The sequence below is a fragment of the Paramormyrops kingsleyae genome, chromosome 7 (assembly GCF_048594095.1).
Source record: "Paramormyrops kingsleyae isolate MSU_618 chromosome 7, PKINGS_0.4, whole genome shotgun sequence".
Taxonomy (NCBI): Eukaryota; Metazoa; Chordata; class Actinopteri; order Osteoglossiformes; family Mormyridae; genus Paramormyrops; species Paramormyrops kingsleyae.
The window spans coordinates 25,726,934-25,871,112 of record NC_132803.1 but is presented as its reverse complement, the minus strand read 5'-3'; the positions used below and the strand labels follow the sequence as shown (position 1 = coordinate 25,871,112).

Genomic DNA, 144,179 nt, shown 5'->3' with positions numbered 1-144,179 from the left:
TTAAGTAAATCAAACCAAACCACCCATCTTCCAGCCACTTAATGTGGTCACGGTTGTGGGGAAACCCTGGAGCCTGACAGAGGGTATACCCTCGCTGGGATGCCGGTCCATAAGAAAACGCACACGCGTGTATACATTCACATTCGTTCACTATGAACACTTCAGACATGACAGTAAGCCTAACCGCATGGGAAATGGAGAGGACCTGCGAACTCTCCAGTCGGAGCAGAGGCCGGATTCAAACCCCCGACTATGGAAGGGTGCGAGAACAGTGCTACTCACTGAGCCCCCAAGCCACCCTAACTCAAGTACGACATTAATACTGACTAACGAGCACATCAGAGCAATGTTCTGCGACGAGAATACCTGTTTGATCATCTATTAATGCTATTAATATTGCTTCTTTAAATACTTTTCCTTAAACTTTTAACTGCTCTGTGATAATATATAATTACTGTGTGACTTTGTGTAAATCGAATTTTCCTTAGGTAGTCCCTAAAAGGACATACTCAAAGATTGTTCAGTATTCACAAGGGTATGTATGTGTATTTGCTGTAGTTCATTATTTCAGGTTTGTTAACATGATTCATTTAGTTATTTCTCTGGCATGTCATGTTTAACCAATATGATATTGCAAGAATTTCTGAAGTTCACTGTGAATCTTGATTGACTTTTGAGGAAAATAAAAGCAAAACAGTCACTGTAGATAAGTATATAAATCTTTCAAAGCAAATGTCATGTTTGCCTGGCCCTGGTGATTGTGATAAGGTTAGAGATTAAAGTGCTTGAAAAATGTTTCACTAATCTGTAAATCTGAGGGGAATAAGAGTTTTTCCGATAAATAGGTAAATTTATGTGGGTAAACGTCTGAAAAAAGGATTTGAGTCATTTAATTTAGCAGTCATGACTATTTTGGTAACTTTTTTTTCTTCTCTATTATAAATATGAGTTATATTTTTTTTCTGGGACCATTGGAAAGGAGATCAAAAGATTAAATTGAAACAAATCACTTTAATGCAAAGATTCAAAACTGATTGGGTAAGTTGAAATATCCCAGTCATTTTCCCCACTGGCTTCTACTGCCTTTTTTGCTGTGATTATCCACCAGAAGATCTGCACTAGTGAACAGTCTGGCTTACAGCAGTTCCCTTGGGAACTCTATGCCAGCTTGGGGTTTGAGAAGCAATCTATTAAGATTTTACAGCTTTGCTTTGTTTACATTGCCAAACAATTCAGTTCTTTGTTCAGAAATATGATAAAGTATAGTATTAGCTAACATTATCAAGAGCTGAACAAAGGACTGATGCAATTAATCACAGCCAGAAAGCTCTTTAATCTTGTATTTTAAAGGGTTAAGTTTTCATTTGTGCATAGGTTAAAAACACTGTTTCACTCTCTTGTCCGTGAATTATGGCAGTTAATATAATACTCATTATTTTGACTTATTGTTATTGATTATCTTGGTAATTGATTTGATCAAGTGATCAGCCAGTCAACTTGTCATTTAGTTGGGCCAAAACAGGGTTTAAAAAAAAACATTTATTAAAAAAAATCTTTGAGGTTTTTAAATCACAGTTGTAATAAAAAAATGTACACAGTGTACAGTGTGAAATGGCACAGAAACAAAGAGCCATATTTCACTTTCACACACAGCTGTATTTTATACTGTATACAGTATTTTGATGGTGTTTTCAAAAGCAACACTGTTTTGACATTTTTAAATCTTGGTGATAAAATTCTGGTTCTGGTTGCCAAGATTTCAAAATGACAAATTGTACCGTATTGCTATAAATACTGTCCAAGGCTTATATTTGGGTTTTCCTTATGCTTGTCTGGTGGAATATCACTACAGTATGTATGCAGAATATGTCAGTGTCCGTGCAGCACACGGAGAAGTAAAGTATGAACTAGGCTAAGCATACAAACATTGCTAGATGGTGAGGTCATTATACACAATTTATGTAGCTAACCACAATACACCCAATTAATAACAGAATATGTTTTCAACTTTTATTGCCGATTATTATTAATGTCATCGATTAGTTGTTCCAGCCCTACTACTGAAACCTGTATTGTTGGCAGTACTGTATCACTAAATTACCAGTGAGCTTTCACTTTATATATTTCTGAGTATTATAATACTACTTTTTTTTTTTTTAAGTTTGTTGATTATATATGATTATATCAATAACTATTACTTGTGTAGAAGTACAGGGATCACTTAGATTCTTTAGATAACATTGTGCTGTTCTAACAAAGTATTTCATTTCAGGAGCTCATTTTATGAGTCTGTGAGACAAATTGGCTCCGCCCAGCACCAGGGGAATGCAGCTGGAACCTACGAGGCTGTCCAGCACTTTAATGACATCAAGGAGCACCTGCACGTGGTCAAAAGAAACATCGACCACCTGATCCAGCGCAATGTGGTTAGACCCCACACACTTTTGTTGTGACAATGTAGTCTGCCCATCCTGTAGATGTTTGGTTTAGTTTCTTTTTACTTTGTAAGCTGTTGCATGGTAGATTAATGTTTGTTTTATTGATTTGTTACTGGTAGCTGAAGAACATCTGTTAAGGTAATGTCGATCATTATATTTATTTCCTTTCAGAACCCAAGTGAAAAGGTGAACTGCCCTGAACTACCACCTTTGCCCTCTTGTCTGTCAACGATTCATTTCCTGGTCTTTGTGACCTTTCAGTCAGTCCTCTTCATCGGATACATCGTCTACAGGTGAGGGTAGCATAGACCCAATGTTACAGAAATCTCACATGTTTAAACTTCTATTGTCCCCCTCAGTTATATGACAAGTAGGGTTATTTTTACTTTAAGTAAAATGAGTCTGTCTATCGCCAGGTTTTCAGATTCTGAACTTTTCAAATCACAGGATCATGGTTTCATTTTATAAAGTTATCAGAGTTGTGTGTTTACTCAAATAAAATTACTAGCAAAATGAACGCATGATTTTAAAGTATTTCCCTCCTTTTTTGTTTTAGAAGTCAACAAGAAGCAGCTGCCAAAAAATTCTTTTGATGAAACTTTTCACAATGGAAAGAATAATGATCTGTAAATGAGGGAATTTATAGCATCTTAATTTGTCCGGTTACTTTCAAATTATAAATTATTGTACAGGTCATGAATGAATGCTTGCTTTAATTGTGTGTGTGGAAATTATGATCAAAAATTTGTAAACATAAATGTACTGTATTACACGTATACAATTTGCATCTTGGTAGGGGTTATTGAAAAGTATTAAAATTACTGTTGACCACTGTCTTTTTATGTTTTGTAAAGCTCTGAAAGTAATATATCAAATTCTGAATTTGCAATGGAAAACGAAAATAGAGGCCCTGAATGTATGTTCAAGTGTTAAAATTAAATTCCAGAATAAAATATTTTTTTCTCAAAGAAAAAAACAAAACTGCACAACTGCAAATTTGTTTCTACTTTGTTTTTTTATTTTATTTTGCCCATAATTCTGTCCAGTTTTATGTTTGTAACCTTTTGTCTGAGTGCAAAAATTAAAAAGTGCAGTACTTTTTAATTATTGTAATTTTGTTTTTCCACTTACCATTAAATTAGTTTTGCAAGAGTTTTGCTTCTACATTTGGCAAGTTAGAGATGTTTTTTTTTTTCCCTATGTAACATAATCACTGCCCCTCCGCCCATTTTCACTGTAGCGTCCAGCTGCATTTTCATACTGTAACTTAAGAATGTTTCCTGTTGTCTGATTTATTGAGGTTTTTCGACTTACCATTGGTATTACTTAATGGAATTATTTTAGTGAAACATGAAGAAAACTCCTGAAGTGTCTTCTGTGTTTTCATGTCTCACGTCAGTTAAATGAAACTGTTGTATGCAAAGGTACATCTCTGGAATTAGTATTTGTTGATTTGTGTACTACCCTACTCAAATTTCTTATTTTGGTTCAGTTCATACAAAAGTCATAAGGATCATTTTTTGCCTCTACAGTATTTTGTCCTGTGTGAAGAGTCCATTTTCCTTAGTTATTTTTGTCCGGCATCTTTAGGAAAGACCTTCATGAGCATCCATCTTTCACGAGGCTCTCATCTCCTCATATTCCTCACCTAAGAGAGGTTGCCTTTTTTTTTTTTTTTTTAAGGGTTCCAGTGCATGTGGAAGGACTGTCACAAAACATAGCTGGGTTTACAGGGGGAAAAAAAATGTTGCTTTGCAATCTCCCGTCAAACACATGCTTTGATATCCCGTTTGCTGAAACAACTACAGATTGTAGGGATATTTGGACGTTGGAGAAACAGAAGACTTAGGAGATTTAGTGTTCAGTCAAAATAAACCATTATAGCATGCGCTTGAAGACACGCTGAATGGGAGCCAGCACGTATTGTCTGAATTGTTGCAGGAAGGGGGGTCTTTCTTCATCACTGTAGGAGAAATTGTGACTGACGTTGGTGTCGCCAGGGAAGGTCCTGCTGCAGATTATTAGGAGAAACTGCCTGAGTCTGCTTTCACCTCATCAGTGCTCACTGGTTGACCAAATAATTTTACATTTTTACCTGGTTCCCCAGCCCTGATTCTGAACCTCAGTCATATTTTAGGGTTAAAAATGAAACACTAATTATTTCTGCTGTCTTAAACTACCGTGGATTATTTTTTGGTACATTTCTGGCTCTGGTAGAACATCTCACTGTAATATTAAACGAAAGGTTAATGTGAAAGTTTGTCTTAAGTAAATCAGGAAACCTGTCCTTCCTCCCTCTGGCTCGTCTATTAAAATCACACATATTTAGGAAACATAGTCGTAGTTTTTTTTATTTATATATATATTTATATATATATATATTTATATTTGTATATGTATATATATATTTATATTTGTATATGTATATATATATGTATATATATGTGTGTATATATATATGTATATATGTATGTATGTATATATATATGTATATATATATGTATGTATGTATATATATGTATGTATGTATATATATATATATATATATATGTATGTATATATATATATATATATATATATATAAAGCCCATAGCTTCTAGGATTGGCTGCAGACCCCTGCAACTCTGCGTAGCACAAGTGGCTATAGAAAATGAATGGATAGATTAATAAGTAGGCCTTAGTTGACTTATCATAACACCACAGCACTTATATTAAAGATAAAAATACGACATTTATAATTCCTGCTTTAGAGCTGCCATTTTCCTTTTGAAATACCATGTAACCTCAAAGCTCCCAATGAATGTGTTGAGGAACATGCCAATTGAGTATACAAAAGGTGCTGTACCACAGAGCTGACCTTGGCAAAGCAAGAGCTGTCTTGCTGCAACTTCTACAAAAGATGCAATTCACTATTAACATTGTCACACTCATCAATACGATTCTGAGGCAGAAGAATGACTCTGTGATAATTAAGTTTTGTCTGTTTTGAGGGGAATATTACAGACAAAGCTCATTGTTTGTTTTTAAAGGAAGGATGGTAAACGTAACACTGCACTGTATGTTAGCAGCCCAAGAGAAATAGACTTTTGAGTCCCATTGTTTTATACAAAACACTGTCCTTACGCCAGGAGTACTTACTCTGTATAATATAAGCAGAGGATAACATCACTCTCAGTAATTAGGAAAGGCTAAATAGTTTTAAATGGTACTAACTGTTTTAAGAAAAGACTCTAATCCCCTTAGCAGCGTGTGGGCAAAGGATTATCAAACAGCTGTCGATCTTTATTTAGTGCAAAATGCACATATCCATTAAGTATTCAGTAAGGCAGGAAATACTTCCACTTAATTGCAAATAAATTTCAGGGTTAAATTTGTGGTGTCCTACTTGAGTTCGCAATGAAATCACGCTAAATCGATGACACGGTGTCCGAACGATTTCCATAAACTGTACATAATGCATAAGTATGAAACATTTCATCAACGCTAATTATTAATAAAATGGAAAATGTTCATTTTCAGACAACTGATTGAACCTGTATATCAACACATGTTCTTTAATCAATGGGAGATTGCGGATTGATTGTGACCAGCGTGTGGTAGCCTATTTAAAAGTAATAATAATAATAATAATGATTAATAATTTAATTAAATTTAATAATTATTTTCGTATAAGGAAACTTCCGCAAAGCCTGTTACCCTTACAGAATGATTCAGGAATGGAAACATAATTGTTCCATAGAGGCCTATGCGTGATATTTAGTTTAATCAAATCTCAAATTGAGTGTTAATTGAATGTGGCTTTTTAAAAAATTCCCTTTCTGTATTTGGAGACTTTAAAGTGTTATTCTTATGTTTACTGAGTAGGGCTATATTTTATATTTATGTAGCCCATGCAAACCAACTGAACACGGTAGGTATATTAAATGAAAATAGTTAAAATGCATACCATAACACTGTGTTTAATATTGTTTTGCTAATGTGACATATGACAGTTGCTTTGTTAGTAAAATTATTTTAGTGGCAAATATTATGTCGGTATGTCATTTTACACTTTGTTGCCGTACTACAAATCTTGCAGCTGTGAATTTGTACTGAAATTATAATCCCGAGCCGCCCCCAACCCCCCGCGCTTTTTTAATGTCCAAGAGCATGACATCTGGATGAGGAACAGATTATTTAAGACTGATATAAGGATGTTCATTTAACTCTGCTCATAGTTATAAGAAATTATAGGGTGGAGTTTAAAAAGAGCTCAGTGGGAGAGCTCGCTGCTCTGAGGGCTGAGAGCGTCTGACGTGCCAGTAGGGGGCGTCACATGGACAAGAGGTCTCCTCCGAAGGGTCCCTTTATAAAGCCCACAAGATAACGTCTCTGCTACGGTTCAGGTCAAAGACGCGTATAATCAGAAGTCGAAATAAATACCAGTCAACAGACGTCAATGCGGTTTCTCGATTCGTCATCAGAAGGAATGGAAGACCGTCCTTCGCCTTCCGGAGGTTTCCTTCGCAGCCCCGGACACGCATCTAGAATCCATAGTATTGAAGCCATTCTGGGGTTTAAGGATGAGAACATTTTTCATCAGCCGATCTCATCAAATGTCCCGGCAAGATTCACGAAAGACACTGAGCGCAGGAGGAAATGTAAGGTGGCCCCCCCTCTTAAGGGTCATGAGTCCGAAGGCTTTCAAAGTAAGTTTAGAGATTAATAAATAAAAGGGAATAGCATTGCTCTGGGTCATTCATTTTACACTTAAAGACGGGGAATAACGTGGAATCTTATTTGATTTCGAATTTTAACGTATTTCAGAAGACTAACATTTCTTTCAATGGCGGAAAACGTGCTTGGTATAATCCAGTTTCAGCAACTAGTTGAAATATGACCATACCGTTTATTGCATAGCATATACAGTCTTTAATATATTTCCTGTCCGTGTTTTCTAAAGTTGTTTAATTGTGTATATTCCAGGTGCGTGTTGTGCAAGCAGTTCTGGAGCAAGTCCCGATTTACCTGAAAGGGAATGCAAATTTTCCGGAGATGATAACCCAAAGAAGAAACACAGACGCAACAGAACCACATTTACTACTTTTCAACTTCACGAACTCGAGAGAGCCTTTGAGAAGTCGCACTACCCCGACATATACAGCCGGGAGGAGCTTGCGCTCAAGGTCAACCTGCCGGAGGTCCGTGTTCAGGTGCGTTTCTTAAAAGCTTCGCTTCCCACTATGCTGTAGATTTGAATCGTATTTTTTTATTTTGGTATCTTAGTCTGTATTTCTAAGGAAAGTATAGAGAAAGTAAAAAAGTAAATGAACGAATTTAATATCATGATATAATGTTATATCAGATGGGGATGATTCTCTTTGATACCTGGGATAGTTTTCATGCCCCCGCAACTCTGTCAAGGATAAGGAAAAAAATGCATTTTTTAGATAGTGTGGGCTACTTCTGAACTCATTATCACATGTAGCACCTACGGAATACACGTAAGAGCAAACACCAGACCTGTTTTCGTGAATTTTCAGTGTTAATACTCTTGTCTGATTTATGTGGATCATGGATCCCTGTAACAAAATAGCATCAGTACAGAACATGGGCGTCGTATTTTAAGCCAAGATCCGAATATTTTAACTCAATGCTAATCTTCCTTCAAAACAAACTAGTGAAGCCCCAGGTAAACTTTACTAAATTAGTCAAGCCCTGATCTTTTCAATAGCTAGAAACTCCCCTGATAACAGAATATTATCTATCAAACAACAGCAACTAAGTATCGGATGGCGCATTAAAAAAATCGTTTTTAACGTCTGTTCATGAGTACGGAGTTGAGTAATGATAACATGAATTGTTTTTTTTTCTAATATCATTTTAATAGATAATAAAAACTCATTTTATGACACAAAGTAGACTTCGGAAAATTTCGTTTTTTTCTGTAATGGGAATCTGAAGCTTGAATTTGATCTCAGTGTAGCCGTGTATTGATTATTTGAAAGGCGCCCGCAGCTCAGGGTTATCTGCTGTTCAAAAATAACCCTCTGCACAGTTTTGTTAGCCCATATGTTATTCAGAATAAATAAGGAAACTACACAAAAGTACTAGGTGTCTTTCATATGCTAGGACTAAAATTAATCTACTGTTTTTTTCCATTTTGATGAAACTATTTCAAACTTTTGTAACTGGTTGAGTTCCATTAAATATCCACTTTGGTTTATTTCCATGTGGTCTCAAAGATAGTTACCACGAAAATCCATCCTTGCACATCTGCTTATCCAGATCATTGCGACTGGAAATTGATACAGATGACAGCAGTAAATGCTGAAAATCTGTAAGATAATAATAATTTTAAAAACTCTTACTTTATATGAGGACATACTTACTGTATTGAATAAAATACTTATTCTGATATTTATATTATATATCAGTATTATAATAGCATACAGTGTCCAAGTTAAAATTATACAGCAGTTGTAATATGAATTTGCTGAAACAAGTGCAGTAAATGTAATTATCACTTGAATTATTGTGCACAATAATAACATATATATATATATATATATATGTATACATATGTATATATATATATATATATATATATATGTATACATATGTATATATATATATATATATATATGTATACATATGTATATATATATATATATATATATATATATATATATATGTATACATATGTATATACATATATACTACATGGTAACTTAGTAACTGAGTTAGTACCTTGTAAGCAATTATAACTACAGATAAGTTTAAATGACAATATAGTTGTGAGGTTTACCCACTGACCTTGCACTGAATCAATGGATGATTGAGTGAATTGATTGATGGATGCTATGATTAATTAATGGATGCCATTATTTACATTTTTGTATAAAAATGACAAACTATGGTAGTTCATTACAAGTCATGAACTTTTTTTCCTTTCGCATTTTGAAAATATCAACAACATTCTGAAAATTATGTGTAAAAGCATATGCAAGTATATCGGTTTACCAAAAAATTGTCTTTGTATATTGAAATACACTGATACGGGATATCTTCATGCTCTAACTGCTTACATATGCCTTGTTTAACATTATTTATTAGTGGCATCCACTGTATTTCAGGGGTTTTGCTGACAGATGTTTATATATTGCGCTACAACATGTGTGAAGAGCGTTGTGACAGACTTAATAGGAAACCGTGATTGCAGGTGTGGTTTCAGAACCGAAGAGCCAAGTGGAGAAGGCAGGAGAAACTGGACGTTAGCTCCATGCGCTTTCCAGACTCTCCCATGCTGACCTTCAGCAGATCTCCGCAGCCGCCTCTTAGCTCTCCGGCCCTGCAGCTGGAACCTTGGCTCAGCCCTGGCGTCTCCACCTCCACCACCCTGCAGTCCCTTTCAAACTTCATCACGCCACCCCACGGGCTGCCCAACAATTACCCCCCACCTCCTTTCTTAAATTCTTCTTCTGTCGGACACAGTTTATCACATATAGGTACCGTGTGCCTGCCTCCCTCCTACCAATGTGCAGGATTTATGGACAAGTTTTCCATGGAGGAGCCAGATCCCCGCAATTCCAGCATTGCCTCACTGAGGATGAAGGCAAAGGAGCACATTCAGTCAATAGGAAAGACGTGGTAGCATCATGCAGGCATCCTGCTGTGACTGGCCACTACTGATAGCTGACTGTAAACAGAACCTCTACATCAATGTTTCCCAACCCTGTCTTTGGGGTCCCCAGACAGTCTGGAGTTCCCTGAGGACCGAGGACAGTCTGTTGGTCCCCAAGGACCGAGGACAGCCCGGAGGTCCACGAGGACCGAGGATAGCCTGGAATTCCCCGAGGACCGAGGACAGCCTGGAATTCCCCGAGGATCGAGAACAGCCCGGAGGTCCACGAGGAGCGAGGATAGTCTGGAGGTCCCTGAGGACCGAGTTCGGAAACACTGTTCAACATTGTTAAATTTGATCTTAATGGATTATTTTTGTGGGCTGAAATATTTTGTATGGAAAAAATGTTCTTTTGTAGAAAGAAAATGTTCTGAGAAATAATATTTATATACTGTATATGATGTATATTAAATTGGAGCTTTGTCACACACAAGTTTTGTTGTTTGGTGTACATAATAGCATTCATTTTAAACAAGGTGGAATGATGGAAAAATAAGAATTCCATAAAGGTCTGAGTGGAATGGCGTGTATCAGTATTACTGTACACAATATAGCCATTGTGTTATCAGACACTGTGTTATTTTCATATTACATCCCATAGGTGGAATAAGGTGAACAACCTTAAATTAATTACGCTGTGGGTCCTTTGAATAACTAATGCGCCTGTATGCAAAAATAGAATTTCACACAAGTTTTTAGACTAACATCACCTGTTTTGGTAACATTGTGTATAATTATTTTGTAAACACACAATAATAGGTTGCCATTAAAAACATTATTGAAATGACTGTCCTCACTTTCTAACAAACAACATTTTCTTGGCATTTACCCGTTTTCTCAATCTACGCATGGCTGTATCTGATTTACTGACAATCTTTGTCAGATATAAGACTCCAAATCTTAGGTTTTTACTTAACTTCTGTACTTCAGACTCAGAATCAACTAATTTTACCAATGACACGCCATAAAACATCCTACTTACACAGATACACAGATAACAAGCTTCTGCTTTATTGATAAAGTAAACCTTATGTAATAATAATCCATTAGTCTTCCAATTGCTTATCTAGAATAGGATATAACCAAAAGTATAGCACAAGTATAGCACATAATCGTGCAAACAAAGAAATAGTGCAGATTTGTAGTGGATTAGATGTTAAGAACCTGCATTAGTGTTACAGGACATGAACACAAAGGACACATGTATTAGATACGTTAGAGCTAGAGGTTATTAAGCTGGATGGTTGCCCAGGTGAACGGAGCTTGTCTTGATTGCTGTTATGTGATTAATTAATCATTAACAATTAGTAAGTTAGCAATACTGAAATGAAATCTGGTACATCATCTCTTAATACAACAGTGTATTGGTATTAGTTTGTGATGAATCATTACATTCTCAAATAACATATTGTGTTAACCATAGTACAAAACTGCACATGTACTTCAGCTTTCAATTAGGAAACTCAATAGGATGTAAGCTTTGCATAGACTGAGCTTGGCAACCAGTGCATTATCAATCAAGAGGATTAGACTGTACCATTCAACTGTAGTGTGTATCTCAGGGAACGCAGGAAATCTCTATTCTAGGACATGACATCACCAGTGTATTCCAAACTCCCTTATTCATAATGAGTGTCTCTCTCTCTGTCATTGCCATTCCTTTTGGTTGGTAAGTTTCCATTAAAATGACAAGGTAAAGTATACAGACTGCATAAATATCCATAAGATATCCTATACATATTTAAATAAATTGTAAATCAGAGTAAGAATCATGATCAATTTTATTTGATTAGCATATGGAATCTTGGTACATTTTGTGTGGCACAGAAGTAACGAAAACACAACATAAAATATATCCAAACAGATAAGTAGATCAGTGCAGCATGTAAACATATTTAACAGATTTGCAGAGCAAAGAGAGGAGGTGAGGATCGTGCACTGATTACAGTGCTTTGCCACACCTACCACATGACAAACCACCTCAGGGATGAGAACCTGAGTGCAGCCATGGGGCAGGCGATACCTCAGCACCACGCTAGTCCAAATGAACCAGTGTGAGTTTTTTTCCAGTGGCTGGAGTGCCAATCCTGCTACCAACCCCCAAGTTATTCCCTTTAAGTTGGTGGACCTCCTTAAAGGGCTGGATGTAGATTAACGTCATACCCAGGATGAAGCAGTTGCAGGTTAAGGGCCTTGCTCAAGGGCCCAAAAGAGTAGAATCACTCTAGGCATTCATAAGATTTGAACCTGCACCCTTCCAGTTGCTGGTACAGATCCCTAGCCTCAGAGCCGCCACTCTGTCCCTAAAAAGAGTATGCAAAGAGCGCATAAAAATATACCTGAATATAAATGACAATAAGGATGAACAGCCAGAGATGGAATATTTGAATTAATAGGAGGCCTGGAGGTGTGAATGGGGGGGGGGTGATCTATGGAGTTCAAACATTGCTTGTTTCTAGTTTTTATGAATCTGTGACAGAACAGGTGATTACCTGGCCAGGAGGGATCGATGGTCTTGTCAACACATTTCTATATCCTGGAGTTTTACAGGTTCTCAGTGAAAGAGAACATGCAGCTAATCATTTTTCCTGTAGATTTGATGGCATGGTGTAGTTTGCTGTTGTGTAAGTAAGGAGTTGATGATGCATTCAATTAAGACTCTATAGCAGTGTTTCCCAATCCAGTCCTTGGGCCCTGCAGACAGTGCATGTTTCACAAAAATGTGAACTGTCTGGCAGATAGCGAGGAGGGAGCAAAAACGTGGACTGTCTGGCAGATAGCGGGGAGGTAGCAAAAACGTGGACTGTATAGCAAATAGCGGGGAGGGAGCAAAAATGTGGACTGTCTGGCAGATAGCGGGGAGGTAGCAAAAACGTGGACTGTCTGGCAGATAGCGGGGAGGAAGCAAAAACGTGGACTGTCTGGCAGATAGCGGGGAGGGAGCAAAAACGTGGACTGTCTGGCAGATAGCGGGGAGGGAGCAAAAACGTGGACTGTCTGGCAGGGAACGTAGGAGCAAAAACAGGGACCATCTCTGAGTCCTCGAGGACCAGGTTTGGAAACACTGCTCTATAGAATTGTAAATTAATGGGTTAGTCAATGCTAAGGTTTTTTGCCAAAAATACTTCTCCTGTTGCATTTTCCTCCTTGTGGTTGCAGTCTTCTCATCACGTTTGAGAGTCTGGACGATGGTGGTCCCCAGTACAAGTTTCCAGAGCGTTTCTAGAAGTGAATTATCATTTCTGTTGTTTTTTTCTTCATTTGATGAAGATACAAGACGATACACCCTTTCACATTTTGAGAGACAGCCGTGGAGAAGTTGGAGTATTGACAGTGAAGTGACGTGTAAGGTAGAGGAAACACCATCCTTAGGTGTGACAAGAAGAAAATTTAAGTGTGGCAGGTAAGGAGGCAGCAGTCACTTCAGGACAGTTGTCTACCATCCTGTCTATTTACAGGTGGAGGGAAGCATCCACAGTCGGCTTGCCGTTTTCAGCCGCAACCCTTTGGAACTCCTGGTGGCCTCCGTGTGGCCGACGATGAAAAAAACATTTTACATTTCGGCCTGCTTGGTGCTGATCGTCACCTGCTGGTGACTATTTCGATTATAAATCACTAGCGTGGTTAGTGTTGTTTTTACATGGTCTGGTGTAGAAATCATTAAATGACATTTAGTTAAAATGAACACTTCAAGTGCCCCCGTGACAACATGCATGCCTCCCTACCGTGGACCCCCTAAATACTTGTGCTACTTCAGTTCTTTAATAAATGCATTACTATTAGTAATGCTACTATTTGCATTCACAAATGCCGCGCGCTGCGAACAAGCTGAGCACATTTTCATGACGGACCCTTATCGCGCGAAGGTAACGACAGAAAAGAATAATCGAGCCTGGGGAAGCAAGACAGTTTGAACAAGAAATCAGAGTGAGTTACCTGTTTGTAAAAACTGTAAAATGTAACTACAAAGCATTGCGCAAATTACTTATGTTTTCAGAATTGTTTTTTGCTTCAATCAACTGGTGTAAGGTCAGATACATCTGCTCCTCCCCGCAATAGAACAACTGGCCCCAGTCTGCCCCCCCATTTGAGATGGTCTAGAACCCACATTGCCTGTCATGACCCGATCGTCCGCTCCTCCCGTGTGCCACGCCCCCTCGTTAACCCTGTGTCAGATTCCCCGAGTTTACCAGCTGTTCCTGATTGTTGTCATTAGTTCATTCTATTTAGTCCGCGTTTCCGTTTGTTTCCCCAGTCCGGTCATTAACGTTACGTGTGTCTTGGAGTGTGTCATCCCAGCAATAAAGCCCTTTTGTTTATATTCACGACTTCTGTCGCCTGCTTCCATGTTGGGTCGTGACATTGCCACGCACACCACTATTTACAATACTTAACACCTAACACTACACGTGACATTGCATACAACACAATGACACCTCAAATACAGAAGAATTACTGGGAACTAATTACAGTTTTGGCACCGGTTCAACCTGCCGCGCGGTACGAACGGCGCTAAACGAGTTAATGTGCTTGGTAACAAGAAGCACTGAAACATTAATATAAATTATAATAAACACTAAAGCAACTTATTGTTAAAGCACAGTGGATTTTATTTTTCTGTATTAAGAGGACCAAAATAGAATTTAAAAAAATCAAACCACCCGAATATATGGACTATATTCATTACTGATGGTTTTTTTTACTCTCTTACAAGTGGAGGTTCATTTGTGTCATTCTGCCATCTGCTGGTAGCTCTTTTTATTACTTTCATAATTTTTGTGCAAATTTGCCTACGCGAAGGACGCTGTTTTTATGTCAGCGGCCGTACCACCTGCAGTTCGGACTAGATTATCCACCTGAAGCTAAGCAGGTTTGGACCTGGCCAATAGGAAAGCTGGGTTGCTGCTGGGAGAGGTGTCGGTGCGGCCAACAGGTTTGCCCATCCTGTGGTCTGTGTGGATCCCAGTGCCAGAGTGCAGTGACGGGGATACTGTGCTGCAAAAATGGTGCTGTACTTCAGATGAGACATAAAACCAAGGTCCTGTCTCTCTGAGGTCACAAAAGATCCCTGGGTGTCTTTTGAAAGAGTAGGGGTGGTACCCCGATGTCCTGGCTAAATTCCCCATTGTGGACCTTTCAAATCTGGCTTCCCAATCATCCCCTATATCTAACTGCTGAATTCTCTCCTGCCCCTTCACCACCTTAGCTACTGTGTGGTGAGCGTACTGGACTACTGGTGTAGATTGGCTGCTGTCACATAGTCCAGGTGGGGGCTGCACAGTGGTGGGGGTTGAAGTGGCTCCCCACTGCTTTGGGTGTCTTGAAAAGTGCTATATTAATGTAACATTCATTTATTTTAAACCCAGTTTGTGTTACTGACAGGTTGTGTTGTTTCACATAAGCATGAGTAACACAAGCCAATATTTCGTGTGAGTGATGGGTAAACGTGTTAGGCTACAAACAGCTGTGGTTAAGACTCATTCACCTCACACCATCTTCAGCAATTAGAACGACCAAATAAAATTCCTAACCAATGAGAATTTGCTCAGTAAATTCTGTGTAGCCTTACCATTTATACAGCTAGTAAATGTAGCGTTAGTGTCAGGTTTTACCTCTGGTCTTATTCTCTAACCACGACGCACCTTGCTACCCTGGGCAGCACTTTACATTCCTGTTACATCTGCCTTGTTCCCTATGTTCATATGTCATAATGAAACACAGACAGAGTAACTGGAGATCAGAACACTATTTATAAATTATTATTTATTAACATACAATATTATTAGCAAGATTTTAAATTAAGGTATAAATACTCATAAAAAAATTATACTAAAGCCAAAGTGTATTTGCCATACAATCATTTCAAAAGTTTTAGATTTATTGTATGTTCAACATAATCGTAGTATGAAACATTTAAATAACAGTGGAACACAAGTTACAAATCACAGAAAACAATTTTCAGGAGATAATGGTTTGCATTATGTAAATCTGTTAAAGCTTTTAAAATAATTGTTACTCAAACATCATATATAACATGGTATTATTTCGAGAGAAATGCTTCAAAAACGTTTGAAACATGTTAATCAGATAGATGTCCTCAAGGGGCGCTGTTGTCCTTCATGGTCAAAGTCTGCAACAAGATTTGCGCCACCTAGAGGAAAAAAATAATAGCAATAGTAAAGTATGTAAATTACCCAAATAATGAATAAGTATGCCAAATTTGTCCATGTCCATGTGATTAAAAATGTCCTGATTTTTTCTTGGATGCATTTCCTGAGTCCACTCTGGATCTTTTTGCAAACATGGATGCCCTTGTAAACTGATGTCCACTCTATTTGCGCAAACTCCCATTAAATAAGTATTTGTGAGTATACTGGCAAAAGCATGACTTAAAATACTTCATTTTGCTCCAAATCCCAGGACTGACCCCATATCACTACACTCTGCTCTTATTCCTTTGGCTGTATAAACACTTGAGCTATATAAATATAGTAAATTTGACTTACTGTCTGTTTTTTTCCTCTGGGCATATAATAAAGTATGTTTGCATATTAAGTGGCATACTAAATTCAATCCATATATTCAAGCAAAACCTAGTGCATGGAATGCTAGTTGAACAGTTACAAATGGTTAAATGTCTTTGGAATTCTGAAATCTTACCAACCTGAACTTGATTAATAAGCACTAACCTCTTTCAGGTTCCTATCCTGCTCATTCTCCCATTGAGTCTTTTTTTCCAGAATCATCGCCCAATGTGGTGGAATCTCATTTGGTCTCTCCAGTGCCAGCAGAGCCCGGAAGACAGCTGTAAGAGGCTGCGGTGGTTGCAGGTTTCCTTTCAGCCTCTTATCATTTTCTGCAGACTGCAGGTATTGATTATTAGGCACTCCACTGTCCTCTGAGCCAAATCTGTCATCTGTGCTTTTTTTCCCCATCAGATGTCCTGTGAACAGTCACAATGGCACAAAAGTAAAGTAATATGCAAAGCATCCTATGAACCACTATTGTGAAAGTTAATGTTTTAAAAAAAAAAAAGAAAATTAATTTGAATTATAGCAATGTATCTAAAATGTTACATAATCTTATATAGCTTCTCTTCAAAACCAGCAATTCAATTTATTTAATGAACACAGAATGTTACAGTTAATTTCCCAACAAACAAACAATACAAGATAATAGCAATTTAGGCATCTATGGTATATTGGAATTCTATGACAATCCGTGACATCCTTGGCATCTGAATCGAAACCTTGCAACTACTGTTGGACAATAAAATCCTTTAATACATTCTGTAACTAAGAATCAGGCACTTGGGATTCTAGATGCAGAGGTGCACATTGTGTATCAGAAAGGTTTCAGCACTTCTGGAAATCTGTTGTGATGGGGCATCCATCTTGGGACTGCAAACTCTCCGGCAAACTAAAGCCTACTAACGGGTATTGTCATTCTTGCTGTACTCTTACCTTGACTAGACATTTATTTGTATTTTTGGGGAACAGGGAACTTATTGTAGATTCAGGGAGGACTGCTATAATCTAGAGCAGTGTTACTCAAACTTTTTCAGACCAAGGACCACTTTCTCAAAAAAAAATAAATCAGGGACCACATCCAACCACCCCCGTCCCACGCCAAAAAAAAAAAAAAAAGGAAAAAAAAAAGCATAAATGTTTTGAACCTTTTATTGTACAAAACATCTAACAATGGTTAACCAATGGTTTGGAATGTTTTTTTTTTCTTTTTAAATTTTATTTAAAGTTGCGAGCAGTGTTGTGAGTGGGACTCCTCGCTAGCTCCCGACTCCTTTCTATGCACGTCGGTATCTTTATCATTTGCCTTTCTTTTAACTGATCCCGTCTTCAGCCATCTATCCATCCTTGTTTCATACTATCTGTGTATTTTTTTTAGTTAAAGTTCAATGCTTTTACTGCTTTTTGCTTCTTTTCACTTAGCCTACTGACCTGACAGCGGATGTTGTTTAGGAGACGAAATTGGCGGGGTTGATAGGCAACAATTTAGGCACTGCCAATTCAGATTTATTTTTAGCCTACATTTATTTTTATACATTTTTTTAAATAAAATGTATACATTTTTGTTCCGAGAATAAATTCGCTTTACCCTTCAGACAATGTTAGGTTAGGTATTTTTTTTTAGAGATGATATCACTTCACGGACCACTTGAGGTCGCTCACGGACCACTAGTGGTCCGCGGACCACACTTTGAGTAATACTGATCTAGAGAAAGATAATTTGCCAGTATCAGGTGTGGAAAAATGTATAAAGTGTCCTTCACCTCCATCCATGCTGTCTGCAAAGGCATGTTACCTGCACGGTGACATTACCACGTGTCTAGGCTAGTATTTATGAAACAAAGTTTCATATTTTAGCCTCTACGTTTGTTCACAGTCCTGGGTAACTTTATTAATCACTGTCTTTTCATAGGCTTAAAAATCATGCTTTCAAATGTTTGAGGACAAATTTAATTGAATGAGACATATTGCAAATGATTAGTCCTAAATTTGACAGAAATTTGCAATTAATTAATAGTGAATCATGTAAGTGTTTGGATCACAATTTTCCCTACTAGTGTGATGTTGAAAACGTTGATTAAAAAGAGGGAAGTTCAGCAATCACGGTAAAAAGGGTTTTAAGTGCCCCTGCCTTTCAATTATCGCAATTACATCTTAGTCAGAGTTACTTGGCTATTAGAATGATACCCTTTAGTGAATATAATAATGCAATTAAAGAGCCTGAGCAAATGTCTTATGAACAGCTTAAATCATTTTTCATTTTCAATACTTTTATGAAACCAGTATAAAAATTGTCATACATACTGCTCGCTAATTGTCCTGTACGAATATAAATCTTTATAACAACGATTTCTCTTAAACACACACTAAAAAGAAGATACGAAAAAAGCAATACGCAAAGCAGTGCTATTTCACGACGATTTTTGCTATAATCATTCATTTAAAAAGATACCCACAAGATATCAATGAATTGTTACACACAGTCATTGATTCATGATAAATCTGCAATGATAAACACTGATTTGCATAATAGAATGAGCCTAAAATATGGTGGTATATTGTCTCATGTTTTCAAATTTCACGTTAAATTGAACTTAATATAATTTGATTTAACTTGATCTATTAATTTAAAGAAACGATTTTATAATTACTAGTTTGCATGCTTAGTATTGTAGACGTAGTAAAGTAGGTAAAACAGGTCTTGTTAATTATCTGCAATGACAGCTTTTAGTAGTTTTATTTAAATTAACTGACGAAAAAACTTACTGACATAAAGAAAAGCAATGATTAAAACGTCCATTTCGAATAGATGGATCTGAATAGCCTATATCACAGTTCCATTACAAAGCTCACATTTAGACTACTCCGATTAACAATGTTGTCTTGAAGATTAACTACTGATGTTCCAAAATTAACAACTCAGTAGAAACTGTGATTTTTAAGTGCGTTGTAGAATGATTTCTTTCAGGTTCCTGTCAGCTTTGGATGTATAATTGGTAATAACACCAGCTCCTGATACAGTATACAAATTATCTTTAATTATTCTGGAATGATTGCTATTTATTGAAATGTACTATTTCAATACTAATTTATTAATTCATAAAACACACAACGCGAAAGTGGAGTCTTACCTACTGCCCAGTGATTTCCTCTGGGGTTAATTTTGCCAAGGGATCCAACATTTCCGGACAAAACTTGCATCGTACATCCGACGAAAACTAAAAGAAAAAGAGAAAAACACGCAGTGTGTCTCCACACTAGAAACTCCGTATTCATGGTACGAGTCCTTGAACGTCGGAAATTTTATTCGGAAGTCTGATTTCCTGTTTTTATCGACCCTGCCTACCATATACCTGTTGTTCTTACTAATGCCCTTTAATGTACTGTCAATTTATAAGAAATCGCGATGAAGCTTAAAAAAGCAATTCGAGTGCCATGGCGTGCGTCCAAAACTTTTAGTGTCAGATATAGAATGATATCATGGTATATATTTCCACTTCAAAGTCTTTTACGTCACGGACCTTTTAAAATACAGCTTGTTTGGTAAATGAAAAAAAATCTAAGTGACAGATCTGGAAAGGCCTGATATTATCTCGATGGGTGGATATTGTTTGTGGAGTACATCAGCAAGAGGTGTCAGCGTTTTTTAATTAATACCAATGGCCTACTTCCCGACAAGCATTCTGTATTTAGGGGTGTTAACAGATAGTCGATTCCCCTATAAACATTTCCTGGTGATCTATGTGATCTATATTCCTAGAATTCAATAAAATACTTTATTACTAATTGACATATAATACTAAACTTTGTGACAGACTTGTCTGTCTTCTAGAAATGGTCCAATTAAGTGTAGGAGGCAATTTTTACGGTCTGGCTTATTTTCATATTTATTTGGACAATAAAATAGTAAATGTGATGTTTGCATGTTCTCCCTGCTGTCATCATTGTGTGCATTGCTTCCGGGACATTCTCGCCACCACCATGACCCTGCAAAGGATGAGCAGGTATAGAAAACGGATGGAAATTTACGTACTTTTCACTTTCAGGAAGGTCTATTACTGCAGCCCAGTCTCTCTCCACTCATTTCTGTCTAAAACCATTGAGTGTGCCATGCTCAATCATGACTGCAATCTGCAAAAGCTGCATTTTGGTCATGTGTGGTCATTCCGCTACACTTAAATGTGTCCTGTGACATAGTGAAGCAACAGATCCTCCTTTCTCACCTAGGCATTTGGGGGACTTCTCTGAAATGATCTGATATTAGATAATTCCGTCTTGGGATCCATAAGGTGCCCAAGTCACATCTGGAAACATCTGGTGTGTCCCACGGTTCTGTCCTTGGACCCCTGCTCTTCTTGCTGTATTAATTCTCTATGTATGATCATCCAGTTTCGGTTCAGATTTCTGCATGCTTCACTGGTATTGCAATCTGGATCACCACCACCAGCTGAACCTTCTACAGCTCAAGCCAACTTTATCACTTATCACAACATTGCCTTTGAGAAAAGCCACATACCACATCTTTTCTGGGACCACCTCAAATAGTTCTTCTGGTCACCAACCTGTGCCATTGTCAGCCGTCCCATGGTTATGGTCTCTTGACGATACCTGATGATCTTGTATTTTGCACTCGTTCACTAGAAACCTAATCTGATCCGAAACCTAGTCTGATCCAAAAAGGTCTGCTGTTGAGTTGGAAGCTCTTGCTCCACTGCTAACTTGGACTGACCCCTCATTGAAAGTACAGCTTAGCTGCACTAGATAGTTGGCTGCTTATGGTGTATTTTCCTTGCTGAGTGTCACTTTCGATAAATTATCTGCAGGTTAGGACACTGGACTTGCGACCAGATAGTTGCTGGCTGACATCTTGTGGTTGCCATGGTGATTTCATCATTGGGCCCTTGAGAAAGGCCCCAAAGACAATGGCTCCAAGGACTGGCTGACCCTGCTTTCTCAAGTATTTGTCGCTTTGAATAAAAGTGTCTGCTAAACAAATAAAATGAGAATAAAGCAACTGTAAACCATAATGTGATATATGTCTAATGGATATTATTAAACCACATCACCGACTTTCACCTTCAGTTGCATAACAGATTCACAGGGTTGTAAAATGAAACTTTTATAAAGACAAGACTCTCTGTGGGAGCTTCTTTGTCTTTGATTGAATCCTATACTGGTCCTTCAGCTCTGAATTTGTTTCAGCTATGGTTCTCCAGATATCTATTTGCGCCTTTTTTTCCAACTCCTGCTTCATGTGTTATTGGTTCCTATTCTAATCTCAGAGATCAAGTCCATTGTCCTATTGACACCTATGTAGCCAAAAGAGAACTGAAAATTGCTTTAAGCTTGCGCTCAAACACTTAGAGGAGGGAACATGAAACTGTTACCCAGCTCATGTCAGTATACGTAACAGTGTACAGTAAAACTACAGCTTCTAGTACAGACAATATAAAGAGATCATTACTGTGTATCTGAATCCCTTCAAAAGGAAACCAAATATTCTGATAATTGAGCGGATCTTGATATCATTCAAATTTGCCCTGCAGATTCTGCTCCACCCACTCTGGCTCCCAAGCACATGGGAAGCACTCAACCATCAAATCAAAGTATTAAAAAATATTTACCTACTAATCTATTATATTTAGAAGAAATACAGTCCAACAATTATTGAAAAACACTCCCGTATTATTTATTATGTGTCATTTTTAAACCGGCATATAATTGTGTCAAACATCAAGCAAGCCAGCAAACAGACTGAATGAATGAATGAATGAATGAATGTGCCAAAGAATAGGTAGCATGAAAGGTTGGCCGCTGTGTAGGGTGTGTTGCCTTTTATTAAAGGGTGCTGAGTCATATGATGGATGAAGTAGATCATTACCAACATGTGTGTTATAGAGAGCAAACTTGCCCAAACGTAACAGTGAAATGGTATTTATGTTAACTTTGAAAGCAGAGGGATATAGTATTGGACCATTGTCAGAGATGAATAGTTAGCAGCTTCCTGTAGGCTTTGGTGGATGTTTTTAAAAGAGTACAATATTTTAATGCTCAAGATAATTACTGCAGCAAATATTTCTTAATAAACTAAACTAGTAACTGAAAACACTGATTACACCAAATCATGCGTCCAAAACACAATAGTGAGGAAGAAAGAGTAGATAGACATGAAGACCAAAAGTTGGTAATAAATTATGGTATATCACCAGAACTGATAAATCTGCAGGAGATGGCATGTGTAAAACATGTTGAATCCATGTTTATTAATTTTGGTCTTGACCTCTAGATTATGCTGCTGAACAACCTTGAATGAACTGGTAGCACAATTTAAATTGTCAGCAACTGAATATGAATTTGAAGATTCTGTATGTGTGTGTGTATGTGTGTGCATGTATAAATATTTGCAATTTGCTTTAAAATTGAAATTTGATTTGAAGAATTTCTTTTCTCTCAGATATGTGGGAAGTACTGAATAGAGGAAACTTCCAGTCTATACAATCCAGGCCCAGCCGTATTATGTTTGATCTTGTTTTTAGGGTGTAGATTTAATTTATTTCGTAATTACTGTTGCATTCCTAAATATAGTCATCTGTTTCATGACTTGGACTTTTTTGTACAAAAGAAAAAAACTGCAACTGACAGTTTAAGTACAAAGACTGTCTGCTATTCAACATATAGTGTAACTTAATCCTAAGGGTGTCTATATTAAATTTATTAAGTTCAATTGGATTAAAATTTAGACATGTCTGGAAGACTTGCAGCTTCAAAATCCCAATATTTTAATTTATTTTCAACTGCTATTTTATATTACTGAAAAGAATTATAGTTCTGTATGTTTTTGCATTAATTTTATTTGGGTTTTGTATAACTTTAATCTCAATGTAATTAAAGTGAATGTATTTTTCCTCTAGAAACATTAATCTAGGAAATTAATTGAATGAATATTCTGTAAAAGAAAATGAAAATTTGGTTGTACCCCATTGGTACAAAATGTTCCTCGGAGTCAATATCTATACCTTAAATTGGACTAAAAGATACATTCACCTACAGCTAAGGAACAACTGGCGGAATCTTAATAATACAAATTGGTATTTTTTTCTGATAGTGTATAGGATTGACTGGTCCTGTGTGGCGGCATGGTCTGTGTGATATTTAAGATGTCCGTGCTTAGAATATTCACCTTAAAAACCTTGTTCCAGACCTCCAGAAAGCTGCCAATTACCATTATCCTGTATTTCTCTTTTAGGCAGTAGGTAACATTCAGGAGGTATTTAGACATCGTTGTTTTCGATCAAAAATAACTGTGATGTAAGCATGATCAGATGAGAAACATTTTAATTATTATAAAAATAAGATTTGAATCCCAAACTCCTCCAACCCAAATAGCTTCCCTGAACAATTCCTAGGCAGTGCATGGGTAATGCTGCAGTGAAATCTGCTGGGTCTCTTTTTAAACGATGCCCTCCTTACAGCTTTTGTTGACTTGGTTAGTAGGACTACTGAGAAACAATCTATTCTTTTCCTAGTAACATAGGATTCAATTTAGAAACGAATTCTGTCGCTTTCTATTCCATCTGGACTCTCTTCAGGATATATAGATTTTGCTGGCATCTGGAGTGAGAATTTTGGTCTCTGAACCACGTAAGAGAGTCACTGGGGCTCATGTTGGCCCATGGCTGTATGGACAGTGAGACCTCTTCCTGTTTTTACTCCAAAGCTAGAATTTGAAAGGTGAACCCACGTTGCTGCAGGATATTTCTTGTACTTGCATCAAGGACATTGGACCTGAAAGGAGCTGTAATTATGTGCCATTTAAAAAAAAATGAAAAAAAAAAAATCCAAGCTGAATTGGAAATGTAATAATTAATTATTTCTTATGTAAACACAACGTTTATACAGTTATACGTTTTATTAGTTGGTACTAAATTTCATGCAACGTGAAGCAGCATTGATTTGATAAATTTGATTAGAGATTGCTAATTTGATGTGTATGAACGATAACCACTGATTATTCCATGTATCAGTTATCTTCGTTTGATTCGGGAAATTACAACGAAAAGGGCTGCTATCAACTGAACACCGATAGGTGGCGATAAACAGCCTTTCTTTAAATCTGTACCGTCGTAATCCTTCAAATACTGTATAAGTAACAAACGAAAAGGCTTCTTGATCTGCGTTCTAATCAGGATGGTTTCTGCCACAATATACAGAAACTCTGCCCATATTGAATTTACCTTGACATTTTGAAGTTACTGGAAACTCTTGTGATGGGCAAATATAATAAGTGTAATTGTTTGGTTAGTAATATTGTCTGGAAATTACAAAAACCAGTAAAATGCTGCAACAAAAATCTTTGGAAACTTCCTGTCATACTAACAATTCATCTTTATGGACTATTACTGTCATGCAAATACATTTATGTGTTTGTGGCTTTTTTCAAAATGTAAGAAAAATAAAAATGAATACTGCAATGGTACAAGGAGGCCTAAATACTTTTAAAACTTAAAATTTTATTATTTTGCTTTTTGATAGATGGGCAGATGTATCATGTCAGGCTCTTTTTCATCTTAATTAAGAAAAGAAAAAAACTTATTCAATAATTTAAAAACAAAGTTTCTATGCTATTCTATTCCAAACCCATCATCTTTGTGCTGTGTGAAGCCATATTTGCCCTCTGAAATATCACACTACCTTAAGCTGAAAGGCAAGGCAGGGAACTAAAGACATTCTCTGATGGCTGCCTCCCCCTGCCTTATGGTAAGTCCACCCTGAGCATGGTAGAGCTCTTGCTCCATAGTACCAGTGAGTCTGTATACTTGATTGTCTGGGCATTTTTAATGTGCCCCACACAAATATTTTAGCATTTCTTGAGCAGTATGTGAAGTAGAAGTTATCTGAGCATTTTATATTTCAATTCTCAAATGGCCACCATCTGTCAATTGTTAGAAAACAAAAAACATCTAAGTTTTAGTGTAAAGTGTCATTTCAAACTCAACAAGGTGAAGAAAAGTTCATTATATTGTTTGGATTAGTTCTGTGAAAGACTAATTCCTTGGAAACAGAATAGTGTAGCCTCTTACAAGCAAGATTATCATTCAATGGAAGAATACAAGGGATATTGATCCACTGCTACAATAAAATACAGAGCATTGCAACTCTTACACCATTTTCTTTGCAAATGGATTTAGTATTTTTCAGTTTTGTTCAAAGCACAATTGTGCCTAGAGACACACTGTTTGTGTTTATGTGGATAATAACAGTTTGCTACACTATCCAACACGAGTCCAACATCCACTAAATGCTGATGAAAATAAACATTGCTATCAAATTTCATAGGCAGAAAGTGATTACCTGAAATGGGTAAGGCAGTATTTTAAACATTCATGTTTGAAAGAGGTCCCACGGACATTTTAGGTGAATAAAGACATATGTTGTCTTACACCTTTAATTTTCAATCTGTTGTATTGAGCCAAATAGAAAATACATTAGAATACACGTATTTTTTCATTCCAAGCCTGCTCAGCTGGAAAAACCCTTGGACTGCCTAAACACTCTCTGTTGCTTTTAGGCAAGAAAATCAGTGTATATATGTAATATTGGAAATGCCAAACGGATAGATAGATAGATAGATAGATAGATAGATAGATAGATAGATAGATAGATATAACGACACGATTAACTATTTGTATATATTAAGTGTATAGTTAAAAAAATCGAATGCACACATTTACTACTTTAAAACCGATATGAAGAGTGGATCACACTAAATATTGATATATCTTACATTTATATTTACATATTAAATTAAAATTGTTATTAATTAGACGGCACTGCATACAGAAAAAAGCTTTACTGGCACCGCGACATCTTTTGTATATGTTCAAGCTACATCATCACGTTCACAATTGGAGTGGAGAGCAAAGGCTTATGGGAAATAGGCAGCCAAGGTTGGGTTGATGCTGAAGTCTCAATACAGCTGCAACGCATAGGAAAAGAGGATACAATCAGTGCTGTAAATGGATACTGTAAGGACGTCATTGCCCAGTTTGTTTCGTATTTGTCTGTGAATAAACAAACTCCACTTATGAGCAAAGCGTTTTGAAATGAAGGATAAAGAAAAAGGGGGAAGTAGCGCACCATATGAAATAGTAAAGGATATGCGTAACCCTTAGCTTCGTCAGGACCGCGGAGGCTGATGGGTAAGTGTGCCAAGCAACAGAATTCCTTAAAAAAAAGCACCATTCAGTTCAAGAACCCCAACATTAAAATTATCGTCAATATATACATTTTTATGTATTTTGACATATTTGGTGTATTTAAACGTTCCCGCTTACGCCGTATCAACATGCAAACGGAGATCACGTTTAGACACAAACAGCACAGCTCGCCTGTATCATACCGCGATGGCTGACGGGAATGACAACCTATAATTCTCCATAAAATTCTTAACAAAAGCTTTGGCGATAACAGCAGTTTGTGATCCGAAAACGCAAGATGCTATCGTGATGGATTAGTTTTACGAATATCCAAGAGTGAAGTCATATTTTTACACTAGGCAGGGATAAGAACGCTACGAAGTGTATTCTGGGTATGGAAGAAATTCTTGGGAATAGAAAGAAATGTGCAGTTAACCTATATGGGTATTATAAAGGCGTAAATGTTAAGTAAACATCATATCGATGTCTGTGCGAGTGAAGTTTATTGTTAAGGAATATACCTTCAATGCAAATTATGGTTTTGACTGCATCAAGACGGAATATCACGTCACGTGACTAGCCCAGCATTATGGGGTGGGCATCAGTTTCTGGTCTCTTACCGTGTGGATATGCAATACACCACGGCTTTCATAGTTATTTGTATTCTTCCTTGGCTTTTTAAGAGTTGGGAAAAGTTATTAAACCTTAAATGAATTTGAAACCTCTCTTTCTCCAACCAAATCATTACAATAGGTACTGATAAGATATGCTGATGGATGCAGGGCTGAACCTGGTGTTGAGGTCATGGCTGTCAGTGGCTATTTTATTCTGCTGAATTGGCCTACCAGAGAATTTTTCCTAATCAGAAGATGTCACATAACTCTGATTGATGTTTCTGTCAGTCGCAGTGTACCGTAAACAGGTAGGTAGGAAATATTTCCCCACATTACCTTCAGAAATGTGTGTTTACTTGTAATGTGATTAACAATGATACTTACGTCCATGTATGTAAAGGTGTGGCTGTGTTTTTAAGTAGGAAAAATTAATTTGAGTTCATATTGCCACTTTGTACTTATTAACTGGTAACACTGTTGAAGATTTTCTTATAGTCCAAAGTTCATATTAGGTGTGCTGATTAAAAAAATATTAAACAGGCTGCCATCTGGGCAAGTATGATTCAGTGCAGCCTAGCGACCATTGCATCTTAAGAGTTTTGTGAAATGTATAGAAACAGCCTTTTTTTATTAAAACGTTTTCTTATTATTATTATTATTATTATTATTTTTATTATTATTTATTGTCCCATTTCAAGTCGGGGCCCAAATCTTTTTTTTCCCCCCAAAACACACTTCCTGTAATAGATGGTGCAATATAAATGAATTGTGTGATTGCATAATAAAGTCAGATTAGAATGCTGCAGCTTCTTCATTTCCATGGAAAACCTCTAAATGTTTGTTCTAAATTGCAGGTTGAGGAGGACCAGCCACTACAGAGAGCTGGTGATTCTGCAGGTGGTTTGGGTAGAACTTCAGCAAACTAAGTGTCAGGTGAGTGTAACACAGAGACATACATTCATCATAAATATAAAACTGTGTTTTGGTTTCATGGACTTTTATTTATTTATTTTTGCTGTCTGATACGAAAGTGTTAAGAATAACACTACCAGTGCTGTGCAATACTATAAGGAAATAAATAGGGCTGGGAAGCTATGCAATAGGAGGCCTGTTGTAGGAGGTTATGGAACAAGCTCCACAACTTATTCCATGACATTCTGTTGAGCAGTACCATTAATATGATTCACTGATTTACATGAGGCCAACCAGCAAATGGGATTGATCTTTTTAGCCACATTCAAGATGGAAGCCGCCATAGTAGCTCTGTGTTTTGTAGTGGGCTATATCTTTAGCATGGTTTAGTGAAAACTGTTTGTCAGTACGCCAACACACCTTTGTTCAAAATGTAAATAGTTGCTTTAGTTGCCATCCTCAGTATTGCCGTAATGTTATGGAGGCCCCTTGATATGGTTTAGTGAACGTCTTACATTTTTGGAAGGATACCAGAAGGTTTCATGTTTCAACTTGAACAGTTGCCTTACTGCTTTACAATTACATTTTTGTCACAAAACTAAAAAAGTAATTTGTTCAAATACAACTAGAGGAACAAAAACATGCTGAGGGTGCCATGCTTCTTGGTCTTAGTAATCCAAGATGGTGTGCAGCAATAGTTTATGAATTTCACTGGCACAATGTACCTTTTGTAAAGTAATAATTATTTTGCCTTTTGGCAGCATCAGTTCTAAATGGATAAGCAATTTAACTGTGTTAAATATGTGCTGCTTATTCACTTGAAATGAAAAAAATTTAGCATCTTTTTAGCATTTTATCTAGCAAGATTTTTGTATTTGTGTAGATTTATATTGACATACATTATACCTGATTTTTAAACCTTTAATAAAAACTACCAGTATTTCATATATAGTGTTTTACAAATATCCTGTCAGATCTTTTCTGTTTTGAAGGCTGCTTTAATGAGCCTGCTAATACTAAAGTGTTTTTTAATTTTGATTTTAATTAATTGTGGCTGTAATTGTAATAAGAGATGTTTTACTGAGTCATCCCCATTCAAAGGAAATTATATTAAATGTATGTTAAAGCATTGAACATTTTTAGGCTAGGTTACTTAATATTTATTCCTTACTTTTCTGAATTGCACTGGCAATATTGCATGTTTGTGCAATATGTAAAGGAATGGTTCCGGAAGAATATATTCTTAAGTTTTAGGTAGCACAATGCAGTTTTATATGGTGGTGTAACCTTGTAATTTGGTTACTTTTATTCTTTGTCAGTTGTCATTGTTTGTCCTGCTGTCTGTTTTGTTTTGAATTCTTTTGTTTGCACTAGATGGTTGTACTATATAGGAGCTAGGAAAGATGGCTCAATGCACGATTCTCACAAAAGGCCTAATTCCACATGTTAGGGTGCCCACTTTTTCTTTCGGCTGTTTCAAAGTGCAGACCTGAAAAGAAATTAATTTTACTGTCTGGGTCGAGTTTTTTTTTTTATTGGAAAAAATAGGTATGTAGCTGGGGTGTGTTTTTGTATGATTTTGAGAGACTGGGTCAGTAACAGGTTTGTTTTCTTCCCCAACAAAGTGAAATGCTTTGTTACCATGGAATTACAGTGTGCTGGTTCATTTTAATTATCAAAGGTCGGGGGGGGAGGGGTGTTGGGTGGGGGTGGGGGTCCAGTGCATTTTAAATGAGAAAGCTCTTTGGAAGATGGTTAACGGTATTATTTCTATGGAAGTATGGTGTAAACTACAGCAACATAGCAAACAAGGAGAGGTATCTCACTGTAAAATTTCCCTTCCTGTTGCAGTGTTTGTTGTGCTTAAAAATGTGTGTTTTGTTTTTTCTCAATATTTTCTTCATGTTACAGTCTGACAACAAAGCTGTATTAATTGTGTTTGACCGTTCTGTAGAAGAACAGTTCTTTGGTGGTATATCTGTGGTATTATATGGGGGCTTACGTTATTAAGGCCTATTTAATTTTGCATTTAGATGTCCATTGTTTTCTCTTCAATTTTCTCTAGTAATATTCTCCATAGACAGAATATCTAACTTAATGTTGACAGTGAGTTTAAGCAGTAATGTGAAGATATTAAATAAATGTGTATTGTGTGAAAGCACTCTGATCTCTGCGAGCAAGCAGGGAGAGTGGGCACTGTGTCTCAGTGGCTGTGCTGCAGCAGAGGCTTTATGTGGGGTGACCGGAACCGGCTGAAACTGGTTTGAGGCAGACTGAAGCTCATGAACAATGCAGTCACTGTGCTACAGTAAAATAGCTTTCTGCTTCATGGCAGCCAAAATAGCTGAGGAGCTTGCAGAACAGTACCATCCCAAACAGTATGGTTGCACACTCTGATTCAGTGTTTGGGGTATGTAGACTGCAGCAATCAGAATACATTCTGTTTGACTGATGGATGAGAGAACTGCCCGGGAGTCAGCCTGTGATGGTGGTTATCTGTCGTCTGTTGGTGCTATGGATGGCAGAGGATTACGCCATCTCCCTGGATGTAACGTGACCCATTTTTGGGCCCGGTCTGGTTGGGAAGCGGAATGCTTTTTTCGAGGGTGGGGGTGCTAATTACAGGAAGAAAGATGGTTTTGCTAGAGTCCCAGGAACGCTGAGGGTGAGAAGTGGCCGATTTGCATGTTTCCACCGCAGTGATTGTATGTTCACTTGTGTTCAATCTGAAGCAATGAAGAAGCACGCTGGTTAAAGGGGAAAATGGGGAGGGGGGGGGCACAAAAAAGTGTGTCAGTGTGTACCAGTGCATTGCACATTCATCTCTTACCATCAGCAACCATCTTTGTGTTGTGTTGGCCATGTCTTGTACTAGGGCCTTTCTCACTACAGCAGTGTTTAACCATGTGATATCCATCTGTGTCTTGCTTTTCACAAAACATTACGGTATAACTATAACGTAAACAGCTTCATGGATGTTTATTGAATATATGAGAACATAGTTCTGACAAAGCTGCACACCCTTTACCCATGATCAGACTGGGGCATCAGCTGTATGCTAGTTGTTAAACCCCAGCGTCTTGGCTGCCTTTGTTGGATGGCTTTTGTCCTTTTGTGTGTGTGTGTGTGTGTGCGTGTGCGTGCGTCGTAGTGGCAACAAGCACGAATCCATTTGAATTTAATAACATCCTGTATCTTTTGTTCTTTCGTTTTCAAAATAAAAACTTTGACACATTTGTTAAACATGCATCTATTTAATTTTGAGTGTGTTTTTGTCATATAGCATATTTCTGTTTATTTTTCATAATTTATTTTAATTTTTTTTAATCTACTGACCTTATTGACCATATTTCATTATTGGTATGTAGTCTTCTTAGCCTAAGCTTTTTTTCTTCATTTTACAGATTTTACGGATTTTGCTGCCTTTGCGGTTTCATTTTACCTGTTATATATTTTGCTGATCTTGTCCACTTAAAACATGACAAGTCTGACCTTTTCATTTTCTAAAGCTGAACAGGCCATTTCACGGCTTTTTCCTCACATTTGGCTGCTATGTCATTCAGCCTTTAAGATTATGAAGATTGTGCTGGATACATATAGAAAAGCATGAAGGATATATCATCATATATAAGATGCACATTTTTGCATTACGATGAATGGTTGTGTAGCACAAATGGTATGTTTTTCCCAACGTCATCTGTTTTTTGTTTCTTGTAAGAGTAAACTAATAAATTAGTTTAAAAAATCTTTATCTTTTTTTTTATCTTCTAGTTTTTTTAGGCTTTACCACTGGCTTTTCACATGTCCCATATATATTGTAGTATGGGAGAATCTTGTACAATCTTTTTATGACTGTAATTCAGTTAAAAATTACAGGGTGAATTGTCATAAAGCAATGATACTGGGAGCCATATTCCCAGTAAGGGTGACTTGGATACCTGAATGGGATGCTGTAGGCCGTTGGTTAAGTGTCGTTCCCATGTCAGCTTAGTATAAAACTTCTTATACAGTATATGTTATATGTAGTATGCTGCTCATGCACAATCAGAGCTAAGGGTTTGTCTTTTTTTTATTACTGAAGAAACTATTTGTGACCTATATACGGTTAATTTTGTCTCACTGTAACAAGTACATAAAATTGGGCGAAAAATATGTTATGTGCACAAAGCTAAGTTCCTTCATTAACTAGCAACAGCGTTGCACTGTTGGACCCCTTTAGCAGTGCTTGATCTAATGTGTTTCACCTGATGGGGGTTGATTAACTGTGGCACTCAGCAACGCAGGAGTATGTGTTTGTAAAAGGTTATTTTCCCTGTAGCTTTAAAAAAAAAAAAAAAAAAAAAAAAACTGGCAGTGGGTAATAAACCTCATATAATTATTTTGCATTTAAAAGAAATTATCGAGATTCTTATACATTCTTATGCTATATATCACCTTTATAGTACAGCTCCCTTTAATATTGTTCTTTCTTGTTTGTTTTTAACAAGTTTATGCAAATATAACTGGAATAAATGTGTACATACGAGTATGCAGTAAACTGAAATTTTGCAGTGGCTAATGGACTGACTAATCAGTGACATTTTAGATTGAAGTTAAGTATTTATGCGATTTGAATAGAGTAGATTTGGCATATTTGAAAAATTAGAGCTTTAATATTCACTACAGTTCACTAAATACAAAAGTTTGAGTAACAAAAGAGATTTAGCGGCTATCTCGTAATACTATAAAGATTTAATATTTTTTCGTAAATTTAAATAAATTATTTGAATGGAATTGCACATCAGCAATATTTTTGGTCCCTCTCAGCTCCCTACCGGAGCAAAAATCTGGACTTTCTGGGAGGGAGCAAAAACATGGACCTTTGTGGGTCCCAGAGGATTGGGTTAGGAACCACTCCCTACCCTATAATTACTGAATTATGTTAAAAACGTGGTGTCCTTCGGCGCTTACTTAAACTTTCATTTGTATGATTGTCATAATTATCATCTGCGTTTTGGGTATGATAAGAGGCACAAATTAAAATAAAAATGTATATTCATGTCTCACATAGGTTTGTTCAATAGAATTTTAAGATCATGGGTGATATGAAGACCCCTGACTTTGATGACCTGCTTGCTGCCTTCGACATCCCTGACATGGTCGATCCCAAGGCGGCCATAGAGTCAGGCCATGATGACCACGATGGGCAGCTCAAGCAAAATGTTCACTCTGAAGAGGAATCCCAAGTTCCTTCAGCACCTGATGTGGGTGTCAGTGTCATTGTGAAGAACATCCGTAACATTGAAGCCAGTGAGCAGGCAAATACAGAAAAGGAGATTCACCCCTCTCTGGGAAATGGACTTCAAAATGGATTCTTGGCCATGCCCTCTAACGATCGATACGGAAAAGACATCGGAAAGTCTCTGAGTGATGAAGGACATGGGCTGGCAATGAATAGCTCATCTTTCAACCAGTTCAGTCCAATCTCCAGTGCAGAAGAATTTGATGATGATGATAAAATTGAAGTCGACGATCCATTGGACAAGAAAGATAATCTGCCCGGTTTTCGACCGAATCCCCTAACTGGATCAGCTGAGAAGAAAGAAGATGAATCCCCAGATGTCATTTCGGGGGACCTATTAAGCAGGTCTGGGACAAATGGAGATTTTGATAAAACCAACATAGAAACAAACAATAGCTTAAACTTGTATGATATTCAGAAACCAAGGAAAATAGAAGATTCCAAAGAGAGAGCATCAAATTCTCTAGATCAAAAAGAAAGTGGGGATGTTGCAAGTCTTAGTATGTCCAGTGTGTCTCAGGCGAAATCAAAATCATCATCTAAGCTCTCCTCCTGTATTGCTGCTATTGCTGCTCTGAGCGCAAAGAAAGCTACAACCGATCCTGTAATTCCTGACCTGCACACATTCCCTCGTGATTCGCCCATGGAGCCAAAAGAAAGCCCCAGAGTCAGTGAAAAGCCTGCAGATCCCGAGCCGGCACTGGAGCTGGTGAAGAAGATGTTCTCCAAACAGCCAGAGAGTCCCTGCAGTGTCACTAGTGAAAGCAGCAGCAAAGGTTCTCCCTCTTCCCCTGCAGGCTCAATACCAGTTATCCCCAAAGTCAGAATTAAAACTATAAAGACTTCTTCAGGTCAGATCAAGCGTACGGTCACCAGAGTCCTCCCCGAGTTTGATCCCGAAGGTCTTAAAAAAGGGACAGACCACGCCTCAATTGTGGTTTCCTCCCTGTTATCTTCCCCAACATCCACATCAGTGTTTTCATCCCCTTCCCGGACATCGCTGTCCACCCCAGTGGTCGCCACTTCTGCTAGTGCGCCAATAGAAGTCACTAAGCAGATGACCATTAAGCCAGTAGCTACTGCTTTTTTGCCTGTTTCTGCAGTTAAGACTGCAGGCTCCCAGGTGATCAACCTCAAGCTGGCTAACAACACCACAGTAAAAGCCACTGTCATCCCCGCTGCTTCAGTGCAGAGTGCTAGCAGTGCTATTCTCAAGGCTGCAAACGCCATCCAGCAGCAGACCGTAATGGTGCCTGCCTCTAGCCTTGCCAATGCCAAACTTGTACCAAAGACTGTCCACCTCACAAACCTCAACCTTCTTCCTCAGTCATCAACAAACACTTCGGAGCTCCACCAGGTGCTATCCAAGCCGCAGCAGCCCATTAAGCAGGCTTTGATTGCTGCTCAGCCGCCTAAAAAAGTGTCTCGAGTCCAGGTGCTTGCCAGCTCACAGAGCTCTGTTGTCGAAGCCTTCAATAAGGTCCTAAGCAGTATCAATCCAGTTCCAGTCTATGTGCCGAACCTAAGCCCCCCATCTGCTGCCTGCATCTCCATCCCATCCCGTGGATACAAATGCCTGGAGTGTGGCGACTCCTTTGCTCTCGAGAAGAGCCTCACTCAACACTATGATCGCAGGAGTGTCCGCATAGAAGTGACTTGCAATCATTGTACCAAGAACCTAGTCTTCTACAACAAGTGCAGCCTCCTATCTCATGCCCGGGGACACAAAGACAAAGGGGTTGTCATGCAGTGCTCGCACCTAATCCTGAAGCCCATCCCTGCAGACCAGATGATTGCCTCACCCTTACATTCCTCTGTCTTGGCTACCACCACTGTCCACAATTCCATGGTGAATTCAGTGGGAAAGACAACACCTAGCCTCCTCAGTACGGTGGTCTCTGCCCCCTCCACGGCCCCGGTTGTGGCTGCTATGCCCCTTGAAGAAGACTCGTCGAGGCTGTGTAGGCACAGCTTGAAATGCTTTGAATGCAGTGAAATGTTTCAGGATGAAGCTTCCCTTGCAATGCATTACCAGCAGGCCGTGGAGTCAAGTGGACAGGTGCGTGCATGTGTGCTGAAGGTGTAGGTGTGCTTTCCCCCTCGGATCAGTTATCACGTAGTTAAATTAAAGACGAATGTTCCTATTTCAGTTGTTAGACAATAGTTGTTTGTTTTTCCATACGTGCTTGTTTCTGTAGGGTGATTGGTAATTATATTACCTCATCTGTTTCCGTCAACACATTTGAAGTTTTGTATAACCAATGTTTTTATTTTCAGGAATACATTTCAATACCATGTTATACACCTACCATTCAGTCAGTTTCTACAGCAGGACATATTGCTGTTTTTTAAAAACCCTGATGATATCTTCTAGATATAAAAACAGCAATTTAACTATTTTTGAATTCTGTGATGTCATTGAAAATATAGCATTCCAAGTTTGTTGGGCTAATGTGCCAAGTCTTGCTCTTAAATGTTTTCTTCCTTAACAATTTACAGAAAACGTGCAACATTTGCCAAATGCTGCTCCCGAACCAGTGCAGCTTTGTATCACACCAGCGGATCCACCAGCACAAGTCCCCGTACATCTGTCCTGAGTGCGGCGCAGTCTGCCGTTCCGTCCACTTCCAAACACACGTCACCAAGAACTGCCTGCATTACACCCGGAGGGTGGGCTACCGGTGAGTGCCCCTCTGATTGCCCTTCTGATTGCCCCTCTGATTGCCCCTCTGTCTCAGTCCCTGACTGAATGAGCAGCTGATGTGCCCTTTGTGTCGCTAAGAGATCCTAGTAAAGTGCAATGACTGAATCCATATGTGAATTCATGCTGAAAACTCAGCTTTGCAGCTACTTGCCTTTGGAAATGTCTTATCTTTTGAATGGCATGTAGCACTGGGAAGTTAGGACTCGCGTGGTCTTTCCTGTGATTGCAAGGATGCTGGTTTAAATCCAATAGCAAGACTCTCAACTCCTATTGCCAGGGACTGGGTGACCCCGCCTTCTCAAGTATCTGCTAAATAAGTAAAAATGTAATTTAAATATCTTGTGCTTTATGAACACTGCCGCCTGCCATAGAAACACATTAAGTGACCATACAGAAATGACTCATCTGTCACTATACCAGTACCTTTGTTGAATGTAGCTTGTCACTTGATTCATGCTAATAAATGAATGGGTATTGGGAAAAATATGGTGCATGAGTAATAAGGTCTTATTATTTTTGCTCCGCAGCTGTGTACATTGTAGCGTCATCTATGCTGACGTAGCTGCCCTCAAGTCTCACATCCAGGGCACTCACTGTGAGATCTTCTATAAATGCCCCATCTGCCCCATGGCTTTTAAATCTGCCCCAGGGACACACTCCCACGCTTACACTCAGCACCCTGGTGTCAAGATAGGAGAACCCAAGTAAGTCCAATCATTATGTGACCACTTATTAGTCTATCATCGGTATTTTTAATGAAGTGACGCACCTTATTCTAATCTTTTTACACTGTTTCCTGTTATGGTGGAATACCATGCTTTATGTTCCAGGAGGTTACAGCACAGTTTGAAAGTTCACAGTTACCCGATAATAAAAGAAAGCTTGCATGACATTTTACAGGCTTACATACCATTATGCACGGTAGCTGTAAGAGAAAGTAGCTTTCCTGTCCTTGACCTTTTTCCTCGTCTTGGATATCAACACGTTTTAATGAGTTCCTGACCCTGCAGCAGTTGTTGTGTTCACTGTGTGTTCTACTTCCATCACGTGAAGGAAAAACTGTGATCACCACTGTTTGTGCACAGTATGGCACATGGTGCGGTCATGGTGTAGATTTCTGGTTTTTGTGGCCAAGGTCATGGAAATATTGTTTTTAAAAATGTTTATGTGTATTGTATTGTAACATCTATTCCCTTATTTAGATTTCTGTAACTTTATTATTGTAACTTCCAGGGGAAATTAAAATGTTTGTGTTGAAACCTCACTGGTGCTAGTGACAAACTAGTGTTATTTTTTGTCCATGGTGAAATAGTGAAAACACAGTAGATCAAGAGAAGATTTTTCTTATTTTTAAGCTGAAGATTTTAAGCCAAAATGTTACTCAATCAGGTTGACTTTATGTGTTGTTCTTGTCATCATACAGGCTGATTTACAAGTGCTCTATGTGTGACACTGTGTTTACCCAACAAACTCTGCTCTACTCCCACTTTGACCAACACATTGCCAATCAGAAAGTGTCTGTCTTCAAGTGTCCAGACTGTTCCATGCACTATGCTCAAAAGCAGCTCATGTTGGATCACATCAAGGTACTGGTTTAAACCTTTTCCAGGGCTGCAATGCCTGTAAAATGCTTTTGTTTTATATGACCATATAATGTATCTTTGTCAGTGTATCTATAGGGGCTCTGGTGGAATAAGCGTTGCAACGGACTTGGCAATAGTTCTGTGTGGCAGCAGACCACCTCAAATATATTGTATTCCTTTGCTTCTTTCCAAAGATCTTGTGTGATACAAACTTTAATAGTTTAGGAAAAACATCAGTAGGTGATGCGCTACCATGATTACATTTGTCCGCATCTTTAGATCAGCTGGTGGCCAGAGAATGACGGTTCCTTTTAGGCCACTGTGACCCTGCTATGTGCTTGGTTTTCCTTCATCTAATCGCTTAGTAACTTTGATTTAACTGCTGATTTAAGTTAAGTGATATGAATTCTGAATATCTTGTTGAAAAGGCTATAACAGAATTGAATGAAATGAAAGGTTTTTCCCCAAACGTAGTAAGGGCCATTTGTTAGTTTCACAAATTTGATTTTTGATGATTATTGAAGTTACTGGGAAAAGTGTTATTATTGGGTTAATTTGGACCTCGGTTATGTCAAACTGCATATATATATATATCCTGTGGCTCACATAACTGTTTGCTTATACTGACATATGTTTTCATAATAGGCATAAGCACCTAAGGCATCTTTAGTGGCATGTTTAGTGACATAATGACTTTTTTAAAATTTACTAATGCCTCTCTAATCCTAAAATCTGTTGTTAATTTCCACCATATTTCAAGGTTTATTTGTATGTTTTTTTTTTCCTTTCTCGCCCCCAGTCTATGCACGGTACTCTTAAGACCATTGAAGGTCCCCCTAACTTGGGAATAAACTTGCCTCTCACAACGAAGCCCACTAATCCTATGGCCCAAAGCCCCAACAAGGAGGTCAACACAGTAAATGGGATGGAGAAGAGCGAAAAGAAGCCCCAGTCCCCTCTGAAACGAAGCAGCACATCAGCCCTCCCCAAGAAACCCACTAACCCTGGCTGGACGTGCCGCGAGTGCGACAGACTGTTTACCCAGAAGGAGGTCTACATCTCCCATATGAAGAGGGAGCACGGCAAGGTCAGTGCGCTTTACTCACCGTCACTAACTCTGATTCCAGCTGATTCCAGGGCATGAAAAACTGGACTTTAATTCACAAAACTGTTTAAGAAGTTTAGAGAGTTTAGGATGATCATCTAGATCAGTTCCTCAGCCACGAGACGATTTTCACTGGGTCACCGATTGTGCGGTTAAAAAAAAAAGAAATCGCCACCCCGGCTGCCGGCTTTTACCGTGAATTTGGGTTGTGACTTACTGACCAAGGAATAATGTGTATCCTGAGGCTATACTAGCTGTGAACCCCGGATCTGCGTGTCATGTGGAATAAATATCATGCTATTTTTGTTGTTTTTTTTGTTTTATTGAGCAGTTGCTATGCAGAATGAAAGTAGCGGGAGGTCAGAGTGTTAAATATTTTGTTCTTGAAAGCAGCAAATGAAGAAACACCCATGTCGGCAGTGTGAGAAGTCCTTCAGCTCCTCCCACAGCCTCTGCAGACATAACAGAATTAAGCACAAGGGCCTCCGTAAGGTCTATTCCTGCCCGTAAGTACTGCACACAGGCCCTGTACAAGCACTAAGCATCACTTTTGGATATCTGATGTTCAAACAGTACAGCATTTGGCAGTATGTCTTTCTAGTCAAGCTCTGTAAGGGAGTTCCATATAAAGACATGTTTTCATTCTGGTGATTGTTTGTGTAGACACTGTCCGGAGCCCAATCGCAGTTTCAGTAAACGACTGATGTTGGACAAGCACATTCAGCTCATGCACGGCATCAAAGAGGGGAAACCGGCGACTGACTCTACAAACACTGAGGACCCTTCAGAGAAGGAATTTGCCCAGGTATAAAATAATAATTGGGCAGCATGCCTGTATTTGCACAAAGGAGAGAGAGATAGAGAAGCGGAATGTGAATCTGAAAACGAAATCTCTGGCATCACCAAAGACAGATGTAGGTCAGTGATACTCTTGAAGTACTCATAGCTCATAGCTTTGTTTCTTTCCAGGCCTCCAGCCCCAAGCGCAAACAGGAGGAGAATTCCATGGGCTTCCGTTCCCGAGGAGCGTCTGCGCAGCCGCTGAAGAAACTCAAGATTAACGTGTTCAAGGTGCACAAATGTGCAGTGTGTAGCTTCACCACTGAGGACATTGTGCAGTTCCACGAACACATTCCTCAGCATAAGTCGGACGGCTCTTCTTACCAGTGCCGGGAGTGTGGCTTGTGCTACACGTCCCACAATTCCCTGTCCCGGCACCTGTTCATTGTGCACAAGCTGAAGGAGCTGCAGGGGCTGTCCCGGCAGAACGGCGCTGGAGACGAGGGTCAGCAGGAGAACCAGCTGAGTCCCGAGGACGCCGCTAATGACGGAGCGTCGGAAACAAAGTGCAAAGTGTGTGGCAAGACTTTTGAGACAGAAGGAGCCTTGAATACCCACATGAGGACACATGGCATGGCGTTCATAAAGTCTAAAAGATTGAATACAGCAGACAAGTGAAAAGGAATTCCAAGAAAACTCTGGAAATATCGCCCTGCCTCTGGATTCGAGTTTTCTTACGTTTTTGCCACTTGCAGTGAAACAGTATAATTAGACTGTTCCGAGACATTAGTCCCTTTCTCCACTCACCTCTATATTTATACATACATACATGTGTGTTTGTGTGTGTATTTAAAAGTGTATATCATATATGCATACGGACGCACACACATACATACACACACATATATACAGACGTACTCCTTAAGTGTTTAAAAATGTAATATATTTAAAAATTATGTATATTTAAATTTAAGAGGATACATTTTGTACAAGAAACATATTTATATGTGTGTTTTTTTAATCACCATTTATTTTAAAAGTACTTTCAGTCTCATTCATACCTTCATATTATAGGTAACATTTAAAAAATGGTAAAGATGGTTATCTGGACTGACATATCCCAAGAATTTGTTTTATTTAGTGTCCTTATGGCTGAATATTTAGTTCTATTAATCTTTTTCTTTTCTTAGAATCTTTTTTTTTCCTTTTTCTTTGTTGGCCGGCCATGAAAAGGGGCACGCTTGGTCCAGTATCAGTTATTTGATTCTGGATGCTGTATGGTGCTCTTTAGGATATGAGATTACCCCTAAAATGTTTCCGTGGTTACTGACCAACATAGAACCCTTTTAAGGTACTCGTGGGATGTCGAGCTCACTGAGAATTTATACAACAGTGAATTTTAGTCATATGTTAGAGTGGGATTTAAACGACCAGTTGCAATTTATCAAAAAAATATATTGGTGCAAAGGCCAATGTTTTAGATGAGTGCAGTGGGTTTCGTTTGTAATAAGTGAAATTTGCTGTAACTTGTATATACAATTGGGGGTGGAGGTTTGTTAAAAAATTTAATTCGGGACAAAGAAGATTTTGTTGAGATAAACAAATGAATTTACATGAACAATAGGGCTAACATTTTGACAACGCTAATCTTCTACAACCCTAATGCCGCTGCTGCTCCTAAAATAAGGCTATTGGGGCTGAAAAATGTTAAAACACAGAAAAAATGCACTTAATGCCACGTAATGGAATATTTAAGGATGGTGAATGTCTGACTTTTGAGAGAGAGAAAAAAAGTAAATCTTTCAACACTTGATATTGGGTTAACGTGAATACATCTGTGGAAGGCAAAGGTATGAGTTTTACAAACTTATGTTTGATGTGACTTTCAGCCGTAATATTCATGTTACCCCACCCCTTTGTATGACTTCATACTTTGGATTTAGAAACTTGAAGTTTTTTAAAGTATTCTCTACTTTTGTATAACAGCAGTTTCAGTATGGTTACTTCAGTTCTGGGTTGGAATGATAGGTTGTTTTTCTGCACCTTTGATCATAATATGGTACTTTGTTTATATTGCAAAATATGGTTAAATATCGCTGTTACAAAATACACAGAATGACATAACCCATTGAACTCATTGTTCCCTGCTTGACAGCGCTTTGTAAGCTCTTCTGTGTTTCTGTTAAACTGCTTTGTCAGCGAGATCCGGCCTTGCTGTCTCTTCACGGTAGGTGCTGTTTCGCAGCTGTAAGTGTTGTCGTTGCTGCTAAGTCTCTAAGGAATGTTCAGACATTCATACTTTTAGAGTAGAAAAAGGCATTTTACTTTGCATTTCTGCAGAGGATAATCAGCCATCCATTGGAGGTATTTCCTTCCATGCTTCAAAATTCTGTTTCATTGTGAATTACAACATCTGGTTACTAAGAACATAAGTTTGAATGAAAGCACTCCACAAGTTGATTTTTAAGGAGTTATGTCTGTTGCAGTGTACTTATAATACGCCATATGTGCTTTTTGTGTGAGGGACTTTATGTTTGAGAATCATACCATGTCTTTTGTCTTCATTTTTCTTCTCAGGCAGCTCTTTACCATCATAACTAGATTAGTTATGATGGAAATGTATTTTTTTCCTTTGCACATATCTCAAGTTATATAGGCTTTCACCTTTTTTGTTAATACGAATAATTGGTTTTATAAAATGTAGTAAATGTAAATACACCACAACTCCCTGCATTTTTCATAGTGTAATAAAATTAAAAAGTTTAAAAATGGGCACGGGCATAGTATGGTTTGCCAAACTCTGTGTTCTCATTTTATTTAGCGAATGTTCAAATGCAGTGCTGGGGCAGTGAGTTTACACCCAATCAGATTTAAGACCTTTAATGGAGACAAGCTAAGAGAGACAGCATGACTGAGAATGGGAGAACATGCTGACCTGTAGGGGTATGTTACTCACCTTATTCAACTACAAAGTAACTCTCAGAAATCTAAAACATGTCCCAGTGAAGACTGTCGTGTCCTAGTCCTGTTGGGCAGGATTAACATTTAAAAAAAAAAAAAGCAATGATATCAATCACTTCAAAAGTTTTCCGGTGCCAAGATAGGACACTAATGGTCTGTAACCCTCCTCTCTTTTACTCTTGCTTCCTGCCAATCAATGTTCTCAGAGGAATTTCGCAAACCATATCTTTCCTTTTACTCTTTGTGGACTGTGAATTGTTAATAATGGCAAGGGAGATTGACCCAGCTGTCAGTTATATTTGGGGGGAAAACGGACTTGCCTTTTCAAGAATGTTTATATAAATGTGAAACTGGAGACAGTTACATGTTAGCTGGCAGTTAGCTGTAGCCAATCAGTGTCTTTAAATTTTGAAGTGTTTTACAATTAAAACGTGTTAAAGTAGAAAAAAAACTTTATATTTGTGCTTTTTGTTTTTTATGTCATGTATTTCTTTGGAGATGCAATGATTTTGTTAGTCTGGTTTCTTTTTTTTTCTTTTTTTTTTTTACTTTCCAAGAACACATTTTGCATAGAAATGTAACTGCATGAAAGAAACCATTAAAGGTTGCTACCTGTTTCTTAGTATGTGTCTTACTGCTGTTAGTTGTAGATGTCAAATGTTCCTGTACAGATGGTTATTGATGTCAAATAAATGAATAAACCTGCCCAGTTCGCTCTCGCTCATGTCGTACTCTGTGCAAAACCGTGCAGAAGATTCGGAATAGGCTTGTAAAGACTTTTCTTTTTTTTAAAAAAAGAAGTGACCAGCAACTGTTTGCTATGCTCAGAATGATCTTTCTCCCCATCTGTTCTGATGAATTCTTGTTGTGATGCTTCAATTTGCATGCATATTTGTAAATCTAGATGCGGCCATACAGTAAGTCGGAAATTTGAGGTCATGTGTCTCCCTAGTCGAGTATTTATACCGTAGAAGGTCATAAAGAAGCTCAAGGCTCAAGATGATGCTTCAGTTGAGTGTTTTCATTTTACAAGTAACAGTTTTTTCTTGTGTCCATATTCATAATGTGACACAAAAATGCTTGGAGGACACAGAAGGTTTTCTCAGTGAATTGCACAATGACAGGCCAAGCAAGTATGCAATGCTAAGTAAGTACAATGTATTTCTGAATGTTTGTAATAATTTGTGAAAGGTTTGAATGTGACACCCTGTCATACTAAACATTATAAATGCTTCAGTATTGTTTTGCATGCTGGAATTTTCTGAAGTATGAGAGTGGATATGCTTTGTAATTAGTTTTATTTACAAATAGTCACAACATTAGTGTTTATGAACTGAAAATGATGCCTACATATATATTTTAGTTTATGTTTTTATGAATGATGATATGTCTGTACCATTTTCTAAAATTAATTTAGTAGGCATTGGATTTTGGTTTGGTTAATTTATTTTATGACCTTCAAATTGCCAGGATGGGGTGAAGTGGATATATTTTGATTCAGATCTTCTCCTGAACCTGACCTCTGACCAAATGTTATTGTAATGTAACATAAAACATGCAGGATGAGAAATATCCCCGTATTTGTTAATGTGTGGTAGTACAAATATAACATACATTTTTCTGATGGCAGGTTCCCTGCCTGAAATATCACAAAATAATATGCAATCTACCAGAATGGTTTGCAGAATGTTAACACCTAACTCTTCATCTGCATATTTAATGATTTTTTTAAAAACCTGGAGATGTACATTGACTTTGCAGTTGGCTGTACACTAAATCAGCACTTCCTACAAACCTGTCAGGCACTTCAAAATCGCTGGTAGCCCTCAGTGAGAGCTCCGTCTCCCAGGGTAGCGGCTATTCTTCCTGGCACCATGTGGTCTGTAGTGTGTAAAGAAAGTAATTGCCTTGATGGAATGTTAAATGCCGGAAATCAGAGCACAACTGCAAACTGTTCAATTAGGTTTAAAGAGTGTTTTGCAAGGATGGAGTAGGCATGGGGCAGGAAAATGACTTTAAAACTACAATAAGCCCATTGTTTTTGTATCTTCCTACAGTGTATGACGCCTTTGGTAAAATGGGCAGTGACGTTGTGGGTGGAAATGTGAATCGCCCAGGGTCCCTTCAAGAGTGCTTGTTAGTTCACGGTCCTGCTTTTAATGGGCAGTTCTGTCAAGTATTTCTAAAACAGGTAAAGCTTGTACCTTAATTAGAAATGATACAATAGGACGTTGTTTCAACTAATCATTCTCTTACAGATCTAGCCATGTTTATGTTTATGTGATTGTGAAACAGGAATCAATCCAGTACTTTGTTGACATATGTGTTCCTGGCTCTTGTAATGAAGACGAAGTACAAGCATTAGTTGTTTACAGTGAGTACCCAAGATCTAAATGCGAAATCAAAATACCATTTAATGGAATATTAACTTATTTAATATTTATATACACACAATTGTTTTGTTTTGTAAATATAATGCTATACTTGCATGAAATATTTTGTGTTTTTTGAGTTTCCCAGATGTCTTTTTTGACTTCTAGATGTCTTCCAGAAAGATGGGACATCACTGATTCCCCCAATACCTTCAATGCTTTTAATCCAGTCCGCACAAGCCATCTACAAAACGCAGTGTTTTGCTGGAACTGTTTCCAAAGATTTTTCAGCTGTTATTTGTTTGTGAGTAAAGTATCTGTACCCATGAAAATGTATCAGTAATATAAAAGGCAGTGTGAAAACCTTCAATTATGGGAGCTATGTTTGATGATATGGCATCTGATGTGCTTTCCAAAACACATACAGGTTTTTGTGCTGTCTGCTGATGATACTTCCGCTCTTGGCGAGTATTTACATAACCGGCATTAAATGGAAACGTCAGAGAGGGATCAGTCCAGGGGTAAACTTAGCCCTGAACTCAAACTTAACACATTATGGGACCCTAAGCTCCAGTCAGTGCGCTCAGACGGACTGCAGGGCTCCAGAGACGACACAGACAGCATGCGGAAAGGCCAAAGGAGAAGGTGATGAAAGGAGCAAGTATAAACACCCTGAATGCTGGACATGCTGCAGGGCTCAAAGAAACTATCAACTTCTTATGAAACTTAAAGAAAAGTGTGTAATATTTCTAAATGTTTCGTAATATAAGCCATGCTCATGATAAATACAGCTATTTAAGTTTGTTTCTGAGGTTTAGTTTTGTGCAGAAGGTTAGGAAGGACCCTTTCATTTACTGTTTATTTTACAATATTCGAATATCATTTTAAAAATGCTCAACAACCTAATTTAAAGGAACCAGTGAGAAGCAGGTGACATGGTTGATGCTGATAGTGACTTCAGGAAATGCATTCTAAAGCACAGAAAGCACATTATTCTCTTTAGATTTATTAAATCTGCTATGTATCTGAATTTCATAAGAAGTTGATTTTTTTTTTTTAAACGGGGTGCATGTACTATAGTTTTAACTGTTAATATGTTAAAAAGTTAGAGGTAGCTACTGTTGTTAATGAATCCCATTCGTAGCTAATTTCACAGCCTTTAGAATAGCATTTAGATAGAGTTTCAGTATATCTCCATCTAACAATCCAATGCTCTTTCCTGGTAGATTGCTTGTACGACTGCCTGCAAAGTTTTTCTCTGCAGAGAACCACTGCTGGAGTGTTGAATACTGCAAGTAACGGACAAAGTTATTTGTGTCTGAATGGGATACGCATTCTTAGCCTCCTCTGGATCATTTCAGGTCACAGCGTACAGCTCAGTGTCTGGAATAACATAGGTGAAAAGATTATATTTCATATACTGTATTTTATATGATTTTACTGACAGGAAAGGCCTGTTCAAGATTTTATTATTGTCTCTTTCCAGATAACGATAAAAGATGGAAAGAAGCTGTGGAAAAAAATCCTCTGTACATATTTTCCTTCAGCGGGCCTGTATATCTAGCTGTAGATACATTTCTGCTCCTTGGGTAAGATATGAATTGAGTAAGAGTGAGTTTGAAGGAGTTTATGAGTAGCTTTTTGGCGCTTATAAGACAAAGCAATCTCCGGCATGTGTGCATGTGCTTCTCTTGTCATTCTTTTTCTCTGATGAGTTATTTCTAAGCCTTCTGTCCTGTTCTGTCGCAGTGGACTTCTGAGTGCAAAATCACTTCTCGCATCTATCGAGGCAACAGACGATAAACTCAGCCCAGCACTGGTAGCCAAGTTTCTTTTCAAGAGGTTTAAAAGGTGTGTTGTCCAACTTGCCCAAAAGGAGATTTGTTCACGTCAAATATAGCAACAACTTTTACTCTGGGAAGCTATCTTTGTCTTCAGAAAGGGTTCCATGAACCACATTCAAAATTACCATCGATTTGTTGTTTTTTCTTTCTTCTTAACTCTGTAATGCAAGATCTCACTGTCTCTTCATTTATTTTAAAATATAGACTTTACTTATCTTGATATTTACTAATGTAATTCAATACTTTGCTCAAGGGTTAAACTGTGATTGTCCTCACTGTATTTTGCAGTGGTCCCGTAATCATTAGCTCACATGCTCCCACTGTATCTTTTGAGCTTGAGCTCAGATTTTGCCGATTCCATACTGCTACACGGAATAACAGCCTGTCTAACCCATCTTTACCAGGGTCCAGCCCCTTCAGCTCTTCATTGTGTGCCTGGTCATCGGTCTGTTTTCTGTAATTCCCAAGGGTCCTTTCTGGGTTATTGTAGAAGATCAGATCTTGAGCTGCAAGACGTACTGGTGGTCCAACTTGTTGCTCATTAATAACCTGCTTGACATCTCAGATGTTGTAAGTACAAACTGTTTCTGAAATGGCTGTAAGCCAGCAGAATGTGATATCCAGTGTACTGCATTGACTTGTATTTACTCTTTCTTAATGCTTTTATTTTGAAGTGTGCCCCCTGGACGTGGTATTTGTCCATTGATTTCCAGTTTTTCATCTCAACTCCACTGCTGATCTTCATCTATAGATTGTAAGCACATGCACTGATGTCCAAATCATTCCGGAGAGGGCAGGTCTTCTGTTATCCAGCATCAAAAGCTGATAATCACACTTAACTTTTTACAGAAACAAATATGCCCTTCTGGCAGTTGCATCTTTCTTCCTGGTCACCTCATGCCTATCCAGTGCCCTGCTCACCACTTTACTGCATCTACCAGTTCACCAACCAACAACACAGTAAGAAGATCCACTGTTAACATTTAAAAGTCTTATGTGGATACCAAAAAAATAATCAAAAGCTAATTCTTGTTTTTCAGAGATTATGAAACATACTTTCAATATTACTACAACAAGCCTTACACAAGATATGGTCCATACTTGGTTGGGATCTTGGTAGGAATATTCATGAAGACTAAACAGTGCAACCTTTTAAATCATAAGGTAAAATGGCCTTTTATTCTCGTCCTATACGTATCCATCCATGTGTCATAAAACTATACAAAAGATACAACTGTTACTCTGTTGTAAAAATGATTTATAACTCTTGCACATTGGTTTGATGGATACATACAAATATTAACTGATTGACAGATATTACCATTGTCAACCACAGTGTGGCACTGTAAGCATAATAAATGCATTTTGCAGTAAGTTTTCCAGCTACAGACAAAACTATGTCCGCTGGTTTTTGATATAATAAAATGCATATGATACATTTGAATATGAAAAGGGGACAGTTCATATAATTCAGAGCAAGTAAAGCTCCAAGATAGGATGCATAGACTTGTTTTCTGAAGTGTCAGCTTGGCTATATATGACCAATTGTGTCTCAGTTTTAATGTTTTTGTTTTTATAAAGGAAAAGTACAGTCAATACTGCAGACATTTGGACAGATAAAAAAAAACTGCTACAATGCTGGTTTAAGGGGAAAACAAAAAAATGCTTTAACTCCTACTAACTACTAGCTACTAACTGAACCAGGCAGGTCAGCTGGTATAAATACCAGTAGCTACAGTAGCTCACTGCGAAATCAAAAAACAGCAGACAAAAACAAACAAACAAATAGAGTAATACAAAACAATGTTGCAGAAAAAGGAACTGCGGAAAACAGTTGTGTTGTGAGGCTCTAATTCTTTGGTTGCAGTGGAAGGTCGCAGTGGGTTGGGCCTCCTGCCTCTCCATCATGGCACTGTTGGTGGGTCTGGCATATGCCCTGCGGGGGGTCCCAAGTCACCCCTCAGTACCACATTCTCTGTATCAAGGACTCCACCGCACCCTGTGGGCAATGTCTGTGGCTTGGATCATCTTGGCTTGTGAAGAGGGGTATGGAGGTGAGCTAAAATAGTGGCAGATATATTTAAGAAAATGGATTGCCAGGTAATGATTAATTAAGCATTGCAAGCTGGTATATGGTTACAACTTAATATGCAGGAATAGATTGTCTATCAAATTTCTTTTAATGCTTTGTGTTCAGTAATATTGCATAACTGATATTTTATTATACAGTATGCCGAACATATCCTTTTGAGCCATTGTTTTTGTTTGTTTATGCAGGGTTAGTCAACAGAATCTTGTCACTAAACATGTGGATTCCTCTTTCAAACATCAGCTTTGCCTGTTATTTAATTCACCCTGTTCTGATTATCTTATACAATGGGAAACAAGAGACAGCCATCCATTACACTGACCTCAACTTTGTAAGTATCTTGACATGACAAAATATTGTGACATATGTTCCATATTATTATTATTGTTACTATCATTGGTGACTCCCAAATGACATGTCTCTCTTCACTGCAGTTCTACCTATTCATGGGACACACTGCATTGACTGTGACTTCGGGATACATCTTGACTGTGCTTATTGAAAGACCATTTTCATTTCTGAAGAGCTGTAGTAAATAAACACAAACTAAACTGACACTGAGAAAGGAAGCACCAATATAACTGACTCAAAGCATAATGTCATTGAATACTGTTATATGAAATACAATATGTAATACATTATTATAATAAATAGAAAATTATTAAACATTATCAGTTGATATTGAGTGTTTATCGGTCATACAGTAGTGATCAAAATTAGAGAACACTGCAGACCTTTTTGGAGTTTCTTGTTTAAACCATTTATTTTGTGATGTGGGATAGTTTTACACAGATGAAATGTGATTAAAATACATCTCTTCAGTTCATGTTAGAATAACTTTGAATTTGGATAGGCAGCAATATTGTAAATTACAATTGTCACTCGTTCACTAATTTTGATCTTTGTGCTGGGAAATAGTAATATGTAATTTGTGTTTGTTATTGTTGTTAAACCAAAGTATCCTAAAAGTTTGAAAAAGCACAATAAAAGTAAATGTTACCAATTCCCCCCCTTTGCAGAGTGATTTCTGTTGTACCTCTATGTCTTCTATGAAGGGATATATTCTGGTCTTTTTATAAACTGGTCTTACTTAAGCATATCACCAACAGGCCAAAGGTCCTTATGTTCCCTCCATTAGTTTATTCAGCAGACACCTTTGTCCAAAGCAATGTAGAATTGAGGCAAAAGGCACATTAGCCATTCAAAGAAGCTTACATTAGCCTAATAACCTGCCCCTCCTCCCGGCCGACCCATCCACAGTACAGCTGCTAGTTTCCACATTTCAAACATTTCAATAAAAAAATGAGCCAAAAATGACTTAATTATAATAATATATGAGTTTCCAGCCAATAAAAAACATCATCCAGACATAAAACCATCCATCCATTATCCAACCCGCTTATCCTACTGGGTCACGGGGGGTCCGGAGCCTATCCCGGAAGCAATGGGCATAAGGCAGGGAACAACCCTAGATGGGGGGCCAGCCCATTGCAGGGCACACTCACACACCATTCACTCCCACATGCACACCTAAGTGCAATTTAGTAACTCCAATTAGCCTCAGCATGTTTTTGGGCTGTGGGGGGAAACTGGAGTACCCAGAGGAAACCCCACGACAACACGGGAAGAACATGCAAACTTCACATACATGTGACCCAGGTGGAGACTTGAACCCAGGTCCCAGAGGTGTGAGGCAACAGTGCTAACCACTGCACCACCATGTGGATCTTGTTTCAATTAGCGACGGGGCTGATACCCGGCAGATGAAATTTAACATAGATAAATGTAAGGTAATCCATGCAGGGAGCAGAAATATAAAGTACAGATATTTTATGGGTTCCACTGAAATAAAGGTAGCTGATAATGAGAAAGACCTTGGTGTGTATGTTGATGCTTCCATGTCCCACTCTTGCTAGTGTGGGGAAGCAATTAAAAAGGCCAATAGGATGTTGGGTTACATCTCTAGGTGTGTGGAGTTTAAGACAAGGGAGGAGATGTTACATTTATATAATTCCTAGGTATGACCCCACCTAGAATATTGTGTGCAGGTTTGGTCACCATACCTTAAGAAGGACTTTGCTGCCTTAGAAAAGGTGCAACGGAGGGCTACGAGAATGATTTCTGGTCTTAGAGGAATGTCTTATGAGGAGAGATTAGCTGAGCTGAATCTGTTTAGCCTTGAGCAAAGGAGACTAAGGGGGGACATGATCCAGGTCTATAAGATTCTAACAGGTCTTGATGCTGTTCAGCCAAATGGCTATTTCAATATTAGTTTAAATACTAGAACTCGTGGCCATAGGTGGAAATTAGCGGGAGAACATTTTAAACTGAATTTGAGAAATCAATTCTTTACACAGTGTGTAGTTAGAGTATGGAATAGTCTTCCTGCTAGTGTAGTGCAAGCTAAAGCCCTGGGTTCCTTTAAATCAGAGCTAGATAAGATTTTAACAACTCTGAGCTATTAGTTAAGTTCTCCCCAAACGAGCTTGATGGGCCGAATGGCCTCCTCTCATTTGTAAATTTCTTATGTTCTTATTTCTTGATAGCAAGATACAATCACAAAAAGCAGAAGTAATATAATCATATAGTGTAACATGAATTACAAATAGGAATACAGAAATAAAAATACATAGATATAGGAATATATGTCCTTGCTATTTACAGTTGATGCTTTTAGATTTCTCAGTCGATCAAAGGTGTTAAAAAGATCAGTTCCAGCTTAAACTGGTATGTATTATGTTGGGATCCATTTACATTTGTGGATATTAAATTTGCTGTCTTTGCAAGACCAAACTTGGGGTGCAGTGAATCATAGGATTGGTCTCTTTTGGCAAAGATGCAACTGATGTATCCTTGGTGTTTCTCAATATGCATACTTGACCATACTTGCGTTCTCGCATACCCATTTTACGTCATCTATTGCCAAAGACCAGGTCCAACAATAAGATCAGAAGTACAAAAGACTGTAGAAATACCCGGATGTCATTCTTGCCCCGCCCCAAATATGAAGGATACCTTAGTTGCATCCTCACCAAATGAGACCAATCCCATGATTCATTGAGACCCAAGTTGTGAAACACCCCTTGATATTTGTGGCATAATAATTGCATGCTATTGTTATCTGCAAACTTGCTTTTGATTAAAAGAGTGACTTTCAGAATTTGATTTCCATGGATCTGTTCAGGTGAGTAGGGTGCTTTGAACAAGAAAATAATAATTACCACTGCACTTCTACAAACACTAAAAGAAAGGTTATCAATTAATCAACCAAGCATGGTCCTATATTTAAAAAGCAGGAATTTTTAAACAGTAACCAAGCAAGCAGTAGCAAGACTAAGATTAGGAGAAACCAACCAAGATGTGCTATAATTCAGTTCTTACCACTATCAGCTTTGTTGTAGTTCCAAGTTGCTTTCTTCCATTATCCAACCTATTCTTGTTTGGTTGGAATTCCTAGCAAGGCTCATCAAAGAACCGATTGACATTGCATGTTGTTACTGAAGACAATGTGCCCCCAAGTGCCAGATCAGACCAGCTCTTCATTTTATTTTTGCCTATAATACTGAACACTCTTTTAGCATCTGCATTGCTATGGTCAGCAGGACTTGGAGGGGCATGGATACCATAACAGATTCAGGGGGGCCCAGCACATTGTAGGGGCCCTAAATCCCCCCTGCTTGGCAAAGTCAACTGAGAAATTGAAAGTGCCTACCTGAGCATGGGGCCCTGGATATCCAGATACCTTCATAATGCATTATAATGGTCTGTATAAGCCATTATAATGCATTATGAAGGTATTTATAGTGCATTATACATAAGAACTTCATAGAGCATTCATAATGTATATATAATGTGTTATGCATTTTTATAAATAGTTATAACCATGTTTATGATACTTTATGAATGCATTGTAATGCATTATAAAGGTATCTATAATGTATTATACACGAGTGCTTTAAGTAAAATGTTACCAAAGTTTCTATTCGCTTTCATTCACTGTCACCTGTTTTAACGTCAGTTTTCCCAGCAGTAACATCACGTGTGTTTTGCAGACATAAACAAACACCAAGCATATTCAACAAGCTTTGTGCATTTGTGTTATGCTGAATGTGCCATATATTATATTGCTATATATGTTTGTTCCTTAACTGGATTCCATCCCTACATCTGGGTCACAATGATATTGCTGACAGACAGATACACACACACAGGTCGAGCTTCAACAGAAGCAAAAAACTGAAAAGAAGGCACTGCAAGGATGACAGAAACCAAAAGCGCTAGACAAGGGGACACATAAGGATTCAGAAGCAGAGGAGATGGATCAACAGGAGGTGGCACCGCAACCAGAAAGTGTTTCTGAGTGTGATTTATGTCAGATTAGGAGAGATAAAATTAATCTTTCATTGGAAGAGAACTGGCAACTACAGAAAGAACAAGAAAAATTTTCAAATTAAGCTGACAGATAAGTTTTTCTAAGATGATAATGCCAAAGTTATGATCATTTCCAAGATACGCAACTTTTCTAGTACTGCTGAAGCATGTAGTGGCAGTGTCAGCCGGAGCACTGAAAATGCATTGTGGGTTGGTGTTCCAGCAAGACATCAACCCTAAGCATACGGCCAAGGCAGCAAAGGAGTAGAAGATGCACTTTATGGTCATGGAGTGCCCTAGTCAGTCTCCGGACCTTAATTCAATTCAATTCAATTCAATTTTATTTATATAGCGCATTATCACAACATTACATTGTCTCAATGCGCTTTACATTTCTGCCTCGTAAGGACCCCCCATTGAGTAAGCCAAAGGCAACGGTGGCAAGGAAAAACTCCCTAAGAGGAAGAAACCTTGGGAGGAACCAGACCCAAAGGGGGAGCCCATCCTCCAGGGGCCGGCAGATGAGTCAAACAAACAAGATGAAATGACTAAGCTAATACAGACAAGATGAAATGACTAAGCTAATACAGGGGTTGAAATATATGTCTCAATGCAGCGGCCGACCGGTGCAGGCATGTGGTGCTTGATGCACGATGGCAGGATTAATAGACACACAGCCGCCGGATGGATGGCGAGGCATCGTGTTGAGCCAAGGGCAGGCAGGTTAGAGGGTAGTTGCCGGAGGTGGAGGTAGTTGGCTTGCAGGCCGCAGAGGCATAAACTCTTAATCCCATAGAAAACCTATGGAGGGAACTCAAGCTTCATGTATCCAAGTGACAGCCTAAAAACCTTAAAGATTAGGAGAAGGTCTGCAAAGAAGAGTGGATGAAAATTCCTGGTGAGCTGTGTGCAAACCTGGTGACCAACTACAAGAAACATCTGACAGCTGTGCTTGCCAACAATGGCTACTCCACCAAGTACTATAGCATGTGATCCAAGGGATCAAATACTTATTTCCTTAGATGAATGACAAATTGGTTTGTAATTTTTCCTTGGTGACATGGTGGTGCAGTGGTTAGCACTGTTTTCTCACACCTCTGGGACCCGGGTTCAAGTCTCCGCTTGGGTTTTATGTGTGTGGAGTTTGCATGTTCTCCCCGTGTCGTCGTGGGGTTTCCTAAATTGTCCATAGGTGTGAATGGTGTGTGAGTGTGCCCTGCGATGGGCTGGCCCCCCATCCTGGGTTGTACCTGTAGTTTCCAGGATAGGCTCTGGACCCCCTGTGACCCAGAAGGATAAGTGGGTTGGAGGATGGATGGATGATTTTTCTTGCTTGTTTTGTTGATAATCTATCTTTTGCTGTTAAAAATAAACCTACCAGTGAAATTATAGACTTCTCATTACTTTATTAATGGGTCTACTTAAGAATTCAGCAGGGGGTCAAATAATTATTTCCCTCACTGTACCATATTACTGTAATAAAGCTCAAGCCTAGTAACAACTTTAAAACTATTCATAAAAGTTTACCCATTTCACTTGCTTGTATTCGTATTTGTCGCACCATGCACAGGAGAAACAGGAATGGAAATGAAATACATCTGCCCTCTGCTGGTCTGGTGAAATATTATTGTTGTATGCATGTGGCCACCATGACCGTCTGTCTACAGACAAATGTAGCATGCATTAGGGATGGGCAATACCACTGATTTTCTTTTTAATCTGATTTTGATTTGATCTAAGGGTAGTATCACTGATACCAATTCCAACACGAATATAAATACATTTTGCCCTTTGAATGTCATTATTTCCCTTTATTGAAGGAAGTGCCAAATGAATGACATCATACATACCAAGGTTAGTTGAAACAGATCCACATATTTCTGGTTAGATAATGCAATAATAATGTGTGTGTTTGTAATTGAGAAATACTCTTAATTCTTGGAATTAAGAGGACTACAGCTGAAAATTGCTTTTAATTTGTAATTATATGCTACTCCTAGTAATCAACTATAGAAAGGCAAGTGAAAAACATGCCTACCACTTTAATTTTAAAATACATGCAACGTCAGGTATCAGGTTAATTTAACCCATGATTGTGAGTGCGGGACTGCAAATGCTGCCTGAAATGCCATCCACCAGCACTTCTGCTTGGCACCTTAGTTACACATAAAGAACAGAATATCCCTGAGTAAACAGACTACAGGTGGTAAACTATATTCTCAAGCAAATAAGTCATTTCCCTTAGACATAAATACTTACATTAATAGTGCCCAGACTCCAAATGTGGAAGCTATAATATAGCTGCATAAAAAAGTGACAGAATTAATTCAGTTTAAAGTTTTCTAGCATATTATTTCAATTAAGTTAACAGTTATGCTTAAAGGGCAGGAGAGGAGGCCTCTCCTAGTTTGTTAAAGATGACTTTTCTGGGCTACAGTTTCAACAAAATTAAACAGCCGTTTTCGCTGACATGTCCCTATCTCAGTGTTTCCCATCCTGGTCCTCAGGGACTCACAGACATTCCACGCTTTTGCTCCCTCCCAACACCCTGCCAGACAGTCCACATTTTTGCTCCCTCCCAGCTACTGGTAGGGAGGGAGCAAAAACATGGATTGCTGCGGGTCCCCACGGACCGGATTGGGAAACACTGTGAGTCAGCCCTTTATACAGGAGCCACAAAAATTAAAAGAGAAGGGAGGAATACAAAAACTCATAAAAAAAAACTCAGCCACCATTTCCAACTCGGCCTTTTTACATGAGTGCACAGCCTCCAGAGATGGCTGGAGTTCAAATGTCTCCAAAGAGAATGCCATCGTCAGACCAGGTCGTACACGATACTACAAGGCTGCCAACCAGATGCAAAATCCCACTTAGTCAAAAATCCACAGATGCCAACTGGCACTGCCGACCACAAAAGGATCCCGGACGAGCCCCCACTTATTGACAGTATGTTGTGCCTATTTTGCCTTTTGGTTATAAATATTCAGAACCATTCGTTTCAATGAAAATGGTACTAACCATCTTCAATTTATATTCAGCTTATTTTAATATTCCAAGCTCATAATGTAAGTAAAATTATTAAAATTAGCTCAGAACTGAGACTAAGATTTTAAGAACTAGTTTAAGTAGAAGGTACCATATGTACATACAGTGTACTACATATTTTAAGACATATGATTACAAATATCTCATAAGTATGTTAATTATTTGCACACCACAATGCTGTGTGTTTACAGCCTGCAGTAGAGCATTCGCTGTAGAGTATTACCCATAATACCAAATGGCCTATGAGTGACAGCTACCTCTGCAAAGGAAGTGTAAGGTTTTTAAAAACCATAGATGAAGAGAAATGCCAACTAATTATAGAGCTGAAGCATCCCAAGGAAGGAGGTCTACCACTGCTGAAGACTGTAACCCGATACCTTAAAGCCAAGCTGTAGTTTGGCCTATAGCCAGTCTCACAAAACCCATTGGACATAGGGCTGGTAAGTCAGACGTCATTGGTTTAACTCAGTTGCCAATCAGATTGTGTGTCAGCGCCAGAGTTAGCACTTGCTTATAATAGTAGCCAACTCTGCCCAGAGGTTAGTGGATTCCTTCGCCTGATCATGGTGGAATTCAGTACATGAAGTATCATAAAAAGGTATGTATGTGCTAAATATGTCTAAGAATAAGATAATAGGATTATTTTGTCACTTTACAAATATTCCAGCATAGTATTCATTTTGCATGATGTCCGTTATTCACATTCACTGATAAGAATGAATGTGATGTTTTAGAAATAAAAACCAACATAAAAACAAAAACTGAACTACTTCCAACAATTTTTCTTCTCAGTCCTAAGAACTCTTAAAGGTAGCAGAAGACACGGCCTGTGAGCTTTGTGTGCAAATAGGGTTGTGTGTCGCTGGAGGTCTCAAATTCCTGTGCAGAACCTTGTGCCGTGGGTCTTATGTGAAGGACCGGAATAAGCTACTTAACACTGCCGACCAGCTGTTCCTCAGTTAACAACACAGAGTGGCCAAGTAACATTTACTGCCCCATGGAAGCTGTTATTTGTGTCTGAAGAATAAAATTGACAAGAGGGGATCAGAAATATGGAACAAGGCTGATGACTACAATGTGATGGAACAGGAGGCAAAGTTAAAGAACATAAATGTCGATACCTCTTCATTTTCATTCTGTTAGCGAATTAATTTTCTTTGTAGCGGAATGATCAGAAGTCAATTGACTGAGTATTGCGAACACTGAAATGAAATTTTAATGGAAGTGTGAGACATAAGAAATTTTTTTAAATGAGCAGAATAATTACCCAATCTGACATGTAAATAATAAATAAATAATATAATGTCCAGCAAAAAATACTGAATACAGAATCAATCAACTGTGCATTACTCTTAAAGATGATTTATGACTTAGGTGGTCACATATGGATAATCTTTTAAGGCATCTAGAATAGCATTTGGCAATTTTCCCTGAATTGCGTAAAAATAGAAAACAATATTTTTAAAATGGACCTAAAGATAATGTCTAAACAGCCTCACAAAATATCAAAGGAATGTGCGGAGTGTAAACCATCAACACACCAAACCAAGAAAGACGAGTCATCTGCCATGAAAACGGTCACAGTAAACAGAGGAAAACAAGTTTCTAGCCAAAAGGAAAGACTGGCTCATGACTCTTCTGTTACATGTACAATCAATGATGACTGTAGCAAAGACGACTGTGCAACTGATATTGGGACAATAATAATGACAGAAAAAAACAGCTCCAAACCGCGGAGCAGAAAGAAGAAAAGGAAATCCCAAAATTCACAAGGAAAAGTTGAGACTGACCCTTTTTTAGACAAAAGGACCACCTCGGGACTGAAAACCGAGTCTAAGGCAATACTTTCATCTCCGAGACATAAAACCAGTGAAAAAACATCTGATCATATGTCGAAAAAGTATTTTTCATGTTTGAATAACAAAGTGAAAGAGCCTACAGTCAAGAATGTGGCAGTCACCACTGGAGGTACACACGACGTAGCAGACAACTCACTGAGTGCCTTAGTCACAAGTGAAATGTTACAATCTAGAGCCATTGGTCCTACAATCCATACAGATGACAATCCTTCTAAAGAGAGGCATTTATGTAAAGATGAAGAGGAAAAACAGGCCCTAGAACTTCAGCCGAAAAGACAAGAAGGCTCCACCCTTAAAGACAGTAATAATCTGAATGTTTCTGGAGAAACATTCCAAAAGAAGTCATACAGTGCAATAGTCAAAGAGAGGATACAGAAACATAACAGAGGTAAATGGAAAAATGAAGCATGTATGCTTTGTGTATATATGCTGTTTCTATACTTTAGGTTTCATATTTATCTTGTATCTGACATGAAATCTCGCTGGAAGAAATGCATAAGAAAGTAACTGTTTCTGCCTTTGTTTTGAAATAGCACCAAAGATCCTGCAGAATATCCACATAATGAGGACATTTGATGACTCAGAAAACATTAGTCTCTGTTGTCAGTTTAGTGGTGTGTCAACTGACTGCTTCATTGTATGGATGAAAGAAGGGACACTTCTGGTAGAAGAGAAAATAAGGTAAATTACATATCATGAATGAGTATTATATTAACTTTTAGCGTCATATCCCAGAAGTCAACAAGGCTTCTTAATAATGACAGACCCCCAACAATGCACAACAGCTATGCTAAGTGATTCAGCCAAGAACTGGATAGAACTGATTTTTACATAATATGGTGATTCATATATTCAGATGTCTTTATAATCGCTGCCACGGTAAAATACCATAGAACAAGAGCAAAATGTTCACTAAAGATGTTGCGTAACAGTTCTATATTTACATTTGCAAATCTTAAATTTGTACGTATGTATGTCTGTTTTTTTCTGAAATAATTTCTTTTTACTGTTAATGTAAATATTTCCAGTGCAACCCTTAACTCACATTGAAGGTTTAATTTTAATATATCATCTTTTTCACAGCAAAGCTGATGAAAGTGAGTTTTCCTATATGATTACTAAGGCCTCCAGTAAAGACCTAGGATGGTACAAATGTTGCCTGAGGAGCCCTTATGGAAATGCATTCTCAGAATTCCACCTGACCTCTGATGGTAAGGCGCCATTATCCCAGTTATCTCAGCATGGCTTTCATGTGTAGTATGCTGGCTTTCATGTGTAGTATGCTGGCTTTCATGTGTAGTATGCTTTAAACTGATACCAGCTTTTGATTTGCAGAGCTGAATGAACTTGTCCCCTGTCATAATCAAACTGGTAAGTCATGAATAATTTTAGCTCATACAATTTTTCTCATATTCATATCCTATCTGGTGCAACCATAAACAGCATGACAATGAAATCTTAGACAGTAGACACATTGTTTGTTAGCTAGAGATATACTAAAATTCATAGTGAAATGTGAAACGTTTATTCCTGGCTATTTTCACAAATATATAAATAACAACACAAGCCAGAGGACTAATGACATCTGCAATCTTTACGCATATACTGTAGGGGTCTATTCTCCCATGAGATTTACTCAAAAAAGCACATAGCTGAGCTCTTTCTTAAGTTGATGGGGTTTAAGTCCACTTTGGCTAGATATGCGCTTTGAACAGAGAAACACCAAAATATTAAGTACACTTAAGCACACTTAATTTCATTTTTGGAGGGCTGTATTAAGTCACATCACCTGGTAGTCAAAGGCAGGAGCCTCTGTGAACCAAATTTTGTGACAAAATTAGCTCTAGCTACAAGGAATATAACCTCTCTGGTGGGAAAGGAGCCCACGCTGGTGCGGAAGGTAGAGAGATACCAACTAGACATAGTCAGGCTCACCTCGAAGCATGACTCGGACTCTGGAATCAAACTTCTAGTGAGGGTCTAGACTCTATTCCTCTCCTGAGCTGCCCGTGGTGAAAGGCGCTGCGCAGGGGTGGGGCTACTTGTACTCCCCCACCCCCCGGTTCGGTGTCAGTACGTTGGAGTTTACCCCGGTGGATGAGATGGTCACCTCCCTTCGACGTTGTACCGGGGGACTCTAATGGTGGTCTGTGCATACATGCCGAACACCAGTTCAGAGTATCTGGCCTTCTTGGAGGCCTTGGGGGGGTGGGGGGGGGGGGGCTGCTGGAAGGCATCCTGTCTGGGGTCTCCATTATTCTGCTAGGGAACTTTAATGCTCGTGGATAATGACAGTGAAACTTGCAAAGGTGTGACTGGGAGGAATGACCTTCCTGATCGTAATCCAAGCGGTAATCTGTTACTGGACTTCTCTGCTAATCACAGCTTGTCCATAACAAACACCATGTTCAAGCATTAGGGTGTTCATAAGTACACCTGGCACTAGAGCACCCAAGGCTGCAGTTCGATGACTGATTTTGTAATTGCATCTTTGGGTCTGTGTCCATATGTTTTGGACACTTGGGTGAAGAGAGGAGCTGAGCTGTCAACTGATCACCACCTGGTGGTGAGTTGGATCCAATGGAAGATTCCAGATAAACCTGGTAGACCCAAACGCATACTGAGGGTGTCCTGGGAGTATCTGGCATCGGCCCCTGTCAGGGAGATCTTCAGTTCACACCTCCGGCAGAACTTCTCTTCTCTCCCGAGGGAGTCAGGGGACATCAACCCTGAATGGGCCATGTTCTGGGACTCCATTGCTGAGGCCATGGTGCGGAGCTGTGGCTATAAGGTGGTTGGGGCCTGTCGTGCCGGCAATCCCCAAACCCAGTGGTGGACACCAGCGGTAAAGGGAGAAGTCAGGCTGAAGAAGGAGACCTTCTGAGCTTGGTTGGCTTGTGGGACTCCTGAAGTAGCTGACAGGTACCAGTAGGCCAAGCGGGAAGCAGCTCTAGAAGTTGCTGAAGCAAAAACTCAGGCATGGAGGAGTTTGGTGAGGCTATGGAGAAGGACTTTCGGTCGGCCTCGAAAAGGTTCTGGCAAACCATCAGGAGACTCAGGAGGAGGAAGCATGGCTTCACCAATGCTATTTATAGCAGAGATGGAGAACTGTTGACCTTGACTGGGGATATAGTCAGGTGGTAGAAGGAATATTTCAAGGATCGCCTGAATCCCACTGGTGCGCCTTCCTCAGAGGAAGTAGAGCTGGAATACTCAGGGGGGGACTTCCCCATCTCTGGGGTCACAGAAGTACTTGGTGGTAGGGCTCCAGGGGTGGATGAGATTCGCCCTGAGTTCATGAAAGCTCTTGATGTTGTGGGGCTTTCTTGACTAAAATGTTGATTTTGCCTAGTTAGGGTAGTTAATCAGTTGCTGTGTAAAACAATTCACAATAGAAAACAACTGAAGAAATTAACGTACAACTTAATTGTCAAATCTGTCCCTGATTTACTAATCAGGTAACTGAATCTGCTCTGGGCTGATGGCAATTAGAACCCAAACTTATTTAAACAGAGCAGTTAATAATTCATGAGCAGTGAGTTCATGGATCTTATTCACCGGCATCTTGTTTTGGGTTTCTGGTTAGCTGGTTTCTGGTTTCAGGGTTCATGATACCAAGTAGCATTCCACAGCTGGTGTGCTGTGCCACTGGTGTCTAATCTTTGGGGTTTTCCATGTGTGTCCTGATTTTTGTGTACGTGCCCCCTTTTGGTTCCCTGCTTCTTGGATTGGGATCTTCAGTTCTCTTTGCTTGAGTCTAAAGCTGGGCAATATGGCTGAATAACAATATTCTGATATTATGGTTACTGTATCGATATTCATTAGATTGATATTAAAATCTCTCTAAAATACTGGAGCCGTCCATCTAATCAACAGCCCAAGTCACCCTGCTTCCCTGTTTCAGCTGTGCTTGGACTGTTGGTTTCAGGAGCCAGTGGGTAGAAGATCTGGTGAGCTGGATGGATGGCCCAGGGTGAGGTGTTTTGTTACAGACCTTGTCTATGAAGGCCAGTAAAAGGTTTGATCTAGTAAGCACTGAGTCTGAGTCATGGCTGATCACTAGCCATGACTCTGCATAGACTGTTTTTGTTTAGAAGATGTATAATTGGCTTTTGTTTTGTTTTGGTTTTTTTGAGTGTTACCTGATCAGGTTAGCCCCCTCGACCATTTGACAGTCCCAGTCTGGGTAGAGTACTGGAACCAAGGGGGGGGGGGTTTAGATCTGGGGTGTTTCTCAATATGCACACTTGACTGTACTTGTGTTGTTGTGTACCTATTTGATGTCATCTTCCATTGTCAAAGACCAGTTCCAATACTAAGATCAGAAATATGGAGGATGGTAAAATTCCCTGGATATTGTTCTTGCCCTGCCCCAAATATCAAGGATACATCAGTTGCATCCTCGCTGAACAAGACCAGTCCCACGATTCATTGCACCCCAGGTTTGTTCTTGAGAGGCAAGTTAGCAAGTCCGGTCTTGCCGAGACCACAAGTATGATCTTTGTGCTCTTGGTATTGAGAAACAGCCCTGGTTTCAGTGCTCTGGTGTCTGGTGAAGAGCTTCCCAGGTCAGTCTGTCAGCCATAAGTGCATCTGATTGACGTATGTAAGCACTTCTCGTTAAGTCGGCCTCCTCATCACCTCTTTTGGATCCATGGTCAAGGCGAAGCATTCTGCAGTGCACATACTGAAGGTATCCAAATGCAGAGTGAATTGATGTTTAATCAAGAGGCTCAGATCATAGTCACAAACAGGCAGGGTCAAAACTAATGAAGCAGATACAAACCAAGTTAAAGGGAAGATCCATAATCACAAATGCTAGGTAGTGCCTTTTTAAAGAAAATGGTTGACCAAATACAAGCTTGCAAATGGAGGCGAAAGAGGAAAGTACAGGAAAGAGGTGGATAACAGAAGGGCAATCAGTGAGGCAACAAAATACAGGAAAACACAAAGACGGGAATCCAGGAAATCAAAAATATAGGTCGTATACAGAGATTGAAAAATCATAGGAAACACTCACACTTTGCACAGCACTGGTCTTAAATGAGGTAGCTAATTACTGGAGATGCATTGCAGCTGTTCAGAATTCTGGAGAGGACAATCTCTGGAGGAATGGTGTTTCAGGTGAATCTGGGCTTGGTCTGGTCTGTTCTGATGTACAGTAGGCGTAATATATTAATTGATTGTCTGCTGTGGGTTGCTTGCAGTAAAGTTGATTTATGAACATTTTTTTCTAGTTTTGTGTTATTTCATTTTTAAACTGCTAGGTAGTGCCTTTTTAAAGAAAATGGTTGACCAAATACAAGCTTGCAAATGGAGGCGATATATAATTTACAACACAGGTTAAGCAACGCCTATTTCTAAGTGGTGTCATCTAATGTAAAATAACACTTGGAATATTGAATTTGTCAAATCGGGTGCACAATTTGAACTAGTGGCAAAACAGAAAAAGCATGTTAGAGATTGTTGACACCTCTGGATCGGTGTACTTTGTGATGTGTTTTAACGTCTTTACAGTTTGGGGAGAGTTGTACACTCAATGCTTCGCACGTATAGAAATTTCAACAGAGCCTTAAAGACTCATATTGTTCATGAGGCACTATCAACGAGTCTGAGTGAAGTCCGAGTCAAAAAATAACAAGTTGCAAGTCGAGCTGGATGTCAATTACAATGCAACTCGAGGGCAACGTTCTAGTCGCAAACTTGAGTCCCCATCTCTGGGCTTAAGTGGATTTCAATTAGGTTCATAATGTAAATGACATAGTCCATGTTCCATGTCTTGCTTGTTGCCAAAATCATCAAGGATGGAACCTCCTCTCGGATGGTGAATTAATCATACTTCTTGTGCACCTTCTTTTTCGGGTTAAACGCAGTGGGCATGACCACGCTGATGATGGTAGGATATGCGTTAGCTCAGAAGTGTGTAACTTTTTAAATACTTTTTTGAGTAAGTGCTTTATGGGAGAATGGTCCCATGGAGTGGAGTAGCTACCTAGCTAGTACAGATATTAACATGAAAAATGTGATGTAAGTAGCTGAGGTGAAATGTGTTGCATGTTTTTGGAAGCTATATAACTATAGCTTATATAACTAGACAATATGCACCATTTCATGTTATTAAGCAAAACATGTTTCTTTTTTTATTTCAGAAAGTATGCAGAGCTATAAGGAAAATATTTTTGTGCTTGCATGATTGGTAAAATACTATGAAATAGTGATTTGTTCATTGATGAATGGTGTTCAAGTGGAGGGCACTTGAGGGCAGTTGGGTTGAAATAATTTTGTTATGTGTACAAAGATAAAATAAAGACCAATATATCTATCTAAATTTTCTGTGCTTTAGTGCAGGTGAGTAAGGAGGTTGGAGAAGATGTGAAATGTGCCCCCCTGCTGTTCAGAGGTGACATCCTAAGTGAGCAGTTCTTTGGGGATGATCAACCTGCAAGCATCTTGACAGAAGAGGTCCACTTCGGTGAGGGCATGCACCGGAAGGCCTTTCGAACCAAAGTTCTGACTGGTCTGGTGCCACTGTTCAACCCTGGGCACCACTGTGTACTCAAAGTCCACAATTCCATCAGCTATGGAACCAAGAACAATGAAGAACTAATTCAGAAGAACTATAATCTGGCTGTGGAGGTATGTATTTCTGGCAATGATGCAAAAAGGATGTTTGAAATGTCTACTGGCTATGTATTATCCTTTAGAAACAGTGGTTACTAACACATCACAATGGATTATATCTTATATTTTGTCAAACGCATAAGTCCCCATTTCATTGTCTTTGTAGAGGTAGCTTTCACTGTAAATAAGGTTAGAGATCCCTGCTATAGAAACATTCTTGATGGATGAACCCTTTCTGATAACGGAAAATATATGTTGCATGAGTAAAGATCATTTTTAAAGTAAACTTCATTGTTGGCCTCAAACTAACTTGGCTTCTATTGTTGTGTTAAACCCAAGGAGTGTTATGTTCAGAATACAGCAAGAGAATACATCAAAGCCTACACAGCAGTTGCAAAGTCCGCAGAGATATTTGGAGAGGTTCCAGAGTGAGTCTGACACGAGCGCATACCTAGAGCACTGCACATGGCTACCAGGTTAACAATTCCAGTGATCCTGACAGTATCGCCAAGAAAATGTCATGGGAAAATCCCCTCTGTGTCTGTGTTTTAGGATCATTCCTATTTACCTGGTCCATCGACCCACCAGCGACATCCCATATGCCACCTTGGAGGAAGAGCTTGTAGGAGAGTTTGTGAAATATTCTGTCAAGGATGGAAAGGAGATGAACTTGATGAGACGAGACTCAGAGGCAGGGCAGAAGTGCTGTACCTTCCAGCACTGGGTCTATCACAACACTGAAGGCAACCTGTTGGTGACTGATATGCAAGGTATAACCTAAGGCAGTGTTTCCCAATCCAGACAGTCCATGTTTTTGCTCCCTCCCAGCTCCTGGCAGACTGTCGGGGGGTCCCCGGGGACTGCGTTGGGAAACACCAATCTAAGGAAAAGCAATGAATAAACAAAGCAACTCCAATTTATTTAAGAACACACATGACTAAAAACCAACAAGAAAATGTGTGGTAGTGGTTATTGCACTTTTAAACTTCATAAATATTTTGTGCACCATTTCTAGTTTCCAGCGACAGTCAGACAGTTATGTTCATTTTCCTATATGCCAAACACGTAGCTTTTTGAGTATGTCAGACAGCTAAAACTTGTAAGTGTAAATAGATTTTATTTCTGTTGTATTTCATACGCATTATACTATCGTAGTAAGCATTTAAAAATCAAAGCAATCTCATGTCAAAATCAGGCTGACGACGTGGAGCTACAGCCATGACCTAAGGTGCACGTTTTTTTTTATTATCTACTTTGTAGTCGGTCCTATTTACTATTAATTGATACAAGAATATAAATCCTGACACCAAACGATACCAATTTACCACAACTAATGGAATTCAAGGAATGTTATTTTGTTTTCTTTTTCTAACAGGAGTTGGAATGAAATTAACTGACGTGGGTATAGCAACCTGTAAGAAAGGGTGAGTTTATGTCATAAGCCAAAGTAATAAGTAGGAGTGTTTGGCTGTGCTTCAAAAATATGAAGACTTTCTTAAAATCTTTCTGTTGTTTTGTTGTCAGGTACAAAGGCTTCAAGGGTAATTGTGCCACCTCTTTCATTGACCAGTTCAAAGCGCTCCATCAGTGTAACAAGTTTTGTCAGCTCTTGGGCCTGAAGTCTATACAAGCTTGTCAACAAACATCTAAGCGGCCAGCAACAGCCACAAAACCAAAGGCAAAACCACTGCCCAGGAATACGATTGTTCCAGCCTTCAAGAACAAATTCTGAGGGTGATCATAGCCATTTAAGGTTTTTTTAAAAAGTGTTTTATTCAAATACTGCAACTTTAAAACATCTCTTAATTTTTCTTTAAGTAACTGCCTCAAAACATATTTGCTGGTATGGAGGAGGCTTGGTTGTAAGATGCTGGGTAGCGTCATAATACAGAAGAATCTTAGGTATGTTCTGATTGTAGTGCATCAGGGCATTTGAATTGGTTCAACTCATGATAAGCATTTAGATAAAATGTAACAGATTGCTTATAACGTTTAAGTGTTGTATGCCTAATTTATTAAGTCTTAATTTAATTTGATAATGTTATATTAGTATTGGAAGTATTTTGTTCATTAGCTTATGAAATGTTAGCATAAATATTAATGTAGTATATATGTGTGTGTGTGTGTGTGTGTGTGTGTGTGTGTGTGTGTATATATAAACAATATACATTTTATAAAACATAAAGCAACCACTAGTATCTTGTGCAAAAAAGAAAAAACTTATATACTGTATATATATTTGAAATAGTTGTGTAATCGTTAAGCAAATTATTAGTGAATTTTAGTGAATTTATAATAATAGTGACATTTCTATCAAAATTAATGCATCTACACCAGTTTCCAAGATTATTTTAGTAATCACTCCGACTAAAATAAGACCTTTGTGAAGAGGTCACACTCTGAAACACCCATTTGAATTATTAAGACAGCTGTTAATCTTCCTTGCCAGAAATTGCAGGCCTGCCATCACTGAAGAGTTTCCAATAGCATGTTGTGATATTAACAATCTATTTATACCTTTTTAGTTTTCAAAATGTTATTCTTGTTTTGATATCAATCCTGTGCAACAAAAAATGTTCATTATTATAAGTTGCAAGGTGAAACCTTCCACATGGCACTTGGCATTTTAAGTGCGAATATGAAATGCATGTCTCTGTTCAGAATGGATAATATTTCTGTGCAATGATGATGAAGCTCATCTAAGCTGAGGTGTTGGCTTACATGGCCCAAGTAGCACAAAGGGGAGATTTGTGGTTGGAGAACCTTAAAGTCACATTACAGAATGCCATTGAACTATACATTCTGCTCAAGTTTTATTTTTTCTTTGTTACAAGGAATAGTCATTTTTTTCTGAGCAATACAAGGAAATACAAATCAAACACTGCTTTATTAAATGCATAAAAAATGATAAAACTTAAATGCTATGTAAGACATTTTGACTGCACATTTTAAAATATTGATCTTTTGTTATTAAAACTTAACAATATGAATGAAGTTAAAAGAAATAACACACACATACACACACATACATACTACAGATATTTTTCGTGTGCCAGGTCTGAAGCGAAATTCTCACCATAGCTATTTAGTGTGATAATGGCGTTTGATAACAGAAAAACAAACACCATTGTCACACTCCACACCTCTGGAGGATTGAACTTGTGAAAATAAATTCCATTGAGTGAGAGAGAACAAAAAAATGGAGCCATATGGAGAATCGACCGAGCATTTCAAACAACAAAAACATTTGCATTTTTTTTAAAATTCCTGTTATTTGCAAATATATTTGCGTTGATCACTGCTTTTCACTGACATAGAAATGAGTAAAATGTAATGGTGTCATAGCTTAGACCTAAACTAGGAAATAGGCTCAACATTTATTTGTTAAATATATGTCAGATTACTATTGTTAAAACTGTACATCAAATGTGTAATAAATAAAGAAATTATTACAACTTGCAGCTACAACAGTAAATGTCAACATAATAACTACAGTATTATGGATTTTCAGCACTTTTATTAAGTGTTGATGTTTCGGTAAAACTGTTTGGTTGAATTTGTGGTATGATTTCCGCATGCGAATGTCCCACCAACCATGAGAAAAAATCAGAGGGAAATTATTTCACAAAATATTCATTTTGAAATCTGGTGCCTTGGCACAATTAATTAAAATTTGAAGTGCTAAAATTTACAACCTTTCAGTTTGCCACAGTTGATCCTACAGTGGGTAAGAAATAGGCTTGTGAATCAGCTACTGACAGACACATCTGAAACATATCATTGTACAGAATATATTAGAAATAAAACTTAATCATGGTTATCAATTTAATAAAATGCTCAATTACAAGAAGTTTTTAAATGTTCTGCTGTAAATTTGTTTACCACCCTGACTTGATTCTAAAGTTGTGTTAATTGTTAATGAGACAGAAGAGTTAATGAAATCTTCTGTATTCACTTCTTCAACCACTAACCTTTTGATGTTCTCTATTCCGCCTTCAAGCATGGAAACAGGAACTTACCATTTGACTGGCAAATTGACTTAAATGTTCTTCAGGAACTCTTACACCTGTGCTCGCAGTCATTGTCTCACTGGGCCTTATTGTAGTCGCCCAAACCAAATAAAAGAGTCTCAAAAATCATACCAGTGCCGGCAGTGAGCCTCTGGACCCTGCACTTTCCCTTCTGCTCCCTTTATGTAGCTCTGGGTAATTAGATAAATGATAAGATTCTGGAAAGTATTGATCGGTTAAGACAAGGAAAGGCGAGCAATGATACCACCGCATTGGACATCCCTCTCCTTATTTTACTAGTCATTCTGTAACATTTCTAAGGCACACTCTACTTCAGCATAAACTGTAGGTATAAAATCTATATATTCACACTTTTAGCTTTGATCTATACTATCTATTTTCATCATTAAATTCACAAGGATGTTACTTAAACCATTCCTCTTGAGATCCATTCCTAATTAACGTAAAATCACTCTCTGAAATTTATGTAATCATTTATTTGCTATTTAATCTCACCATTTATTTTCAATGAGTTAAGAAAATTATGAGATTAATATTCACTTACTGTGGGATAACATAAATGTGATGAACTGCAAAATTAGATGCTCCTTAATTTCTAAAAAACTCCCCAAAATTAAGAACCATCACCGTGGCACAAATTAAAAAACAAAACTTAACAAAAGAAAATTCCAGATTGGTGTACATAACAAAAATGGTTGCAAAAATATAAACTTAATTGATGAGTACAGCGGCTTTACTTAAAAAATATATCTCTACATTAATTGTATTCTGACCTTAAAATGCCATTGAATGCTTTATAGCAATAAAACATATTAAATCCTGTTAATAGTATGACAGAGAATCTATCATCGTGTATTTCATATTCTCCATACTTCTGTTGAAACCTTTGAATATCTTAAATTAAACTTGAATGCTAAAGGACTATGAAATCTAAAGCTATGCATTACATTCTGTGTGTGCAATTATGATGTTATGAAAAAATTATTCCTTAGCACAGTCGAATTCAATGTGAATTGCATTGTTTTTAGGTAGGATGAAGTGCACCAAAATTTCTATGTATATACACACACACACACACACACATTTCCAGGCAAGTTCCTGTATTTTTCCATATATTTTTATATGATCATCTAAAGATAAATCATTTGTTACATCTCTTAAATGCATATGCTGTACTTGTATATATTGTTATACTTTCAGTAAAACGACTGAGGATGGGACTTCGTCTCTTTGCATGTTTGTGATTAGACTTTGAGGTTTTGTTAAAGTGTCCCAGAACAACATGGGGTTTTTATTTGCTTGTCCTTGAAACTGATAACTCTGTGATCGTCTGTGTGAATGAACTGAGTTTCTTTCACCATGTATGTCCTCATTATAAAGTGTATCAAGTGTATTAATCGTAAAGTCTAAACAAAAGCTTTGGCTTTAATTTAAAATTTGAACTGAGAACTTCTGTACAGAGAAAAATAAGTTTATGGTATAATTAACAAACAAGAGATTAATCTGTATATCTCCCATACCAATGCACCATTTCAAATAATAATTGATTGTATTTATTAAACAAAAAAAAAAATTTTTTTTAAATGATAAAGTGACAGACCCAGCAGAAACACTCCCTACCTGCGGGTAAGTGTCTGTTTGATTATTGTGATCCCTACAAGGGCACAGTTCATCTTGTGTAAGGCATCGAGTACTGCGCAACACTAGACAAGAGTTCACTTCCTAAACTCCAGTGTTCTGTTGGCTACATTGGAGCAGAACAGCCAGGAACGACAGTTGAGGTCACATGTCAGGTGGTCAATATGACCCATCCAGCAGTCCAATCCTCTTACAGCTTTTCGGTCACTTCTTGTAGCTTAACTATAACAATTTGCCTTGTCAAATTTCTCATATGTAACTTGCCCAATACATGTTCTATTTTTTCTTTTCTATATATTCAAAATTACTTACAATAAGAATTACACTGCATTTAGTGATTCACTATAAATATTTTAATAATCTTTTTAAGTCAAAAACCTGTAATAAGTTAACAGTGTACTGTCATGATAGCACTGTCATCGACCCTGAGAGAATAATAAAGGAATAATAGGATGTGTGGAATTTTCCTAAAGTGAATTACTGTTAAGAGGAAACCATAAAAACATTGATTCTTACATGAATCCTAGTCCTTTACTAAACTGTTTATTCCTATGCAAACTGATGAATATATTAAAGCAATAATCATTAAAAGGCAGTTGATCAAAAAATTGACTTTGTTGATATCTTTATTTTACATCATGCTCTTGACTGTTAAGTTTTCATGGCTGTTATTCGGAAGAACCACAGTAATCAAAACTATAGTACATTGTTAAAGGGGTCAAACAAACAAAAAACTTTCCAGATTTGAGGCAAAAGGTTGAAGCACCAGTGGTGGAATCACAGGCACAAATACCAACATTCACTTAAGCGCAATGAAGAAACAATCCTTATGTTTAGTATTACAGTTTAATTTCACTTGTTCTATCACTTTTGTGTGAAGTATCTTTAGAAGCCCATTCCATCCTAAAAACATCAGATCCTCAGTCAAGTTCACATGATAAGTAAAGTTAATACAGTGGGAAGGCTTAGCTCCACGTCAGTGAGTCTGTGAGTTTATACATCAGCAGCCAGATATATACACACATACACACAAGCAAACAAGCACGCATGCATGTGCACCCGTGCACGCACACACATACACACTCGTACACACACGCACACACACACACGCACACACTTTTTTGCACCCAGATAAACAAAAATAATAAAGACAGGCAACATGACCTTAGTGTGATAAAGTGCCCTTTGGGTTCAGTGTTGTTACAAAAAGGCAAAAAGAGAGAGATTTCCACCTATAAGAACGTGCTGCTAAAATGGTAACAATCACAGCTTTCCTGCACAGTTTCATTTTTGTATTGTTAATTAATACTTGTTTAAAATTTACTACTTACATAAAAGTGACGAAAACGTTTTAAGAACTTAATAGGGCGCATCAGAAACAGGGATAAGCATATTTAAACAACACATTCCACACGAAGCCTTTCCACAAATGCAATTTGACATGCTTACCTTCTGTCGGGGGTTTTTTAACCAATAAAGAAATATAACCTTTAATTGCTTGCATATACAAGGTACATTTTCAGGCTGTTTACATAGCACTTCAATAACCAATTTATTTTCAATAAAGATATGTGTCCTTATTTTCCATGATTTGGAGTCTTGGACACAGTGTGTAAAATACAGAACACTTTACAGTACAAATACACTTTGTGGAGCATAATAATAATAATAATAATAATAATAATAATAATAATAATAATAATAATAATAATTACAAATCTAAAAATGATTATGAACATGTTTTTTTTTCCTTGACTTGAAAAGAAAGTTAAAAAATAATTGCTAAAAATAGTATGAGGAAGGAAATATTCAAAATAACATGTAAATGAATATGCCGATGATAATCCGTGTTTGGCTGTTGTTCCTAAGATGAATGGTGCTGCAATTAACATTTTGTAAAAGTGGTTATTGTTCATGCATTGAAGTGAGTGAAAAATGTAAAAAAGACACAGTACCAACTGCATACTAATATGAGATAAGAGTAATTTAAATTAATCAGAAAGCCTCTCTGTGTCATACTAATTAAAAAAAAAACAATAAATAAAAATAAATGTGTCAATTTGTGCTCCTTCAGCTTTCCAAGGCTCTAAACAGGCAAAAACAACCGGGGTCATGGAATTAATTCGCTATACAGATGTCCTAAGGTCCACAGCAACACATATGTATACATACTCTAGTATATACCAACATATCTATGGCTGCTGTGACCTGCAAAGAAATTGCAGCTTGTCTGTGGTCTACATCTAGTCAACACCCTCAAAGCCCTGCGCGTTTTCCACAGCCATCAGGAGTTTCTCCCGCAGGTCGTCGAAGGACTCGTAGGCAGGCAGGTCCAGTCGATTGAAGCTGTAAAAACACACACCAAGTATTTTTCACACGGGGATCATTTGATAACTTGCGTAGCTAAATTAAAAAGGGCAGAACAGCCACATCTGAATATCTGTATTAAAATCAAGTAAAATAATCTGGTTTTAATAGTGGTTTATCACACTGTGTTTAATACAATCCAAGATGGTATATTTAATTATGTTCCCTTCTAATATGCAAAATAAAAATAGAAATGTGCCTGAAAATAACAAACGGCTGAGTCTATAGATACCAGGTATGAGCTCGAGGGAGCTTGTCAGGTGTTCCCCATTGCTCAATGGTAAACAGCTGTGGTCCGTTGGATCCTGGGAAAAATTAAACACTGATCAAATAAGAGGGATTTTACAATACAGTGGCACTGCCAATATGAATAAAAAACACTGACGGATTTTCCTATCAAATGTTCGTACATCACATATTTTTTCCCTTCTCTCTACAAACCAGTTCCAGATAATATAAAAATCAAATGTCAAAGAGCAGACAGATACTAGACATAGATATAAATCTAGAATATAAAAGCGCAACTATTTCCGCCCTCTTACCATATAGTTCAGCAAAGCCGTTCATGGGGACACGAGAAGTCCCGGTGACAAACTGAAGCAGACGAATCCTCTTCTCTGCATCCATCAGCAAGACAGCCTGCGGAGACACAACAGGGATTAAAAAGGAAGATGTTCGTAAATGAAGATGTTCACCCAATAGCCCACGACAGGGCTCTTCAAATCCAAATTTGATTCCAAATCCAGGCCTTGTTTTCAGTTCTCCCAGGTAGTCAGTTTAATAGTTACTGATTCTGATTGGCCACAGAGGCTTCACACCTGCTCACAGGTAAAGGAAGACTGGAAAATCAGCAGTGCTCTGCCCTTGAGGACCATGATTTGACTAGCTCTGGTCTAAGATGAAATGTCATAAAGAGAAAAAGACAGGCAAAAAGCACACATCTTACAGAATACATGCGATTTATAATGTACTAGTGCTAGAAGATTCAATTGTTTCACCATAACTACCATAACTCTGTAAACTTGTATGCACTTCCAGTTAATTATTATTCCAACGATTACAGCAAAACTGGCAGAAACTCCAAGATTAACTTTTTGTGAAGCGGTACATGGCTGCGTTTAGAATTCACTCTGGCCACAACTCATTGCTTACAGATTATAATTAACTCAAATATAAGAAATTCCCTGTAAAGGTTTCACTAAAATATAATTACATTTCTGTCTAAAGATATCAAGGAGATATGGTGTAATATAAAATAAAGAAAAAACGTTTCATAACATTTAATTTAAAGAGAGATAAAAAGTAATATCTTAAGTTTAGATTTTTTTTTTTTTAAATAATGGTACAATTATAGAACATATGGCAGTTATTTTAAGTGAAATGTAACCATGTGTAATGTGTACTGAAAGAGCGCTCAGACTGACAGTTACTGATAACCAAGGCCAGTGTCACCTCTTCAACTCTTTCATCTGAGTAAACATACCAGATACATCAAACAGACTTTGATCTCAATCAGCTTCTCACAAAGTGTACAGAACAAACCACCCAAACAAGGTCATAATTAGTGTAGATGAGGAAAAACGACTAAATTCAGAAATACTTCAGATACTTTTCCACACCAAGCATTTTTTATTTAGAAACAAAACACTGCTTCCCAGAAATCTGTGCAGCACCAAAAATAGATAAATTTAGGCGCAACTATTATTTTTTCTTCAATATGCCTGTCACCGCAAACATTAAGCCACTACAAAATACATCTGAGATTTCATTATGGGGGAAAAAAATGTTACTCATGTACACACAGTGATTTCAGACAACTGAGAACGGGATATTCTGAATCAAAAACTTACCTTCCAGTACCACTGGATGACAGGGTGATTTGGGCAGTATCCATTCTTGTAAATAGTATGCTGTCTCCAGTCATTAACATCCACATCGCCAAGGCCACACATCAGCAGCTGAGGGAAAAGGTGCAGGATACATCAAGATATATTCAGAATAATATCTGAGATTATGAATTTATGGAAAGTTCATTTTTGTTCAGCTAAGTTAATTCAACGATGAAGTAAGCCATTGCGGTAATATTATCATTGCATTAGACAGCAATGCATTTAACTTTGCAAAAAGGAAAGTCAAATGTCATGCATGACCAATAAATGTCTCATTGTAAATGTAACAAATCACAGCTTGGGTTAAGAATGAAACTAAAGAAAGAAATGAACAAGTAACTAAAATTAGTGTGGTAATTAACAATACCTCCAGCTCATTTTCATCAAATATCTTAATCAGGTCAATAAGGATGAGTTCTGTGAATCCCTGTGGGCAAAAACAGAATACAGGTCCAAAGACAATTCTGAAACAATTTCTGTAAATTTGTCAGTAATACCTGTTACCTATTTGGCATATTCACTCCACATTAGGGTCTGAAAAATTACTTCTTTCCCAGCAAACAGACCTATTCACAAATCAAGCAGACCTGCAAACTACTCTTAATATACTTCTGCCACCAAGTGGTCAGACTTGAACAACAATTTAAATGAAGTATGTCATTACCTCCAAAAATGCATTCATTTGTTTCTGGACCCTGTTTACAAACCTCCACTGAATAACAAGACTGTGAAACAATAAGAAACAAAGTTAAAACATACCCTAAGAAACCTTTAAACAATATTAAAACTTTACAATTGATACAACACTTGCTGCAGTACATGGCTCATCAATAAAATATTTACTTACTCTATATATTCCTTTTTGTTGTCATTTGTGACAACCATCTCTGATCCGCTGGGTTTCAGATCCACCTGATATGTCTAGAGGAAATACACAACAAAGCCATATGCATCCTCATTAATACTGACACATAAAACTAAAGATATAACATTTTGATTATGTATGGGTAATTAGAGCTGCCTGAATATAACAGGCCAGCAGGACTGCAGCCGAAATGCATTTCTAAATAGTATCTCTTACTTGTGTTACACAAGCTTACAAATAATGCATATTAAAAATGACCAGGAAAGCGTCTGTAATGAGACCGGTCTTATCACGATATGGTCTCCCTTCTGTGAACATCAAGTATCAGGGAAAAAAAAATGTCTTCTGCTATATTTCAGCTAGTTTTTCTTAAATATAATGTGTTATGTTTGTTAAAGTGAATACTACTGGTATTATTTTATAATGACCACAAATAACTCTTGCATTACTTATTCTATAAAATTTAAAGGTTATGTCTGTGTAATAACTGATCTGAATACATATATTTTGCTTCAGTTTATGTACCATTCAAAGATGGATGTGTTACCTGACCAAAGTTCTCCTCATCAATGCAAAACCGCAGGTCCAATTCCGTGGGGTCATTCTCCAAAATCCATTTTAATGAGTTGTAGTATTCACTATCCTACATAGAAAAAGGTAGAAAAACACAAAGTTAACCTCAAAGACTGAAATACATGGTAACTGCATTCCAAATAATTTCTATAAAAACAGCTGATGATTTTCATTTAAAAAGATAAAGAAAAAGATGTTTATATTTCATTTGATTGATTATTTAACACAGAACTGGCAAACTTCTGACCCTAACCCAGAGAGCCACACACTGCCCTCAATACACGATGAATGAAGCCTTAGTAACTGAGCTATAATCTAACAATAACGTACTGCCTGATATACAGATTTTCAAAATGCAAAAACAAAAACCTAAGCTACAAATTACAGAGCTTGAACAATGGATTCAATGAATTGCTGCAACCGAGACAGCAAAAGATAGAAGCAATAATAATAGATAGCAACAATAAGAACAACTGCAATAAAAATGATTAAACCAGAATCTCCCGTTATGTATGTGTATGAGACAGACTGATTGGACAAAAGTATTAGAATACACCTTTTAATCACTGAATTCCGGCGATTCATTCAGACCCATTACCATGGGTGAATAAATTCAAGCACCTAGGCATGCAGTAACATTTACAAACATTTCAGAAATAATGGGTCATTCTGAAGAGCTCAAGCATGATACTGTCATAGGATGCCACCTTTGCAATAAGTCAGTTTGTGAAATTTCTTCCCTGCTACATATTCCCCATTCAATTGTAAGTGGAAGCACTTAAGAACAGAAACTCAGCCTTGAAGTGGCAGACCACGTAAAGTAACAGAGTGGGGTCGCCGAGTTCTTAGTGTATAGTGCGTAAAAGTCACTAATGCTCTGTTGAATCAATAACTGCAGAGTTCCAAACTTGCTCTGGCATTAATCGCAGCACAAAAGCCACGCTTCTCTGTCTGGCAGTCTGATGTACTGTACAAGTCTGGGTTTGGTAGATGCTAGGAGAATGTTTACCTGCCTGACTGCATTTTGCCAACTGTAAAGTTCTGTAGAGGAGGGATAATGGCATGGGGCTGTTTATCAGGGCTAGGCCCTTTAGTGAAGGGATCTCTTAATGCTTCAGCACACCAAGACATTTTGGACAACCCTATGCTTCCAACTTCATGGGAACAGTTTGGGGAAGGCCCTTCTCTGTTCCAGCATGACTGTGCCCCAGTGCACAAAGCAAGGTCCATAAAGACATGGTTGGGTGAGTTTGGTGTGGAAGAACTTGACTACTTTTGTTCATAAAGTGTATAACTGGAATTGCTAACTATTAACCTTTGAGTTCTTAACCAGTATGTTATCCACTGTTGTGGAGCAACCTTGAATAAATACATAAGTTGACTAATTTGAAAACACAAAAGCAGCAAGATTTTTCTTTGACAACCTGTTCAGTTTCTGAATAAGTAACTGGAGAATGTTGCAGTAGTTCCCAGAATTTAAAGACATAGTATGTTTGGGGGGGTGTGCCAGCTTCACTAAGACACATCATGTGACAATTAACACAGAACGTTGTTCGATATCACCTGTGTTCCTTTATATGGCTACTGCTGCAAGAGGACTCTAATTCTCGCAAGGCACGAAAATCGAGATAGACGATTACAGCCTTACTGTGAGAAAGAGAATATTTACCTAGTGGTCTGCACAGTCACAGTAAGACACTGCATGTACTAAATGCATACACGTGAACTAAAGCATATCTTACCACTGATTCCATGTCCTTCAGCGAAATCTGCTTGCCAAGCATCATCTTATAGAAGGGTCTGATGAAGAAACCTTAATAAAATAATATTAATAGATAAAAATATTCATGAAGGAGCCCACTGGTATATAAGATCATGTTATACAAAAAACAACCAATTGTATAAATTTTAAATTTTTTTTTTTAAAAAGCACAAAAAGTCACCACATTAAAAAAAACAGAGTGTAAAATCACTAGCTGGCAAGAACAGAACGCCGCTGTGGGAGGAAGAGCCCGCAGGTTAATACTATAATGAGCGCGCATTATCGCACAGGGGTCAAAAAAAACAGAACAGCTGCTCAGAGAGCCGCCGGCTGCAGAGCCAGCAGGAGGTCGCAGGGCCAGCAGGGGGCGGCAGAGCATACCATCCAGCAGCTTCCCGTGGAACACCGCCATCCCAGCCACACGGCCGATGAACTTGAAGTAGGAGAGGTGATCTTCATTACAGAGCCCAGAATTGGGGTTAATCTGCAGCGTGTAGTTATCTCTGGCAGGAAAAACAAGAATGGCATGAACGTGGACTCTAACGTGAAGAATATACCAACGCAGAATATATTTCAATCGGTTAGCTTCAGGCTAATGTAACAAAAACTCTACTTAGTAAACTAGTTCCGCAGTTTGTGCTTCTCAGTTTAGTATCAGGGTTGGGTGGTGCATCATTTTACAGTTTCACGTCTCATCATCACCTGACTATTCTCCACATGCCGGCAGGGTGCTACAAACAGCAGCCAGAAGAGCAGCGGCAAAGTGGAGAAATCCCTATTCACAACTGGGGCTCATAATCACTGTAGAGCAGCTTATGAAGTCTGAGCATGAATAAAATGACTATTATACTAATCCCTTTTTTCTTTATTTGCAGAATAATTTGATTATTAAGCTCAAAAGACCACATGGGATATGATAAAATGACACAGAGTTGAACGTTAAACTATTTTTCCATTTCTCATTTTTACATACTGAAAATTTGCCCACGTGCTTATTCATACAACACAGCCCTCATTTTAGATATTACCTCTGCTGGTTTTCAAAAAATGTTTTAAATTGTTTTACATGTTTTCTTAAGAAATGGGTACCCTGTAATATTGTTCTACCATGATGCCCCCCTACCCAAGCATTTATATGAAATGACAAACATTTGCAACGTAAAAAACCAGAAGCAAATTCACATTTAAAGCTGCGCATGGTGTGATTAGAACCTATGTGCTGACAAATTAAGCTAAATTCAAAGGAATTTTTTATGTGTTTGGTAGATGAATGCTGGCACTGGTGGCAAACATCCCTCTCCCCACCCAATAAGCCGCACATTTACTCACGTGGCTGAGTATTCAAAAAGACCGTAGTAGGGGTTGAACATCTCCTTGGAGAGTAAGAAGAACCACTCACGGGCCACACCCCCATAGTCCAGCCCCTTTTCTGATTCAAACTCGATCCACAGCCGAGCTTTGAGGATGTCCGGCCTTTTAAGGGACATGATGCGACGGTACGATTCCTCAAAGATGTTGTTTCTGTGCAGCTTCATCTCAAACCTGTTGGGAATGTCCGCCTGAGACAAGAAATCGAGAAACAGCAAGTCCTTACCAGGGCCACCTGTGTGTGTGTGTGTGTATTTCATTAGTATTTCTTCTGTGGCTTTTACACACACAATTATACAAATGAGCTTGTCAAAATGGAAAAATTATTTTGAAATCCTAGCTTACTGGTTTCTTTAATTTCTTCCTGAAATAGTCATACTTCTGCTTGAATTCTCTGGAGTATGGCACAGCCTAAAAAAACACACAAGAAAACAATTAAAAAAAAAAGCCAAACAAATGCTACAATCATTGGTGATTGGACAGGAAAGTACGTACAGGTCCAGTGATGGCAGGATTTTGTAGCCGAGGGTCTTCCCATTGTGTGTTTTTAGAGTCTAATAATGACAAAGTAAACCTTGGGGTTAACATAAAAACAGGAAGTTTCTAGTTTAAAGATCTCATTAGCACCTATATACAGACCTAGAAAATGTAACGTTCATAGGAAGACAGAATACAACAGAACTGCATACATGTGAAGGCAGAGGGTTGAATTTAATTTAAAAATTGTAGTTTATTAATCCATGCAGTACTGGGCAAAAGGCTGGGGTACACTCTGGACAGGATGCTGGTCCATCATAAGAAAGAACGAAAGAAGGAACAAACGAAAGAAAGAACGAAAGAAAGACAGACACTAAATAATGGTCAATTCAGAGACATCAAATATCTATTGTACTAGTAAGCCTTTGGAAGATACTGGAGCACCCTGAGGAAAATAGCATGACGTGGGGAAAACCTGCAAACTCCACACAGACACAAATCTGAAAACTGAGCTAAGGAGTCCCATTTAAAAACAGGAGGAGCAGAAACATTAGAGGGTAGAGGCCTGTAGCCTGTACTCCGGCCATTTGCCGGAAGTGCGGCCTCTGTGTCTTAGCTGGTGAGAAGCTCAGCTAAACACACAACACAAGCAAACGATCAGCAGGAATGACGTAATGCAGCCTTACTGTGGTCAATGTAAAACGTCCTTCCATCTGTATGAACACGCTCCTCCCAGCCAGGCTACAGAGAAAGAGAGGGAGAGAGAGGGAGAATAAGAGAGGGAACATACTCCGAAATCACCTGATATGGAAGCAAACATATACAGTGAAACAGTGACAGAAGCCACAGACCAGGTCACAATCCAATAAGGAAGAAGGTTAGTTTAAGGCCAGCCCCCTCCCCCATCCCTGGGCTTCAGGATGTTCCTTTTACTTTTTTCCCATTAATTAAAGATAAAAAAATTTAAAAATAACTAAACTGCACGGGCCCACAGATGAAAGTCCATTCCACGAAAGGCAATGCTCTTTAAGAGGATCCACTCGCATGCAGCTGACAATAAGGCGTGTTCACTCTTCTGCAGCAGAAAATCGCCCCAGAGCAGGGGTACAACATGGATTTTTTAAATTTCACACGCACGTGGGCCAGTTTAGCTGTCTGATGCCTAAATGCCTGTGCAGTGAAGGCTGTGTGCAGCTCTGAGAGGGCTCAGGGAGGGAGGGGGATTGTATAGAAAAAAAGAGGACAATGAGACACAGTCCATGCTAGTTATGAGTGCAGACTGCAGCCAAACGGGTAGGGTTGGGGGGGGGGGGGGTGATCTGCACTTGCATTCAGCACCAACCTCCTCTAGCAGGTTCTGCCAAAAGACACGGCACACAAGATGTCCCACGCCATGGAGGGAAACAGAAAAACACACCACCAGCCCGTGAAACATCTCCACTCTGCCTCATCACAAGCACTTATTTTTTTTCGTGCCAAAGTGTCCAAAACCATACAAAGTCAATTTCAGTGAAGTCGCCTCTTAAATCCCTTTCAGAGGCATGATCTACACCATGGCATGACTGCCGTGCTCTCAAGTTAAACTCTGGCGAAAACATGAAGCAAACTTGGTTGGTAAAGCAGGGGGTGATGAAGCAGAGCGACTCTCATAACTGTATGGCCGCTCTGCAAAGCCGGCTTCTTTATGTGATATTTCAGTTACAAAACTCCACACGGACCTGTTCCAGTACATGAAATCAGGCAAAGATATCTTAAAGGACGCTTTCGATTCAAACCTGGTTAAGCTGCTGCACAGATGTATTACAGATTTCCTTTAAATGAATTTGTTCCAAAATAAAACATAAGGAAGACTCATAATCACTACAAACATAATATAAGAGAGGGCACATGCTGAAGACTGGACGGCTATTTAAGGCTTAAGCAATATTTAAGCTTTAGAGATGTACAACGATGCCCATCAAGACAAACAAATTCCAGGGTCATTTTAGGTACCCTCATGTGAGGGATCAATATCTGATGGGTGTAACCTACTGGCAAAACACAACAACTAGACATATTCATCATAATTCAATGTTATGACCACTACTGTGGGAAAACAATTAGAAAATTCTAATAGATAAATCGTTTCATACTTACAGGAAGTGGACCTAAATCACCAGGATCCAGAGTAGCCTTTGTCCTCATATTCACAGGATACTTTAGTCGTGGATCTTCCTACACAGACAAAATATCATCTTGTTTAATTACAGTGAATTGCCCAAAAAACAGGAAGAAAAAGCCTATGATCATTGTGTTTGTCATATAATCATACGTCAGCCAAGATATGGCACTAGCTTATGACTGGCAGAAATTAAACATTAAAGGGCTAACAACCCAAACCTGCATAACAAGCCAATTATTTGCTAATATACAATTACTTGCTTTGTCTCATTCAATGTCTCAGCAAGAGACGAAGGAATCTAGAATATCTAATACACCCCAGGATCTGGGTATAGGAAGGTGTTTCACAGAATCCTCCAAGCAATTTAGCCTTGACTATTAGCAAACACTAACAGTCTGATATTAATAATGATATACTGAACCTCCTGAGGTCAAAGGTAGGTGTGACCCTACCGCAGGGATCCAGGTTCGGTCCGGACTCGATCCCTGCTGTGCTGCATTAGGCTTGGAGAACACTAAACTGGCCTCTGTTCCACTGGGCGGGCCAGATGGCTGGGTTCCCTTGCCACTCATTAGTGTACAGCAATGAGCCTACGGGCTCTGGGTGGGACTGAGTGAAAAACACACTCCTCTAGATGTGTCACTCGTCCACAGGGATGGTGCTCTTGTCTTCACCTATCTTGTCTTCACCTATCCTGATCTGGCATGGGAACCAGGGAGAACTGGAAAATGGGATATTTGGCTGCATGGATTAATAGCCATAAAGCCAAACTAATTAATTTAAAACACACTAAAGCAATGTTTCTCAATCCGGTCCACGGGGACCCTGACAGATGGCCTAGGGTTTCTGCTCCCTGCCAGACAGTCAACATTTTTGGTCCCTCCTTGCCCCCTACTGGGAGCTAGAAACGAGGAAACACATGGACTGTCTGGGGGTCCCCGATGACTGAGTTGAGAAACACTGCACTAAATAAAAATAAAGAAAGAAACACACTGAAAGGAGTTAATCAAATCACACTACGGCCAAACACTAACAAGATGTAGTGCCACTTGTTAACACTAAGGGGCACACAGACCCTGTGAAGCAATCCGAAACACAGCACCCACTAGACCATTAGCAGCCTACACCTGCTCCATCCAAGGCTGCATTGTGGCCTAAGCTATTTACACTGGAACCTGCCTAAGGCTGAATGATGAAAATTTATCCGGCAAGGAGAGGAGAGCACAGGACAAAATGTAACTAGGAAAAGAAATGTGCTATCAACAGGTACAGAAAACATATGTACTTTATATCAAAAAACAGTATATTTATAACAATTTTTAAACGGCTATTAGCTGATTCTTCTATGAGACAATTTCTAAGTCACCAGGGTAACAGGCGATGTACTAAAGAAATTTTACACTTCTGATGCAAGATGATAAATCATCCATCCATCCATACTTGTCCCATACATGCGAGTTAAATTAATAACAACAACTTGCTCCTAGTTACTAAACAGATATAACTGAGAATATCCATAGACCAACCACACAAGTCAATAATCATAGTAAGCTGTGAACTATGGCCAAACCGCAGGCCATAGCCAATCCATGGCCGGGCTCATACTCCATCAAGACCTCGGTGCAGCTGGACCCGGGCCAAGCCCCAGTGAACACATGGCAAGTTGCAGGGGACACCCTGAACTGCAGGCCATGGCCGGGCTTGTACTCCATCACGGCCTCGGGGCAGCTGAGAGTCACCCATTCCTCTGCTGCATGTTCTTATAGTGGGAGGGAACTTAATTAAGCTTTGCTGAATATATACTGTGTATAAATGCAGTTACACCACTGGAAAGAATCCCAGTGCAAGTCCAAAGCAGAAGTCGCTGCATTATACTTCATATATCACGTTTACGTTCCTTTTAGAATTACGTAATTGTTCAAAACTATACAACCGTCCTATTCTGTCACTGCCCATTATATCAATCATGCAGTAATATACAGTACTGTGCAAAAGTCTTAGGCAGTCCAAAGAAATGTTTAAAGCTGTTTATCTGGGTAGCAAGTGTACTTTGGCTTAGAACAAAAAAACACAATTTAACATTAGAACATGTGCAAATTAAGAGTAACACAATAAAAACTAGTAATAATTTCTTCTGTTTTCTAAAAAGTTACTGACATCTAGTTGGATGGCTAGATGAACACCGCTTCAGTTCCCAAACCTCTCCTCAGGGGCACCTCAGCCGTTCCATGATTTTGTTAAATTTCACCAACAGCTCAATTAAAGAATTAAATAAATTGGTTTAAATAGTCAGTGACAGATTGACTAGCTGTATGAGGTGTGCTAGTGGCCAAGTCAAAAAATACATGGCTGCACTGGACGGTCGCTGCAAATACTGGGGTGATTTTAGCAGAGGTTCTGAAATGGCTACGCTGACACACTTTGACGGGAATAATATCATAGTTTTACACCAACATGAGGAAAATCTAAACATCATTTTCTTTGCCTGCCTAAGACTTTCGCACAGTACTGTATATAATATAATATAATATAATATGCACACTGCAATAGGCATGAGACAGCAACCAACCAACTAATTGCAGGGTGCACTCTGAGTCACACATTTAAGTTGCATGATTATGGACAGTGGAAGGAAACCGGAGAATCCGCTGAAAACCCACACGCACACCACGTGAACATGCAAACTGCACACGCACACCACGTGAACATGCAAACTGCACACGCACACCACGTGAACATGCAAACTGCACACGCACGAAGTGGAGGTGTGCAGTGATAGTGCTACCCACTGCACCGCCCTTTCTCAATGTAGGATTTCCAGCACGTGCGACTGTCACATTGTCTGCCAGGTTCAAACCACTAATAAGTTGTATCAAAACATTTGCGCAATTTTAATTATGGTTCCTCTTCCACATTATCCAGTATATGTAAAATAAATCGTTCTGAAGTTTACCGCACTTTACATGAGCTCTCCATGCGCTCTCACAGACAATCCTAACCATTCTCATTCTTGCTGCTAGCAAGGCAGCACCATTCAGTCCAAAAACGCATAATATGTTCACAAAAATGATTACGTACCATATTATGCTAGATGATGTGGCTAAGCAATGGGGCTAACATTAAAACTTAGCAGTTATTATTTTGACAAACAAGAATCGTAGGAAATAATTTAAGTCAAAGTGATGACAAAGACAGGCTTGGCTCCTCCGAAGAGGCTGCATGCTGCCTAGCTATGGCTAACCTCTCTTTATTGAGCGAGTCCGTTAATCCTGAATGTTTCTATGCAGTCTATGCAGTTTTTGCATTGCATTTGTGCTGCATTTTCATTCACTTTCAATGTGAAGTGCTTCCACAACAACTGATGCTTTCGCTCTTCGTTTTGACCCTCATCTGCTACGCACCATCTTCCTTCTGCCATATTGCGGAGTCATCCACTGGGAAAATCTTAATCGGTGCTTTTTAATAATCGAGTAATGGACTTTAATCGAGTAATCCCGACAGCTTTAGTAAAACGCAGTTTTTGTTAAAAACTGTCTGTGACGCTCCATTAACCTCTTCTTTGGTTAAACCTTTAACTGAGCAGGAAATCTTAGGATTTCCTAAGTCTAGGAATTAGAGCTAAAAACCCTTAAATTATATTTTAAGTTTGCGACAGATTCAGGTGTTGTGTGTAAAAAAGCCCCGCGTCTGCCATCTCCGGCTTCCCCGGCTGAAACACTGAAAGCGCCGCTTACCCAGGTGGTTGTCCTGGTATTGTGGTCGATGAAAAACGGGCGTCCATTGGGCGCGATCCTCATCTCCCAGCCAGGTGGCAGGAAACTCTGAGTGGTTTTGTGCTGGGACTTGGGAGAGCTGTAAGGCGAGGGCTGCGGTGACTGCGGGTTGGACAAAGTGTCCTTTACTGCACGTCGGGCCTGGATATTGTTGGCTCCCTGGAAGGGTTTACAATTGCACAAATAAATTTAATCACAAAACAGCATACTAATTTCACTTAGTTCATTTACACAGGCTGATTGCCTTACTTTTAATTGTGCAGTACAACTGAAATGTACCAGTTTGGTTTTTTTTGCATTTGAAAATGAACCATGATTTCATGTATTTTGAAGGACTTTGTTGACAAGCCACTGACGTCACTCTTATAATGACTCAATCATTCATCAAACATCCTTTCAGTGTCCCCCTCGGGCATTTAATGCTGCAGTTGTGTCTCTGTCAGCATTAACTGTCTGCTTTTTTCCATTTTCCCCCCCCCATATATGGTCAAAGCCAATACTCTCTCCAGATGACTTCACAGTGACAACTCTGACACCTGGTCACCTGCAGGCATTCTCGATTGTAGGAAGTGTATGTGCCCTGAACATATGATGACCAACTTGAAAATCCTGTGCTCCTCAGTCGAAAAATACCTGTTATAATCTACTGCTCAGAAAATCCCTGATACCTGACATACACTTGCCGTGTTACCAGAGTTGAACCCAAACACTACATTTACTCTAATTACAAAACTACATTCAAACTGTGCCTTATTATTTATATTAAAAACTGTTCCATTTTCATTCACAGAATACTATGACATTCTTAGAATTGTCTACTGTGACCTGGTTTGTTTCTTTAAGAGACTGTAAGGAAATACAAATTCTCAGATCGAAGAAAACTAATTATCCTTCTGCTGAAGCAGGTGGATGATGTGTTAATGACAGATTTTTACAAAGTACATTAACCGGGCATCTCATACCAAAAGCAACGTGTTTGAAAGAATTTTTTTTTTGAGGCAATGGAAAGACAGCATGTGCCGAGCTGCAAGACTCTGAAAGCAACGTGAAATTATTAATAACTTGATGTGGAGCAGCTGGTCTTGCAGACAATGGGCAGCAGGTTCATATTCTACGGAGGCACCACATTCGTGCTTCTGTCAAGCCGTTTCTTGAAACTGACCTGTTTAGCTGGCTAACTATGGTACAATCTGTTCAGTCTGATTGTACAATATGACATTTGTTCTGAAATGACCTGTTAAGCAAAAAAAAGATACAAGGCAGGACAGCATACACTACTTGCTGTACTCATTTTTTTTTTATTCTGATGCCGTTAAATTAACTACTAATTCTGTGTTATTTCAGAATCTTTTCATAATTACTCATATTTACATGTTAATTTCATCATCTTAAACATCTCATCAGGTTCAGAGCGCCTAATATTACTGTGCGTTAACATGCCATGAAATGAAAGATGAGGTCATACATAAATGCAAGCAGGCTGGCTTGACTGTCGGCCCAAAAAAAAACTGCAGTTAATCCTTTCACCTGGAATCAGCAACAGCAGCTAAAATCTTTTCATAAGCATGATGCAACAAGTGATCATCACATGACCCAAAAGCACAAAGCATGTTGTTTCAAAATGCCATCCAACCCACAAATCGCAAAACACAAACCAATAGTCAGACAATAGTTGGAGTTTTAAGGAAGATGTGATCCTTATTAGCAGGTACGCTACCCATAGTTCATCTTGTTTGTGAGCAATCGGTCTGCTTGTGCTTCGACTCATGTACTCATCAGGGGAAGTTAGCGGTGAATGGAGCTTACGCAAACAAATCTGTGAACATAGTCAGACAAGAGATACATCTCCAGTTTATGCGTTTCTGCAACACAAAGCACGTCAAAAGAAATCAAATTAATCTGCTGCATCTAAAGTAAATGTACTATTGATTTGTTGCCCATGAGAAATGCACCCTAAGGTAGGTAATGAGCAACTAATGTTAGTACTTTGGTTGCACAGAACGCCGATGGTTATGGAACTTGTACATTTAATTGCTCACATCTGGGTCTGTCACTCAAGAAATCAAAATTCCTAATTTGAGATGGATGGATCGACAGATGCAAAAAATCTGAACAAAAAAAATGCAAAGGACACCTAAGAAAAGCACTGATTTTCAAAGAAAACATTGATTCTTTGTTTGAGAAACAGCCAACAGCAGTGGCATAGTCTGATCAAAGGCACGGTCAATGGCACAATTCAATAGTCAGGCAGATTGTCAAGAGCTTTAATATGAGGGAAATCACGAGGTGGCCGTTTGACAAATAAATACATGTTCCCAAATGTATGGATTTTTCCACGTTATTAAGGAACAACTCAAGACAGCAAAGATGTGTTGGCTAAAGGAAGATGAAATAGTTTCAAAGGAAAGATTATTTTGCCCTAGCTATTCAGCTGCAGCGACACAGTAAGAGCCGATACCGTATATCATTCTATCATTCTTTATTTAAATGTCTCTCATAACTGATTCATGAGACGTTTAAAAGAGGGACATTTTGAAAATTTAATCAGACCATTACATATAAGGGTATGTAATGGTCTGATTAAATTTTCAACATCCCTTTCTTTTTAACGTCTCTTAAATCAATTATATACAAAACAAACACACAGGCATTTTATATATGTGTGTGTGTGTGTGGTTTTAAATATAGCAATATGAGAGAATACTGTTTGAAAAATGCGTACGCTATCTATCACAGTCGCACAATGCAGTGCTGACAAATATTTTAAGACCGTGTAAAGAAGAGTCAGGAAGCATGTTTATTTACTTTACTCACGCCTTATAACTAGTCCTGTCAAACTAAATTTCGTTCCTCTCTAGGACACAGATAATGCGTCTGGTTCCTGATACCTGAGGCAGCAACCCTACTGTCGCCCATTTCAGTGCACAAACCTTGTTTTGTCCTCATATTGGTTCTTCCCTTGCGCTGTTTCCATGCCTCCCTACCTCACTGCTCCAACCCATCTCCTCTCCTATAGAATAACATCCCCATTCCCCCCTTCCATAACATTTCCATATCATACGGCTCTATTCGCTCTCCTACGCTGCCCAAGAGTATTACTCTCACTTCATATCTTTACATTCCAGTCCATAAATTGTTCAAAATATTTGTATGTTAATCTACAAACTGTACTGCTGACACAGTCACCATGAGCAAATCAATGTCAGTTTGCACATAACAGCTGTTTGCTTTTAAGCAGCTCAGTATTAATATTCCAGTATTGCTCAGTGATTCCACGGTAACTAGTCAACAAATAATGAGGTGGGGAAAAAAACTTAGCAATATTAAAAATGATATATCATACCAAAAGTTTCTATTCCTACTGCACGCTCTATGAAAAATGACCAAAAGCAAAAAGGATCACACCAGAATTTAAGTGTCTAATGTAATCCAATCGTCCTTTAAAAACAAAACCTTTTACATCTGGAAATGATACTTAAATTTCATCATAAGAATGAATATCAGCATTCTATTCTCTTATGTCCTTATCACATAACAGAGAGAGCAGCTTCAAGAATTGTAAGCAAAAAAGCCAATAAATAAAATACAAAATAGACCAAAAAAAAAACTGAATCAAAGCATTTTCACCACAATGTATTATATGTGTTTCACACTTGCCTTATATACTTGGTCATTTTCCTGTAAATTATTTATTGTCCTCCTATTGCCAAGGGGACGAAAAAAGAAAGAGGTAAGAAAATAAGAGGTGGAAAATGAGATTAATATCAGCACACAAGTGGATGAGAGCACACAGAAACGTTGTAAGTCAAAGAAGTGCAGAAGGGCTGACCCTAGAGGAGAAAGAAGAGCGAGAAGGGAGACGATAATGTTAGCGATGGGAACAAGAAGAAGCAGGTGGGGGGAAGGGGGGGGGGCAGGGCAGGCCGAGGGGGCTGGCGCTCTCACCTCAATAGGGGCTGACAGGGTGACAGTGGGAGAGCTGAGGCTACGAGGCCGGCGGAGCTGGGACTCGCTCAGGTGGCTGCTGGGCACGGCTGTGGGGGGGGGGGAGGCGCCGGCCCCGTCATCTGTGTGCTGTTGTGGAGAAGGACGCTTTAAAAGTAAAGCGAGAGCTCAGTGCGAACTTAATGTACAGTACAAAAGCACCGCCTGAAAAGCATGTCTCCGTGCACAAGGATCCATCGCGGATGACTAAGGGACAGGCCAGCCAGTCATAGACCTCGAGCGTAATGGGTGAGCCTTCAAACCACTAATCCCCAAGAGATGATTTGCAGTTTCGTTAAATATGCCGGGAAGCTGGAAACCATACGCAAGCAAATGTAAGCGATGAGCACGTATAAGGTTGACAGGGTTTAACCATAGTGCCTCATTGCACGTAAATGACTAACTGACTTTCCCTTTGTGACACACAAGAGAGAAGTCCACTGAATACCGTCTTGACAGCGTATGGAAAGAAAAGCAAATTCAAGCTCTGGTAAGAGAAGAGTATAAAATCACTGAAAATAACAAGCGATGAAAGTTCAGGCCCAAAACACTTGAAGCAGCAATCAGGACAGATAGCTGTGAGACAAACGAGAACAATGAGTGAAGAGGAAAGAGAGCTGGCGAGTGACGACACAGACGAGCCCTGAAGGGAATCCCGGTGACTGTGTACCTGCAGGATGGGGCGGGTCCAGGTAGTGCTGCGGTTGTTATGGTTGACGTAATATGTGCGCCCCTTGCCGTCCTTCCTCTCTTCCCATCCAGGGGGTAGGCCGGGCGTGGTGAGAGCCTGCACCGCAGAAGGCGACTGACCAAGTGAAACAGCAAAGCTCTAATTAATCCATCTGATGAGGAACCAAGCAAAGGGGTTCTGCAAAACTCTTAGTGGGGGAAAGGAAAATTTTACATAATAATAATAATAATAATAATAATAATAAACACTACATCCCAGTGTAGGCTGAAGGCTGTTATTTTAATAGATAGGCACAGAATTCTGACAATATTCAGACAGGTTTTGAAACACTCAGATGTTCAAAACATTTACATTCTAAAAATTTCCTCCTGAAGTTACTTATTTTCGTTACCCAACATTCGCTTATTAGACACTTAGAATGAACAATCTAAGAGAAACCAGGGGAAACTAAGCAATAAAAGCAAAGCTTAACATTTTGGCCTGAATACAAATATCCATCTTTTCATATTAAATAATTCCTTAAAACAAAAAAAAAGTTGAACTTCATGAATAATATACAATAATATATAATGTAGCTCGCAACCATACCTCAATCACACTATTAACAGACCAGACAAGTCTAATTCATCAAAACATTGGCTGGACCAGCAAACAAACAAGCAAAGCAGACTCCAATAATCTAGTGCTGGGGATCTAGTGTTTGATATACATGTCACAGTTTTCAAGGTGATGTGAATGTATTGGCACAAAAAAAAAAAAACAAGAATAATTTCACACACGGACAAACTTAAAAGCAAACAGCAGTACTTATGTCTACCACACTGCAAAGACATCCTTGATACCCGCTGAGAAATTTGCAGTGTATAGGCTGAGCTTAATAAATATCACCTGTAAAGAACACTAAGTTCATATGTATTATGTAAGCATTCTGACATTAAGCATACATAACACAGGGGTATTCATTGGTATGATCATCAAAGCTTCTAATCTAAACATTCATAGTCCCAGAAAGGACTCAGCTCATGAAATGAATAGAGCACTTAACCTGAATCACTCCCTTAAAAATCCAGTAGTTTAAAACTATGAAGGACTATACCAGAATGTGTAGTCAAGAACCAATTTATCAGAATAAAATTTACATGCATGGCAATTAAAGCATGTATACTTTGGTCATGTGATGGTTTAATTTTCTGACCTATGCCTTATTGGGACTCTGGTAATCGAAATATAAACATGTACCCTTCAATAAAACTCCAGTAAGTGTACTATAAATTGGTAAGCATTATTGGTTAGCATTATTCATTTTATTAGCCTGGTTCATTTCCTTTTATTACAAATTGAAAAAGTGTGAGCAATCGTGTTTTAACGCTAATGAACACAGAATAAATGTAGCTGTTTTGTAATGTGACGCAAGCTTCCTTCCAATGTGAGAACAAAGCACTCTTAAAGTACCACATTTTAGCCTCATGTTTAAACAACTGAAAATAAAATAAGCCGTCAAACTAAAGATCAGTCTTTAAGGGAAAAAAGTTTTGTTAGTCAACATTCAACAATGAATAAAACCAAAGTTAAACATTCTTTTGAACAAAATGACTGAGTATAAATATGTAAAAATGTTTAATCTTTTTTTATAATTTCTTTTATATGAAATTTGTTTAGTTTCAAGTATTTCTGCTCACAAGTACTTACAAACATGATTTAAATGAGTGTTTTAATTTTCAGATGGCTCCCATTTAATGCTAGCGAGCTTGAACTGTTCCTCCAATATAAAACTTTTTTTTAAAAGTTCCAAGAAGAAAAAGAAAAAATCAGTGGATGGATCAAGTAGTAATGCGACACATTACTAATGGTTAATGTTAAGCCTTCATGAACTGTGCCTGTCTCAGTTAATGTTTCTTGGACAGGAAGACATTAAAACAATTTGTTTTGACAAAAACAAGGAGCACAATGGCTGTTAAACTCTCCCATCTTGGGTGCAATGCATTCAGTTGTTCATTGGGAAATCTTACTAATGACACCCTGACTATTAGTAACGCTGAGTCCTCACCCGACTATTTGTATGGTGACACTTTTTGACATAAATAATAGGGAAAAAAGGATGTACATAAAAGGACATTACCATAGGCTCTTCAACGCCTGTGACAGTTTGAGCTCTGGTTCTTCTGGTCTGGGAGCTCTGGTGATAAACAATAACTTCAGAGTGAGGGCCTGTTCTGGGTTTGTCCGCTCAGAGCAGAGGATTCAGAATGGGAGTGAGGGATCGTAAGAGGAAAGCATGGCAACAGGAGTACTCCAGTGACTGTGAGTAATTGGAAGGAAGCGAGTAGACTCGTGATGATCTGCATGCATGGACTTCACAAATATATGGCAAAAGCAGAGCGGAAAAAAAATAACAACCCGGATGACATTTGATTGAAGGCAAAAAAAGGTTTGGACTCTTATGTATCATTTACTGTGTCAACGGTTGAGATAAATACTTCAAAGGACAAATAGTTTCTAAAAACTGATTACACTACAGCCACGTTTTAAGTACTCATAACCAAAATCAAAGCCAACATGCATATGAATTTCAATTTTCAAGTGTTTTATCTTCTTTAAAAGGACACTTGGTCCTTTCTTTCATTTACAATATACAATGCTAAAATCACACAATGCATATTTTAAGTTTATGTTCCAAATAAATATAGCTTTGACTGAGTAGCAGCTTCAGTAAAACTTGGCATAGGTTTCAAAGTGTTTCAAACACTTTTACATGTTTCTTTAATAATTAAGTTGACCGTTGTTTGACTTTGGGTTTTGAAAAACACCGGTTCACTTGTACCATTCTAGAATTTAAAAAGTAATGTTCAAATGTGTTTAGGAAAGTCAAGGAAAATGGTTTGCAAACCATTCTGAGATTTTTTTTTCCCTTTTTACCCTGTAGATTCTGTTTGATTCCCAAGATTCCAAAGGCTTCAGCACAGGATGAATATGATTACCTATAAATGACTTTTCATTAACTGCCATTTATCTTGCCCCCCCCCCCAAAGGGCTGAGTGGTTCTAAACTGTGCCAAAAAGATGCATGTCATGCCATAACAGAGCTACCAGAATCCTCAGCCACGGAAAACAACCGCTGAAGTCCGCAGTGAAATCAGCAAAAAGAGATGCTTATCAGCTCTGCCTTAAATCTCTTTATCCGAAGCATGGATATCATTTTCAAGAAGTATGCACTTTTATCCACAGCTGTCCTTTACTGATTGCCTTTTCCTCACTTCTACGTCAATATCATCTAGTTTCCTCCTTTTCATGTCACTGAAATTTGTCAGAATTTTTATTACAAAAAGAATCCGATCAATTTGTACTCAATCACAAGCACATGAAAAACAGGAGTTGGAGCACAATGCAGGATGATTCAACAGGGCTGACTTTACTGAGGATGCTTTGCACATGCTGTGGAAAACTAAAACGAAGAAAAAGCAGGCAAGCATCTCCCAAGCCAATGAAAATGTTCCTGAAATCATAAACAGTCTTTATACGACTTCATCTTCAAAATATGGCACAAAACAAAAAAAGAAAATCTATTAGACTGACAAAAAGAAAAGCCCACACAAACATACCCAAGTGCAATCTAAGTAAAAGAATATGACTATTCACCCGTCTTCCATAACCTCCTCCCCAGTACAGGGTCCAGCAACCCCCCCCCCCCCCCCCCCCCCCCCCAGAAAGCACACAGCATGTGGCAGGGAAGGTCCAGGATGTGACGATGGGCTGTCGTAGAGTACATTCTCATACATGCAATAGGCAGCGACGAAACAGCAGTTCACACGAATGCAAGCTCTTGAACCATGGGAGGAAAGTGGAATACCCAGCAGAAACCCACATGAACACGGGGATAAACGAGCAAACACTCAGGGGCAGGAACCAAGCCAACGGCCCTGGAGTTCAGAAGCCACAGTGCAAGTCCCCCCCCCGCCGTTTCGCCGTAAATTACACACTGCTTTATATAGTACATAATAGAAGTTATGTGACTCTCCATACATTATATAACATCCTGTTCTTCTATCCCTCAACTCTACTGCAGTTTCACTTAATTAGCAAGAAGAGGAGATGGAAAGATGCTGGATGAGAGTATTGAGAGCAGCTGACAGCGCTTCCTGTCACCATGCTGTGGACCTTCATGCTGTGGCAATCAAAAAATTATCACAAGCTCTCTCCGTTTCTCTCTGCAATTTTCACTGCTTCATTAGCAAAAAAAAAAAAATACATATACAAAATGGACTTCAAAATGGAAGCAAAAAACTAAGGACATGAAAATGAAGAGCCATAATGCAGAGCAACGTTACTATATAAGAACTTTTAAAATTTGCTGCTTTAAATAAACAGGCAACAGCAACATATTCCAAGAGAGATGAGTGATCCTTACATGCCACAGAAAGTGTCATAACACCACTAAACGAAACCTAGAAAACCTAGACTAAATTTGTAACATTCATAATGTCATTAAATATGACTCATTAAGTATTATGAGTTTTTATCGGTCCAAGTACCAGCGGTGCAGGATCCATATTGTTTTTCTACTAATTATTTATAAAAAAGGAATAAGCAGTTGGTAGAGAGTCACAAATGAAGACCTAGGTGACACGTGCAAGACAGACAAGCTGCATAGAATCATATCAATCCAGAGGTTGTCATAACTGTATATTGTGTATATAATAAAATGTATTACTTGAACATGTAATGGCAATATGCCTTTAAATGATTACTGACAGCTGGTATACATCTGCCAAAGCTCATTCAATAGCTGCACCTGATTAGCTGATTTTGAGAACATCATACAGCACTGAGTAAAATTAAAATTAATGATGAATCACTTAAAAATAGAACACTTAATTTTTTAGGTTATATATATATCACCTTACAGAAACGAGAAAACAGCAGATTTTCTATAACATGACAGACATAAAAACATCATAATGGCTGAAAGATGTAGCACATGGTTGCTTAGCTACAGAGTGCTAACAAAAACGTCTAATGGCATAACAGAACCATAATTCACAAAGTGCATTTAAAATGAATTTCCTGTTAAGCATTATTTACCATCTATTGCCCTTGTGTATAATTCTTGTTAAAGACTTGAGAAAGACTGAAGGAAATGGGTTTCTAGGTGCTGTATGAACATTTAAGAAACCTTGAAGCACTTTTGAAAAGACTGAATCCGCAGATTTCCAAAACCTCGTTACCGATTCCCTGACTCCAATTACAGTGCTCCAGCATACTGTCCATTAACATGCATCACTAAAACATTTCAAAGTAAATTTATCCCTACAGAACCAGCTATTGAAAAGTCAATCCACCAAACAGCCCTAATCAGTGAGGAACTTCAGCCTATGCAGACAAATATAGCCAATCATTACTGAAAGCAGAAACACACACTAATCCTACTGATTGCATTGTCATTAATATAAGCCAACCCTTAAAACAACACTACCGTTCTTGATTAAGGCTTTTCACCAATCCTCACACACACTTCTGAACTTTGAAATCCCACTGATTCAGCCTTTATGGCAGCGTTTCCCAAGCCGGTCCTCTGGGACCCACAGACAGTCCATGTTTCTGCCCCCCTCCCAGCCAGTCCACATTTTTGCTCCCTCCCAGCTCCTGGTGGACTGTCTGTGGGTTCTTGAAGACTGGCTTGGGAAAACACTGCTTTATGGCAGACAAGTGAAGTTGTCATTACATTTTTGTACAGCACATATTCCGGTGCATGAAACCCGCTTCCCACCCCGGCCCGCAGGGACACACAGCCAGTCCACATTTTTGCTACTACCGGGACCTGGGATGGAGCGGCTTGGGAAACACTGCTTTAAGGTATTTATGCTTGCGCTTTATTTTTGAAGTAGGTTACTGGTACTGACGTATTAGACACTGAAACACTGCCTTGTAGCTGTCCATGTTCATCACATACGTCATCATTTGTGAGGTGTCATTGACTTTAGCACAAGATCGATTTGCAGCTGAGCAACCAACACCCCCCAAAAAAGTATATACTTCTATAAATTTTCTATATACTTCTGTGCATGAATGCAGTAGCTAGAATATATAAATCATGACCCAGTTCTAGTTCTGATATTCCCAAATGATTTGTTTTTTCTCCAAAATTTCATATACTATCTCACCAGATATTCCGTGTCAATGACTCTCTTGCAAAAGCTACCTAATCCTTACGGTTTTGCAGTCTGTTTTCACATTATTTATTCTTTAGCCCAGTGTTTCCCAACCCAGTCCACAGGGACCCCCAGACAGACTACAGTTTTGCTCTTCCCCAGCCCCCCAAACACCCGGAGCAGGTATTCGGTGTTCTTGACTGGCTGGGAGCTGGGAAAGTGGGAAAACATGGACTGTATGGGGTTCCCCGAGCACTGGGTTGGGAAACACTGCTTTAGCATGAAGAAATTAAAAGGCATTCTGAAAAATGTCTGGTGGCTTCATGACCGCTCAATTGATCTTGCAGGAAAACTGCTCGACGACATATGAAATCCATGTATTAAAAAGCAAAAATAAACGAAAAAAACAGAACTTTTAAACTAAATTTTACTCATTTGTTACACATATTTTTGTCCAGATTATTTCTGAAGGTCTTCAACTTTTTCAAAATCCCACAAAATTCCAGGATTTCCAGCAGCTGTGGACATGCTTGTTTTATGATTAGGCATGTTCCTTAATATTTTATTGCATTTTATTATTTATTTGTTTGTTTAGCTTTTATTCACTCACGCTTATTTATTTTACTTATCGATTTAATCCATCTTTCTATAATTTCATTGACCTGTATGTTACTTGCTCCTCTGTCCTTGGTTTTACTTTAATCTCATATGTGAAGCACTTTGAGCTGAACTTCATGTATGAAAAGTGTTATACACTGCCCAGCCAAAAAAAAAAAGTCACCATCTGAATTTGAAAATTTTAGTTGGACCGCCTTTAGCTTTGATTATGGTGTACATTTTTCATGGCATTGTTTCCACAAGTTTATGCAACATCTCTGCATTTAGTTTCATCTATATCTGCATCCATTTCTCACTGAGATCTTGTATTGACAAAGTGAGCTGAATCACTCCATGAAGTCTTCTTCAGCACATCTCAAAGACTTTCAACGGGGTTAAGGTCAAGACTCTGTGGCGGCCAATTCATGTGTGAAAATGATTCCTTATGCTACTGAACCACTCTTTGACAATTTGAGCCTGATAAATCTTTTCTTTCTCGCCCTGGAATATGCCCATGATATCAGGAAAGAAAAAATCCCATCCATGATGGATGGAGGGGTAACCTGGCCAGTCAGGAGATACTCAGCTGACTTCACTTTATTGCTGCATAACGTTGCTGAGCTGTAATAATGATCATTGGCTTTTTAAGTATTTGCAGATTTAAATTCAAATGGCAACTTTTTTTGGCCGGGCAGTGTATAAAGATTATTATTATTATTATTCATTATTATTATTATTATTATTATTATTATTATTCAAACAGAATGCTGCATCTGCAGTCTCTATACCCAATAAAGGTCTCCAAGAAAGCCCAATGAGTCATTCCTTTCATCTGGTATACATCCATCTTCTACTGTTCACCCAAAAGCTGCAGCTGACTGATTCTGTAACCATCACCCATAAATGGGCTTAACACAGAGCAGTGAGTGAGATTTAGTCATCGCATGCAGAAATCACAGTGAGGAACTGATGGGTGTGATTTACTGTGTGGGCAACACAGGAAAGGCAGTGAGGATGTGTGAAAGAAGCGAATAAGGACGGAGGAGGAGGAGGAGGAGGAGGAAGAAGGTAGCATACCGCTAGTGGCAGGGGCTGGGTCTGGTCACTGACCCCATCCGTCATGCTTGACGAGCGAAGTCTGGAGGATAGCTGGCTCTGCTGGGGGAGACAGGACACTGTGTGTGAAAGCATGTGATTTACAGTGCAAGGCCTACAGCCATATTCCCCCTGTTGATAAATAACTTTAAGCAGGACTATTCATAATGTTATACGCCTGTGCTGTTCCCCTCAGTGAAATACAAAGGAGGCCAAAGTGCGGCACTTACCACAGGAGGACCGGAGCTCGAGGCCTCTCCATTTGTGTCACCCGTAAGTGACAAGCGCAGGTTGATCTCCTCAGCAAAAGCCTGGGGACTAGCGTGGGGGGCCGGCGTCGGCGAGGTGAGCGGCGTTACGGATTGGTTCAGGGGATCGACTATCATGGATTCCTCTTCTGAGATTGGCTCCCAGGACTGTAAGACAACAAACAACTGGAAACTAATATTTTGTACTACATAATAGTAAATATATTTACTGAGCAATAATCATTAGCATATATAGTCAGAAATTTTAGCAATATAGTCATTAATTTCAGAACTTGTCTGTGTCTTAGGTGTGTTTTTCTTGTCAATGCAACACTTTTTTTTCCCCATTAACACACTGTTACTACAATGAACAGTGTCATTAAAAACATTATACAGAACCTTTTGGGTCTGAGTAATGCCTACTGTCTTTAAACGAGTTTAACAAGACTAGAATTCATGGGGAGCCCTTGACAGACTCACATCGTCCATGTCTCGCGGTTCGATAGACTCATTCTCCAGGTCTTCGCTTATGTGTCTCCTGGATCGAAAGACGCGGTGAGCCTCCTGATTGATCTGCCTGATGTGGTTGTCATTCTCTGTCTCTGAAACAACATCCCTGAAACAGGCAAACAACAGAGACGTTCACTTTGCTGTAGAACTCAGATTACACACAGAACCTAGTATCTGTTTTCTTCATTGAAGGCTACAATACACCAATATCCATTCTGGATTGAACACCAATGTTTCTCAGGCAGAATAGCTGAATGAAACCAGTGGGTCTCTTTTGCCTTGCTGAAAAGCACCTATTAAAGAACAAAATACACTTACAGTTTGTAAAATAATACCTTCTGCAGAAATACAACCTGATGTACAAGAGAACCTGGTATCTGCAGCACTTACCTATCAGAATTGTTGTGCCTTTGAACAGTCCAGCAAGAGACGTCACGCGGCATGTATAAGCATCGCTCTGTATACTTACACAAAGCTGGGCCTCTTCCACTGCGTGGTGCGGTTGTTGTGGTTGACGTAGTAGGTGCGTCCCAGGTTGTCGATCTTCTCTTCCCAGCCAGGGGGCAGCGGTGGCTGAGGCGGCTGCTGACGCTGAGATCCTGAGTCTGCAGAATCGGCTACCTCCCATCCCTACCGAAGGAAAACATTCAGAAGATTCCATCTATAAATGGCTACATTAAAGTCTTTTACGCAGGAACACTACACTGTACTGCACTCTAACCTGTGATCATGCTTTTGCTAACTTACAAGCTGACGTGTACAAAAGGGTGTCGTTCCAAAATCTGTCCAGATAATTCTTTCAAAAAATAGCTAGCTAAAGAAAAAATGTACCTCCGCCTCTTCTCTTGTTTCAGCATTGTCCTCTTCTTGTCCTCCATTCTTAGGCAAGTAGGCCATTTTTAATCGCAGATAACCCTTCACACGCGACTTGTGACTGAGACATAAAAACACAAAGGACATATTCTGGATTCAGATATTTTGAAGGAAACTGCGTATGGATTTCAGGCTACTTTTCATCTGTTAGCTTATGAAATATGACCACAAACATGAATGTGACAAAACAAAAAAGTAACTGTTTGTATTTAACTTTCAAGTTGCAAAGTTTGGCACTAACCTTCGCGGCCGCAGCAAGAAATCTTTAAATGTATATGGTCGTTCCATGACAGGATCCTCAGTCTAAGAACAGAAATATCGAACAAATAAGCTGACATATTTATGGTCCATATATGTGTGTGTGTGTGTACTGCTGCACACACACACACACACACACACACACACATATGTTTATATATTATTGATATAAATATATGTATGTAAATATGGCTCTGGAAAAAATTAAGGGACCACAGTAAAATTTTTAGTTTCACTCATTTTTCAGTTTATGGGTATGCACCTGTGTAAAATATACGCTTTTTTTCTTTTGCAAACTGCAGCCTGGCTCTTTCCTGCTTCTCACTGATGAAGGGCTTCTACCGTGCATTATGGGTCTTCAGTTCTGCTTCTAGGAGCATGTTATGAATTGTCCTAGCAGTGCACCTCACACTATTTAATGTTTCTCATTCTTTTTGAAAGTCACTTGATGTAATCCGACCAATTCATAAGGCACTGTTGGATAAGTTGATTGTCATTTCTGGCATTACAAAGTCGTTTCCCTCCACTACCTGGCTGAGTTCTGTTCATTCCCAGTGTCTCCTGCTTCATCTTGTTCTTATGTACTGCTGTCTCAGAAACATTGAGCCTGGAAGCAGCCTGTCGCTCTGTGTAGCAGAACCTGGATTAAACCAGGATTTAACAATGCGTATGTATGTGTGTGTGTGTGTGTGTGTGTGTGTGTGTGTGTAGAGCGAGAGAGAGATCAAACAAGAACCGTTTTAAGCTGGAAAAAAATGACTATGCTCAAACTTTATAACAAAGACGCAAAAATGGCATCAAAAATCATGTTGCACCAACATTAAAACACAGGGACTGTATGAATCTAAACAAACCCCATGTCTGTCCACAGGAATGACTGCAGGCGAGTATTTACGTAACTGTAAATGGGACTTATTCCATTAATAGATCAGCGTGTTCATGAGCACTGCTAACATGCACAGAGTGTTGCAGAGTCAGTGCCAGAGTGAGGAGAGCCTAACAAGGAAATCACCTTCTATGTTTAGCTTTGCTTCAGTTTTTTCCTCTGTGGAACGATGAGTGCTGCTCTATTTCATTGGTTCTTAAACCGCTATCTTAAACAAAAAACTACAACACAGAGCTGCAATCACGACTGAAAAACTGACACTAAGATATATAACATTTATATTAAACACATGGTCCATGCAGAACTACAAATATGGATATTTAAAAGTTGCCGAGACATAGATGCGTGGCAGAAGTCAACACTTTAATATTAATGACATAGTATGACACTTGCATTAACAAATACTATATATCAGTAATATTCATATATTAAGTGACATTCCCAGTTCATTCACAGCCAACTCGCGAATAACTGAAACCGGGAATTCAAAATCTGTGAATGTGAAGTGATTATTGTAGTAAACTTTGGTTCCTTCCATGTATCTCCAGCTATATTCCTGTCAGCTACAGGGATATTCCTAGAAGTCACACGGCTGTGTTTGCATTCCCATCAGATATTTTCCACTTCAAACAGGGATATAAGCCCTAGAGTTTCTCTGGGTAATTGCATTCACTCTCAGGGTGTCACTGGCTCCTAATAAAGTAGGGTGGACACTCAAGCAGTTGATCTTTCTGGAGGAAAGGAAAGAAAGAAAAAAAAAAGAAGTACTTACTGGCAAATGGCTGAGAGGCACATCAACCTGCCCCAAGAAATCATCTCTCGTCTGCATAAACAAACACACAAAGAAATCAGCAAGGGAAAAAAATACAGCAATAACTTATTTGAAATCCTTGACTGTTATAGAGAAAAACATCTAACTTCCAAAACAGCAGGAATTGCGATACCCTGAAAATCGCCAGTGTTAGAACGTGTATCTGCGAAGGTACAGTGAGAAGGGAAAAGCCGCTAAACCCACAGGATTCATATCACAAGGGGGGAAAAACCCATGACCAAAAGATGCCCAAAGCACAGGGGCAAGCAGGCAGAAGGCAGCACCTATGAGTGCGTAAAAAAAACAAAAACGTGCATATCAGTCGCTCATCTGGCCACCGGCATCAGTGTGAAATGATTCACGTCTTGTCACTCAGACATATTACCTGTCCCCCGTTGGAAAGCCCATTCGTGGAGGAATCGTGAGCAATGTGGGCCTGTGTGTGGAATACAACTGATTTAGACAACAAGGAGTGCAAGTACAGGTCCTGGCAGTCGACTGGCTCCAGAGGTGGGCAATAGTTCACTCAATGTTTTAGTTCACGGACCGCGGCCTTTGCGCACGTTCGACTTTTGCTGGTTCCTTCTGATCCCTTTTCACATCATGTTGATGCTTGTTGTGCAATTTAAAAAAAAAATTAATTACATAAATAAATTACATGCACAAATCAAATTGCTGTAAAATCTAATTAAGCCTATAACAGAAATGAAGGTTATGCCGGTTACACTGCAAACGCGATGAACACACACCAGACCACCGGGCATGTTCCACGGCACTGCACGGGAACTTCAAACCACATCTCCATTCTCGGTACTCATACATTCATAATTATCACTGTCAATCAGCAGCAGTCAAAACCTGATGTGAGCTCAGAGACAGCGGGAGATCTACATAACAACAACTACCACTATTGCTCCATAATGACTGGGTGGAAGAATTAAAATGCCATCAGTGAGACTGGGATGCCTGCCTGAGGCATTTCTGAAAGCCTGGAAGTCAATGTCTATTTTTGGTCTTAGTCTCTCTGTAGTAGAAGAGGCTACCCTACACTCAGACTCCTTCCACACTCTTAAAAATATTATAACGTGCTGCCATAAACTGCACTAAAGTGATGAATGCATCCTCTATTGGCAGGATATATATAATGTATATGGTCATTCAGCAATTGTTGTAACAATGACAAGCATATAGGTGCACTCAGCTCACATAATTAAGCTTCAATATTGTTTAATTCAGTCAATTTCAAGGCCTTTTCACACAGCGATCATCGGACGACATTCCGGTACAGATGGTACTTAAAGAGCTTGGTTTCTTTTGACATATACGGTCTACTTGCATGTACCCTTGAAAGAAAGACATTAAAAGTAAGATACTACACTACCAAAACTTCCTTGATTTCCTTCCCAATACTAGTACCAATTAAACTCCGAAGGACCTTCAAGAATATTATGATTTACACTACCGGAATTTCCGCTCGCAAAAGTTTATTGCCTGAAGTTGATTTTTAATTCATGTTTACAAAAGGGCAAAGACTGGGGGGAAAGTACTTGATTGTGAAATCATGAAGGTCACCTTTCCACCAGTGCAGACAACAACCTGCAATGTCTTATCAGCATGCGTTTAAACCTTAACCAAGCACAAGAGGCCATTGCTTGGGTACAGCTGGTGGCACTAGGTCTGACAACGTACACGGCAATCGTTTCTTAAATGTTTTTCACTTTCTGTCCTGAATGTACGTCCATAACACAAGAGCTCCCAGTCAAGCGAGAAGGCCGCAGAATGGCAGCACAGACACAGTACAGCCGGCTGCTGCCATCAAGTATCATATTTTACAGGCAAAGAGAGAGAGACCTCATGTAATGAGGAAGAGATCCATACAGGGATCAAAGGGGAAACTCAGTCAGGGTGGGTCACAGGAAACACACAAGCTGCTGGTGAGCCTGCAGAGGACAGGCCTGATTTACACCGCCGTGTAACCTCAGGAGCAGCGGGGCTGCCTAAAACAGCTCCCACAACAAATCCTGCACTGGCACAGCTACAAAAATAAGCAGCCCCCCCCCCCCAATCAATTATAGCTACACTCTATATGGCAGACAAACTCTGAATGAAAGTTGCATGTATTTTCTGCATTCACTCAAATATTACTGAAGTTTACATATCAGCTATGTTTAGATTGAAAAGACAGCTGTAATTAAAGAACGACAGACTCATGGTCTTCTGTGACGAACCAGTTCATAAAATCTCTCAGAATATAAAACAAAGGAAGGGGGTTGTCTCAGGAGGATGGGTCAAACAGCCATTGTTGTTTTTTGTTGAATCATCTGTACCGCATTTCCAGTATCTCCATATACTTGTATGTTCTGCTTGTTTTATAATAATAATAATAATTATTATTATTATTATTGTTATACACTGTATTGACTCCCGCAGGGAAATTCTCTTTTCACCCACCCCATCGTGTGCTCCTTGACATTAATCTAGGTGAGTTGGGGATTAAGGGCCTCACTCAAGGGCCCACAGACATGTGACCATTCTGCTGAGGCCGGGCTCCAACTGGCGCCCTTCAGATCATGGCTTAGAGGTTTACCCCGCGGGGCCACACCCTGCCCCAGGACAGTAATGCAGGGGTCCTCCTCACTGCTGTATATAAATGTCCATACTGCAGAGTGCCGGTATGCAGAGCTATTGTGCATCTAATGCATTCAGGGTTTTTGCCGTCTTGCTCCTCCAGACTCCCAGCCACGCCTCAAATAGTCATGAGGTTCTGTTTAGCCAAAGGCTGAGACTGTCACACAATTGCCAATGAAAAACATAAATCACTTTTGCTCATTAGAAGTGGACAGGATAGGGCAATGTGTCACCTTGTGTCCTGGACAATTATTCCAAACTGTAACAGGATGCTCTCAGCTCCAAGCTGAATTCCATTTATGCGTCACTGCTCCCTCCTTTTTCCAGTCAAAACAAAATAAATGCGTCATTGTTTCATTCAGTCTCTCTTCTACAAGGATATTCTCCTCTTTTCACATCTTTCTGAAGAGACTGCTTAAAGGATGTTTCTTTTTTGCCCACTTAAGTCCTTACCAGAAGTGTACCCTGTGACATCACTGAAGTCAGCACACGTATTAATGAAGACCTGTACTCATGGGTCAGCCTGTGTACTCAGCAGACAAGCTACATGAGCGCTGCAAACCCAGTGCTTTGGTACCTCTCTCTGCATGACACTTCTCCCATTCCAAAGTGTCAGCATTACTTGCTACAGTAGCTTGTCATTCCCCCAACATATCACCTCTGCTACCCACCTCGTCACAATGTTCTTCACAACATCTTCCCCGCGTCACTCACATATAAACTTCTACCCAGCTTGCTTATTAACTAACTTCTGTACACCAGAGTGCACTCTGAACCCCTGTCTACTGTGAAGGTTAAGTGTATACATACAGCACACTTTCACCACTTAAATGCTCCAATTCATAATCTCCCCTCGCCCCATCCTGGTCCTGGAGACTGTCGCAGGCAGCATTACTCCATCGCAGAACACATACTGTACATACACACACCCAGAGGAAATGTAACAGACCTGATATCCTATTCATCTAAATTAAAAAAAAAAAACTGGTTCATATATCTATATTTCATATGATATGACCTCTAAATTGTGCAGAGCATGCCATTTACGTATTTCAATAAAACAATAATAAAAAAAAAAACTTTGCATTCACTGGTACAATTTCATGTAGTTATATACAAAACACCTTTGCACTAAATTAAGATCTGTTCATCATTAATTGTAAGTTACCCATTATATACTTCATTCCGAAAAAGCACTTGTTCCAAACACACACACACACACACACACACACACACAGTGATTGAATTGTATTTTGGACTGCAGAAATTCAGCGTTACAAGTGATCCATCATCTGAAATACTAGAACGGTTATGAAAGTGGAGCTCGACCCGTACTATATAAAACAACAGAGTTCCATTTTAATATTAAGTAGCAGGTGTCATTCATTTTCATTCACCTCACCATCATTCAAATGTTCCCTAAATCCTGTTCATCTTGCACATAGTAAGAGCCACAATTAACTCCCAGTTTCCTGTGTGCAATACATTACAAAAATAGATAATAAACTTACAGAACAAAACAGATAACAAAAATGTCTATTTTGATGATTGAATAGCAGAGATAACTGGTTTGTTTGAAAGCCTGAAGATGAAAGAGAAGATCGAGGAGCTAAACTATTCATTCAATGTATGTCAATAGCAAAGACAGTACTGGTACACTAACGGCAAGACCATCATTATGGAGACAGCGGAGTGACTACTGGAAAAAGTCACTGTAATCAAGCCACAATGAAAAAGGTTATTTGAGTAAATCAAAAGATTTGAAGTTACAGAGTGGGTTTTTCCACTATGTTTGAAATCCGTTTATCTCTACACACACATAATACACTAGAAATAATTTTTATTGTCATGCCGGTAATTATCTTTATTAAATAATTACGACACAAACTGTATTTGTAAACTATTATCTAAATAACTTAAAACTGTTCAAGAAATAAAATGTTACATATAACAAGTCAGCTATGTTTCAGAAGGCATGCATCCCAATGAATAAAATTACGGGCAATGAAATTTTCAGTCATTGAGAATGTTTTAACAGTGTAATCACTAAACTTTAGTCCTCATACTTTGCATGCCAGATATTAACTGGCCATATAATTCTGGATGTTTATTAGGTCCTTAGCAAAACTGTGGAAAGGCTAGGCGATATCTAGGTTACAATAGAGCATTTGGTGTCTTCAAAATTCTGGTTGCATAATGACAAACTATCACATCCCTATAATTAATTGTGAATGTTAATTAACTGAGCAAGGATAACTACTATTAATTATAGATCGTTTTAGTCTTCCCGCTTATTTAAAATTCCATTAGCCTCACAAGCCACTAGCAGATCATGTTTTGTAAATGATTTTTTTTTTTTTAAAGAGGATAAAAAGTTCATCTACAAATTGAACATTGTACTTAAATATTTTTTTACGTACGCTGTACAATCCAGACAGAAAGTCTTGGAAAACTCATTTTAAGTAATTTTTTTGCATAATTAACCACAGAAATAAACTATGCATTTAACACAGAACAGCTGCCATAATCAAACTGTGTTGGCAGGTAACGACTTTTAACGATTCAAGCCAAAACTTTCAGTTTCGACGCGACCCTAAGCATAATTATATATACACATTATTAGCAAAACTGACCAAATATTTATGTCAATAAAGTGCTCATGAATAAACATATAGCAATATCAGTGAAAGTGCCTCCAGGGCCAACAATAAGATGGTATGGTGCTGCCTTATCCATGCCTTCCCAGGACGTGTAATTCCTAGAATGTACTAGAAGTCCGCCACCAACCCCCAACCCCCCCACTGATTTGCCTGCCTGTGGATGTTTCTAACGTCTTTACTAAAGCATTTCAATATATCACCTGCCACCCAAAACAGAACAAAAAGTTTCATTTTAAATTTTTAGTTGCCTACTAAGAAATGAAGTTGGAAACTAAATGCTGATGACAACATTCGACCGTCCAACCACAGCTTTTTAAATAAATTAGCAAAAGCATAAATAAAATATGAATCAATAAAAAACACTTTCTGAACTTTTGTTCTGCTTGTTCATGCTTTACCTGAGGGCTAATCCTACTTTGGCTTTGTTCCAAGTCTGTATCCTGTGACAAAGCCTGGTCACACTCTCCGCCTTGAGTGAAATATATCTTAAACTGAGGCTGCCTTCTGCTTTGCTCCTTCATGATTTTGAAGGTGCATCCTTGGGCAGCATCGCCCATGTTTGTCTTCTGCCCATCCACGTTCGAGTTTGTGAGTTTGGCCGCCTGGCACATGGGCTGGGCCGACACAGAAGGCTGAAGCGGCTGTGAAGCACTGCGCTCTAGGCGGATCCTTGGGTACTGCTGCACACGCTCTCCCTGGATACCCGCGAAACACACGTCGGCATCATCCCACAGGGCTGTTTTGGCAGGTCTCCTCTGATCCTGCTGGAGCTGAAGCACAACTCTTTTCGTTCCAGGAGCCCCATCCATGTTCTGCTGCACCGACCAATAATGAGAGGTGTTTTGGCTGTCGGGACCATAAGGCAGGATCCTGACCTGCTGGACATCTGAAATGTCGGCGGACTTCCTCTGGATGCAGAAAGAGCCCACGTTTACTTCTGTGGAATCGCCGTTCGCCAATTCCGAGCTACCGTTATGGCAGAGCGGGGAAGTCCGAGAACTGCCGCAGACTGACACGGGACTGTGGTTCAATTTGGTTGGCCAGTCCTCACATACGCCCGTATCGGCGATCCCCATGCCTCTCTGCAGGGAGATCTGCATGGTCGAGCTCTTGGTTGGTCGGGTCTCCTGCTGACTGGACAGCTGAGGGATAAACATGGAGGAGCTGCGTTTGAGCAAGGCTTCCCCAGGCCGGGCACTCCCTCCGTCGGCGAAGGATGGCAGGCCCCTACGGCCTGGCAGCATGTGGAATGTCATGATGGCGTCATCCTGGGCCTCACCGTCCAGTTCCTCGATCTCAGGGGCCGTGTTGCTGCGGCCAGCGCCGAAGTAGAGTCGTAAACGGTGAGACATTTCCAGGTCTCACTCTCCCCAACTCCCTGTCCTGTGGATTCCACTTCTCTTCCCTTGCTCTCTCTCGCTTACCCTCCCTCGCTCAGCGAAAGGGACGGGGGGGGGGGGGGAGGGGGTGGGGGGGGAAAGAGGAGCCCGCAAAACAATAACAAGAACAACGCTGCCAAGGGAGTTGAAAACTCCAAGCTGTAAACTGCTAACTGAAGAAGGGAGAGAGAGGCCGAGGAGGAGAGGGAAATCAAAAAGTATCCAGCCGACCACTGGCACTACGGGCCGATAGCGACAGACAGCAGAAATAGCCTAAGTGACAAGCAGCATTCCGAGCATGATTGGGTAAGGACACCCAGTGATCCGACACACTGAGGTGAGGGCAGGGTGCTGCTGACACGTGACGCGAGGAAGAGTTTCCCCCGTTTAAAACAGTGCCAGGCTGAAACGGCACCCTCTCAGCTGCTCCTTATCCATCAGGACGACGAGGCCCCCGCGGGAGGGAGACAGTTCACACAGCTGAGTCAAGTGGCCAAAGCCCGACACGGCCATAAATCTAAGCACACAACCTATCTGCTGGGGAGACAGTCCAAGTCACCCTTCTTACGGTCACATTTCCTAGTGTATCTGACCATAGTGTAAGCGGCCCAGCTTCAGAACAAAGACCAGGCTTTTAAGCATATGAATGAACTAATTCGTTTCTACATTGCTGAGATGCACTTCTGTTAAAGCAGGTTTAGTCCTCGTGCTTTAACAAGCTTTAACAAATAAACAGCAAGGTTCTAAACCAGAAAACAACAAGCAACAGGAATCTGAAAGATGCCCGCTGCTTTAAGAGACAAAACACTAGAACTGGAGGTGAGAAAAGCCAATACTGTCCCTGCATGTATATGAGCTCATTAAAAGCAATGTGGCTGAATTAAAAGAGCCGGCAATAAAGTGGCCTTTCAGATCCACAGCCACAGTGGAAGCTCTGTTCTGCTGCTCCCCCAGTGTCAGACAGTCTTTACAGAAGAAAAAGGAGCAGAGCGACGACGGCCAAACATCTTATGGGGTGGGGGTGGGGGGCAGGTGGCTTACACTGAATGAATGCACCTGGATTTAGGTATGAAAATTCTGACAGAGGATTTGTTTGAGAGCAAATCCAGCCCAGATTGTGACTCTTGGAAGGACCCAGTTTTAGACTCCATGCAGCTCACGGTTTACAGCGCTCACAGGCAGTCTTGGCACACTTGCGTAATTCAGTAAAAATATTGCAATTTTTTTGTCTTATAACACAAGAATCATTACTTTATTCATTTGTTTACTGTATAATAATATATCTCTAATATATACAGTAAGCCCTCGTGCATTCGTGCTTCATGATTTGCAAATTCACAGATCTGGAAAAATTTCACTGGACCCGAATTTATTTGCATCCGCAATTTTTTCACACATCTGCGAAATCCTCAAAAAGCCCTATAAAAGTGTTTATGTTTAATTTTTGTAGTAATTTATACGTTTTCAGGCTATTAAGTATAAAAAAAAAATTGTTAATGAAGATTCTACTGTGTTTTTGGGAAAAGTTCAAGACATACAATATAAATCAATTTAAAAATCCCTTAAGAATGTGGCTCTCATGAAAATGTTCCTTTTTATGTACATACTGTACTGTACCTTTACAAGATGGGAATCCCATTAGCAATGTTTATTTCCTTTGGAATGCTAATGGTTACATAAATATTAGAAAATAGTTAATTTACTATTTTGTAATAGTAAGTACACGTTAACATAAATTCAACACACAGCTGAAGAGGGAGACTCATGGAGACTGAGGAGCTTTAACTCATGTACGCTATGAAGTCATTGTCATATTTTCACCATACTGCACAGCTAATTCATAATCATCATTACTCATCACTGGTGAGTACCCATACTACTGTTTTTTATTACATATTTTTAATGCATGTATGTATTTTTGTTCTCTTTTTCGTGGTTAGCGCACACATAGTATTTTTACAACTTATTATTTCTGTACATCTTTACGTAATTTTTAATTGAGTGAATACCTGTACCCTGTATGTATTATACATGTTTCCTTTACGTATTTTATTGAATTGTACCTTGGTTACATATATAACTTCTGTCAATGAGTTTACAGTCCTGTTCGTTTACTCATTTTACCTTACTGTGAATGCAGAAGAAAACGGCAGCCAATGCCGTGTTCTATGAATTAGTAGGGGTAACATTATCATACTGTACTGTAAATGTGCTACTGTGATAAATATCCGTTAGGCGATACTGTACTCTATTTTTACATCCAACATTTGCTTCTTTTTTTTTTTAAAAGGTAATGTATTAAGCTAACTTTTAAATTAAAGTGTTTTGGGAGCATTATTGGGGTCATATTTAGGGTTTAAACTATAGAAATGGGCACATATTAGCATTTTTAGTGACTTCCAAACACCCACGAATTCTCCTCATTTGCGATGGGTTCTGTAACCTAACCGCGTGAATGTCCGAGGTCTGACCGTATATATATTAGAAATAACCAGTAGTTTTAAGTTAAACATTCATTTAAAATAGTAATAAATTGAAACCCAAATTGTTGTTCTAAAAGAGATGGTCAGAGTTAAAAGGTTCATTGACAAGCAGTCTCATTGGATGCATTTTAATCAGTAACCCCTTTGCAATAACATAATCCGCCAAACATTTCTGTTTAGTATTCCTTTCCGAACCAATGACTACAATTGCAGTTAATAGTAAAATGGCAAGAACAGAACTAAATGAGGTCTGTCAAAAAAATTATGGCACTTAATAAAAAGAAAATATCTATGAGGAAAATATGTGCAGATATGTTAACAGTGCTTGTCAATAGACTTTTGTTATGAAGCCAATAAATCTGCAAATTTTTGGGAGCACTGTAGTTTGCTTCTGACATGGCCTCACCCTGCACTGCCAAAAAGAAAGCTTTTTCTTGGCACAGAATTCTTCATCAGATGGCAAATTCACACAGAAACAAATACTTAAACGCAAATGCTGTCAAAGTTTCAAAGCAATATTCAGTTTTTCATACTGCAGATTTCATAATTTAACATTTCCTTATTATACTCTTACTGAAGAAAACCATAAATACATCTTGGATAGATCATTTAATATTTCCGATTGCAGTGAGCAATCAAAGTAGCATCATTTTCACCAAGACAAACAAGACTATATACTAGCAAATATAAATTAAATTATATTTTATACACAGAAATTATACACAGAACCAAAATATTAGAAATTATAGTGAATTAAACCCTTTAGGTGCTTTTGTGTGAGTAATAAACACAAAATATCAAGGCTACCAATTTCTCCATATCAGCAAGAGTATCATTAGAATGAAAAGTATTATCTGAATCAGTCCTTTTCTGAATACAGAATTAAAGCTGAAATACTGCAGCTGAAAAATAAAATCTTTGACTGATTTTCAGGTATATGACAGCAGTTGCCTGGAAAATGCTACATTCGCCATCTCAATCTCAAGTCTGAAGTCTGAAGCAAACACTAAGAGGTGAGGAAAGAAAGAAAAAAATAAAAATAAAATGCCAGCAGCTATTAGGCCTTTGTGGGACACTGCACTGCATTTTCTTCTATTCTTACTCACAAAAAGAATAAAAGGAGGATCTCCTCAGCTTCTGCTTTCTAAGACGTCTTTCAGTGAGGTGGCAATTCTGTGCCAAGAATAATAAAAAAAAAAAAAAAGAAACGCCTTCTCGTCATTTTTTTTTGCAGACTGTATATCTCTTCTATCCATACATTTGAAGAGGAACTGATCAAAACAACAAAAATGTCAACGATGAATCATTCCAGAATCCAAGTGTTCTATATACAGCAATATTATTTGACCTTAAGGCAGAAGTAAAACTACAAGCTTATCAGGCACAGATATGCATACCAAGCTTTGTGATAAAAAGTTACTTGACAACAAAGAGAACTTGATCTTGGACTGCCAAAGCTTTAGGTAGAAAACTGATGATATCAAGATGATGGTTCAGAACAACAAGTTAAAAGAAAAAGCTAAGAGGAAAAAAATGCCAACTGATCAAACCATAATACAACATAAATAAAGATAAACATCCAAGAACTTTATGTTTGTTAAAATCTCTAAATCATCACACAACTCAGCATTCAAATGTACTTAATGTTACACTAGAATTCAGTGAAAGAATGCTAAAAATATGTAACACTGATGAAAAGAACCAACAAGGCAAATTCCTATGATCTAAATGTGGGAATAGCTGAGCTTCCAGACAAACAGATCCAATGGGCAGAGGGATTGCAGGGTGGATCTGGGAATTATACCTGGAACCCACAGGGTATGAACAGGTAGGCAAACTGAACACAGAAATACACGTTTTCTCTCCAAATCAAACTCCCGTGGAGAGCTGGGACAATCTACCCCGGTTCACACAGAGAAAATATACTTTATATCAGTTGATATTGCATGAAGTGAGGTATCTTCCACTCAATCAGAAAGGTCAGGTGATACAGTTGGTGGGGAAAAAAATTCTGGGGCTAGTTGAAAATGTTTTTAATTTCCCCCACTGCCCACAGAGAACGGCAAAGAACCCGGCCTCAGCAGCTTCTGGTGCATTCCATTTCACCTGGAATGTTCCCTGAAATCGGAGTTCTACCTCGGAAAGTGAAAGGAACCTCTACAAACCTGACCTAAAAATTCAAGACAGGGGCATCCTTCATCAACAGAAGTGAAAGCTGTAGTTATATACTGTTTATTAGCTCTCGTGTTTTGTTTGTGTCTCAAATTAGTCGTACACACAGGACTTTCCAACCTCGCTCCAGGACATGCTGCTGCGGTGTTTGCATGTGCAAATTACTGTGTAACGTGTTATCAACTGGTATTGCTAACTATGGCTAACAATGAACCTGGCTAGTGCTGTTATTGCAAAATGGCTTTCCAACCTGTACTGGAACTTGTTCTTAACACTGGTGTGACATCATTCCCAGTTACGACTTCTGACCTCCAAGGTAAATTGAACGCAACCTTTGTTCTCTTATTGCAGTCAAACAGTCTGTATTTAAACATCCCTAACCTTTCAGGAAAAAATTAAAGAAACCCTCTTCATAAATGGTCTTACACAGTTCATGTATAATAAAGTTACTGTAAAATATCAAACCATTAAAATGAATCAAACACCATGATTTCAAACTTTTAAATCTGCTGAAATGAACTACAGTAGCGTATTTTGTTTACTATAGAACTAGTTAGAACTGGACATCATTTCATTCTGAGGCAAAAATAACTCATTAAAATGTGCATCTATGCTAGTAAGCTACTGAGACTGAGAAAGGGGCAAATGCAGATATCACCAGAATAAAGTCTCTGCAACCTGATCAAGCCAATTTTTAAATTTTCGATTCTTTAAAATCAAATAATTTTTGATTGAAAATCGAGGTCAATTTCTTTCAGCATACCAGGTCAATTTCTAGACAGAAACTGCAGCAAAAATGAAAAGGGCTTTGCTTGCTTTCCAATAATTAATTCATAAACACGAAAACTTACCAGTCTGTTTTCATCAAACACCTCAAAGAGCAGCCTATGATTCCGGGGACAGACCTGCGAGGACATAACAAATTACCACAGATGGCCAGTTACAGAAACAGGTTCATAGAAATCATTGATATATCTTCACATTTAGCATGAAATATTGTATAAAAGTGTATACCTTTAGTTTCATTATCATAGACATCTTAAAAGGTAACATTAAACATTACATCATTATATCTCTAGGTGTGTGGAGTTTAAGTCAAGGAAGGTGATGCTACATTTATATAATTCCTAAGACCCCACCTAGAATATTGTGTGCAGGTTTGGTCACCATACCTTAAGAAGGACATTGCTGCCTTAGGAAAGGAGCAACGGAAGGCTACGAGAATGATTCCTGGTCTTAGAGGAATGTCTTATGAGGAGAGGTTAGCTGAGCTGAATCTGTTCAGCCTCGAGCAAAGGAGACTAAGGGGGGACATGATCCAGGTATATAAGATTCTAACAGGTCTGGATGCTTTTCAGCCAAATGGCTGTTTCAATATTAGTTTAAATACTAGAACTCGTGGCCAAAAGTGGAAATTAGCGGGAGAACATATTAAAATGAATTTGAGGAAGCACTTCTTTACACAGCGTGTAGTTTGAGTATGGAATAGTCTTCCTGTTAGTGTAGTGCAAGCTAATACCCTGGGTTCCATTAAGTCAGAGAGATAGATAAGATTTTAACAACTCTGAGCTATTAGTTAAGTTCTCCCCAAACGAGCTTGATGGGCTGAATGGCGTCCTCTCGTTTGTAAATTTCTTATGTTCTTATGTACCCTGGGTTTAATACAAGTCACAAAATCAAGGTATGTTACTCACTCTGAAATAGAACTCCTCATTCCATTTTGGATTCAGTGTCTGGAAGATAAGACGACATACATTTTACCCGCTGCCTACTACCAAAACGAGTTTGACAGTATAGAAAAGTGAATATACACAATCAGTTCTTCTTCTTGGGCACAACACCATGCTTTTACAACAAACCATGTTTTCACTTCTTTAAAAAACTTTCAGTTTTAGGAGAGAGCCATTTATAATTATTAATAATTATATATAGGAAACTCTTTTTCCTTATATTTCTCTACTTGTCATCTGCATTTGTAAAATAAAAAAAACTGAATAATAAATATAGGCTACACCTTCAGTTGTTCATAGTAGTGTCACTTTTTGCCATTTTTGTTATTATCAACATAAATACAAATGTTGTAAATATTGACCAAAGGTTCCCAAATTCTGCTTTAGATACATCTCAGTTTTAAGCCTTTTAGCTAAAAGGCCACACGCGGCCCAAAGAAACTACCCATTGCTTTACTACCTTTAGTTCTGCAGTGCCATAAATTCAGGTTGTAGCTTAATGATACAAATGTAAGTTAAAGTTAAAATTAACATTTATTGAACTTGAAGATGGTACTCTTGTCTTTAAAACACTGCAAACTCACATTCTTGCAGGTAAAATGGTAAGGACTTAACCCCTAAAGTGACAACATTAGAGCTGCAACTCTCGATTATTTTTTCATAATTGTGTATGGTCAGTTATTTTTACAATTAATCAAGTGATCGGATTAAATTAGTACTTTGTTCAAGTGTGAGAAATTTATTAATATATTTAATTGAATTTAATGAAAATCATTTCCAAAAGTGAGCATCCATGGTATTTAAAAAAAAATCAGCTATTATACAGGTGACATGAGCTAATAAAAAAAAAATACACAATTACCAAAAGAATAATGTACTAATTTTTCTATCTATACTGTAAAACAATACAATAAAAGCATATTCATAATCAAACAACATTCAAAGGTTTTGAAAATACTCTTTTAAAGGTAATTTGTTTTGGAGTGGAGACCTACTACAGTATCTAAGCAAGACAGAGACACAAAACACCAGTGTTCAAGCAAAATGCATGTATTACGAAACCTTGCAAGTGACAAGTCGGGACAAATACTTTTTAAAATGACAGAAATAAGAAAAAAAGTATAGTTAACCCAGCATTAAACATTACCCCAAATTCTACAATCTCCCCCAGCTTATCATATGAAAACTGAAACTTTGAACGCTAAAATTGTTGTAGATACAGATTTACCATGGATAAAATCTTGGACCAATGTATAAAACAAGTTAATAGCACGGAAATGTGCTATTTGTGTCACCATTATATTGCTTTTCATAATAGAGTTAATGTTAATTAAGCAGCCGTATGTCTGGATCCCTCACAAACCTTTATACTATACACGTCATATTTTTGGCCAACCGCAAACATATTTTTGTTTTTTATATTACAAGATTAGATAATATTACCTTACTGAGACAAGAAATCTGTTAAACTTTTGTATTTTTTAAAAAATGTTTCTAAATTACATTTTATTGGTACTGGTTCTGGTAATTAATCACAGGACTAATTTTGAGTCATCTGCAATTTTGGTTTCACCATCTGCCCACGGACAACATAAATATAGGTAACATACACAAACTGAGAAATGCATGGACAAGAAATGCTATTTACCCCTTTTTTAAAACCCTAGAGTGGTCTGCTGATATAGTGCTCCCCCTAGCGAATGTGGATATACTCCAAATAGGACCAATTACTAGAAGCTATGGTTGAAAATATCTATAATCATTGTTATATATTGCTATATTATTCAAGTATTCAAATGGAAACTACACATTAAAGTGGAAACAGTAACTGGAGAAAAAGAAAATATTAACATTTAATCAAAACTAACCAGTCAGCTGTGCGCAACTAGGAGGGGCTTATGGAACAGAAACCTGATTTTTTTCCATAATGTATCTTACCTTTTTAATGGTTTTGGTCTGGACTAAGGCAAGTTCACGGTTTTCATCTGCCACGTAGAGGGAGAGCTTGACATAGGGGTCACTGTAGCAACAAACAAACAAGCAGAAATACACATTTAATTAGTAACTCAATTACACTTTTTAAAATCTGCTCGGAAAAAAAAATGGATCATCAAGTGTCCTCTACATGAACTTCCTAGAAACTATGTGAAAATGACAGAGAGGGTCTCCACCACCAGGCTGAGGTGAGCCATGCTTACAAAGCACAATTTATCAGGAGTGAAAACAATACGGGTAAGGTCATACCCCCATGTGGAACTGCATGACTTCATCAACATCAATAAACTGGCAGCTAAAAACACTTGCAACCATTAAAAACACTAGCATACTAAAAAGCCAATCTTCAGTTTAGGACTTTTTTCTTTTTTTTTTTTTTTTTTTTTTTTTTTTAAAGTGCTTACACTAGCACACAGGTTCATACACCAACAAAGGAGCTGCAGTCTCCAGATAAAGCGGCTAAAAATAGAGTCGAGAATTAACAATAGTTCTTTAAATATATGACAAATCTAAAATAGGACTCTCACACTAAGCCCCTTGGGACTCTGTGCCTGTAAAGCATGTTTTTCTCCCCCTCTTTTGTCCATTCATCATCAGCCAAAGGAAAGGAAATAGTGAAGGACAGCCACTAAGGCTGGCAAACAGCCAATTAACATCCCCGTTTCTGCTGCCACTAACTGGATCTGTGCTAATTCTTCTTGACTGCACCAAAAGAATGGCGCACTGTGTTTCACAACTATGATTTTCACAGACACAGAACTACTCATGTCTTTTGCTGAGCATCATAGCTCAGTAGATTACAGAATAATGAAATTATACTTAAAGGGAGGAAACTACTGCATTTGCCTCTTTTGTAACAAATGTTACATTGATGTACCATTGACATGACACAGGTGAACAGTCACAGCAGTGCTAGTAAACAAAGAATCAAGCTGGCAAGAACAAATAATCCTTTGTTTTGCTTATGTATGTCATGTTGAGCTCCACCCAGTATTTCCATCATTACCTGAAGAACTTCTCTCATATTGTCTTAGTCATATGCAAAATAGGTCTTACGACGTAATGTTTATTATCAGGTTTTGGAATTAAAATAAGGGGCGGCATGGTGGTGCAGTGGTTAGCACTGTTGCCTCGCACCTCTGGGACTGGGGTTTGAGTCTCCGCCTGGGTCACATGTGTGTGGAGTTTGCATGTTCCTCCCATGTTGTCGTGGGGTTCCCTCCGGGTACTCCGGTTTCCCCCCACAGTCCAAAGACATGCTGAGGCTAATTGCTGTTGCTAAATTGCCCTTAGGTGTGCATGTGTGAGTGAATGGTGTGTGAGAGTGCCCTGCGATGGGCTGGACCCCCATCCAGGGTTGTTCCCTGCCTCGTGCCCGTTGCTTCCGGGATAGCCCCCGCGACCCGGTATGATAAGCGGGTTGGACGATGGATGGATGGAATTAAAATATCACTCTATAGTAACTTAGATCAGTGTTTCGGAACCTGATCCTCGGGGCCATCCAGACTTTCCACATTTTCGTTCCTACGGGGTCCCTGAGGACCGGGTCGAGGAACACTGACTCAGAAGATATCTAATGGGTCTATAATATCATAATATTGCTATTTTAATTAAATTATTTAATAATAATTAACAGGAGGTACCAAACGACTTCCAACTAGTGATTTAATACAGTAACTAATTAGCATAACTGTCATACTGTTACATTCTTTTCATTTATATGATGCAAAATAACTAACAACTACATAGTATCAGAAAATGTTTTTTTCTCCTCTCACTAAACATGTAAAACAATGCAGAAAAGACCATAATATTTCTCATTTCATCTCAAATAACAAGTAGCAATAAGAGAATGAAGCTCTCGATTTAAGCCAGTGTTACCAGGGAGACCAAACTCTTGCTTATGTATCACAAAGGGCCTTTATTGTTGAGTTCCAAAAGAAAACCCCAGTGTGGCCAGAAAAGTCCTTATCTGCTCTAGTGTTGGCATGCTACTCCAACCCAAGCATCCATATTAACCAATCCCTTCATTTAGGGAGGACCTTCTTATATTTACCCTCACTATAATATTTCGTAGGGAGGGGTAGTGGCCCAGTTGCATGACTGTTGCACAGTTTGGATGCATTCACCATGGTGTAGGTTTCCTGTCACAGTCCAAAGACAGCCGGTTATATTAATGTTTCTCTCTAAATATCCTGAAGCGTGTGCGTGTGTGTGTGTACCCTGCAGAGCGCCAGCATCCCACCCATACCTCACCCTGTGCCCTATGATCCTGACCAGGAAAAAAAATGCTTGAAGGTGGATGGACATTTTGAAGATCCATCTTCTAACTGCTTACCCTGGTCGGGGGGGGGACTGGGAAGCACCCTGGATGGGATGCCAGTTCATCACAGAACACATAGATAATCATACGCTGTAGGCAATTTAGAGACAACTAATATCTTTTTGACTATTACACAATTTTATTTAGATTCACTGTCTTTGATAAATCATTTAATTTCTGGTAACATTTTATATTGTACTTAAAAATGTGTGCCAGCCTACCCATTTCCCCATTTACACTAAAATAAAACTCAAAGCAAAACTAAAGAAACATACATACACTCAACTCGCCAAACAAAATAATGCACTCTTTACGATAATAGCTATTTTTGTTCTTATTCTTTTCAAGCCTAAGGCAATTTCAGCAACCCCAGTTACCAAACTAGAAACTTATACTTACTGAAATACCTAATTTTAACAGCAGAAAAACAAAATTAGTAAGCACCTCTTGGTAATGGACTGGTAACCTTTCTAGGGAGATGAATGGATCATCACCACAAGACGACATAATTAAGTTTTATATTTGTTTCACTAGGGAGATTTTAAAAGATTAAAAACCAAATGTTGAGAAAAAACAATATGTTTGTTTTATTTTGCCTTAAGAATAAAATCTGGAGAACTACATTTTTCAGAAGGGGCATTAAAGACATTCTTATAATTCATTTCACCCATTTTCTATACCCGCTTGTTCTATGCATCATTGCAGGGGTCCAGAGCCTCTCCTGGAAGCTACAGGTGCAATAGACCCATAATGTCTCCCATAATTTAAAAAAATCATTGGAAAATGTCATTTTAACTATGCATAGCTATAAACTAAAAGCTTTTGTAACATAAACTATCATTTAACTATGTATATTGTGCAAAAAAAAAAATTATTTATCACAATTACTGTAAAACTGGTGATCAAATACTGAAAACTTCAAATCTCTTCAAATCTGACGGATCACTACTGCACAAATTGAGCTCTCAAATCATTATTGCTTCACCCTTCCTGTTAACACTCTACTGCCAACCAATGAAACTATTTGAAGATCTGGACCTCCTACCATATTGCACCCAAGATTGTATCAGACCCCATCAAGGTCACAGCGTTACACAAACTTCTTGAACACCACCTATATACATACTGGTAACCACATAAAATAAATAAATGAATACGTTGACCACAATTGCCATAATGCATGGTATGTGAGTGCAATACCACCAAACAAACCCAACAATGTCCTTTTTATTAAAAACTATTCCAAATTTATTATTTCTTTGCTATGCAGAAAATAGCTTATTCTTATAAAACCACAGAACAGGCAGTACCTTATTTTAAGACTTACATTTTAAAATAAGTTAAACCTAAGTAGGGCTGCAACAACTAATCGATTTAATTGATTAAAATCGATTATTAAAATAGTTGCCAACTAATTTAATAATCGATTAGTTGGGTCTACGTTATTATACACGTAAGTACAGTGGCAACCTCCTAATTTGGGAGCAGTAAGCTAACCAAAGCCGCGGTGGCAGTAAAGTACCATTAAGCTGGATGCCGACCGCCATAAAAGAAAAAAGTAAATGCACATAAACGCCATTTACGCACCTTTTAAATTTACAAAACAGCTTTTACTCACCTTTTTTAAGATCACTAATGTTAATGATATAGTTACCCAGCGTTTTTACTGCTGTGCATATAGTTTACCCACTTTAAATTTCTTGTTACCACTACACCACTGCTTCATTTCTTCACGATAGAAATTTATAGTAATATCAAATGTTGTAGTACTCAAGACCAGTTTTTGAAGGTCTCGATCTTGTCTTTGAATCAGCCGTATTTGTACTCGTTCTTGTCATGGACTCCGGATTTTATTTCGAGACCATAACTCTGAGAATATTCTTATTAATGAGCCGTTTACTGTCGGATTGGATAACTAATAACTGCAACCAATGGCGTTACTGCCGGCCGCGTTACCCGCCCCGTCCCTTCACACACGCACATGTGTTTAAATGAACGCAGGGGAAGTCGTGGTTGTCAACACAATCAGCTATTATGGGGCTAGAAATGCGGCTACATATACCACAACGTGTTTACCCTACCATTCTATTAGGTGGGCATCCCAAGTTAATTTTATTTAATTTCATTTTCTATATAGCTCCAGATCGCAACAGAAGTCATTTAAGGCTACCTTTCCGATAGAACAGGTTTATATCTTGTCCTTTTATTAAACAAACTAAATAGCCTTATGTTATTTATCTTATTTACAGTTCATCACTGTAGTATGCTGAAACAACCGGACACGTTTTAAAACAAAATTTGCCGCCTGCCGTTCACGGGTTTTTCGTCACCAATCGTCTTATTTGCGTTGGTCAGTAATTTTTAGCGTAAGATGCGGAAAAGGCTTTTTCTTCGCAATAAATGTTTACTTTATTTGTCCGTAATAAATGCAGACAGACTCGCTGGCGTGCTCTCTCCCCCTGTCGTATATGTGTATCAACATTAAATAACATTAGACAATTATTTAATAATATTCTTAGTAGCAGCAGCGGTAGTCTGTGCTTTTACATTAAAAAACTAGAGTACTGAATACATTATCTAAAGCACCATGCTGGTTGCACTTTATAAAACAAGATTTTGTGTATTTCATTACGTTGATTCAGCTGCTACAAATTATTAATTTTTTTTTGTATACTTTTAATGTAGCATACATTTGTTTTTTATGTGACTTGCTGGAAACAACTTTTGTACAAAGACAGACTGGGTTATTAAAAATTGCTGGAAATCAAATTGTTTAAACATCCGATTAATCGATTAATCGAAAAAGTAATCGACAGATTAATCGATTATCAAAATAATCGTTAGTTGCAGCCCTAAACCTAAGTATTAGAACCAAATCAAAAAATGTTTTGTTTACATTTGACTAGAGATGGGCGATCCACATTTTTTCAGTTCCGATCTGATTCCGATACACAACTGCCGATACCGATACAGATTCCGATACAAGAGCTCTTTTTACTTTGTTATACTTTATATATTAATTTTTTTAAGCTAGTAAATACAGATGGAAAAAATGTATTACAAAAAATATTTAATTAGGCTACTACAAACATACATAACCTACTGTTCCACCTCATTTGTTTTAAGCGTTTTTGAGGCATTTGCAGTTCAATATGAATATCTTCAAAGCAAGTATACACAAGTGGCAAATGCTTAAAATTTTAACAGTTTTTCTCCCATTGGCGTCAGCGCAGTTACACTTTGTTGCGATGGCAGCCCCTCTTGTATCACAAGCTGCAGAGAGTTCGCAAAACAGTCAGCGACTCCCAAATCATCCATTGCTTTTTGTCTCGCAGTTGCGTGCGCTTTGTTAAATGGAATTGTCCATTAAACACTATTCTCACCTCAAGACTTTATTTTACATAGATTGCAAATCGCCGTGCTACTGGTTTCTGTTAAAAGCACGTAATACTCCCAGATCGTCACGTCTTATCTTCGCTCCTCGTACTGCGAAGGGTATGCGCATGACATCACAGCAGGCGGAAGTCACTGTACTCACACCCACTGAGTAGCAAAAAAGACTGAGGGGCAGCGATAGCGTTCGATTTGAATGCCGCAAAAAAACACATGTAAAATGGGAAAGAGCTGTCGTGCGATTGATTGCCAAAAACGAAATAAGTAATTATAGGACGTGGATCGGTCACGCATGGCCGATACCCGATCCGTCAAATAGGTCTGGATCGGCGCCGATACTGATCCTAATATCGGTATCAGTGCAGCTCTACATTTGACTCAGTAGGACAAATATGCAATCAAAGCTATTTCATTTGGAATAAAAGCCAGCACATACTTCGCTGCTAGAAACTGGACTGAAAATCCCTGTACCAGCCTAATAATAATGTAAAATGCCACTGTAAAGGGGATTAAGAGCATCTTTTTCCTGATCACCACTGACATCAAACAACCATTTCTGTGTATCATACTTAGGAACCACATTTAGGGATTCTTCTCATCCACACAACACACAGGTGCAGGGTATGAAGGCTTACTTTAAAACATATATTCACTAAAAATCAATTTAGCGGATCATTCTGAGGAGAAACAATTTGGTTTACATCGGAGCAAAACTACACATCATTGGTAGTGTATGAGTGATGACATATTCATCTACTTTAGAATATGAAAAGAAACAAACATAACCCAAAAAACTGCAGCAATTTGAAGACTCCAGACATTTGCAGTGCAACATCTGCTTGAAGTTTAAACACTGCAAGGGCACAACTAAAAAACTCTCCATTATCGTAATAAGATGTGAAATATTTAGTATAAACACCAAGGTGCTCTCAAATTTACTGAATGCTGGAATATCTGAATATGCACTATGGGGTCCATCTTCCCATCAAGCACTTAAGTCAAAAAAAGCACTTAAAAAGTTACACACATTTGGATTAAGTGCATTCTCCCATCATCATCATGGACATGCCTACCGCAACTGACCAGAAAAAGAAGGAGCGGTCGCGCAAGAAGTATGATCAATTCATCAAGGGAGTTAGGCTCTCGATGATTTGGCTACAAGCAAAACGAGGAACACTGACTATTTCATTTACATTGTGAACTTAATTGAAACTTTTATTTGGAAAATGAAAACATGGCAGTAGCTAAGCTACTGAAAAGCTAAGCTACTGAAAATCCTTTGACTAAACATGAAATGGGCCAACAAAATAGTGTTTTAATTTTGTGCAGAGTAATTGACATTACCTGAACTTATCAAGCATATTTAAATGATGTAATATATTAACTTTGATTTAATGATCCCTCAACCATTTCCCCTAAAAAGGCACTACCGTTGGAGTTTGAAGATCAAATAGAAAATTAGATAAAATGTTTTTAAATCTTTAAACTTTACTGCTAGCAACCGACAATAGACATTTAAATATTATGTTACGATGTATGCTCAACTCTTCAATTGTTTTTATTCACAATAGTTTTACTCCACAGCCGATTCACTATAACTGAGACAAAATCAAAATTTTAGACAACGGAGTCTGTCGAGAAAATTGATGTGTTACAGTAATGAGTTTGCGAGAATGACTCATATTGTGTTTAATGGTCATTTACTTGCAACACAGCAATATGTTGGTGTTTATCCGCCCAAAGCACTTATTTAGCGTAAGTGCACTTAAACCCCACACTTAAGCCAATGGGAGAATATGCAACAAGCAGCTACAGGTCTTCTTTTTGGCTTAAGAGCAAGGGAGAAGTCGACCCAGAAATACAGTAAGAATAAGAAAAAAAACATTATAGTGATACATTCAAAATGTCATGACATGAAAAATAGTTTATTAATGTTTCAATGGAACCAACTAAAATTATTTATCCATTTAATTAAAAATCAAGTTCATCCAATTAAAGGCTTCACAATGATACCTCTAAAGATTGGAAAGAAAATCTATCGAATTTAAATCAGTAATGAAACTCACTTAAGTTCATCTAAGTTTTAAGGAACATGATTGTGCCATTACATGACTTCCTGTATAAAAATGAGGAAACTCCTTTTGGTGCCACGCACCAGGAAAGCAAAATAACAGATGACTGTAGACTTTCATACAACTGGTAATGGCTACAAGATCATCCATAAAAAATTAATATATCACAATGTCCTTTCTTTATAGTGTTACTATTTATTTCTTTTTATAATACAGACACTCCCTGGGTTACAATGGTCCATGTCATGATTTTCGACTTTACGATGGGTGAATTTTTTTCACTTTCAGTACATCATTTAATAAATTACATGATATTCAACACCTTACTATAAAATATGCTTTGCGATTTCGCCCAACTATAGGCTAAAGCAAAGGGTTCCAAGCAAGTTTATGTTAGGCTAAGGTAGGCTATGATGTTAGGTTAGGTGTACTGTGTTAAAATGCATTTTTGCCTTATGATATTTTTGCCTTATGATAGGTTTATCAGAACGTGACCAGATCGTAAGCCGGGGAAAGGCTGTATTTTAGTGAATTTCCAGGGGTGCCAATAATTCTAAGCCTACTGTAACTGATTTTTTTTTTTCCTTTTTCAAAAACCATTACCACCACACAACTAATATAAGCATAAGGTAGATATTAATCAAATGGAAAAGAATATTTGCAAACTTGGCTCAATAAAATCAAAACAACACCAGTGGCAATCATATACATTTTACAGGCCATATATTTTAAGGCAAATGTTACAGTTGATTAAGGTGGAGAAAAAAAAAGAAGTTTTATCAGATGAAAATGGCCTTGGAGAGATAAGAAGCTCATGTTCACCCTGCATTTTTACTAGGCTGTTAATTGTTAAGCTTTTCTTACCCAAGGAAAACCAAGAACAGTAAACTGTAAGGAATCTTTCACCTAATCATTTGGCACCACTTCACTAAACATTCTTTGTAGTAACAGGTTTGTAATCAGTGACTGTTTGATTGTATGCAACTGGAAATGGACTATGACATTCTTGGTAATTCAGAAAAGATGTTTGACTTTAAGACTCTCTTCCTGACCATCTCACTGCATTTGCCTAGGGAAATTTAAAGTATTTCCAATACAGTTGAGTATTCCTAATACAGTATGTACTTGTCACAGTGTATGCTGTATAGTGTTGTAATTGATATGTAGTAGACTGTAAAGATTTTCATAGTGTTAATAACCATCTAGGAAGGCAGTTAATCTATCATTTAAAAAACTGCCCATGAAACTAAAATGTCCTGAACTTTGAATCAAAATGATTGTTTAGTTGTACATGAAAAGCCCTTTTACTGCAATATAAAGCTGCATTGTTCTCAAAAAGTGTCAACAGAGCATAAACAGAAACAGTGTAAGTGATGGGTCTCAATAAGCAATGCTGCACATTAAAATTCATGCCAAGAGATGTGTGAGGTAAGAGGGAGACATACCAGTACATTTGTTCAGCTGCATTAGAGAATTACTCAAAGTCAATGACTGAACATAACACCTATATAAAAGTTTGTATAGAAATAGGATTTAACAACTTCAAAAAGATACTAAGGTTTCACAAAATCATTTGTATAGCATATTTACGAATATTTATGTCAATTCATTGAAATACTTAAAAGAAATACTTTCTTAGGTATCAGAAAATGAAAACAAAAAAAAATGTTAGTTCCTACTTTAAAAATATTATGTAATATTTAATGACAAATTAAGAGAAAGATACCATAAGAGATTCATTTCCTGTATAGTACAAGTTATGAGATTAAGACTAATTGAAAATTCTACTATTGTCAGATACTCTGTTACACCACCTTCCCTTTCTCACCTGGCCCCAATGATGTCTTTCTTTGCCAATTCAATCCCTGCAATAACCTTGACACGAAGAACTCTGGAGTCATCCTGCATAAGGGGAAAAGAAGATGATTAAGTAAAATCCTTAATAACTAGCTCAGATGTGTGAAACTGTTCTATGCTAATGAAATCATAGTGTATTAAAAATACTAATCTGAAATGAAAGATAAGTGGTTCAGACAGATGGGTGGTAAGGAAAATGTCCCTTATAAGCCAGGAGACTGTCATCCAGGTGTGTCAGAAAGTAAAAGTATGATATCTGGTATTATGTTGCAAAATTTTACACATTGAAAAAAGTGACATTGTTTAAGAAATTTGTTACACACAATACATCATAAAAATCTGACACTTGACTTAACTAGCATCAACCTACCCTATAACTGAAAATACATAAAACAAGAACAAACAATAAAATGTGTGTTTTGCAGAAGTACTTTTGCACTATCCAGCACGTTTCATTTAGTCTCCTGAAATGTTCTACCAGACAATCCTGCCATACTGCAAATGGATAAGATACACATGGTTCACATAACCTGTGCATCAATGCACGCTGAAGTGACACAATGTACAACATTTCTGCAACAGAACGCCGGAATATACCCTGACATTTGTTTTAATTTATAGCTAGGAGCCCATGTATGATTACAGGTTATTGACTAAAATATTTAGTGTGTGAAGAAATATTAGCATAACTACTGAATTGTCAACATTAAACTAATATTTTTTAACTGCTTTATGATGTATTATTGATAACACAAACCACAGGATGCACAGGATCATTGGGACCTTAAATGGAAAACTGTTACAGAAAACAGATACAATACAGTTGTACAATACAATTCAAATAATATTCAAGCAACTAAGGCTATATGCAATTTAACAAAAAGAGCCTTAACAGCCAGAGTGCCCCATATTTCAAGCTGCAAGGAAGGACAATGGCATTTCCCCCTCAAAATATTTCAGCCACATGGTACTGCCTCTAGAAGGTTGCATAAGGCAGAGATATTATCAGTCTTGACTGAGGGTAAAGTACAACAGCAGTAAAACAGATATGATGGACCGTCAGGCACACCCATAGCAGCACAGCTGCTAAGCTACCTTTCACTAATGCCCAACAGATCAGAAGATGCAGAATTACAGAACACCACATGCATCCCTCCTACCAAAAATTTGTTCTTGGTACTAGTGGCCCTTTTCATTCTGATTCAGTAGCTCCGAGTTCTCTGACGACTGCTTTTAAATCTGACTAACCTGCTACTTAGGCAGTTACATAATGCTGTCATCACAAGAGTTAAAAATAAATAAATAAAAATGAATGAACCTAACCAAAACCACAAGTTCAAATCATTGCAAACACTTTGGTGCTGGAATAATACTCATACAAATCTACATATATACAAACAACTGCTGAGGACACAGTAGAGTCCATCGAATTCTGATGAACCGTTATCATGTAATTACGAAACAGCACAAATAGAACCTTAATTTTATGGAGGAAGTAATTGTATAGTTTAAGAATAATTTTAACCCAAATACCATCATCCTTGCAAGTATTTTTCCATTAAGTATAGGCACATACTATTTAATCAATAATTACAAGAAAAATTCTACCCAATAATTCTTTATTTTTTCCCAAAAACCTTCTACAGTCTAACAGAAGGTACATGTTTAAATGAGTCTATAATGTGCTTGGCCAGATTTCAATTGAATACTACTTAAATACGGTACAAAACAGAATAATAACACAATCTCCAAAACTACTACTTTAAACATCAATTGCAAAACTGCAAAATAAATTGAATGTGAATTAATTTCCAATGAGCCAGGTTGATGCCAATTTTTCTGCACCTTTTCACAAAGAACTTATTCAAAAGTTTTTGTGAGCTGTGATAGTAGCAACCAAAGCACAGCATGTCATTCATTTGCCCGATGTGGAATTTGATCAAATTTGCAGACTTGAGATTTGAAAATGCGAATTCACCTGAAATAGTTCTCTCCTTAGCAGAGTTCTCCAATCAAACTCTACAAGAACAGGTTCACAGTTGAGTAACAGGACGGAATCCACAGCTAAATATAAAGAACACAAAGGTTTATTTCTAGTTTGCCATAAGCCACCTATATCATCTTCAAAATATAAATAAAATATTCTACAGGCAAAGGAGTCAGAATTATTTTGGGTGGCTCTACTGGGTTTGGAAAGAAAAAAAAACTGCCACATCATCCCACATTCTTCTACATTTGGGTACTTATCACATATAGTGGGCATGATGACCAAAAATTTATATCACGGTATTTTTCAAAGTTATATCGGTTTCACGGTATACGGCAGTATTTATTTATTTTTTTTAAAGTATGACTGGCCGTTTACCAAGTTAACATTTTTGATAAGTGTTGCTGGAACACGAGCTTTACTGACGTCGCGAAATTTCTCATAAAGACTGGGATGTCGGTCTTTAAGATGCTTTGCCAGGTTTGACATGCTACTCGACTTCGTCGCCACAACTTTGTAGCACTGTATGTATAGAGGCTTATCGACATCCTTAGCCTTTCCATGCTCGTGTGCAAAACACTTCCAAACTGCACTTTTGCAGTTTTTTTTTTTTACTAAAGCAGCTTCCGAAATGCCTTCAACTGCAGCATATGCCATGTTCGGCCAACTCGGTATGTTTATGCTAACCAGCGTGAATGCGTTAAGCGGCTATTGAGAGGAGGAGAGGGGCTGCGCGAGTGTGTGCGTGCGCACCAGCGCTGTAGTGGTGCTGTGTGAAGTGTAGCGAATGAGGCAAAAACCGCATTATTGGTATCAATAATGGTGAAAATCTAATCAGATACTAATTTTTAAAATCGATTAGTATCTGAGAATCGATTTTTCACAACCCCAGTGTCTCATTATTTTCAACTCTAGCGTCAGCTATATCTGATCTTTCGCGGTACATTTTTAGTGGTGCAGCAGTGAAAAAGGTCACATCTTAAACAGTTTCCAGCTGTGCCACTTTCCAAACATTGTGTAGGCTATTTAAACCGGTATTGCGGTAAGAAAAATTCATATCATAACAATAATAAAATATGTTTTTTGGTATGAACCGGTATTCCGCCCAGCACTAATCACATATTTCAGCTTAAGTTCTTGCATGCAGTCAGACCCTACAAGAGCTGAATTGCATACATGATTATGTGTTTTAATAGCTAGCTATCATTAGTCATGAGTAGATTTGCAACTAGCCAGTTCTGTAAATAAAAATATGCATGAGAAGCCTGTTCTCTGGGTTTACAACTGAAAGGCATTTAAAAATAAAAAAATTAAAAAAAAAAAAACTAAAAGATGTACACAGCTACAGATAAACACAATATTAATGGTCAGTGACATCACGAGACAAAATGCAAGATTGAAAACAGGGCCGATCCAGGCATTTTTAATTGATCAGTATCAGCTACCACAGCCCGATGTATTTAACATTTTTCACATCCATCTAATTTACTTCAGTTGTGGAGATAGTAAGGTTCCATCACACACTGCTGTAAGCCTAAGACTCTTGGTTTGAAACTAACAACCATCGAGATGTCAGCCATGTGGAAATTCTTTTTTAGTGGAAACTCCACCCATAGCTTCCGGGATAGTTCTCCCCCCCTTTGTTTGCAAGAAATGCAAAGTATTTTCAAATTTTTTTAGGGAACTTGCTTTTTACATTAAAACTAAAATTTGACCTTTTCCATAAGACGTTTTCATTTCATTAAGTTTCTGTATTATTATGATATCTGCTCACTGCACGCCATCCGTTAAGAGGATATTGTTAATTATCTGTTAAACATTGCGGGCAACACTGAAGCAAATGAAAGCAACTAAAACTCTGGAGGTTTCATTTCTTTATTTCTGGCTGGGTACAAATACTGTAGACTTAAATACGTGGATGAAATATTTAGGTAAATTCATGGCTAAGCACAAGTATAAATCTCATTCTAATTGTTTTTCATTATCACTATATCATTTTCATCCTATATTGCTCTGTGTCGTTGTCGTTACAACAAATCTGTTTTGATCACACATAAGTGAATGTGTTTTAAAGGCAAAATGTTGATTGATTTATTTTAGTCCTGGATTTGTGGCTGCAGGAATTGTCTAAGTATTTATTTTTTGATTCCCATGATGCTGACAACCTGCTGTGTCCCAAGTTTGCTGCTAGTGCCAGTTAATATAGCCTCTGTCATAGTAGCTGGTCTGCCAAACTTAAGATTGGTTTCCACATCAATTTTTTAAACATTTTCTTCTTCTTCTTCTTCCTTTTTGGAGTATATGTACATTAAAAAATGCCTTTTCCTTAATTTTGGCCTAGTCAAAATTCATTTTGGGCTACCAATTTCTGAAGAATGCCTGCCCGAAGGGCAACCAGGGATTTAGAAATTTTGTGAGCCCTGAATATGTAACAGCTGAATGTCTGAATATCAGTGTCTGTCTGTTCTTTGAAATTCTTTTGAAACCTTTACACAAGATTCCTAGTAGAAATGGGCGACATGGCCACAATGTCATATCACGATATTTTTGGTTATAATCTCGGTCCACGATATAGATCACAATTTTTGTGCTTTCAAAACAAACCAAACTGAATGTATGTAGTAATATTAATTAATTAATAGTTCACTAAGCCTTTAAATTAAAAAATGAAAGCAGTCCAGCTGCCACTCGTCTGCAATCCCAGCATTTCGCGAGGCGGTAGTCAAATAGCTGTTCAATACTGCTGATTTGATACGGCACTTAAAAAATAAACACTTAACAGAATACCACGAGTTCACTCAGCTAACTCAGGCAAAAGCTGAACCAAAGCAACACACACTGGAGGATAATCATGAAAAGTCTTTTTTAAAAGCAAGTTAAAATGCTACACCAATTTTAAGCGGAACTTAGATTTCTGTTGGTCTGTATGTTGTTTTACTGTAATGCTACATTAAGCAGGATTGTCATTGTTTGTTATGACCGGGAGCATTTATGTTATTACACCACTTTGAAGTAGAATTTTGAGTGTTCTAGTTTTACTAGTACAATTCAGCACTAATTGGAAATGGGAGAGCCATTTATAAAGATTTTTTAGCTTGTTTGTTATTTTGTTATAAGTAAATGAATGAATGACCCATTAAGGAACAGCTTGGATGCAGGCAATTTTTTCTTAATGCATTGCAGAAGCTATTCAATTGTCAAACATGTACATGGAATTGATTTTAATCACTTTCAGTATACTTGAAGTGTGCACTGTGCAACTGTATTATCTTGGAAAATACAAGTATCAGATCAGGACAGATCGGGACATCCCAACTTTCCCGACTTTTTTAAAACCAGGTTGGCAGGTGCCTAGGAGTTCTCTCTTTTACTTTAGTCAATTTTTTCTCAATCTATTTTCTGCACCTGCCATATGTGCAGTATTTTACATACCTCAGTAATTCAGTTTATTGTTATAATGCTACAAGTACAGTGTTTCTTGTAAGGATATAATTGCTGGTTAAGTGGTTATAATATGCAGACAATTTCAGGCACATCTCAACCTCTCTGTTTATGACACCTGTGTCTGCTGACTTAAAACAAAAGATCAGGCTTAGGCTTATACACAATAAAGTCAAAACAGTCAATCAAATAATGCTGTGATCCGTTCCTGATTGGAACTGTTGATGCAGTCACTGACAAAGCCAATTTTCAGAATAACATTACAATTAAAATTAAGAATAAAGGGGGCACATCTTACACAGTGGTCACACAGTATATTTTACTTGCTAGGTCCACTATACAGTATAAGCCCTACAACTTAACTATTAAGAGTTAAAAAATGAACCACTTGATGTCATTGTAACCTTTGATTAAGTATGCAGCACTGTTTATCAACCACTCATTTAAACATATAAAATTAAAAACAGATTCAAGATGTACATGTTGGTGTATTCACACTGTCAGATTTTTGTCAGCTTCTTTTTGTATGCAAATCAGCAAGATTAAATTATCAGTCTGTTAAAAAAAAAGGTCATATTATGTGTACTGACACAGTATGTACTCTACATTTACAAACAAGCTCATTTTGTACAGATTCTCACTAAGTAATTAATAACTGAGAATTTAGACATGTGACTAATGCTGACTGAATTGAATGCTGAACAAAAAAACTGGATATATGGGCATCCAGAGGGAAATTACTGAAATGCAACTTGGATGCTTTGATGATGACATAATCAGGAAAATTTCCAGGCTGTCATTACCTAATACTTCAGTCCATTTTGTATCTGAGTAGTTAAAATAAGACTGTCATACTGTACCACAACTATTCCAATATCAGTACTTATAGACTTATGTCTGTCTATCTGAATGTACTTCAAAACTGGATTCTTTCATAAAAAAAAGAGGACTGATTGCAAAATATTTAATAGATCTTGTGAACAGCTCACATACACACACTTTATCAGAACATGTGAAAAAGACATTAACATCTATACTATAGCAGAGGTGAAAGTCCATATAGATTAATTGCTCTTACAACACACTTCAATATACTCCTGATATTATAATTATGTTCAGTTTTTATACAAACACTTGCCTGAGATCATATGACTAGTATGCATTTTGTGTTATTCCAGGTTTACTGTGTTTATTTCTACTTTAATGTTAATCACATTGCTTATAATTGTATCATTTGCAAATTTATTGCCTAATCTGTAATCAAATAAATTTCTCATCACTAATATTTTTAAAGTACTACAAAAGGTGAAACTTGCGGGCAGTGGTGTCTTCAGTGACTGAAAGATTGCTGGTTCGAATCCCGACCAGCAAGGCACCACTGAGGTACCCTGAGCAAGGTACCGCCCCCAAGCACTGCTCCCCGGGCGCTGAATTAGCTACCCCCTGCTATGTCACGATGTCACATATGTGTTAAATGCAGAGGACACATTTCGTGTCTGTGGTGTGTTACCTGCCTGTGATCACTGACCTCTAAATTCTACACTCTAAACTCATACTGCACATAAATCAGAAGTGATTTTTGAGAACAAACACAAGGTACTAATGAAATTAATGAAAAACATTATGATCACCTTAGTAATTCCATGAATTCAGCCCAGATTTACTTTTACTAATACTTTGTATTATACCACCCCCTCCAACATTCTTTTGTCATAATCAGGCAGTTACCTTACTAAATGATAATATCCAGAATGTTTAAAAGATTTTTAATTTCAACTTATGTTGACTCAGTCTGGCTGTGTTAAATGTTTTTTTGCCCTTAAATTCAACCCCCCCCCCAAAATGTAAAGTCTGTCCACAAAAATCTGTTATGTAAAAAAAAAAAAAAAATGATGAACCACAACACTGATAAGCAGCAAAAGAGTCCCCTAAAACAAAAAAACCTGTGAGACCTGTATTACACAATGTGTTTCATGACATCACCAAAATTACAATTAGATAAGCTTTATAATGGATGGATGGAGACTATGAGTTCAATGACAGAAGTTCTTATAGGATGTGAAACAGAAAAAAAATATTAAACACATTTAGGGTTTAGTTTATATTGTGTTTATTTGTGTTCTAAAGACCACACCTTACAACGAAATTTCTTCCCTGTATTTTTATGTTACAATTGTATTTATCATGTACAATAATCAGCATAGCTGCTAACTTCTCAATACAATGTTCACACCAGTCAGGCACTAAGCCAGTCCTGGTAATGTGTCCCTTCTATTTGTAAGTGTTTGTAGTTATTTATTAATCAGTTTTAACTTCTATCTTTCTCGATAAACTACAATAACGTGTTCTTTGGGAAAGAATACGTCACTGCTAGAAATCCTACATGTAACGACAGGATTTCTGCCTTATTTGCCCTCCGATATGTAATCGATCTCCACCCCATTACAGAAATCTGCCGACACTGCCTTTTTACACCAAAAAAGAATCCCATAACAACTTAGTCGTACACTACACCCTAATATACACTATATTAATAAATCGCGCCGTATAAAGAAAGGGTGTTTAAAATATTAACGATACACCATACGGAAACGACAAATATACTGTGAACTAGGCGTCAAGTATTACTGTGATATGTCGACATGGTCCTCCGACGCATCTACACGAAGAGCAGACCAACATATAAACGATGAAGAGAGCAAAGGAAACAAGGGGTCGGTTCGGCAATCTCTGGATAACAGGGTTAAATATGTAACACCATTCACATATCCAGCCAATTGTGTCATTTAGATATTAATCACTGTTTGCTTACACACAAACCTGTTCTATTAGCTAGGCCCAGGGGACAATTACACTTGGCATGTTAAACCGCGAGACAAGATTATCTAATAAGTTCAGCATGAAACCGTTTTACTACAAAGAGGCAGTTTTTGTTCAGCTAAGCTTTAACTTGTCATTTACATTAGCCACCCAACTATAAACATAAGCTTATTTATGTACGTTTGTACACAGACGTAAAGAGGGATAGGTCGTTATATTACAGCCGCGGCACCGGGAAAACCAGCATTACAGCAAGTTAGCTGGTTTTTCAAAGGAACCAGGCAAAGACTGAATAGTGGACGCTGGTGCTGGTAGCTACCTTAGCTTAGCTAGCCGTGGCCTCCCAGTCTGACAGCTTTCCAAAAGCATGCCAGGTGACTACCTATCTAACTTTTAATTTAGATACCTTTCACTGGCAAGGAAGGCGTATAACACAAGCTGGAGGAGAGCACGACTGGAAATCACTTACTTCATCTTCAGAAAGTCCGTAGATAGGCTCGACATTCGTAGCCATATAGCTCGGGAAAGAAAATGTGCACAGGAAAACACCAGAACAATAGCTAATGTACGCCGTCCTCCTCTTGAATGAACGTGTACGCTTCACACCCAATAATATCCCCCTTCTCAAACGGGCAGATACCGTTAATTACTTTAATCCTTTCCGGTGGAGCGCCGCAACAGAATATTCAGAACCTAAAACGTTATATACAGCTAACATGTATTTCCCTTTCCCACTCAGCCTTCCAAACGACGGCTTATCTTGGAGTACTACATTTCATTTCTTTGCCACAAGCAAATACTCCCAGATTTGATTGAAGGTTAATTAAACCAACCAGAAGGTTTCCCGAAATTCCAAGACAACGCGCCAGCCAATGAAATTGTACGAAGGCGTATAGTGCTGTGAGCGCATCTTTCCTGACAGTGGAGTACAGTGTACCACGGCGTAGGGGGGATGGCCGTTTTATGGTGTTGCAGCGTCCTCTTGAGAAACAGTTAAAGTAATGCTGTAATGAAATGACAATGTACAGTATAATTTACAATCCCAGATGGAACAAAATAAGTTGTGATCATACTCTAAATACAAAGAATAATGTGATTGGCGCACCAATTGTGGTGTAGTTTACAGGATGCCGATGCTGCAGTGATTGTAATCAATAAAACATCAAAATGTACGACAATATAATGCAGTCAAAGTGCATGTTATGTGATTTTTGGCGAAAGACTGGAGTTTCTATGGTGAAAATACATCTAACGCATGGACCTCCTATTTATTAATTATGTTCTTATCCATAATTAGCCTGAAAACATGTTAGAGAGGATTTGTACTACGCCTTATTTATTGCATTTAGGTATGCAGGAAATTACGGCATGTTTTCCGATCTTGCATAATCTGGTTTCCTGTCCTCTTTATTCTACACCCTCTTGATTACGCGAAGAAGAGCCATTTGCGTGTATTCTAATTACCTTTCGGTTGCAGTCATTAAGCTGTTGCTATTAGACATCATGTTATTTCTATCCCTGAGGATCTTAGCGCGCTGGACGGGCGTGAATGTTTCGGTAATCCACAGAGCTATGCCAGGAGCTTGATCTCCTAGTAGCACCTCCCTTGGAGAGCAAGTCTATGGGGAGAAGCCAAGCAGACTATGATCCAACAAAGCCCCCCATGAAAGGTACTAAAACACAGTAGAATTATTGCCCTGGAATAGGGTTACAGGGACCCACCCCTGGGGGTGAAGGGTGGTGCTTACCAGTCAGCATCTGGTGGCCGGGCCAGATGTGTAATCTAGCCAGGCTCAGTTCAAAATCACCAAGTGGAGCCATCCTGTGGACTGAAAGGTGGGGGTCAGGTACGGTGTAATTTTTACGGAAGGCGTGCAGGAAATGCCCTGGCAGGACTCTGGGTTTGGGTACATGGAACATTTGTGTTAGAATACTTCTTACAAGGAACGTTACAAGGAAGTAGCATGAAGCTAAGCAAGAAACAGAGATGTACAGCTACATATGTCGTAAACTGAAGCCAAATTAAGCATGGGGGTACATGTTTCCCCCATCCTCGCTGGTTCCTGTGCGGTTTCTACTCATTGAAAAATCTGAGAAGTAACATTTTTTGTAGTTGGAATAGCTATAAAAACTAGAAACCTGATTTAAACCTTTTTTTACTGATTTGCCATTCTTTTTGGGAACTATGTAACATTTTGGTTAATGGACAGCCATGCATATATTAATATGAGAGAAGCAATCAGTCATTATTGTCTGTTAGTCTGCAAAGGGAGCTAATATGTTTTTACTTCTTTGTTAGGAATCCCTTGTTCACTCCTGTGTTAACCCAGATTTTAACAGAAACAATTGCCACTTACTTCTTCTGGGTTTTCTCTACTGGTTTCAGGTCACAGCCTCAACCGTAAAGATCAAAAGACCTTCTGCAACACGAAACCACAAATGTATTTGAAACTGATACCGAAATTACCATTTTTAAACCACTCTACCTAGTGCATTCACATTGTGGGCAATTCTACTTTCTTTTTTCAACATCAGAGCTCCTTTAAACCAAATACATTTTTCACAATTTTCACTATTATGATGATCCCCTGAAATAAGAATATTTTTTAAAAATCGGATTCCAAACTTCGCAAATCACATAATTTTGGTTTATCTCAGGCACGATCATAAATAATTCCAAAAACACACAAAACATTAAAACCCTGTTTTCTTATCAAACTTCTGACAGAGATGTTATTCAGATACATTGTTCCTACCTAGGGCAGCACCGTGAGTGTTGAGTTTGAATTCCCTTCCTATGTGTACGTCAGTTTCCTCCTGGTATCAAAAAACATGCTATGAGTTGTATTAGTCCCTCTTAATTGTCCATAGCGTGTGTCCTGTGATGGACTGACATTGTATCTATGATGTACTTCCCAGGGTAGACTGCAGGCTGTCACTGGATACAATTTTTATGAACTAATGGATTACAAAGATATGGATGGATGATTTATGTTGAACCTGCAGCTTTCTTTGGTGCTAATTTAAGCTGTATACACCACTACAAGCTGTTGGGCAGACAGAAGTCAAGAATGTCCAGACAATGCACCTTGTAATGCACTTTGCTTGGTAGAATTTACCAGCAATACATGAAAGAAGATTCGTTTCAGATAATGGAAGTTCTATGAATGTAGAACTTGTTAATTAGGTAGGAAACTTCCCTGAATCATCTTCTGGACCATAAGACCACAATAATCTCCAACGATTAGTTTTAAATTGTTATATTTGGCAAACGTCAACAAATTGAAGGCTGTAGTTGTTTGTGTTATGCGTACATTTAGCCAGCAGGTGGCAGCACTACCTGTAACCATGGGACAGTGCCATATGTGGTGTATGAATATGTGTGTGTGTATACACACACACTGTATATACCATCAGCAGATCTTTCAGAAATATCAGGACACAATTTATGTGTATGCTGTAGTAGATTCACTCAGTGTTCTAGTAAATTCATTCAACACTGTGTTCTTGTGTTCTTTCTGTAGACATCTCCTGGTTTCTGACATGAATTGTTGCTTTACCTTTGGTTTCTTGTCATGATCTTGTCCTTTCATTTCCAGACCCTCCACTGCCATGGTCATTGGCTATTTGCCATGATGCTTAAGGCCTGACTATGTTAAGGTAGCCCTTCTGCTGTCCTTTGTTTTACCTGCCTTCTGTTGGATATTGTTTACAGCCTGCTCCAGCAAGTCCCAGGCATCTGCACCTGCTTCTTCTGGGATACACTTACCAGCCACCTGCAGCAATCCTAAGGCTCATTAGTCTGCCTTCATTTCTCACAGTGGGTCTTTTGCTTCTTCCATGTTGCATGCATCACATATTTGTAGCTGTATTCAAATGCCTGAATAACAAAAAAAAAAACATTGGCATATTAGAATTTGGTAAAAGTATCAACAAGACAGGTGACATTTTTAGTAATATTATGGTCTGATGCAGGGAGGAACCAAGGCAGGCCAAGTGCATTACAGCAGCAGCCCCAAAAGACAGTTACAAAGCTCCATGACACAGTTACAAGCAGTTATTGCAATGAGTGAAAGCAGCATAGAAAAACAGCAGGAATACAAGACAATTTTTGCAATGTTTTGCTCATTATTATGGAATGAGGCCTGTCTCGTTTAAAGGACTATTAACTTATTTTGTGTTATCATACTACTTTTAGCAACGCTTCATTTGGATAGTCTGCCTACAGAGGGTTAGTAGAGTATTTGTAACATTTCAACAACTTAGTTGAGATTCAACAGTTTAGGTGTTTCACTGTTTCTGTAGATTTTTAGATTTGATTACTCACTCAACACAGCCAAAAAGAATCAGGCATATACAGAAAAACGGTGTCAGTAATTGAGAATTCATTCCTGTTGAATGAATTCTTCATTGCTTTGGCTACACCATTAAATTTGTCTTATTGTAGAACAAGATTCCTAAGCCAGTGTTTCCTAACATGTTTTTGCTCCCTCCCACACTATCCACATTTTCGCTGCCTCCAAACTCCCAGCATGGACTGTCTGTAGGTCCCTGAGGATCAGATTGGGAAACACTGCCGTAAGCTATCAAGCCAGGGAGGTGTGACTCAGATGGTTAAGATGTGCCCAAGAACGGAAGGTTACTGGTTCAACTCCTCTGGTCAGCAGAGTGGTTTCACCATTGGGCCCTTAGCCCCAGTTGCTCCAGGGACTGGCTAACACTGCACATCACTTCGGGTGTCTGCCAAAAAAATAATTAGAAAAGTCCCAGCTGGATTCTTAGAATATTGGCCCAGCATGCATCACAATGCTATTAACTGCCAACTACTGAGACAAATGAAGTGAGTAATACAACATTTTACATTTTTGAATATCAATATTTAAAATAAGAGTAATTTGTGCAACCCCGTGAAAATGTTTGTTTTCAAGGAAACATTAGCTTGCAACAAGACATACTGTGTACGTCACAGTCTAAATAAGAAATTAGCAAACACTTTTGTCATAATTCTCCATTTATCTCATCAATATTGAAAAAAAAATCAGCAGATACATATATAATGTTTACTTATGTAACTTAGGGTGGTGCAGCGGTCAGCACTGGTGGTCAGCACTGTTCTTAGGGTGGTGCGGCGGTCAGCACTGTTCTTAGGGTGGTGCGGCGGTCAGCACTATTCTTAGGGTGGTGTGGCGGTCAGCACTGTTCTTAGGATGGTGCGGCGGTCAGCACTGTTCTTAGGATGGTGCGACGGTCAGCACTGTTCTTAGGGTGGTGCGGCGGTCAGCACTGTTCTTAGGATGGTGCGACGGTCAGCACTGTTCTTAGGGTGGGACAGTCAGTACTGTTCTTAGGATGGTGCGATGGTCAGCACTGTTCTTAGGGTGGTGCGGCGGTCAGCACTGTTCTTAGGGTGGTGCGATGGTCAGCACTGTTCTTAGGGTGGTGCGGCGGTCAGCACTGTTCTTAGGGTGGTGCGATGGTCAGCACTGTTCTTAGGGTGGTGCGGCGGTCAGCACTGTTCTTAGGGTGGGACAGTCAGCACTGTTCTTAGGATGGTGCGATGGTCAGCACTGTTCTTAGGATGGTGCGATGGTCAGCACTGTTCTTAGGGTGGTGCGATGGTCAGCAATGTTCTTAGGGTGGTGCGGCGGTCAGCACTGTTCTTAAGGTGGTGCGACGGTCAGCACTGTTCTTAGGGTGGTGCGACGGTCAGCACTGTTCTTAGGGTGGTGCGATGGTCAGCACTGTTCTTAGGGTGGGGCGGTCAGCACTGTTCTTAGGGTGGTGCGGCGGTCAGCACTGTTCTTAGGGTGGTGCGACAGTCAGCACTGTTCTTAGGGTGGTGCGACAGTCAGCACTGTTCTTAGGGTGGTGCGGCGGTCAGCACTGTTCTTAGGGTGGGGAAGTCAGCACTGTTCTTAGGATGGTGTGGCGGTCAGCACTGTTCTTAGGGTGGAGCGATGGTCAGCACTGTTCTTAGGATGGTGCGGCGGTCAGCACTGTTCTTAGGGTGGGGCGATGGTCAGCACTGTTCTTAGGGTGGTGCGGCGGTCAGCACTGTTCTTACGGTGGTGTGGCGGTCAGCACTGGCAGTCAGCACTGTCGTCTTACATTACTGGGACCAGTGCTCCTGGCTCCATATGTGCATGCTCTCCGTGTCATTGTGGGGTTTCCTCTGGGCATCCCCCCGGATTCCCCCTAGGTGTGAATGGTGCATTAGTGTGCCCTCCAATGGTTGGCACCCCATCCTGAGTTACTCCTTGCCTTGCAGGTGGTACAGTGGTTAGCAGTGTTGCCTCATACTTCTCCGGCATAATTTAGTTGTCCATTGAAATATTTTTTTTCTTTTATTCTTGTCATGTTAATGAGCCTTGATATCACGGTGACCACTAGATGTCCTAAGGTCACCATATTAAGGTCTACTCTAGACATTAGGACAGTGCAGTCCCAAGTGAAATACGTTTGTTTATCAAATCGCACTTACATGCAGGGGCACCTTAATGCACAGCCTTACCCGGGAGCTGTGCCAAAGAGGGGCCTCAAGTAATCTTGTTTAATAAAATTTAAAACCTAGAGCTGCATTTTACAGGATCGTCTGATATTGAAAAATAAAATACCCTTTTGAACCGATATGGGTCTGCTTCAATATGTGCTAGAAACAAACTTTGAAAACATAACCTGATATATTCCGAGATGCCTTCAATGTGCCACAGCTTGGCGGGAAAGTTCCATATTTACAAAACATCAGCATTCTTCTCAGTGATGGGAATGTCTGAACAAAGATATTACACTTTATACTGTCATTTTAAATAAATCTTGAGCCCAGATGGTCATGTTATATAACATTATTTCCTGTAAGTAGAATAGGGGGTGGAGCTTATACTGACCTCCTGTGAAATCTGACAGTTGTTATTCTGTGATGTCATAGGGTACTGCAATCCCAGCACAAATCGACCTTCCTTGCCTTGGGAAAATTTAATCAGAAAAAGACATTCATCCAGTATAATCGAATGGTCCTGTACGGAGTGTTGATGTGCACCGCGTGTCTGCTGTTTTGTGTATAGCCAATTAACGTGCCCAAATGACACATGAAACAGCCAATTTCCGTTTCATGATTACATTGTTGAAATGAAGATAAGACAAATGCTGATTAAAGAATATGAAAATAATTATAAACCTTGTCGCCGTACTCTTCTCTCCACAGAAAATGAAACATCTTGAGGAAATGGTAATATCTGATCCTGAAAGCCACTGATCACTTAATCTTCCAGGGATTAGTAGATTACATTAATCTTTCTTTTTTTTCTGAAGAGACTAAAAATACATGTGAATGAAGATTTAATGTGCATCACAGTATTTAGTTCTCTCCTGTGCAAAATAACCATATAGTTTGAGGTGCATTCTTGTCTTGTCTGGTGCATATATATATATATATATGTTTCAAAATGAGCAAAGCAGTAAATACAAAAATATTTTTGATGAGATATATCAACAGTCAGCACGAAAACACTGTAGCTAGTGTAGTTGCCTCACACCTATGGAAACCAGGGTTCAAGTCTCTATTTGTTAAAGATACAGTCTTGACATAACACTAATTATAGCTGCGTCTGAATTTAGGAGCTACATTCATTGAGCGACGTGGGCTACGAAAACATAGGTTTTGTAAACTGTGTTCTTCGAAGATCAAATGGAAAGCGTTGTCAAATGGGACGGTCTAGCCATCTCCAGCTGTTCCCGAACTCACCCTTGAGTCACGAAGCTACGCTCCTATCGCCTATCCGGGACATACCCACCCACACTACCTCTGCAAAATAAATCTTGGGATGTGTTGGGCTGCAAAGGATCCATCAGGTGGATCCTTCGTGGAGCAGAAAAAGAAGGATGCATTTCTAGATCGCATTTGAAGGAGCCTTTGAAATGGGACAGCCTTGTCGCACCGCTGTGATGCGTTTAAAGGAGTCTTTGAAATGAGACAGCCTTGTCGCACCTCTGTGATGCGTTTGAAGGAGCCTTTGAAATAGGACAGCCTTGTCGCACCTCTGTGATGCGATTGGACTTCAAATGCAGCCTTAGAAGGGTGGAGCTCCTGAATTCGGACACAGCCAATGTCTACTTCACTATTGGTTTACAGTTTTACACTCATTTTTAACGCTTTTTAACATTCCTTACTTCAGTTCAACTTAAAATGACTCTATTTCATTTTTAGCCAAGCCATTGAGGCTTCGCACATGTGACGCAAAAGCCCAGTGGTGGGCCCCCAGTAACAGGCAGAATACAATGTCCTGAGACACCTTGGAGAAAATGGACCTGTTATCAGTAGAGCACAGCACGAGCTTCCTAGAACTCTCCTGCACCCAACTAACCTTCAATCAGCTATCACCTTATATTCAGTATTCCATTCATTTGGTGCATTTTTCAGAGAGCATTTCCTTTGGGCCTGTTATTATACATAGTCTTTTATAAAGACAACAGTTAGTGGGAGACATTTCTGGTATCATTATACATATCTTCAGCTAAATTACACAGTGGCAAGGGCTGCTTGAGGTTACATAATATACAGCAGATAACAATTATGAGATCCATTGACACAACTAGAGGGATAACTGTCATATTTATTACATCCATCTGCTGAGAGCATGGAGCAGGATGTACTGCAGATCATCAGCAAGCGGTTAGGCCTAGATTCAGCCCAACCTGTTCCGGTCTGCTGTCAGGCCTAGGTGATACAAACTTGAAGGTACCGGTTGGCTCCATTCATCTTATATAAAACTACATAGAATTACATCTGGAATAATCTAGAGTCCAACTGTACCCTCTATGCAAAAAAATGACAAAAAACACAAATTAATAGAAACTGAAATTAAGATGTTAGACATGGATGTATACGCCACGACCCTGAGTAGGACAAATGGATGGATGGATGGATGGATGGATGGATACTGAGGCACACCTTTAAACTGAATGTCCACAGGTTATAATCTAATTATTCAATACATATTTGCATATTATAATGGTACAGGAGTTGACTTAGCATAGAACACACACTCATAAGCTGATGACTAGTTCCAGGGTGGTCTTTGTTTTTGTATTACTGAGTAAAAATTTTAAATAAATTGTTCCTAAAACATCCTACTGTCTAAGTTATTAAATCTCAATTAAAGCAGTCCTATTTTCAAATTATTTTCCCATATGACTCTGTCACATGATTACTGCATAATGTTTGTATGATTTTATTTTCTAGCTAATGTATCCTTCCAATGTAGTAGACATTTAAC

General features: G+C 38.6%; 6 protein-coding genes and 1 non-coding gene across 22 annotated transcripts in view; 5 read left to right on the top strand and 2 right to left on the bottom strand.

Annotated features, from left to right (window-relative positions):
* lman1 (lectin, mannose-binding, 1) overlaps positions 1 to 3,590 on the top strand; it is an 18,272-nt gene extending 14,682 nt beyond the window's left edge. The window contains exons 11-13 of the mRNA XM_023828711.2: positions 2,273 to 2,426; positions 2,610 to 2,731; positions 2,995 to 3,590. Of these exons, the coding sequence (XP_023684479.2) occupies positions 2,273 to 2,426; positions 2,610 to 2,731; positions 2,995 to 3,031 (313 nt within the window). The 3' untranslated portion in view covers positions 3,032 to 3,590. The remainder of the gene's footprint in view (positions 1 to 2,272; positions 2,427 to 2,609; positions 2,732 to 2,994) is intronic.
* A 3,217-nt stretch (positions 3,591 to 6,807) lies between these two features.
* Positions 6,808 to 10,752, top strand: rx3 (retinal homeobox gene 3). The gene is made up of 3 exons (XM_023828733.2): positions 6,808 to 7,126; positions 7,404 to 7,630; positions 9,640 to 10,752. The coding sequence occupies exons 1-3, from the start codon at positions 6,877 to 6,879 to the stop codon at positions 10,069 to 10,071; spliced, it is 909 nt and encodes a 302-aa protein (XP_023684501.1). The 5' UTR covers positions 6,808 to 6,876; the 3' UTR covers positions 10,072 to 10,752.
* Positions 10,753 to 15,961: 5,209 nt separating this feature from the next.
* LOC111852614 (gastrin-releasing peptide) lies at positions 15,962 to 20,157 on the bottom strand. The gene is made up of 3 exons (XR_011992252.1): positions 19,760 to 20,157; positions 16,791 to 17,044; positions 15,962 to 16,252 (listed from the first exon to the last, which is right to left on the bottom strand). It is a non-coding gene; the product is annotated as a gastrin-releasing peptide (transcript).
* Positions 20,158 to 26,565: 6,408 nt separating this feature from the next.
* On the top strand, positions 26,566 to 43,483 carry znf532 (zinc finger protein 532). 8 transcript variants are annotated; one of them, XM_023828705.2, is made up of 11 exons: positions 26,566 to 26,827; positions 27,578 to 27,746; positions 28,293 to 28,371; positions 33,401 to 35,690; positions 36,131 to 36,312; positions 36,863 to 37,039; positions 37,759 to 37,921; positions 38,718 to 39,005; positions 39,417 to 39,529; positions 39,687 to 39,828; positions 39,993 to 43,483. In XM_023828705.2, the coding sequence occupies exons 4-11, from the start codon at positions 33,426 to 33,428 to the stop codon at positions 40,479 to 40,481; spliced, it is 3,819 nt and encodes a 1,272-aa protein (XP_023684473.1). In that variant the 5' UTR covers positions 26,566 to 26,827; positions 27,578 to 27,746; positions 28,293 to 28,371; positions 33,401 to 33,425; the 3' UTR covers positions 40,482 to 43,483. The 8 variants fall into 8 exon arrangements, with proteins under 8 accessions (XP_023684473.1, XP_023684474.1, XP_023684475.1 ...); XM_023828707.2 differs by lacking the exon at positions 26,566 to 26,827 and adding an exon at positions 26,834 to 27,216 and having other exon boundaries at positions 27,727 to 27,746; XM_072714624.1 differs by lacking the exon at positions 26,566 to 26,827 and adding an exon at positions 26,834 to 27,216.
* Positions 43,484 to 43,564: 81 nt separating this feature from the next.
* Positions 43,565 to 50,075, top strand: oacyl (O-acyltransferase like). Its single transcript, XM_023828710.2, has 15 exons — positions 43,565 to 43,911; positions 44,822 to 44,955; positions 45,060 to 45,138; positions 45,305 to 45,440; positions 45,564 to 45,781; positions 46,363 to 46,533; positions 46,623 to 46,725; positions 46,886 to 46,987; positions 47,385 to 47,550; positions 47,655 to 47,734; positions 47,830 to 47,940; positions 48,021 to 48,144; positions 48,848 to 49,034; positions 49,258 to 49,400; positions 49,504 to 50,075. The coding sequence occupies exons 1-15, from the start codon at positions 43,764 to 43,766 to the stop codon at positions 49,606 to 49,608; spliced, it is 2,007 nt and encodes a 668-aa protein (XP_023684478.2). The 5' UTR covers positions 43,565 to 43,763; the 3' UTR covers positions 49,609 to 50,075.
* Positions 50,076 to 56,984: 6,909 nt separating this feature from the next.
* Positions 56,985 to 70,216, top strand: alpk2 (alpha-kinase 2). The gene is made up of 10 exons (XM_023828723.2): positions 56,985 to 57,083; positions 57,278 to 58,732; positions 58,878 to 59,025; positions 59,428 to 59,555; positions 59,680 to 59,715; positions 64,688 to 64,980; positions 65,305 to 65,393; positions 65,518 to 65,735; positions 66,341 to 66,389; positions 66,490 to 70,216. Exons 2-10 carry the CDS (start codon positions 57,952 to 57,954, stop codon positions 66,695 to 66,697), a joined length of 1,950 nt encoding a protein of 649 aa, XP_023684491.1. The 5' UTR covers positions 56,985 to 57,083; positions 57,278 to 57,951; the 3' UTR covers positions 66,698 to 70,216.
* A 1,026-nt stretch (positions 70,217 to 71,242) lies between these two features.
* nedd4l (NEDD4 like E3 ubiquitin protein ligase) lies at positions 71,243 to 135,713 on the bottom strand. 9 transcript variants are annotated; one of them, XM_023828720.2, is made up of 33 exons: positions 135,377 to 135,713; positions 126,631 to 126,704; positions 116,958 to 117,039; positions 114,984 to 115,022; positions 114,141 to 114,194; positions 102,353 to 102,403; positions 101,929 to 101,979; positions 100,254 to 100,315; positions 99,971 to 100,073; positions 99,609 to 99,769; positions 99,110 to 99,245; positions 98,612 to 98,797; positions 98,364 to 98,444; positions 92,664 to 92,720; positions 90,524 to 90,658; positions 89,815 to 89,943; positions 85,831 to 86,028; positions 82,072 to 82,149; positions 81,278 to 81,292; positions 80,622 to 80,676; positions 79,954 to 80,012; positions 79,804 to 79,869; positions 79,420 to 79,649; positions 78,472 to 78,593; positions 78,071 to 78,141; positions 76,303 to 76,398; positions 75,738 to 75,811; positions 75,555 to 75,615; positions 75,258 to 75,317; positions 74,852 to 74,959; positions 73,544 to 73,640; positions 73,234 to 73,306; positions 71,243 to 72,980 (listed from the first exon to the last, which is right to left on the bottom strand). In XM_023828720.2, exons 1-33 carry the CDS (start codon positions 135,419 to 135,421, stop codon positions 72,878 to 72,880), a joined length of 3,012 nt encoding a protein of 1,003 aa, XP_023684488.1. In that variant the 5' UTR covers positions 135,422 to 135,713; the 3' UTR covers positions 71,243 to 72,877. The 9 variants fall into 9 exon arrangements, with proteins under 9 accessions (XP_023684488.1, XP_023684489.1, XP_023684490.1 ...); XM_023828721.2 differs by lacking the exon at positions 102,353 to 102,403; XM_023828722.2 differs by lacking the exons at positions 81,278 to 81,292; positions 102,353 to 102,403.
* Positions 135,714 to 144,179: the final 8,466 nt, after the last annotated feature.

Bases quoted from the DNA above. Each gene is read 5' to 3' on its own strand.
- rx3 (XM_023828733.2), top strand. From the start codon at position 6,877: ATGCGGTTTCTCGATTCGTCATCAGAAGGAATGGAAGACCGTCCTTCG. The intron at 7,127-7,403 runs GTAAGTTTAGAG...TGTATATTCCAG, and splicing joins TGAGTCCGAAGGCTTTCAAA to GTGCGTGTTGTGCAAGCAGT. The intron at 7,631-9,639 runs GTGCGTTTCTTA...CCGTGATTGCAG, and splicing joins TGCCGGAGGTCCGTGTTCAG to GTGTGGTTTCAGAACCGAAG.
- alpk2 (XM_023828723.2), top strand. From the start codon at position 57,952: ATGGACCTAAAGATAATGTCTAAACAGCCTCACAAAATATCAAAGGAA. The intron at 59,026-59,427 runs GTAAATTACATA...TCTTTTTCACAG, and splicing joins CTGGTAGAAGAGAAAATAAG to CAAAGCTGATGAAAGTGAGT. The intron at 65,394-65,517 runs GTGAGTCTGACA...TCTGTGTTTTAG, and splicing joins ATATTTGGAGAGGTTCCAGA to GATCATTCCTATTTACCTGG.
- oacyl (XM_023828710.2), top strand. From the start codon at position 43,764: ATGATGCTTCAGTTGAGTGTTTTCATTTTACAAGTAACAGTTTTTTCT. The intron at 43,912-44,821 runs GTAAGTACAATG...ATCTTCCTACAG, and splicing joins AAGCAAGTATGCAATGCTAA to TGTATGACGCCTTTGGTAAA. The intron at 47,735-47,829 runs GTAAGCACATGC...AACTTTTTACAG, and splicing joins CTGATCTTCATCTATAGATT to AAACAAATATGCCCTTCTGG.
- znf532 (XM_023828706.2), top strand. From the start codon at position 33,426: ATGGGTGATATGAAGACCCCTGACTTTGATGACCTGCTTGCTGCCTTC. The intron at 39,530-39,686 runs GTAAGTACTGCA...TTGTTTGTGTAG, and splicing joins CGTAAGGTCTATTCCTGCCC to ACACTGTCCGGAGCCCAATC. The intron at 39,829-39,992 runs GTATAAAATAAT...GTTTCTTTCCAG, and splicing joins CAGAGAAGGAATTTGCCCAG to GCCTCCAGCCCCAAGCGCAA.
- nedd4l (XM_023828712.2), bottom strand. From the start codon at position 108,607: ATGTCTCACCGTTTACGACTCTACTTCGGCGCTGGCCGCAGCAACACG. The intron at 92,721-98,363 runs GTATGCTACCTT...GTTTATCACCAG, and splicing joins CCCAGCCCCTGCCACTAGCG to AGCTCCCAGACCAGAAGAAC. The intron at 74,960-75,257 runs GTATTGTTAATT...CTTTTCCCTCAG, and splicing joins TTGATGAAAATGAGCTGGAG to CTGCTGATGTGTGGCCTTGG.